Here is a 138,110-nt window from a genome sequence, read left to right on the forward strand (position 1 = left end):
GACTTGTATGGGTACATACAAAACTGCTATAAAACAGTAGCAAAAGGTAACTAAAAGATGCATGAAGAAACCATGGGGCAGCCAACCAGAACCTCCAGCCCTGACCTCAGCACCAGACGTGGATCAGAACTGGGCCTGTGCTCACCTGAGACACTGCATCCAGGCTCCAGGCCGGCTCTTCCACTGCTCTCGCCCTGCAGAAGGTCTCACAGGGAGGCTGAAGCCGTGAGGGAGCCCGGCAGCCCCGCAGCTCGCTGTTTCTGTAAGCTGTGTGCAGGAAGACGGGCGCAGAAGCAGCCCCCCCTGCTGCAAGTGAACGCTGAAACCCCAGGAGAATCCCTCAGCCACGTATCTGAGGGCTGAGGACACAGCGGAGGGAGAAACTCTCCCAAACCCACCACTGAACAGCCAAAGCCTTTCATATTACAACGCACGCTCCACTGCGCCAAATGGACACTGAAGCCGTAGGATGCTCTAAGTGAAAACAATGAATTCTCAAATTCAAGGAATTTTATCACTTCCTGACCTCCTGCAAAACGCAACTCGGATGTGCCAAAGCCAGTGCATGGGAATCACATTCAGCATCCCTGCTGAAGACTGATCACTGAAACAAGGAGCTGAACTTAAGCTGCTGTTAAGAAAACAAACCCAGACCTTGCCTCCATCGCCCTCAGCACGAGGATCACATCCTCTGAAAGAGGTAAGACAGAACAAGAAGGGCTCTACAACCACGGGGTATTACTAACACCATTCCACTTCCCATGGACGGTTTCTGCCTGCAGCACGAGTCGCTGGTGGCATCCTGACAGCTCAGCATCTCAAATAAAGCCTGACAGGGCACACACACAGCAACAGCAGCACAAGCTTTCAAACCCTGCAGTACTATTATAGAGCAGCAGTGACACATAAAGAGATTTCCAGAAGCAGGGCAGATGTTCAGCTTCCAAGCTCATCCAGCCTAATTCTACCACCACTAATGAATTCACTGATGCAAGTGTTACCAAGCAGTCAGCAATACCACCTCAGCAACATGAGCTGTGATGAGATGCTTCTGTAAAGGCTGCATGATGATGTTTTTAAACCAACACAGTGCTACACCCATATTACAGATAATCCATGATCACCAAGAGAGCCAGTATTAACCCCAACCTTCCCTACACGGAAAACAAGTTGCAACGAGCTGCAAACTGCTCCTGAAGTGAGCTTGTGGAGTACCAGCAATGCACAGAACCAAGCTCCAAGAAGTCACAGGAATGTGATCCCGAAAAGCTGACAATTAATACAATTGTTAGCAAATGTGTGCTTAATGAGGCAGCATATATACAAGATAATATTATCTTAAGTGACCTGAAAGTTGTAATGGAGAAGAGGTGGCAAGCGGATCCTCTCCCACCTCCCCAGCCCTCTCTATGTGCTTTCCCAACTGCCTCCTGAGATTATGATCCTGTCTTTTCCTAGGCAGGTGCTTAAGAAGCCAAAGCAATCCTCTTCTCAGTGCTATCTGTGAAGAAGCTGGGTATTTCAGACTAAAACAACACATTCAGGCTGCATATTCATAGTCATTTCCCCTAGGATGGCATCCCCAGAGGTGAATGTGTATCTCCAACCAGCTACACAGAGGGATCTTAGGAAGCTGCGAGGAGAAGAGCATGAAATCAGGCCAAGCACAACGAACAAGCTACGTTAGCACTTGGTTCTCCTGCATACCTATGCTGAAAGTGATAGAGTTTACACGCAGTTAAGTGCATGTGTGCACATACACAACAAATAAACTTGGCTTTTCTCCATAGGGGACAAGGAAAGGGAAGCAATTAAATTGCAAGTCTTTAGTGCTCATTAATTCTGTTTTAAACTCTAATCCTAGTCTGCAACATTGCTCACACTTGGTGGGCAATAAAATTGGCCAGCCTAAAACAACCATTAAAAGTGCTGCTATTTATACATAGCTATATATATATTTTCTAGAGCAGACTCACAAGGCATCATGCAAACCAGAGAACTCCCGGTGCCTGCTCTTGGTTAAGATCTGCAGCTTGCTTTCTGCATTCAAAACAAAAAAGGTCAATATTGCACATTGTCATCTGAAGAGCTGCTGGCACAGGAACCTCACCCTGCATCTGCTGATGGCTGAACGCGAAGCAGCATCATGCCTCTGACGCAACGGAACAGGAAGACAGTTCACCACGAGCTCACTCCCTGCTACCTCCACCTCCTCCCTCCCACCTCCCACGGGCAGGGGACTTTGGGGATGAACAATGCCCAAAAAGCAACCCCCTCACCCCCCCGTCTCGGGTGTTCTGTCAGGAACACACCAAGCGCTGTACAGCTTTCAATGCCAGAACACAGAAGATAACGTCACTGCAGTAAAGTCTTGGGTATTTAAAGTGAATTCAGAGCCTGCAAAAGTGGCAAAAGGAAAACTCTGGAAAGCTCGAGTTCACCACTTCTGCAGATGGGTGCCACTGACACAGCGTGTGCTGTCAGCTCCTCTTGTGTAGAGGCACAATCCTCCTCTGCTCATCACCACTGTGAAGAAAGCCAAAGGAAAGAGATGGCCTCCAGCCGGTTTCTAGCAGGTATTTTACAGAGAGGATCACCTTATGCCACCAGCTCAGTGTGCGCACACAGAGGTTGCTGCCTGACGTCAGATGCCCACAGCAGAAGGGCACCTCACCCCACACCAACAGAGCACAGCATCAGCCTGCAAGAGGAGAGCCTCTCTCCTTTGATTCCTCTTAAGTGCTCTCTTAAAAGGCCTCCTGAGGTGTAAAAATCTAACTACAGATTCCATTTCTCCCATGTTTCATGGCTCTGGACACCAACCTTGGGTTAACCCATGCACACACGGCCACCAAGAAGAGGAGCCCAAGCACAGATTTCCTCAGAGGTGGACAGGCCGTGGTACCCTCTCGGCTGCACAGACTGAGCTGAACTCGTTTGCGATCCAGTGCCTCCTCAAATGAAGAAAGCACCGGATCCGATGCAAAACCTGAAATAAGAGCGGGCAGAAGAGGAGCTTCTCCACTCCAGCTGAGGGGCAAGAGCAGGAACGTCAATGCTCAGACATTACTGCTCTCACCCACTGCTGGGGCTGCTGAAACTCGAGCATCAGGCAGCAACCTCTCAAATCCAGAGCCGCCCTCAAACCTGCGTGCGAAATCCACCAGCCTGGTGCTGCTCCAGCAGGGCTCTGTAACGGGTCTCTGGCACAAGAAATGTTTGGACTTCATTCAAACCTTCTGAGAACTGGAAGGATCTAATCCCACTGCTCATCTGGCTCCAGATCTTGCCTCCTCATGGATGGGAGGGCAGGAAGAAGCATCCAGGAGCTTTCCAGCTCACTTCCCTGAGGAGCTGGGCTGTGGGGACACGATGCCATTGGAAAACTGTCCGGATGTCAGTAACACAGTCACTGGGTATTCCTTGAAAAGCTCTCCCTGCAGAAAGACAAGCTGTTTTTACAGCAGAAAAGATGCGGGCTGCTCTGTTGCTGCACAAGTTATCAGGCCCCAAGGCAAAGCTGAGCGCACACACCCCTTTCCCAAGCATTTCCTGGAATGCCAGCTTCGATCATGATTAGATTTCTTCTTGCCAAGCACAGGAAGCAGAAGAACAGAGGGTTTCTCCAAGAGTCCCAGAGAAGAGACTTCTCTGACACTGTTTAACTGCAGTCAGTGCAGACTCAGTTACTGCAACACCAACCAAAGCTCCCTTTAAGCATAGGGAAGTCTTCCGATCCAAGGAGGGAAGAGAAGAGACTGGAGCTGCAGCTCCTATTAAGGCGTTTGCACAAACATTCCCAACCTGGGTCTTCAAAAAAAGGGAATTTTGCAAAAAAGGCATTTGATTTGGGAATGGCAAAAACTATGATAACTGCTGATCACCTCTGGGGAATTACAAATTGCTCATTTAAAAAACATGGTTTCAGGTTAAGTGTCCTGTCTTTCCCTTGCTTGCCAATCTGTCCTTCCCGTCAGTTCATGTGCTATGTCTTCTGGAGATCAGGGGAAAACGGGCCAGGGGTAGAGGGTCCATCCAGTCCAGACAGAGTAAATGGGCCATGACTGTTCAGCACTGATGGAAACTAAGAAACAAAACACAACCGTTAGGCAAGAGGCCATTTCCATTCACCATTCCTGTCCTATCTGGGCCTGTGGAGACTCCCCCAGGAAAGAAAAAGACACCTCAAAACACAAATGAAAACACCCTTGGCTTCCCCCAAGCAATTCACTGTGATGCCCCTGCATCAGAGTGCAGCAACCCAGTGAGGATAACCTCTGCGCTGAGCACTGATGCCATCCTCAGTAAGTGACTTTAACGCAGGTTTTTCACATGCTCTGAATTGCTCCCCAGTTCATTCTCAGCTGTACATAAAGTGTCCAACGCATTTCGCCTCTACTCACAGTACATACAAAGCTACCTCCTTCTCCTCCACAGAGATCACAGATACAAGCCTGTTATATTTTGCCCTTTGCCTAAGCAGACTCAGGCAGTGGATGTGGTTATTCCACCTCCAAAGCAAAAGGTGAAAGAGGAACATGAATAATTGTAAGGATGTATCCTTTTTAAATAGAGGGGACTTTTTTATGTATATACTGGGGATAGACACCAGACACATCACTGTCTGGGTCCTACAAGAGGTACTTGGGCTGGAGCCTGCAGGTCTCTGAGGAAGGTACTGCGAATCACGGTGAGATTGGCTGAACTTACCTGGAAGAGGGTGTTAGCACCTTGCAACCTGGCAGGACTCAGAGGAGCAACGGGGCTCAGGGTGCTCCAGAAGTGAATGCTGGAGAGCAAGGGACTGGGGGTCAGCAAGATGGGAGTCTGCAAAACACAGGGAGAGAACAGCTGTGGGAAGCGGCAGTGCCAGCAACGCGGAGCCCGCATCAATCCAGAGCCACCATCCCGGCTCCTGCAGCTGCACAGGGCTGGCTCCACAGCCCAGGAGCTCCCCTTCCCTCCTCCTTGCCCCCACAACCCCCACAACAGCCACCCCCATCCGGCTTGCCCTCCCCTTGCTGAGCAGTTGGCCCCCTTCTCCCAACAGCTGCCAAATCCTGCTGCAACCTACAGCAAATCAGCTCCTCCTGCAAGTCAGCACCTGCAAGCGGCCATGGAAAACTCAGCCTGAGAATTAAGAGCAGGTCGTGGGCACCCGCGTGGTCTGGGTGGCACTGACAGTGTCCATCCAGCTTCTGAATACTCCGGATGCTCCAGATTCAGGCCAAATACTTTGAAGGATGCCAAAAGATCGACTCCCCTCCACGTTTTCCCTGCCCTCAGCCATTTCAGTTTGCACTCAGCAGTTTCCCTCCAATTCGAATGACAGGAAAGAGATTCAACCCATCCAGACCCATTTAACAGCCCACTTGGATTTGGTTCTCCTCCAGATTTTCCATGAGGCATAAAAACTTTCCTTTCCCACACAAAGATAACAACTAAATTAAGCAGCTGCTGCAAAGTCACAATACTCTGGTCTGCAGTAACTGCCTCCTGAACCCAGGAAAAGCAAGCTGCTAAGCACACACCTCCGTGCTTCTCTATTTTTAAAGCAGTTTCAGAATCAGCCTGAAGGAAAATGGGAGGGTTGAGGGCTTTGGGAATAATTCAGGAGCACCCTGGCAAGATGCACAAAGGATCCTGCTGGTGCTGCTTTGGGTTTTGCCTCCACACGCCAACACTGCACAGACGTGCAGAGCTGACACACCACTTGGGCACACTCTGGGGGAGAAGCTAATCCCAAGTATGAACAAAATGGGAGTGCCAGACTAAGTTTCCAGACTCCAAACACAACCTATGGACTACGTGTTTTTCCACTTGCTTCCCTCTCCATTTTTGACGAGAACACAACCACTATTGTTCCTTTAAACACCAAAGCCAGGAAGGGACTTGGGTTACCTGAGAGAAAAGTGCTGGAGTAAGAGAAGCAGTTGGGAGAGAAGGACTCAGAATCCCCAGCGGACTTGGATCGCTGCCTGTAATGACGAGAGTAGGAGCCAACTCCAGCCCTTTGGGTTTTTTGGATCTGGAGAGGTGATTGGCAAATTCCTTTTCCAGCACAGATGAATCCTGCTCTTTGGGCTCTGGGGATTGATGCTGAAGGCTCTGAGCCTGCTCCAGCTGCTGAGAAGCCACGGATTCGATGTCCGTGTCAATGTCCAGGTCAGGATTAGAGCTCAGGGGTGGCGATGGGGGTGTGGAAGGAACCTGCAGGCTGGGGGACACTGAGGATATGGGGGGCGTTGGGGTGAAGCTGGTGGTTAGGTTTGGCAAAGGGGCTGGAGCTTCAGGGACAGGTAACTTGGGTAGAACAAGGGTCTCCAAGGTCTGGAGAGTGTCTTCTGTTCCCATGGGAAGGGAGGATACAGTGGAAGTGGCGGAAGCAGTGGAAGTGGCAGAGACCGTGGAAGTGGTGGAGACCAAGGGGACCGATGAAGGCTTTTTGGAGGGCATGGTCACAAACTTGATGACGGAGGGTGTTGGGTCCTGAGCTGGTTTCTTCTCGGCCAGCTTCTCAGCTGGGTTCTCAATCTTGATGGACCTGAACAGTTTGGTGCTGGAAGAGTTGAGGGAGTTCAGAGTAAACGAGGAGTACAAGCCGGAGTGGATGTAGTCATTGCGGCTGGAGGACTTAGCACAGGACTGGGCCTTCTCCTTCCCACAGTTTTCCACATCCTTTGGAGCACTGCTGACTTCTGCAAAACCACTCATTTCGGGGTCTCCTTCTATCCGGCCCACGACAAGCGGATCCATGTTTAAAATCTCCGGATAAGAAACAAACTTGTACACAAACTTCTTCCCATTCACTTTCTTAATGATATTCTGTGGGTAAGAAGATATAAATATGCATTGAGACCTTCTCCAGATTAATTTTCTTCCTACAAACACTGCCTGAAATAGACAGAGGAACCCAGGAGTCTGTAATCTTCCATCAAAAACTGTTCCTTCCTTCTTTATTTAAAACCGCCCTGCTTTCTTGCAGGGCGATTCTGCTCCTCAGGTGGCATCTCCAGAGCTTGCAGAATAAAGGCTCTAATAGGTGAGCTTAAGCTGACATTAAATAAACTAACAGCAGCCTTAAACCTTTTCATATGTTAAAGAAGCAAATACCCATTCCCCACGGCAAAGATCACTGCCCTGGGTCCAGTGAGTGCAATGTGACAGCAGAACCTGCAGAAGTAAAGCTCAGAGGTTTGCAGAATGGAGAGCTAATGCTTCCCATCAACCCACCTTTATTCTTAATAAGATGATAATAAAGGAAAGTAGGTAGCTGAACTAGTCAGCAGAATGCAGGCAAACCAGCTATTTCAATACCACAAAAGAGCAGATGCCAAACTTGTTTTGCTCCCAAGTGAAACGCCACACACAGTCTGGGCCTAAGAAGGCTCTTAATGTCTCGTACAATTACCATCACCGAGACCTCTCGGTACAAAGTCAGATTTGTGCTGCCCAGCAGTGAGCTCCACACAACAGCACCAAAGGGGCAGCTTGCTCAGAAGCGATTTCGTACCTCCTATACCCCCCCAGTAACAGCAGTGGGATAAATGGCTCACTGCAAGCAAGGTGCAGCTCCCATGCTGTGGTTCTGGTTCAGCTTCCTGACACCACCTGAGCACTAAATGAAAGGCTCTCCAAGTTATTAGAAGACATCAGCTCAGTAAGAGAAGCATCTCACTCTGCTGGACCAAAGCTGCTGACCACATCAGAGGTGCAGTTCTGAATACATGAAGCATACTTGGGCTGCTTCACTGCAGACCCTTGATTTGACAACCCCTTCTCAGAGACAGTTGCAGATGGATCTCAAGGTGGTTCCACATTCACCATCTCATAGAATCAGAGTGGTCTGGAATGGAAAGGACCTCAAAGCCCCTGCAGTTCCTGCCACAGGCAGCAACACCTTCAACTAAATCTCATTCTGCTGCTTAAAGTGGAGTCTTGAGGATTTTAACCCTTGCAAGGGCATGTATTCTTGGAAAGGGGATTAGTATTCAAGGACGTATTTGTCTTAGCAATGACATAAATCAAAGAAGGCAACATTCTGCACACAGCTACCTGGAACCTTAGAACAACCAGCGGGGAGGAAATGCAGCAAAGTGAAAACCAAAGGGGAAAAACCCCTCTAAAACTAAGCTAACACACCTTAGTTAAGCCTGGGAGACAGAAGTAACACCTATCCCCTTGAAGGGACTGAAAAAGGAAACAAAGCCCATTAGGCAGAAGCTGGTAAGATGGATAAGGATTGGAGGTGGCTGTAAGGACTTTGTTACCTTCACATAATAGTATCTGAGAGCACGGCTGAGTTTATCATAGTTCATACTGGGCTTGTTCTTGCGGATTCCCCAGAGTCTGGCCACCTCCTCTGCCTGCAGCAGTTTGAACTCCCCGTCGTTGGAGGTCCAACAGATGATGTTCTTGTTCTGAGGCTCTTGGAGGAGCTGGAGGAGGAACTGCCACAGGGTGATAGCACTGTCCATAGCAGTAAGCTGGAAGGCAGATAAGAGGCAGCAGTTTAGGAGCAGTGCATTTTCTCAGTCTCCCTAGAAGGGGGTAACGGAGCAGAGATGTTATTTCCAAAGCCAGCAAGAGTAAAAATTATTAGTCACCAGTCGTGAAAGATGTTCCCTGCAGAACAGGGGCTGAGAGCCAACTGCTGTCGTCTCCTCCCACATGTCAGTACTTTTCACATGGGTTATATTTAGCCTCATTTAACTAAATCAGGTCACTTTGGGTAAGTTGCAATGAGTCACAAGCCAAAAAAATAACTTTCAAAGTTGTTCCATGCTCACCCACTCTGACTTGTCCTGAGACCAGCTCAGGTGCACCCAGGTAACACCCAACCACCCCTCGACACCTCCTTCCCCTGCCTGCACCCACCTCGGTACCGCTACGAGAGCAGAGCGGATCAAGGCACCACTTCATGGACATGAAGTGCAGAACAGCTCAGCTCTCCTTCAGTTCCCATTCCTCCTGCCTCTTGGTGCGCAGCCCTTTCAGTCAAGCCCCCGTCTCCCTTTCCAATCTCCTTTCTTCTTTTCCACACATCATCCCTGTCTTTTCTAAGAGAGCAAACATGAAAGTAAAGACAATGATAACAAATGCTGCCAGTGCTTATCTCCTGACTCCTGCCACGTCTTCCCTCCATCAATCATTTAGGTTGGGACACTCTAGGACCCCGCACTTGACTCATGCACTTCCAGCACGGTTTTCCTGCACTGAAGCTGTCGATGCATCATCTCACCAAGGACGGACAAGGCAGCAGAGATGACATCTCTCCTTGACCATATCTGACCACATGAATCTGAATTTCCACAGCTCTTTCCAAGCAGAACACTAATAATCCTGTCTGCACAAGGCAAGTACAAGACACACTATGAATTAAACCAGATCAAATTATCTTAATGAAGTATCCCATATGGATTCTCCTATTCCACAACAGAACAACTTCTATTAATGCAGCTTAAATGTCTTCCAATGAACTGCAAACAAAGCAAATCACTCTGCAATACCAACCATCATGATGAATTACACTAAAAGTGGTTCGATATGTGTAACTATGAGGGGCTTTTTGCCCACACAGAGAGGCAAATTCAGCACAGGCAAACCTATAGAGCACTGGGGCGATCTGCAGCCCAAGCCACCAAACGCTATCCATGGGCAGAAGCTCCAAATCAGAGGCATCAAGCCCAGCTTCAGCAAGCAGGACCCACACTCGTATTGCTTGAGGTCCATGTATACGCATGGGCAAGCAAGATCTGGTCGGGACTGCCAGTTCATCTTCATTACCAAAGCCTTTTATTCCAATCTCATTACTGCCCAGCACTTACCCAGCCCTATATAAGGAAGAGAACAGTCTACAATTCAGAGCTTCAGAATTCACTCAGCCCTGTAACAGGATTACTGCTGACAGTTTACACAGGACTACACATTCTTATTTAAATAAGGTGCCCCAAGGCAGGTACTTTTTTTTGGGCCCAGCCCATTGCATTTAACCTATTTTTATGACTCCCTGCCTAATGGCAGCTTACCTGGCTACACAGGGCTGCTCCATTGATCAAGACAGTTAAATTGCTGCAATTACAAGGAGCAATCTCCAAGCAGGACACCCACACCACCCCGCTATGCTGGCCCAAGGTGCTTTCCTTGGTAATTACTATCTGCACACAAATCCATGCTTGCCCAAAGTAATTGCTCCATACTCTAAGAAAATCTCAGCTGCTCAATGCAGTGCTTTGAGACTCTTCCCCCCGTGGCAGCTGAACCATACGGGAACTCCAGGCAACCACATGCAAACTCTTCCAGGACTTCTCCTCCAGCCTGGATGTGGATTTGCCAATAACATCTTGTCTCTGCCTGCTGGCAGCGCAGAGGCCGCGCATGCTGCGGAGCATCATTATCCTGTCAGGATGATGCACACGCACGGGGTGCTGTGTAGACGTAGGGCCTCGCTGCTGCCATCCTGCCGAGCTGTCAATAGCACTGATAGGTGTTAACAGAGAAAGAGCAGGAAAATGAAGTTGAGTGATTATTCCCACGCTCCGTTTAGCTACAGCACTCGCAAAGCCCAGCAGCAGCCCTGCACCAAGCAGCGCTGCCTGATGCAACGGGAGGCAACCACGGTGCAATTGGATCAGCAGCAGCATTTGAGTGGCAAAAGCTTTTTTCTGCCTCCTCCTCCCTAAAATCCATGCAGATTTCATCCCAGGATTTCACCCCGTTATTTTATCAGCCTGCTTCCCATTAGGAGGAAGCACCTTGCCACTAACTCGGTGCTCACCAGCCTCTACCGCAGGCAAGGATTATTGCCTGGTCCCAATGCAGAGTACACATGGAGTGACCAAAGTGGTGGAAAAACCCCACCTTTCCCAGTGAAGAGCTCTGTTGTTCAGAGGAGCCATTACCAAGAGGTTGCGCTGCCTAAATCCCAACTACTGCAGCTTTCCAGCTGGAAGGATCCTTCTCCCAGGAGCAGTCAGAGACCGTACTGGAGTGTTGGATCAAGCAAGTTACCACTGATGTTTGACCTTTACAGGCTTGAGGGATGTCATGACCCTGCACATCATTTGGAGGATACAGAGCACATCCTCAGCACCTTCTCCTTTTAAAAGTCTTATGTTATGACATGTTGACAGGGTGGGAAAGGCAGAAAGCACTTTGGACTTGCTAATGGATAGGTTACACTATGAAAGAACAAACGTCCCTCTATTAAATACTTGAGAACAATGGAGAGATACCTCAGTGCAGCTAGGAACATAGTTTTTCTGAAGCTTATATACAAAGGGAAGGCCAGAAAATAACCCCTCAAATTGGTCAAAGCAAGGTGGAACTTGCCACTTCAGAGCCCAGGAGTGTACTCTAACTGGGGAAGTAGAATATGTACATGGGAGACAACGTGCTATGAATCAAGACACTTCATTTAACTTTAATAAAAAGCTGCTTTGATTTAGCCAGAGAACACATGAAAGAACTGTTGCTTCTTCAGGAAGAAGCAGAATAAAAGCAAACATCACACAAGATGTAAAATTAAAACCAGCAGAGGCGAGATGAGCACTGAGCACTTCTCTTTGTTTGAGAACATGGTAAAAAGGTTCCTCCTTCTTCAGCACCTGGGGCAGGAGGCGGCTGATGCTTTCATGAGCCTTTACTGTGCAACCAGAGGACTGAGCAGCAGCGGAAGCTCCCTGTGCTACCCATGTTCTGCAGGACATCCTCAGCTGCCCTGACAGGGTGGGACCTGCGTTGTTACAGCCATTTCCAGGGCCATGGACTCAAAAGCATCAGAAGATTCTCTTGTCCTCTCCATTCACAAACACACCTCTGCAGTGAGGGGTTTGGTGTTACAGACCCATCAGCTGGAGGCACTACAGAGATCAGGGTGAGGACAGGACCCTGCTGTCCCACTCGAAAGCAGAGATGCTGCTTCTCTCACCATCAGTAAACAGCATTTCAACTCCTTTCAGAACAACATCTACGTTTACAAGAAGGCATCAATCGCCCAGCACAGCCCCCATCAGCATGAAAAGCCCAGCAGTTTAATTGCTTTGCCTTCAAGCCGAACACGCCAATGATTACAAGCACACTGCTTCCAACTGCCTTTTTCTGCTGAAGTTTATTTTCCTTCTAAGAGTCCATGGAGAAAGGTCTCAGTTGAAAAGACAACGAGGGAATCAGGCAGAGAGGCAACAACGGCCCTTCCAATCCTGCACCAGCTGAGTACAAGGAAAAAATAGTTGCTCGAGGCAGAGGGCAGTTACACTTTGTAATGAGGATGCTAAAATAGAGCACTATTATTGTCTTGAGAGCTTCTCTGACGCCTACGGATGACCCTTCAAGTATACTGAGTAGCTGACAGAATTTGGCTGCAGCACTCTCAATCCAAGCGCTGCAAACTTGGTTGCTGCAGCTTCAACCGAGGTGGCAGGAGCTGGGTTTGAGGCCTGGACTTCACAAAGCCAGGAGCCTCCAGAAAGCAGCCGAGATACAGATCTTTTCCGGTGCCTTCTCATCATTACCTGTGCCACAACGGGCCCCACGCAACGCAGCTGATTACAGAGCCTCCAGGCTCTGCATCCCGTGCGGAAGGAGTGCGCAATCCCGGGTGGCACAGCAGGAACGCTTTAGGAAGCGGCGTACGGGAATCTCTGTGGCCAGCAGCTACATTACTGCTGCAAACAGAGCCTAGGGCTCACCCTTGGTGCTCAGAGAGGAGAGAGGCACCTCGCGACGCTGAGCAGGGCAGGGGACCTGCCCTAACCCCCCTCTTCAAGCTCTTCTGGCAGTTTCCTGTGCTTGGCCTCAGCGCCACGCACAGCTCGAGCCATCTCCCACCTCAGCTTGTTCCAGCAGCCTCTGACAAGCATCTGCAGCCTGATGACTTCTGCAGCTGGACTGAAGGAAGCAGTCAGGTCCACAGCCCTGTCAGAGCCCCCACAGGAACAAAGGATGGGGCAAAGGGAAAAAGGGATGTCACAACGAGGGCAAAGTCAGCGCTACCACCTATTTAAATGGCATGGTTTCAGCTGCCCGGGTACCTAACACAGAAGTGACATCTCAAAAGGATGACTTTGGAAGCAGTAAACAGCAGAGACAGATACAGAGGGCGACAGAGAAACCTCCGCTCAAAAACACTCTGTTAACGAGCAAAAAGGCAAGAAAAGAGGCAGCCACAGCACCACTGAGATGGTTTTGGGGACCTCACACTGAGTGCAGTGCAGGAGGTGAGCAACAGCACGCAGGAGCACCCCCCTCGCGTGCAGCAAAGCTGAACTGAGCACACTTTGCTGCACTGCTCCGTCCCCTTCCCTGGTTTCGGATGGCCACGGTGTGTGAGCAGGAGGAATTCGTCGACAACAGCTCCCGCTGCATTGTGCAATGGTTCTGCAGACACAAGGCCTTGAGAGCTGCTCCAGGGAACAAACAATGAGGTAGCGTTGGCTGAAGGAGATTTGTGGAGGTCACGGGCCCGGCTCCTTGTTCAAAGCAGGGTTAACGTCAAGGTTGGATCAAGTCTTTGCCCAGCACTGCCTGAACCAAGGGCCCAGAGGCGAAACGTGGCTGGTAAAGGCTCCACAAGGCACAGCTTCCATCCAAACCCAGCCTCTGCAGGCTGTGAGTAGCTACGGACAGACTCTGACCTGGTAGGAAGCGTGTGAGGGTGCTCAGTCCTCTTCCAGCACACACAGAGCACGGCAGAGGTAATCTTACTATCACCATGTCCTGTTTTCTTAGCTCACCTCCTCAAGACAGGTAAACCACAGGTAAATCTGTGCATAGTAAAGGTCTATTTATAAGGAACCAAAAGTCAAGATGCAGGCGTCTACCGCTGCAGCACCACCATCAAAACACTCCAGACCCTGGCAGCTTCCCAAGGAGCAAACAACTTCAACCTGCTCTAACGCACACTAAAACCAGGCAAGAACAAGGGAAAACCACCCTAAATTCCACTGAATTCCTGTCTTCCCCTTGGCTCGGGCCCTCACCGCGCCGCTGCTTCCAAAACAGCCAGGAAAATCAGCTTGGTCTGAAGGAGAAGCCGTGGTTATGGAGGCAGGAAGCTCGGTGGAAGGAAATGCTGGAGGATGTCCTGGTGATAAGAGCAGCTCCAGAGTTTTCAATGCCCAATCCCGCTCCAAGCCTGACGGCTCTATTTGCTTACAACAAACACTGCTGTAAATGTGGGGTTCCTGGCTCACAAACTGAGTTACTCCACCTGAAACCAGGGCTGAGCAAATACTTGGCTTCCGGGAGCAAATTGTTTCAGCTTTTTACCTCTGGAGAAATAAGCGTTTCCTTTCCTTCACAAGCATTTGCTGGTGCTCACCTCTGTGTCAGCACACAGGACCAAGCCACAAAGGAGCACAGTGCCCCAGGATTCCCACCATGCTCATGGCTGAAGCCCCACGTTAGGGGAAGCAGATGAGCCAAACCGCTCTACTGCTCTGTGGACCTTGATACAGAGACAACGGTGCCAGCTTTGGCGTCCAACAGGGCTTTGCCCAGCACATCCTGACCCTTAAAACCCTTCAACCTGTTTGATCAGGACCTCGCAGCACAGTCCATGTACATCCTGCACTGCTACAACCGTTCTGCTCCCTCATCCCTGCCTAAGGACAGCTCAGTGCAGCCTCTTTTACGGACAGCAGACATCACTGCCTGCTTTTATGGACTTAGATGAAGCATCTCCCCTTTTCCACCTCTCCTTTTATAGGATACCAGACCAAAGAGCACACGGGAAGCTTTAGGACAGAGAGTAGGAACGTTAAACTTCGGAACACCTCTGATCAGTTCTGTGCCCGACACTGATGGGATCGTTTCCGTGTAAGCCATAAACCCACCGGTCCCTGCAGCAGCTCCTCACTAATGACGTTTGCTTCCTCCTCCTCTGCCACCACCATGGGCTGAGGGGCGAGTTTACCCACAGCAGCTGCAATCAGCTCCAAAAGGCACAAGGCTCTGCTGAAAAGCATCCTCGGGTAAGAGTGAGGGGCCGGGTGTCCACATCCCGCTCCGGAGCAAAGCCCAAACAAAAGGGTCAGCGTTTGCCGTCGCTCCTAACTTTATTATGGAAAGGAAGCCTCGCTGACGATGGAAAAGGTTTCCTTTAATAATGTTTATCACAAACTCAGCCCCGTTGCTATGGCGATGGAACAACCATTCCCTCCAAACAGGCGCTAAGCCCCTAAAAATAAACAGGCCGGCGAAAAGGCAGGAACATGCAGCGGCTCCTGCCGCAGGGATCGCGCCTCTTCCCGACAGGATGAGCACCAACAGGGATGCTGCACCCCCTCAACAGCGCGCTCGGCTCCAAACCCAGCCCCGCGTTTCTGCTCCAAAGCAGCCCCCATTGAGGCCGAACCGCGGGGTCCCCGGGCAGCGCAACAGGGGGAATCCCGGGAAGTTTGGGCTCCCGAGCGGTGGGAGGTGCGGGTGTGCGCGGAACGCGAGGGCAACGGCAGCGACCCGCATGCTTCCCCCGGGGAGCCGCGCACCCATGTGGGCAGCGCCCGCCCCTCGCACACGTTGGGGCACCCAAGCGGTAAAGAACAACGGGAGCGGAGCCGGGGAGGAGAACAACAACCGGGCCTCCCCCGCCCCGGGCCCGGCCGCTGCCGCTCGGTACCGAGCCCCGAGGCGCTGCCGCTCTGCAGAGCGGGTCCCGGGTCCCGGCCCCCGGACACGGCGCTGAACCCCCCCCCCCCCCCCACGAGGCGGAGACCCCGGCCCCGGGACGGGCCCCCCCCAGCCCTGCCCCGCAGCCCCCGCGCACGGTCCCGTCCGCTCCCTCCGCCTCGCCCCCGGCCCGGAAGCCGCCGGGCCCGGCCGCCCCCGCTCACCGAGGAGGAGCCCCGCCGGTCCCCGGGAGTGGCGGTGCCGTCGCGGCGGGCAGGTGCTGGAGCGGCTCCCGCGGCCGCCCGTCATGTCCGGGCACCCCCGCGGCGGGCCGGGCCCCGGGCCCCCATTCCGGCCGGGAGGAGCCGGGCGAGCAGCGAAGGGCAGCGGCGGCGGCGGCGCGTTACATGGCGGGACGCGCAGCGCCCGTCCCTCCGCCGCGTCCCTCCGCGGCCGCCGTACCCCACACTTCCGCCCACGGCCCCCCAGCGGCGCGCACCGCGACCAATCTCCGCCCGGGCTGAGGGCGCCGGTGACCAATGGGGTGGCGCTGCTCCGCCCGCGGCTCGCGGGGCATGCTGGGGGCTGTAGTCCCCCGGGGCCTAGCGTCCGCCCGCGGCCATGTGCCCTCGGCCCGGAGGGAGCCGTTCGCGTCCGGTGTCACCGGTAACGCGGGCCCAAGGGCGCAGCGGGGCGGCGCAGCCGGCACGGGCCGTGGCAGCAGCGAGGAAGGGGCTGGGGCCGCAGAACAGCGCCGGGGTGGAGCAGTTCATTAAAATGGAATTGAAGATTCGGAAACTGAAAACTAGAAAAGAAAAACAAATTGGAAAATAAATTTCAATTAGTGACAAAATAAAAATTAAAATAATTAAGAGCGAAAGTGCCAAATAAAAGCAGAATTAAAACCTAAATGACCAGCAACATCCCGCAGAGCCTGCGCACGAAGCCGTGGGACCGCAAGGGGACTCAGTGCCCCTTCCCCGGAGCAGCTTGCTCCAACCCCCGTGTCCAGCCCGGCCTTGAGCACTGCCAGGGATGGGGCAGCCGCAGCCACTGGCTTTGGACCACAGAGGAGTCTCACAGGGTCCCCCCCAGGAGCGCTTAATGGAGGGGGAAGAAGGTTTTGACCGTTCTTGACGCATTTACAGATGTTATCTACCACATTTCAGGGTAAAATTCACTGTTTCTGTTCATCCCCAGCTCCAGTTTTAAGGGAAAAAAAGGTGAGAAAGAATGGACAGAGAGGGAAGAAAAGGGGACAAGAACAAGAACATCCTCCACAAAAGCCCAGGGTCAGTTCCTCAGCTCCCAGATTCATTAAAGCCCCTCTGCAGTGCTCCATGTGCTGCTTTCCTTTCCTTTTTCCTGCACAAAGCATCCCATTTCCACACTTATCTCCATGTTATCAGGGCAGCTTCCCCTTGGGAATGCCCGGGGCAGGAAGCAGTGACCCAGGCACAGAGGAGGCCCCTTTTCCTATGGCTCTGAGCAGCGGCCTCCTCACCTCTACCTGATCTTGTGCTGTGCTGAGGATGCCCGAGTCCAGCCAAGGGGTGAGCCACGCTCGCCAACACAGCCACAGCCGTCGGTCCAGCATCTCCCCCTTATCCCCTGCTGTGCCTCATCCTCCCTCCTGCTCCCTTTGACGCCTGGGCTCCTCCGCCAGATACGAACAGGAGGACAATGAAGCCTCTTCCTGCAGTCCCGGTGGGAGGGCTGCCAGCACCTGCACGTGGGTGCCTCCGACAGAGCCAAACCCGGCTCCTGGGGAAAGGACCAGCGCTGGGATGCTCGCAGCTCCCGTGGGAAGCTCGGTTTCCGCGCTGTGGGGATGGAGAGCGCCGAGGACCGGCACACGCTGTGCTGCTGCCTTCCCCTTGGGCACTGAGCATCCCTCGCTCAGAGCTCCGAAAAGGAGCCTTTCCCAAGACCCAGGGCCACGCAAAGGCGATGCTTCAGCTCCTGAGGGGGCCTGGACAGGCTTTGCAAGGCAAACAGCAGAGCTCCATCGCATCCCCATGACTCCAGCTTCTTCCCTGCCTTTGTTTCCCTTTGCAGCGCTAAAACTTCCCAGCACCCCCCAAACTTCCTATTTCCTGAGCACTCAGTTAGGAAACAACCATGAATGAACCCAGAAGGACAGCCCAGGATGCCACGGGAGAGGGCCAGCAGTCACCTCCAAAGGTGCCACCTCCTGACACCCAAAGGGCTCCAGCTACAGCCATCAGAGACAATGCATCAGGGCATCTTTAGAGGGAGAACACATTTCCTGCTGTGCTCTGCTTCCCGGGCCGTGGGTTTGCAGCCCAACGTGGGCTTGTTCCTATCTTCGGCAACATCACAAGGGGAGAAAAATATAGGACAGACAAAGGGATGGAATCCAATGGAGCAGGCAGCGAGGCCGGGCTTGGAAAGAGCTCAGGCGCAAAAGCCCTGCTAAAAACGCAGCTCATGCAGAGGCATTTAAAGAGAAAGAGGCAGCACAAAAAGGAAACCAAAACCGTTCCAGTGGGGATTTCGGGTGAATCAGACACCGGCGCCTGGAAAGAGACTTTGGGAGCAGGAGAAAGGGAGACAAAGCTGCCCGCTGTGGGATAACGCGGGACAGGCAGGTCAGGGAAGCACAGAGAGCTCCAAACACACTGAAAGAGGGATCTTACTGCAAGGTTGGCTTGAGAGCACGAGCTGAGGAGCAAAAGCACTGGGAAGGATGCAGCAGCTGACGAGGCCTTGCTCCAGAACATGGAGATGCTGCTTTAACCCAGAGGTCCCAAGGATGCTGCAGGATGCCCACAAGGCACAATGGGGACCTGCACTGGATGTCCCAGCACCCTGTCCAGCCAAATCTTAACACTGTCCAACCCTGGGTAACCCACCTCTTCCCTGGGGAGGCGATTCCAGAGGCTGATGTTCTCAGTTGGAATCTCCCCAGGAGTAACTGGCACCCATCACGCCTCATCTTTTCCATGGGACTCCTTGTAAAAAGGGAGTCTTCATTGGCTTTGTAGCCCCTCTTTAGACAAGGGAACAGGGTAGGGTCTCCTGTGAGCCTTGTTTTCTCCAGGCTGGAACAGTCCCAGCAATCTCAGCTTCCCAGCCCTTGGATCATCTTTGTGGCCCTTCTTCGGCCTGCCCATATCTATTGTTGTGGAGAAGGAACCCAACTGAACCCAGCATTCCAGATAAGGCTGGGTGCCTTCCAAAGGGTTCATCTCCACTGACTCACATGGACTTGGGGGTGGTTCCAGGTGCTTATGAAAGTTAAGCCCTAAAGCTGTGCACCAGGCCTCTGGTTATTGCACAACGTTGCCAAACTAGTTCCTACCGTGGCATCTATGCGGTCCTGCCACTAAAAGCACCGTTCCTAATGTCCAATTCCCACATCCCAAATGGAATTCCTAAGCACAGCTCCTCAAATGCACTCTGGTCCAGCCCAAAGCGCACGGTAACAACAGGGGAAGGCAGGAGCCACCATCACCATTGAGATGGGTCCCAGTGCTGAGGCTGCTTGCACCAGCGTGTGCAGCAGCAGAGGCGAGGAGCAGACTGCAGCACGCGCTGCTCTCCCTGCAGGCGGGACGGAACTGGTGTCATCCACAGCAAAAAGCCAACGCTTCCAAAGGCGAGCCCGGATCCGTGGATGTGGAATCGCATCCCTGATCCCCGCGCCCGCTCTTGGCTTCCCAAGCCAAAAGAAGGCTTCCTCTGGGTGTGCTCTCCCAGGCAAGGAGCAGCCCTTCCCAACAGATGGTGCAGTCAGAGCAGATACCCCCTCCTCTTCCACAGGCTCCAGGCATGGATTCACCACCCCAGCAGCAGGGAACCTGCCAGCAGCAAGGCATCAGAAAGCAAAGTGTTACCTGTAATGGAGAGCAGCTCGCAGGACAGGGGCATCCCTGCAAGCAGCCTGTCCCGAGCCCGTGCTGAAAACAAGCATCCAGCCTGGGAAAGATGCTCCAGAGGGCAAGGGATGAGCAGCAGCCACTCGCCCATCGCCTTATTCCTACATGGAGGTGCTCTTCCCTTCTCCAGCCTCTTTGTGAGTGGGCTCCTGCCTGCTCGGAGGCTGGTTCTGGGCAGCTCACTCCAGCACCTGGTTTAATTGAGCTCCTTGACTCATTAAGCTTCACGGTGCCCTTAACCCCTCTGTCCCCAGGTTGCTCCCCACGTGTGAGCTCTGGCAGCCCAAGGCCATGATCTACCCCGCTTCTTTGCAAGGAAAACATTGGATTTGTGCTCCGGAAGAGCTCGAACCCATCCTGGGACACCAGTGAGGGGCTCTCATCCCTTTCGCTCCCAGCTTCGGGAAGCACGGCTGAGCCTGCGGAGGGTTAACACCTCCCCATAGGGCTGCAAAGCGTCCCCACCGGCATCCCTTCCCCACCTCTCCCTCCTCAGGGCCGCCTGTGGCTGGGGACCACCCAAGTGACCCCGTGATTCTATGACCTTAGAGATGTGTTTGCAAAGGGGCCCTAAACCAGGCCCTGGTTTGCACTGGCCTTACCTGCTCCCCATGGGCTGCAGCTTGGGAATGTCACTGCTGTCACCGGGGTTGGGGGGCTCTGCACCACACACGGCTCCATCCCCAGCCCCGGCTGCGCATGGAGAAGCTCTGCCTGGGTTTCTCTTGTGCTCTCCCACAACTCCTCTCTGCTTGCCCTGCATTGCTTAAGCAGCACTGCTTAGCAACCTGACAGCACAAGGCAACCGGTTCCTCCCATTCATTCCCACTCCTCCAAGTGGGAACCACGGGAGGCACGCGGTGCCACTCACTTACTGGCACCCTCTGAGATGGAGCCAGGGTTACGGTGCAGCAGCTCGGTGGTGTGATGCGTTTTTGTCTGCGGGAAGGCACAAGTCCCCATCCCAACACCACGGATCTCATCTGTACTTCCCCAACCAACGCTTCTGCTCCAGAACAGCATCCTCACTGGAGCAAAGGAGAGGCAATTATTGCCTTTTAAGCCGCACTCCCCAAGTCCCCAGAGGGAAGCAGGTGAGGCTCTGATGTGCATTGCACAAGAGATACACATCTGGGTGTTTGATTCCAGAACCATCCCTCCCCTCCCTTTGTGGTTTCTTTAACAGGAATGGCAAAACAAACGTGGGGAGCTGCAGGGCACCAGCATTCCCAGCACTGATCCACCCCGGCACGGCCTCGGCAGATGGAGAACAGCGAAGCACTGAGGATGAGGCAGAGCTCTTCTTGCTCCACAGCTTGGAAACACGGCACCTCCCCGCTTGCCTCCGGCTGAGAGCGGAGGGGGGCAGGATGGGGCAGGCCCAGGGCGAGCAGGGAGGCTGTGGAGGAGCTGGGAGCAGGGAAGGGGAGCACTCGGGTACCACAGCACTGGAGCCGGCTCCAGGCGAGCGCGTGAGGTCCTGCTCTGGGGTAGCACTGGGACAGCAGCAGGGCGGCACGAGCGCTCCTGAGCTGCAAAGAGCCTGCGGGTGCCAAACCCCAGCTTGAGGTGCGGGGAGGGCTCTCAGTGCCCGGCCCGGCTGCGGGCGCTCCCCCCTTGGCTGTGCCAGCCCCTGGCACCCTCCCGGGCGGCTGCCGAAGCTCGGGAATTGCTTTCTTCCAAGTCAGAAAGGACTCTGCTGGAGCTGCTGCTGCGCCTCCTGCCCCTTGCACCGTGCACCATTGAGGGAGCTGAATGCGTGCGCAGGGTGCCCCATCCCTGGCGCTCGGAGCAAGCTGCTCTAGTGGAAGGTGTCCCTGCCCGTGGCAGGGGTGGGAGCTCTAAGGTCCCTTCAACCCCAACCACTGCAGGGTTCAGTGAGCATCCCCGAATATTCCAGATGAAGAACCAGGCAGTTGGGAGCCTGTTGCTCAAACACGGTGCGGGGACCGCTCTCCCCTGCAGGACGCCAATGGGCTGCAAGGAGCTGGATCCCCCCCAGCAGCAAACATCTCTGGGGACTTTATGAAGGACAAAATACACAATTAAACTCTTCAGCCCTCTTCCACCTACGCCACAGGGCAGCTATTGCTGCTATGGCACATGTGGCTTACAACTAGGAGTAAACTGAGACCCAAGGGAGGGTGCTGGCTTTGTCACAGTGCAACCCTGGTACAGAGCATTCATGGCTGCGTTGAAGCTGCTTTGGGAACAGGGAACAGGACAGCTCAGAGACAGCCTGCCCGGGGCTGTGCTGAGGGCTCTCCAGTGACCACGCTGTGGTTACAATGGCTACCGGTGCCTCAACAAGTGGGTTTAAAGCCAGCCCAGGCAGTCACACCTCCAGAGAGCATCGCACACAGAGCGTGTGGGGTCAGCTCACGGGGCCCTCGAGGACACAGACACCAGGTTCCCAAGCCCAGCATCCCCTGTGTGGTCTCCTGAAGGTGCCTGGTCCCACACATGGAACCCCCCAGGCACTGCTGCAGCTCACAGGGATGTGAGCGCGGTGCCCGAGCACCCACAAACCATCCCTGCCCTTCCAGAAGCAGCGTGGAGGCCGCATCCTGCTCCTGCAGCACCTGAACCACCCCAGGGGGAAGCATCTTTTAACGTTTAATGCAGAAAGGGAGTTTCCAAGTGAAGGAGAACCCCGAAGTTCCTTGTGAACCTCTTCCAGAGTGACTGAGTCCATGAGGTTCCTGCAAACCAGTCAAGGCAGTCCCTGTCAGCAGTGCTCCGCAGGGTCCTGAGCGCTGGGAAAGGGAATTCTGGAGTTCAGGACTAAAGCAACTTGAATCCTCAAAGGTAGCAGAGGTGATGGCTGCCGCTGGCATCCCTTTGGATACAGGCTTCCATTTGCCGGCATTCCTTTGGATACAGGCTTCCATTTGCTGGCATCCCTTTGGATACAGGCTTCCATTTGCTGGCATCCCTTTGGATACAGGCTTCCATCGTGGGAGGAATGCTTCTGGCAGGGCCACAGTGTGCAGTGCTGCTGCAATAGGAGCTGTGTGAGGTCTCCTGTCCTCACTGGGGCTCTGCAGGCAACCTGTAGCTCCCCAAGGGATTCCTTGGAGGCTGTGCTCGAGGAAGGCCTCGGGCCCCATGGAGCTGCAGAGGAGCAGACCCGCAGGCTGCCTGGGAGCAGTCCCCAGCAGCTTTCCTCTCTGGTGTTCCTTATGGCATCAGGGGAGCCTCGCACCCCGCGACGGGAAACCAAGCGTGATTGGCAGAGGTGACGGTGTTCTGCCCAACACATCGATCCCCGGGAGGAGTCGTGCTCAAGCCACCTCTAGGGTTTGGTGGTGGCAGCGATTTGAGGCCAGGTTCTGTCAAGAGCCCCATTTTGCAGCCCCGTGGGAAAAGGGATTTTCTGTGCTTCACCCCGGGCAGCAGGCGCAGAATTCCTCTGCTCTGCAAGAGCCTGAACGCAGCCTCCCAGAGCAGAGCCAGGCCTCACGGCTGACAAACAGCCCCGGCCGCAGCAATGCGGGTGGATGCTGCTGGGGAAGCGCAGCCCGCAGCTCTCCGCGCTCGCCGCCACTCACCCCGGGTCCCAGCTTCAGCCCGTGAGCGCCGGCAGGGACGGGAGAGCCTCGGCTCGGGGGGCTCCTGGGGTCCCCCCTCCCTCGGGCGGGATGCTCGGGGCAGAGCCCCACGCGGGGACACCGGGAGGCTCCGCTCCCGCATCGGAACCGGAGCCGGGACCGCAGCCGCGGCTGCCGGAGGGGCGGGGCCAGCGCCGAGGCCACGCCCCCCCCCGTGAACCCTAGAGCACGCCCCTCTCCGCCGCGGTGGTGGCGCCACCCAGCGGCGCACACACGCACACACACACACAATCACAGACCCATAGGGGAGCCAATTCCCATTTAAAGACCTTTTAATGCCTTTTCCCATACAAATCCCGGCCATCCCGGCTCCTCCCGCACTGGAGACAAAATATTTCCTCTACCGAATAAATAAAACGCGACAGACAGGCGGTGATCATGCACAAAACCCCCACATCCATGCACACGTCCCTCCCCAAGGCAGGCACTCACAACAGCCTTGCGTTCAAACGGCACCCTCCATCCTTCCTCCTGCTCCCCAGCAAACAATCACAACCCACGTCTCGCACAAGGAGAGGCACTGCATGATTCACTGGGAGAAGAAAGCAGAATCACAGACTCACAGAACAGTCTGGGTTGGAAGGGGCCTTCAAAGCTCAGCCAGTTCCAACCCCCTGCAATGAGCAGGAGCATCTTTGACTGCATCAGTTGCCCAGAACTACATCCAGCCTGGCCTCCAGTATCTCAAGTGCATTCAACCACCTCTCTGGGCAACCTGGTGCACCTACTACCTGAAATGAGAAGCTCATGAGGAGCTTGTACCTATACCCACAAGTGGTGGAGCAGGATCAAACCCCAGAGAGGTTCCATCAGTAACAGCACACAAGGGATGTGCTCACCTGCACTAGGACATGCCCAAGTCCCCAGCTGGTCCCTGTGTGATACACGTGTCCTCAGCAGAAACCAGGAAGGACAAACCTAAGTCTCTCAATAGACACTTTGGAGCTGCTGCTTTATCACTTAGGGATCTGTAATGAAACACCCAAGGCCTTTATCATCAAACCCATGCACCTGTAGCTTGGGGTGGAAGTTTTTAGGCACTTAAACAAATGGCTCAAAAAGCTCTTTAGCATCGTAGCAGCCTCCATGTGCTCTGTTCCCCAGTTTTACACAATGTGCAGCACTCAGGTAGGGACCTGCTGGGAAACTCCTCCCTCTGAGGTCTCTGATCACCAGGAGCATTTGTCCAGCCCACCTTTGGCATTAGCATTTTGCCTTAAAGACTTATTCCTGCAGTGGCCGGTGACCAGGGGAGGAAGGACAGACAAAACACTCTTTCTGTAGGTGGTTAAGCAGCTGCCAAAGCCACCCCCAAGAGCTGCAGTTCAGCACACAGACCTTGTTGTGGGGAAGGGAGGCATATAATTAGAGAAGAAATAAACCCAAACCAGTGACCCTTTACGGGAAAGAAGTGCTTAAAAAGCCTGGGAGAAGCCCTGGCAGGACCATCTGCAGACAGCAGGGGAGTAGCTCTGCTTCCACGCCAGGGAGGAAGGCAAATATAGCAACACTTTGCCCTTCAGCAGGACCTCACAAGTGCCCCTCGCTGCCCACACAACAGCAGTCACAGACACGGGGTTTGGAGCAGCCAAAGGTCTACAGCAGTTAAGGGCTGTCGAGCTTCCCCTGCACGCTCACAGCCTCCAACAGACCAGGGGATGCTTTTCCTCTGCTGCAGAGGGACTTGTGACAAGGGCATGAAGGGAGCCTTGGGAATGGCTTTAACATGCCCAGGGGAGACTGAGCTGAGCTCTTAGGCAGAAGCTCTTCCCTGTGAGGGTGCTGAGGCGCTGGCACAGGGTGCCCAGAGAAGCTGTGGCTGCCCCATCCCTGGCAGTGTTCAAGGCCAGGTTGGACACAGGGGCTTGGAGCAAGCTGCTCCAGTGGAAGGGGTCCCTGCCCGTGGCAGGGGCTGGAGCTGGAGGAGCTTTAAGGTCCCTTCAGCACAAACCACTTGGTGATTGTGAGCTGAGTTGGGATCATTTCAAAGTCCAAGTGCTGCCTATGGGCCGGGCCCTTGACTCCTGTTGGGGTATGGGTGGTCTCTGAGTGGCTGAGCCACTGTGCTGGGGACCTGCTGCAGCAGTGACTGCTGCCAAACGCAACTGTCTGGCAGCAGAAAACCCCTGCAGCTCCCTCAGCAGAGCTCTTCCTGCCCCCTCTCACTGTCCCAGGGCTGGAAACCCTCCAGGGCAGCATCCTTGAGGGGCCAGGTCCAGATCTGTTAAGGGAGAGCAGGCAGGAGCTGTGAGCACTGAGGGCAGAGTGACTGAGGAAAGCTAAACAGAACCATTAAAGCAAAGAAACGAAGAGGCCCTTTCCCTCTGCTGCCAGCTGGTACATAGGTAAAAGATAAATCACCTTTTGGAACCGCTCCTAATGAAACTTTACCTTGTTTTTCTGAAACAAGACAGTCACTTTTCTCCTGATGGTTTCTCGCAGGCAGAGCAGAGCAGAGGTGGGATGGAAGCGTGTGCGTACACATGGCCATACCTTAGCCACCCATCCTACGTTTTTGCCCAAGGAAATCTCCTCCCAGTGTCCTATTTGCAGAAGTATTGCTCAAGAGGTTGAGTAGAACTGCAAGAAGCTGGGCAGGAGGGTACAGCTCCAACCGGAGAACAGGAGAGCGGAAGATTCCTTCCCTCCCCTCTCCATTAGAAAATGACCCGTTATTAAAGGAAAAATCCATTTCCTTTCTCCCCCCCCCACAACCCCTTTGGTGCTGGCTGTGCAGTGCTGTCTTTCGATGAAGGCACCTTTGGAGAGCGCTGATGGCCCAAAGCACAAGGCCCCAGTGCCTCCTATTTACACCTGAGATTAGCGCTGCTGCATCTCCCCTGCCCTCAGCCCCTGAACTACCCCTGGGCTACAGCAGCAGCGTGGGGAGAGCAGGAGCCACGCGGGGCTTGGCACCACTGGCCTCGTGAGCACGCGCGCGCCTTCCATCACACCGCGTACCTGGCCACGTCGCTCTTGTCAAAGACAACTTTGGTCGCAAAGTAAATGGCTACGAGGCCGAAAGCAGCCGCTGAGGCCATGTAGGCCGTCACCGACTGTGTAAACTGGACGATGGAGCCCATGAGGAGGGAGGGGACGACCTGAGAGAGGAGGAAGGCACTGTCCAGGATAGCCAGGTCCAGGCAGATCCCTCGGCCGGGGGCCACCGAGTCCGCTTCTCCCACCATCATCCTGAGGGAGACGTCGCAGGAGGAGCTGACGCACAGGGCCGAGCCGGCAGCCGGGCAGGAGGAGGAGGAGGAGGAGGAGGAGGAGGAGGAGAAGAGGCTCCCGGCGTGCCCGTTCTGGTAAGGCAGCTTCTGGCTGGGAAGCAGGCCTTTGGAGAAGGATTTCTTGTCCAAGCGACCTGCAGCTTCCTCCTCTTTGCTCCTGTACCTGTGCAGAAACACCTAGGGAAGGGAGGAGGCGCGTGAGGAGGGGCGGGCGGGCGGACGGAGCCCAGCAGGCGAGGGGGGACCCCGCTCTTGGCCGTGCCTCGTGTGTGCTGCATCGGGCTCCCAGGGTGCAAGAGCCCGCAGCGGGTCTGAGGCAGGATCCCCAGGTGAGAAGGGCTCCAGGAGCCACCCTCATGGTCCCCAGGAGCCAGCCCGGCTCTCCCCGCCTGCCGCAGGGCACGAAGCAGCCCTGGCTCACAGGGGGATGCGGCCAAGTGGTGCCTTGGTTGTGCTGGAGCCCAAAGGCAGCCCCGGTCCTGCCTGGGGACACCGCACTGAGCTTCCTCTTGTCACCTCCTCAGCGGGTGCCAACGGGAGCCGGGCACTGGGCACAGCTCATCCCATCCTGAACCAGCTCATCCCATCCTCAACCAGCTCATCCCATCCTCAACCAGCTCATCCCATCCTCAACCAGCTCATCCCATCCTGAACCAGCTCATCCCATCCTGAACCAGCTCACCCCATCCTGAACCAGCTCATCCCATCCTCAACCAGCTCATCCCATCCTCAACCAGCTCATCCCATCCTGAACCAGCTCATCCCATCCTGAACCAGCTCATCCCATCCTGAACCAGCTCACCCCATCCTGAACCAGCTCATCCCATCCTGAACCAGCTCATCCCATCCTAACCAGCTCATCCCATCCTGAACCAGCTCATCCCATCCTGAACCAGCTCATCCCATCCTGAACCAGCTCATCCCATCCTGAACCAGCTCATCCCATCCTGAACCAGCTCACCCCATCCTGAACCAGCTCACCCCATCCTGAACCAGCTCATCCCATCTGAACCAGCTCATCCCATCCTGAACCAGCTCACCCCATCCTGAACCAGCTCATCCCATCCTGAACCAGCTCATCCCATCCTGAACCAGCTCATCCCATCCTAACCAGCTCACCCCATCCTCAACCAGCTCAGCTCATCCCATCCTAAACGAGCTCATCCCATCCTAACCATCTCACCCCATCCTGAACCAGCTCATCCCATCCTGAACCAGCTCATCCCATCCTGAACCAGCTCATCCCATCCTAACCAGCTCACCCCATCCTGAACCAGCTCACCCCATCCTGAACCAGCTCATCCCATCCTGAACCAGCTCATTCCATCCTGAACCAGCTCACCCCATCCTGAACCAGCTCATCCCATCCTGAACCAGCTCATCCCATCCTGAACCAGCTCATCCCATCCTGAACCAGCTCACCCCATCCTGAACCAGCTCATCCCATCCTGAACCAGCTCATCCCATCCTGAACCAGCTCATCCCATCTGAACCAGCTCATCCCATCCTCAACCAGCTCATCCCATCCTGAACCAGCTCATCCCATCCTGAACCAGCTCATCCCATCCTGAACCAGCTCATCCCATCCTGAACCAGCTCATCCCATCCTGAACCAGCTCACCCCATCCTGAACCAGCTCATCCCATCCTGAACCATCCTGAACCAGCCACCCCCTGAACCAGCTCATCCCATCCTGAACCAGCTCATTCCATCCTGAACCAGCTCACCCCATCCTGAACCAGCTCATCCCATCCTGAACCAGCTCATTCCATCCTGAACCAGCTCACCCCATCCTGAACCACCTCACCCATCCTGAACCAGCTCACCCCATCCTGAACCACCTCACCCATCCTGAACCAGCTCATCCCATCTGAACCAGCTCATCCCATCCTCAACCAGCTCATCCCATCCTGAACCAGCTCATCCCATCCTGAACCAGCTCACCCCATCCTGAACCAGCTCACCCCATCCTGAACCAGCTCACCCCATCCTGAACCAGCTCATCCCATCCTGAACCAGCTCACCCCATCTGAACCAGCTCACCCCATCTGAACCAGCTCACCCCATCCTGAACCAGCTCACCCCATCTGAACCAGCTCATCCTGCAGGACAGGAGCCAAGGGCCAGTGCCCTCCCTGGGTGCACCCCAGAGCCGGAGAGGCCACTGCAGTGCCAGCAGAAGTGTTCAGACCTTCGCACCAACAAAAGGGCACTCACGTGTGGCCAGGGCAGCCAGTGCAGGAAACCTGGGCCATTCTGCGCGAGCACCGGTCTGCACGGGGCAGAGCAGATAAGCAAGGCCACGGAAGCCGCTCTCCACGCGGGGAGGATGAGCTAACAAAGCCAAAGGGGGACATGAGCAGAGCGCGGCCTCCCTGCTGCGAGGGGGAACGGCAGCTGGGGCACCCCAGCCCTGCTGCAGCCCACCCCAATGCTGTCAGCAGCCTGGGCACCTCCCAGCCCTGCCCCGGGGCGTCAGGCTCTGCTCGTGCTGCCCCAGGCCGCGGCTGCGGACCCGCGGCACAAACAGCTTCAGATTCGATCACGGAACAGAAACCAGATGAGAACCTCACCACAGAGCAATCACCCTCCCCAGGCATCACCCGGGCTCTGCTCGGCTGCTCGCTGCACCCTTCAGCTCTCGAATTCACGACTTTATCCTCCAGTGCGTCCATCCAGGACCGGCACTGATCTTCCGTGGAGCTGAAAAACCCTCCCACATGCCTGCTGTTGCCATCACGCTTCAAAGCGGCTCCAAACCCAGCACAGAAAGGGCATTGTGTGAGCCAAAGGACGATGTCCCCCGCGGCTCCAGCCCTTCCTATGCGACACTGATGTTCTCAAAAGCCTGCTCAGCTGCCCTCAAGGCTCAGGCCATGTTTTCTGGGTTCCTATAACGATCCAGGCTGGGACTTCAGAGATACATGTTCTGGCAGGGGGGTGAATAGCCAGTGCGGAGAATTAACCTAAATCCAGAGCAATCCATACTCACAGGAATGAGCTTAGTGGGAACTTCTGCTTTAAAATCACCCCTTGCAGCAGGATACGAGCACAGGAGGAACAGGAGCCTCAATCAACAGCTTCATCTCAGGGAATCATGGAATGGGTTGGGTTGGAAAGGACCCGAAGATCATGCAGTTCCACTCCCCTGCCATGGGCAGGGGCACCCCACATGAGACCATGTCCAACCTGGCCTTGAACACTGCCAGGGATGGACATTTACCATGTCTCTGGGGGACCCATTCCAGTGCCTCAGCACCCTCAAGGAAGAACTTTATCTCCAACCTGAACTTGCCCTGTTTCAGTCTGAACCCATCACCCCTTGTCCTGTCACTGCATCCCTAATGAAGAGTCCCTCTCCAGCATCCCTGTAGCCCCCTTCAGACACTGGGAGCTGCTCTGAGGTCTCCACGCAGCTTCTCTTCCCCAGGCTGGACACCCCAATGTTCTCAGCCTGGCTCCGTACGGGAGCTGCTCCAGCCCCTGCTCATCCTCATGGCCTCCTCTGGCCTTGCTCCATGTCCGTTTTATGTGGGGGACACCAGAACTGCCGCAGTGCTGCAAGTGGGGACTCAGGGGTCTCCCCCGGAGCTGCTGGGCAGTGCTGGGAGCGAGGAGCGCAGCGGTGCCCAACCTCCTGCACAAGGGGGGAACGCCAGCAGGCGCCTCCAGCAAGGCTTCAGTGCGTCCTCCTGCCCTGGATGAGGCTCAGTGGCCACGCTAAGGAGAGGCCATGCAGGAGAAGAGTGACTTACGCAGGCTGTGCAGGGCACGGAGCTCCAGCGGAGGTGGCCCTGAGGCTGCCGCACGGGGGGGGCAGCAGCAGCCACTGCGGGTGCCCCCTTCTGCTGCTTCACTTCAGGAGCAGGGGTGAAAGATGGGAGAAAACAAAGTAAAAAAGGGGAGGGAAGAGAGGGAGCAGGGAGGAGGGAATGAGGGGAGGCAAGCAGGAGGGAGGAGAGGTTTGAACAGGGAGAGAAAAGAGGAGGACAGAAATGGGGCAGATGGGGAATCCAAGGGCACTTTAGGATCTACCTCTCTGGGGTCTCCCTGCAGCCTGCTGCAAAGTGCTCGGGGAAGGAAGGAGGAACTTCCAAGGCAGGGCAAAAGAAACCAAACCCAGCTATACCCCACGTCTCACTGCACTTGGTGTCCGAAGTTTCACCCCCTTTATTTCTCTTGGAGTGAGGGGAATAGGAAGAACCTCAGTTTTCATGGCACTGATCTTCATGATAGGGACAACAGCTGCAAAGCAGGGCCTCAAAGGGAGAAACCCGTGGATTTTAGCACATCTCGGAGCTGCAGATGTGACTTGGCTGCAGAATGCACACAGCTGGAACTAACCTGCACCACTTTCCCTAACAACACGCAGGACACAGGAACACAAGACATCCCTTTTGATACACCAACCCCAGCTCGCTTCTTCTGTCTTGCCCACTCCCCGCTTTTTAAACCTGCACAGTGCCTGCTGTGAGCAGGGGATGCCTGAGGAAGGAGATGCCAAACTCTCATCAGCTCCATTCCAGATGAATCTCCAGAGAAGACAGCCTGGAGACAAGAGGCCCATGTGGAAAACCTTTGCACACAGGCATGTGTTTCTCTCCCATGCACTGAACTGACTGGACCGGCTCCAAGAGGCTGGCCAGGCTGTCCTGGCGGCACCCTGCCCTCTGCAGCTGATCCCTACCTGTTTCTCATGGTGGTACAGCGATGCCAGCGTGTAGGGCAGGATCTGGAGGGCAGAGAAGGTGAAGCCTGTCAGAGCAGCCGAGATGGTGACCACGGTGATGCTCTGTGAGAGGCACATGACGGCGGCAGCGCCGGGGAAGAGCACCACGCTGCTCAGGTACACGGCGCGCGCCCCGAAGCGCGTCACCATCCGGTCCATGATTGTCGAGAAGAAGATGGATGTGATGCACTGCAGGAAGAGGCCCAAGCTGCCCATGCGGACCCCTGCAGGGAAGCGGAGGTGGTGAGAGTGCCCCCAGGCTTCACCAGCGCATCCCTGCCTTGCAGCAGCCACGCTGCAGCTCCCACCCTCCGCCAGCAGCAAGGATTTCCCACACATGCTCCCGGGCACCCCAGTCGAACCAGAGGGGCAACGGGACATAGGAATCCAAACGGCGTCCTTGTCTTTGGAAGCTGTTTGCACCTTCCTACTCTTAAGCCAGCATCTGTCACCTGCCCATGAACCAGGATCTGTTGTTATCTGATGCCAAAACCAGCAACAGAATGAAAGGAACAAGGAGTTGTGCTTAAGCCAAGGTAAAGTATACAACATGCACTGAATGAGTGCAGCATCCGGTAGCAATCCGGACCTTACCCTTTGCAAAGCTCTATCAGATTTCAGGGAATTAAAACCATTAACTCTTTGGAGCAAGGATCATTACTCAACATATGTTCCTGTGACAGCCAGCACAATGGAGCCCTGACCTGCTGGGAGCTGTACAGTGCAAGTGTTAAATAATAATTAAGCTGCCTCTAAGTTAAACACTCAGCACAAAGAGGCAGTGTACTGCAGAGCTCACAGAGGCAGCGAGTGGAAAAACCAGAGGGCAAGATGTACAGCTGGAGGAGGAAGAGGGCCAGGAAGGTGCCTCCAAGAATAAAAGACTTAGATCAGGGAGAGGAGAAGGGCCAGGAGCCAGTCAAGGCTCTGGCAGCACACAGCAGCCAACACGGGACAGCAGGCAACAGGAGCAGGCAGGTAACGTGCTGCAGTGAGTATCCCATGATGTGGACGTGGCAGCTACAGGCTCCAGTGGTGAGCACTATCAGAAAGCACTGGAGAAGGGGGTGAGAAGTGGGGAAGCTGCCTGAGGGCTCCCCAGAGAGCGACGTGAGATGGGAATCTCACAGCAGAACTTCTGCAAGGTTGTTGTGCATTACGAGCAGAGCTGAGCCCACCCCAGCTCCCACTGACCCCTCCTGTCCCAGGGAACCGATGCTGCAGCCTCAGAGCAGCTGCTTCACTTCTCACCTTCATCGTAGTGGCGCCTGGCATCCGTGCCTGGCTTGGCCCTGGGGACACCGTGGTACAGCCCTTCCCCAACAAAGTCTGTGTAGAACAGCATGAAAGTCATGAGTGCCATCCAGCTGCAGAGCTCGGCCACGAACAGGCGCCGGATGACCTTGGGGATGCGGCAGTAGAGGCTGTGAAGCCGCGGCACCAGCGTGCAGAGGTTCCTCAGCGCCTGCATCGTGTGCCTGGCCTGCAGGAGACACGAGCTCCTGGAGACGTGGCAAGAGCAGCAGGCAGGGGGTGAGGGCTTAGGGGGAGCATCCTTCAGTGCCGGGCCATCCAGAGCATCTGCCTGGGTGGCTGCCTCCTCTGTCACAAAGAGCGTGGCCAGCACACAGCCGAGGAAGATGATGGCAAGGAGGGTGAAGAGGCAGGTCTCCTGCCCTCCCAGGTACGGGGCCAGAAAGCTGCCCCCCCAGTCTATGGCTGGAAGCAGGTAGCCAATGCAGCCCCCCAGGCTAATCATGAAGGCATACATGGAGAAGGCCTGGCGGCAGTTGTCTGGCTCCTGGAAGAGGTCTGAGAGCAGAGCCTCCAGGGGGGTGAAGCAGACCTGGCCACAGAAGTCCAGTAAGCCGATGCCCAGGATGAGGAAGGCAATCTCCAGAGGACGAGGGTTGAGGGCAAACAGGCTGGCCAGGCTGCTGGCGTGTGGGATAACGAAGAGGCTGAGCAGGACTCCCAGGCAGAGCATCCAGATGAAAGGTCTCCTCCGGCCGTAGCTGCTGTGCCAGTGGTCACTGGCGGATCCTATCAGCGGGACAAAAACCAAGCCAAGGACAGGTCCTATCCCTGGAAAAGAAGAGGTGATGTTAACGTCTGGAGCACACTGCTCTGTTTGCACCGCAGAGAAATAGCCCAGGCGTTTCGGGAACTCAGCATGCTTCCCTGGGACACAGCCCCCTCCTCCAGAAACAGGCTGCCCTCTGCTGTGCCCTCAGAGACAAGCCCTCATGCCTTTATTTGCCCTCCAGACCCAAAGGGAAAACAAGCACGTCAAAGGTGAGAGAAAAGCTGCCTACCCAAAACCATGGTCATGAACTTCTCCTCCACTCCCACTTCCAGCAGCAGCGGAGGCACGTAGGTTATCCCTGCAGCCAGGCAGACCTCCAGGCCGAACGTCAGGGAGTTCACCAGCAGAAGCTGGGTCTTGCTGTTGTGGAAGAGCATGCTGGCCCCGGCTGCCTGCCCCGAGCTGGCCCCGGCTGCCTGCCCCGAGCCGGCCCACAGCCCTAGTGCCAGCGAGCTGCTGTGCTCCGGCTGCGGCACAGCCAGGGATGCCCCACAGGCCAGGTCTGGAGCTTCCCTGCCTGCTCTGCTGCACAGATGCTGCCCCCCATCTTTAGCAAGGGGGACTGAAGTGTCTTTTCCTCTTCCTCTTTGTGCAAGATGCGGCCCCAGCGATGCTGAGTCCAGGCGTGGGCAGGCACGGATCCCACTCCAGGCTTCCCCTTCTGCTCACGTGCTGTGGTCTGTAAGGAGAGAGAGCTTAGACACAGCGGGGTCCAGGGCAGGGGAAAGCGCTAAACCCAAGCACCGCAGAGACACGTCATGGCTGAAAGGGGCAGTCACACAGGAGGGTGATGAGAGGACATCTGCGAGAGCAGCAGGATTGAGACACAACCACATCGGTGCTGGGCTCCTCTCCAAGGGCTTGTGTCAAGTGTCAGCCATGGTTTGGGGAAATGCAACTCTGCCTTTGGGCTAAGGGAGGGCTGATGTCCAGCCTCATCTCAGAGAGGGGCAGTTGGAGCAGACAAACAAAGGACTTAGGGTCCCCTCTCCCAGTGAAATCAATTAGAAGCCCCTTCAAGGCTCAGGGCTGCAGTCACACAGGGTCATCCCCGGGGACCCACCCCACTGCCTAATGACAGGGCATCACCCGCACTGCTCCGCGGGCTCCCAGGGGAGCAGTTTCACCCAAATCCCATCTCCAGCCCGAGACAGGGCACAGGGAACAGATGGTGCCTCCATGGAGTTTCACAAACAAACCTGACCCACTTTAGCCTCATCTAACAGTGAACAGCAATTACCTTACTCATTAGGCTGAGTCATTTACTTGCCCTGTAACATGCTCCTTCTTTCCAGCCTTCTGCAGAGGGGAGAGGCCACCAGAGCAGGGCAGGGGCCAAGCAGCCTTAGCAAGAGTAAGCAGATGCCTCTTTGTAACCTGCTAGGACCCTGCCATGATGTCAGCCCCAGCAGCTAGTCCACCCAAGGGCTGTCTTGCTAAAAGCACCTACTGGTGTGTGGCTATGCTAGGGAAGGGAGGGTGCCTTAGCAAGACATGAAGCTCCTTCACAGCCACTGATTCAACAGTAAACCAAACTGCTGCCTAGTTCTCAGGATTCACGATCCCACTTTGCACAGAAGCCTCAGCCTCCTGTGCCTCCCCGGTGCTTTGCGTCGAGGAGGCTGAACGCAGATGGAAAAGAGGTGAGAATCCAGTTGTGCAGCCTGGTGCCCCTCCAAGTTCTTTGCTTTCATTACAGGGGAGAGGAATGGGAACAGGGAACATCCCCAGCACTCCCCTTCCTCCTCAGCAGTGGCTGAACCAGCGGCGCTGGACCACAGCCGTGCCACAGCTACACTGGGCAGAGAGAAAACCCCATGTGAACACCAAACGCGGTGCCAGTGAGCACTCCCTAACCTCACAGATGCATTTGATGCCATCACGGCACAAGTGAGCAGACAGGTACAGCTGGGACAGCTTCTGCAGTCTTTTCCTTCCCCTCTTCAAATAAGCCCCATGGAGATGAGTGGGTGAGGATGTGTGGTGATGAGGTTCCCACTGAGGTGCAAGCATCACTCCCTGCCTCTTGCTGCTGCAGAGGGGAGGCACCTCCTGAGCTCAGGAGCTGATGGGCTGCCAATGACACGCAAAAAGGACTGATGATTTTCCTTCCTATCTCTCAGGTCGCCCCCTCCCAACAGCTTAGACCCCAACTGGCACAACAGATACCTCCTTTTAACAAGTGTGAACATTCAAGTGACTTGCCCAAGGTCAAACAGCAAGGGAAGGCAGGTGGGAACAGAACAGCTTTCCTTTCATCACCAGACATGGCTTCAAAGGCGCGCTTGGAGGCCCCAGACATGCTCAGCCTTACTTCAGATGCGCTCTATCTGCAAGGGCTGGGGACAGCAAGCACCGTCCTCAGATGTGGGCCACACACAGGATGCTCAGCCCTGCTCACGGGTGATGGGTCCCCAGCCGGCTGACAGCCCTGGGATGGAAATTCAAGCTCCAGCAGCACAAGCCTTGGTGCTGCTGGCTAAAGGGAGCAGACTCCCAAGCCAGAATGAACCGAGTCACCATCGCTCTAAGATAGACCTGCGAGGGAGGTGTAATGTCCACTGACTGCTGCAGTCCAGGCTTGAGGGGGCTTATCCCTCCTTATCCCAAGGTAAACTCCAAACACTCGATAGATGTCTTACACACACAGAGAAGATTTCTTATCAGTAGGGAAGACAAGACCTGTCTCTTCCCCCTCCACACCCTCACAGGGCTTTAAGGACCAAAGAAATCCCTATGATCCAGAAGCAATACTCACGCACAGTCAGAGAGGAGAAGCTGCCACCAGCAACCAAACTGCAGCTCCAGGTGAGCCCTTTCCTGTTTAAACTGCATTTGGTGCCAATCCCCATCAACGCCTCGCTTTTCACTTTGTTCCCAGCACGCAGGAGATGCATTGGCTCGGCTGGGCAGAAACACCAGGGCAGGCCAGGGAGGACGGGGGCAGAGGGATGGGAGGGGAAGGCTCGGGAGGCGCTGCAGAGAGGAAGGCAGAAGCCGGGACTCACCTCCTGCAGGCAGCGCGGTCAGAGGTGGTCCCCGGCTCCCCGAGCTGCTCCCCCGGGTCCCGCAGCCCTCGGGAGAAGCAGCTGAAGCGGTCGGGCGCAGAGCTGGAAGCCGCGGCAGGTACACGCAGGGTTTGGTTCCAGGGCCCTCCCTGGTGGGGTGTGAGCAGCACCGCGGCCCCGCCTGCGCTGGGCAAACACAGGCACCAGCGCGGCGATGTCGCTGTGCCGGAGCGCGGCCCCGGCAGCAGCTCGCTGAGGGGCTGGGGCTGCGCGGGCCGGGGTAGGGCACGGGCCGGTGCTTGCTGGTTAAAGATGGGACGTTCCCTGCAGCTTTGCCTCTAAGAGCCCCGGCAGCCAGCCCAAAGACTTCGTTTAAACCGCCCCTCTCTTCCAAGGCTCCCCTGGCAGGCTCTGGGCTGGTTTGGTTCTGGAGCAATATGAGCTTTGGATGCGGAAGGAGTCAGTCACCGCGTCCTAGGGGGCTCCTGGTCTAACAGCAGCATTTACACCTCACACACAAGGGAGCTGCCAACAGCCCGGTGGGATTTGGCATCTTGTGATGGGGAGGCCCTTTCACAGTCAGACAGGTCCAAAAGCTGCGGGACAAGAACTTCCCCCGGCCTCAGTTTCCCCCAGCTTCTACACTAGGGACAACACAGAGCACAGTGCCAAGCCCCTTGCCTCGGATCCTCCCCCAAAGGGACACAGAGCCCTCCTGTGAAGGGCTCCTGCACGCAGAGCAGAAGGGAGCCACATGGGGGGCTCCTTCACAGCTGCTCCCCGAGCTGTCGTGCCACAGGGACATCGCCTGCTGCTGAGCTGATGATGCCTTCCCCTGCTCTTCCTCTCTCCGTCCCGAGGGAAGGTAAAGCATCTTTAAACACCTCGGTTTGAAACGTGAAAACCAACCTTTTCCTGCCCTTCCTCTGCAGAGAAACAACAGATCAACGCCGAGAGGTTGGTTCAGCTGGCAGCAGGTAGGAGGCGGGTCCTGGGGCAGGAGCAAAGCAGCAGGATGCGGACAAAGGCAGAGAGAGGAGACCAGAGGAGAGGGCTCTGCCCCCCACCTGCACACAGGAGCCTCTCCAGCAAGGGCAGCCACAGCAGAAAGCCCCGCACCTCCTGCAGCCCCGGCACGTCCCGCTCCTCCGCTCTCGCCCACTGCGGCAGCCGGGAGGGCAGGAGGAAGCAGGCAGCGTGCCCCTGCAGAGCACAGCTCACCCCGCAGCGCTGCCAGGGAGCAAGAAGGGGTAGGGGTGAAACCAGGGACTGGCGCTTCCAGAGCCCGTTCCTCAAAAGGCAGAGCAGCCCCAGGCCGGAGTCACGCGTTTCCCCTGCTCGCACGCTGCAGAGGCAGCTGTGACAAACGTCTCCCTGCAGGGCCGGGGCGCAGCGGGCTCCACATGAGGAACCCCAGGATGTGCACATGAGAAGAGCAGCAGCGAGGGCACAGCCACGCACTGGAGCCAGCGCGGAGCGTCCTGGAGGTGTCAGCGGGACGGCCTCGCTCACACACAGCAGCACCGGCACAAGCTCACCTCCCGTCTCCCTCCCGCCGGTGCAGACGTGGCTCTGAGCACCCCCGTGAGCAGACCCTGGGGCTCATCTTTCACTTCCAGAAGAAACCAACGCTAAATCCCTGCAGAAAGAGGACTATGTGCACTGATGGATGTGCACAAGCATGGCTGGAAGCAGTCTCGCCTCCTCCCTCCCATCTTTCCAATGGATCTTACAAGTAACCACCTCCAGACAGTGCTTAGACTGAAGACTGAGGGACGTGGCAGAGAAAACCTCATTTGTTCCTCAGAGGAATCCATATCCTGATACTCCATAATCCTTCCAGTCTCTCACGTGGATGCAGAAGGGACAGGAGGTGTTATAAACATGGTAGCAGCCCTTCTGATGTATGACAGTTGTGCACCTACCCCATGGTTCAAACAGCCACAGTAATGATCACACAGCAGAGGACTGGATTCATCAGCTATCTGTGACCTGTCAGGGCTCTGCAATAACCTGAGCCCTGTCTTACGAGGAAGAAATGACCCCACAAAAGCCTTTTCCTTAGCAAATAAAGGAAAAGCCTTGGCTTTTTGAAGGAGCTGGTCCTGGGCAGTGCAGGAGATGGTGGGGATGTGGAGGGCTCCAGCCCAGCGCTTCCCAGGTGATACAGACCCACGTCACCACAGGCTGGGTGCAGAAGCCTATTCCCCCTCGGGCAGCAGAGGGAAGGGAGGGCCAAGGGTATTGCCAGCCTTTGGCTTTCCATTCATAACCACAACGGTCCATTTCCAACCTTGCAAGGGGCTCTTTCTGAGTGTTATTAATCCCCTGCTCCCTGGAAGCCCTTTGGAAGAAAGGGTGGGAGAGAGCACAAGAGCAAGCGCTTAGGGAAGGGCTGTTCATCCAGTGCCAGATCCTTTCACAGCTATCAGTGCCCATTCACTGCAGCTGAATGGGAAATACACCATGGAGAATAGCTCTGGCAGGCCCGGCGGGATGAAATGGAGCCCTCACCTGACCTCTCCTGACCCTCTCCCCTTCCCCCTCCCTTCCCAAATCTCCTTGACCCCATTCCCAGTGTGGGGAGAGGGGAGTGCTCATTAAGCAGGGGTGGGAGAAGGGCGCTTGAGTCCCTCTGAATTAACTCCGCACTTCCTTTGAGCTCCATTCTACGAGCTCGGCTTAGGGGAAGAACAGCAGCAGCGGGTGGAAATGCCCTGGATGGGAACAAGGAAGACCCAGTCTGGTTCAAAGGGATGCAGTTGACTTGGGCAGGACCAGGGGTGGGTTCTTTCCTGCCACGCTGCAATGTTTCGCTGCAGCACCTTCAATGCCACCATCAGCCTTGGAGGCTGAGCAGTCATCACCATGAGCAGGGCTCGTTCCCAAGCCCAAGAGAGCTGGTTCCCATCTGCACAAGCTTTGGGAAGCGTTAGTTCCAGGTTCCTTCAGGTAAAGGTGTAGCTGTGAGGGCAAGAGGCTGTTGAGAGTTTTCTGTGGTTTTTGGCTGCCTTAGCTCTGGTGTCAGCCTGATTGACCAGCAGCAAAGAGGGGGCAGCTCTAGCCCCCTGCTCCTCACCTTGGGGGCACAAACAGGAATCTGTCTCTGTCTTTGCTGCCAAGGGGAATGGCTTTAACCTGCCAGAGGGGAGACTGAGATGAGCTCTTAGGCAGAAGCTCTTCCCTGTGAGGGTGCTGAGGCGCTGGCACAGGGTGCCCAGAGAAGCTGTGGCTGCCCCATCCCTGGCAGTGCTCAAGGCCAGGTTGGACACAGGGCTTGGAGCAAGCTGCTCCAGTGGAAGGGGTCCCTGCCCGTGGCAGGGGTTGGGGCTGGAGGAGCTTTAAGGTCGCTTCAACCCAACCCATTCCCCGAGTCTCTGAACGGGGCTGCTCGTGCCTGCCACGCGAAGGGGCGGTCTCGCAGTGTTTCACCTCCTCAGGACTGGCACAAGATCCCCAAAGCAAACAGAAGCCTCACACACTCCCAACCACACACAACGCAACCAAGGCAGCAGCACTTGCAGCTTCTGCTCTCAAGGGCCTCACTTCTGGTCACCCTTTCCTGTGCCAGCATCAGGTCTGCTACGAACAGCTCCGGACAGGCTTGGCTGCCTCTCCAGCAGAGCTCTGCTTGGCTCCTGCACGCCCCAGGCTTCTGCCTTCATTCATGAGAGGAGCCCCTGCTTTGGAGCAGGAGGGGAGGTGAGACACGATCTGGTCCTGCTTTTCACTTGAGCTCATTTGGGCTTGAGCCCGTCACCGTGGCATTCGGGCTGGTCAAGCCTTGAGCCCACCGCCCGGTGCTTGGGCTGAGCCACCCTCTTCCCCCGCCTCCTCCTGCTCTTAGCTTTAGCAGAAGAATACAAATGTAAATTGAAGTGGAAAGGGGGAAACCCCCGCAGTGCCCCCCTCTGCAGCGAGCTCCTGGGCACAGATTCCATCCCCATGGCCAGGGTCTGTATTTACGTGGCAGTGTGTAACCCCCCCCGCTGAGCTGCCTTTTCTCTGCCCGAGCCCGGGGGCTCCTGCACCGCGTCCACTCCAACGGGCCCACAAAGGGGATTAGGGAGAGCCCGCAGAGTAAATCCATCCCATTAGCCCTTGCTGGCGCTGCTGTCCTCTTGGCGAGGGGGGGAAGAGCCCTCCAAAGGCTTTTAGAGGCGCTGAAATTACACTTGAGCCTGAAACACTCCACCCAGCCCTGCAGCCCCCAACAATGGGCTGGTTGTAAAGGGAATAGCGGGAGCAGAGGAAAAAGAGCTGGATGCTGCTAAAAAGGGCAGCGGCCTCCCCACGGCTGAAACACCGAGAGGTGGCTCGGACCCCCCCATTACATCCATCCATGCGTGCTCCCTGCGGAGCCAGGCCCTGGGATGTGTTCCATAGACTCAGGGAATGGGTTGGGTTGAAGGGACCTCAAAGCTCCTCCAGCTCCAACCCCTGCCCCGGGCAGGGACCCCTTCCACTGGAGCAGCTTGCTCCAAGCCCCTGTGTCCAACCTGGCCTTGAGCACTGCCAGGGATGGGGCAGCCACAGCTTCTCTGGGCACCCTGTGCCAGCGCCTCAGCACCCTCACAGGGAGGAGCTGAGCACTCACAACAGTGACAGAAGCTGTTAAATCCCTAGAGCTGAGCAGAAGAACGATTTCCCCATTTGGTAGAAGAGGTGGGAGCTGCTTCAGTGCTCACAGGACTGGGAAAACGGGAAGTGAAACTGGACCTTCTTGTTTCCCACACACCACTGCTGTGTAACGGCACATCTGAGTCCTCAGCAAGCTAAGGCCATACTTGGGCTTCTCCTCCTCCAGCACACTGCAGCTCCAAGGCGGCTCTAGGAGCTCTATCCCACGATGGAGCTTCCTCATTCCTGGTTTATTTGGGAAGCTGTGGCAGTCATGGGGCCAGCTGAGACTCCAGATCAGCATCAGTTCAGATGGTTATAAAGTAGGAGTGAGGGCTCTGACAGCGCAGTGGGAGCTGCTGGCTCCCATCACTGAATCTCACCTCTCTCTGGCAGCAGTCGTGTTTGCCAAGGTCTCTGCAGAGGAAAGAGGGAGAAGCCAAAACCCCACACGTGGCAGTCGTGGAACCACGTTAGAAAAGCCCTTTCCCAGGGTTCATCCGGCCCAGACTCAGGCAGTCCCTTTGGCTTCAAGGTTTAGGAGCGTGACCTCATGCTCTTCCCCAAAGGCTGTACTTTGGGTCCCGGACACACACCGAAGCAATGGGCTCTTTTGTAATGCCGTGGCAGTCAGGCCGTTTCTTCATGGTCATTTTGTGCTCTGCAAGCCCGCTTGTGTCGCTGCCGGCGCGGTCTGACGCTGACATCTCTCTGAGCGAGGCCTCTGACCTCCAGTGGCAGGTTGGGGGTTTCTCCCGCTCTGTTTTCTGCCTCCCAGATGAGGTCATGGCTTTGACGAGACAAACAAAGAGCCTTTGCATCGCGAGGACCAGCCCCAGGACCGGCGTGAGGACAGAGCCCCACCGCTCGCATCAGAGCCCGCGGGCAGGAGCCCACAGCCCTCCTGGGCACGGCTGGGATGCTCTGCGAAGAGATGCTGCGGCTGCTGCCTCCAGAGCGGGGATGGATGTGGGACAGGGGAAGGGAATAAAGCAAAACTCACAGTGCCTTGGACTCCTGCTCCACCTCCCGCAGCCAGCGCGGGGCTCTGCGCCAGTGTGAGCCACTGCCAGGGAGGCATCTGCTGCCACACCAGCGCCCGCTGCCAAGGGACGGGCGAGGAGCACGAGCGCATTGGCAGAGCCGGGCTCCTGAGGGTGCTCTGAGGTCAAAGACCACTGTCAGAGTCCTGAGCACTCGGCACAACAACAGCTTTATGTGCCCACGGTAGCAAAACCTGCGCAAGCTCCGACTCCTGCCTGCAGCAAGTGACTTCCCTGTGCTCATGAGGGCCCCCCCATCACTGCTGGAGCTGAGTCTTCTCATCACGCCAGCCCAGTCATGAGGCTGGCTCCGAAAACAGGAGATTCTACGATTTCCCTTCTGCCCGACCTTGTCTGGGTAATTGCAAAGCCAAGGAGCAATCAGATTCTAGTGTTTCAAACATGTTTCACTGGAAGGTCTTTATGGGAAACTTAAAGCCTTTTCCTCTCCCCATTCTACCAGCTTCACGTGTTACAGGCCCTGAGCATGCCAGGACTTTACATTAAGCTGCAGCCACTCTCACAAACCCCACAGCAGCATCCAGCATCTCGGGGGGAGAGATTGCCACTGGTCAACAGCCAAGGCTCAAAGCTGCCCTTTCCCCAGGAGGGGGATGCAGCCGCCGTCCCTCCTTGGGAACAGGAACCCGACTCCTGGTTTGAACCTGGAAAGGATCTGTCCCAAATCATGAGCTTTTCAGTACCTAAGCATGGGGTTCAAGTTCAAGGACCGCTCACTGAAAACCTCTGCTGGAAGAGCAGAGGGTAAAAGGCAGTTTGTGCATTTCAGACTGGAGCAGAGGCAGGATTTCCCTCCACACTGGGCTCTCTCTTGCCTCTGTTGACTGGAGTAAAGTTCAGTGAGCTCCAAATGAAGCAGAAAGACCTTGGCTATATCACAGCATGCTCCAGGCTGCCTCGGGCAAGCAGCCAGGGAGCCTCGGGCCAGCACAGCGCTGGCTCTGCCCAGACAGAGCTGGGGAAGGGCTGATCCCCAGCACGGCGCTGGGCCACTCTGCCTGTGCATCAGCCCCAGGCACGGCAGCAGAGCCGAAAGGCTCAGGCACTGCTATCAGCGCCGGCCGCAGGCAGTGATGAATGGGGCAGCCCAACTGCAGACTGTGCCCAGGGATCCCAGATGAAAGGGGCCCTGTCGGATCATCTTCCCCCGGCTGCTGGGGGCTGCCCCCAACAGCCCATCTCCAGTGCTTTGTCCAGGCCGGAGGGATGGATCTGGAGCACTGAGGTTGAAGGAACTTGCCCCGAAACAATATCCAGGGGCTGAGATTTCATGGCTGCGAAGTGCCCGTCCTCCTTCCCTCCCCCTGCAGCTCTTCCCTGTGTAATTCCACACTTCTCTCGGTCAGACCCCTCTCCAGACTGCACCCAGCCGCTCTCCTGGACCCGCCACCCCTCCCGGCCCGTTCACTGCTCGGGCAGCCTTGGCTGTAGCACAGCAGCCTTTTGTTGTAGCACTGCTCCAGCTGCTCCCACCGCCCCGCACACACAGGAGCTGTTTGTCAGAGCCCTTCCCAAATCCACCTCTGGAGTCCAACAGCAACAGTGCCCGCACAAAGCCCTCCCCTGTCACACCACCAGCGGTACCTGGTACCCAGACTGAAGCCACTGGCATCTCCTTGCTCCTTTGTGCTCCATCTCTTTGTGTTTAGGAGCTGCCTCTCACCACAGACCTAGGAGGAAGCTCCCTGTGGGAGCAGAACAATCCTCCATTCTCTTGGCACAGCAATAAGCAACGGGAACGTTTTCCAGAAGCCAGCCCATGGTAACACAGTGATAACCACAGCACTAACAGAGGATGCTCAGCACCAACAGAGGCAGCTCAGGGCTTGCAGAGCACCAAAATGCTTTGGGCACCCTGCCTCCAAACAGGAGATCCCAACAGAAGTGGCACTACAAGGCCTGGGAGCAGCAGAACATCCTGGATCAGCAGCAGATGCTGCTCATCGCTCCCAGACAGAGCACTGCTGATGGGATAGGCACAAAAGCACCAGGAGAGAACTCCTGTGCAGGTTCCAGAGCAAGGTAAAGGCTTTTGGTCTGTGTGCAGAGAGGTCAGAGAACACAATGAGCACACACACCCCTGCAAAGCTAACCAAAGAACCAGCTCTGCTCCATTGCTTCCAGAAGCAGGCAATGGGGGGGGGATGGCAGAGTAGTGTTAGATGTGGGGGCTGATCTTTGCAGGTCATATCCCAGCAGGAATTGCTCCTCATGTTCAGTACAGAAAGCCTGATCCACAGATTTCACTGCATGCACCATTTCACGGGAAGCCCTAACCCATAAATCTGAAGCAAGAGTCAGATGTTATCCACAACTCCGTACGCACAATCCCTGGAGCTGGCTCCAGCCTGCTCTGCAAGAGCATTGACATCTTGTGGGTGCTGACAGCTCGCACGGATTTCACTGCACTCATTCTCTTTGCCTTTGCCCTGACGTCCCGGCTCCCGGAGACAAACCACCCCAGAGAACTCCAGCTTCCAACAACGTCAAGGTGGGAAAATCTCTGCTCCCTTGGTTGAAGAACCCAGCCCTCACAACCCCAAGCAGTGCCCATCAGTGGTTCTTTTTGTCAAACAAACCTGATTTTGCCATGGTCCATCCTTGCACCTTCTGCGTATTCCCAACCTGGCACCTAGGAGACTTCACCTGTGAGTTCACACCGCTCAAACAAGGCTTCCCTGGCTGCAAGGCAGGGCCAGGTCCTCCAGATCTGGACTAGCAGCACGTACAGTAAAAGAAAAGCCACAGAGCCCGCAGTGAAGCACCTGCTTGTTGCTGTGTGTGTTCCAGCCACCCTCCGGCACCGAGACAAAGAAGCCATTGGGGCCACATTCCTCCACCCCAGTTACTTTGCCAGACAATATTCCCGGGGCTCTGTTTCTCCTCTTCTGCAGGCTGGCAAAACCTTAAACTAATATTTGGGAACTGCACGAGGAACTGACATTTTAGGGTGTGAAAACAAGGAGGAAGGGCCCCAGCGTGAGGACCTCCAAGGAGCAGCGTGTGTACCCATCATCATAACGAGATGGGGACTGTGGCTCCACTGGGCTGATCTCTGAGCAAGCAACCCAGGAGCAGAGCTGGTGGCCACATCAGCACCTTCTACAGCTCTGCCATGCCAGATCACGCTCAGGTTCCTACCACAGCACAAGAACAGGTTTTGAGGGACGCATGGATTCCGTCAGCCTCAGATACAACACAAGCACCAGGACACAGAAATGCAAAGCTAACCCTGCGCTGTGCTCGCTTCCTAGCCTTTGGTTTATGCTGAGCGCCAGCTTGCCTTCATGCTGTGCAGCTTCATGCTTACAGGTGGTCTATGAGCACACACACTGCTTGACTGCCTTGCAGAGGCTGCTTTGTTTCCCCGTTTTCTAGGGGCAAGGATCCCTCCATGAGCCACTCTGTTCCTGCCTTCGCTGAGCCCTGGGGCTCCTGCTTTCACATGGGAATGTGATGTCGGATATGAAGCATTCAGAAACCAAGTCAACACTGAAAATAGCTGAGAGCAGCTCACAAGCTTCTCACGGGTTCAAACAGGGAAGTTCAGGTTGGAGATAAGGCAGAAGCCCTTCCCTGTGACGGTGCTGAGGCACTGGCACAGGGTGCCAAGAGAAGCTGTGGCTGCCCCATCCCTGGCAGCATTCAAGGCTCCTTGGTTTCTGCATGTCCCCCTGTGTACCCTCTGCTGCCTACTTCTATTGAGGTACAAGGCTCCACAGCTACTGTTTGCTGGTCCCCACACCATGGCCCTGCTCTCTGCCACCCTTTGCTTCTGCTCCCTTTATAGCCTTGAATCCATGACAAACTCCACAGCTTTCACCCTATGGGTCAAGTGTTTTTCCTTGACGCTGCCTTAGCCAAGATAAAGCCATAACAACAATCACATTAAAGAAAACCCCAATCAACTGCCAAAACAAGACACTCCTCAGATGAAGGGCTCCAGCATAGGGAAAGGTGAAGGATAAACAGAGGTTACTCACACGGCTTATAGCTCATCTGAAAGCTCTGCAGCCCCACTGTGACACAAGTGGTATAAACCTTTAGAGGCTGCAGGTTTTGCCCTGTCACTTCATCACGCAATGCATCTGATGCTTTTCAGACCAGCCCTGTGATTTCAGCATCTCACGCTATGGATGCAGCATTAAAAAGCTGACTTCACAAAGATGCTGCCTGTGGAGCTTGTCCCGAGGACACTGTGCTGCATTATATTACAGTGATGATCATCTTGGAGCCTGCAAGATGCTCACAGGTAACGTTACTGTTACCTCCAGGCAGCTTCTACCCAAAGCAACTTGGCTTGGGCCTTCTGGCAGCAGCTCAGTGTTGGGAAACACCCTGAGGTTCAGGTGCTTCAACTGGAACCTCTTCAAGAGGACAAGACACTCACAGAGGACACCGCACAGGCAAGCAGCTGTAGGGGCAGATACCCACCAGCGGACAGCACAGGCAAAATCCACCTACACTGCACCTAAAATCCAGCTAAATTTCCGACTGAATCCCAAGATTGGCTTATGGCCCTGAAATACAGGGATTTACATCCCTTGTAAACCTCTCAGTTACTGGCTGTTAACTCTGGAGTTTCTAGCTATCCATATCCGATTTCTAAGCCTCTTTTCAAATCCCACACCCAGAAGCTTCCACGGGGTTTTGGGGGAATAAGTTCCAGAGTTTAAGGCACTGCCAGGAATCCCAGCACGGGGCTGGCAATTCATGGCTCCATCACCACTCCCCACGGAGTGCAAGGGTGGTAGCAGATACGGATGAGGGGAAAAAGCCCAGGTAGCATCACACATGAAAAAGGGAAAGAAAATTGCTGGTGGGTGAACAATAGAAAGTGTTTCAAGGCTGGTGCATGTTTCTCAGGAGCGGCTGCATGATTCCAAGCCCGGGTCATTTGGGTGCTTTTGAAGTCCTTCCTCACGCTCTGTTTCTATGCATTTCCAGTCACTCTCATGTTACACGTGCAGACGCTGTGCTCTTGAACTCACATCCAGAACCAGACCAGTGCCAGGAGGGGACATGGTTTGAGCCTGGCCACTTGCTCTGCGCTGCCCACGGGCCTGACAGATCAAGATGAGGACCAGGAAAACTTCCTGACACATTTCCCTTCCAACTTCTAGCTTCCTTTAAAACACCAGCATGAAAACCAAGCGCCTTGCCAAGCCTGGCCATCACCACTATTCGTTTATTCTAGCGCTTTTCCCTGCCTCCTACAGCCGTCAGCTGCGGGATGACAAATTAACCTTTCAGTTTATGTTTATCATAAACGGGCATTTGCCCACCACAGTCTCCAGCGATGACACAGGCGGTAACCTACGGACCGTCCACGTTATAACACCCAGGTACCACTTTTAAGGCAACAGCCTCCTGCAGCAGCCGAAGGGGAGAGACGCATTAACCTGGCGGCAAACCTAAGCGGAGCCCGCAGGTAGGTGCGGTGAACACTTCCCGGTGCCAAGCACGGGCTTCCTTCCACCGCACGGACCCACTGACCTGTCCCTGCGAGCCCACGCTCACATCGCGCTGCCGGAGCCCTGCTCCTGCTCCGCCGTCTTGAACACGAACTTGGACCCGGCGGACGCGTCTGTAACAATGCAAAGCAGAGGAAGCCCTCACGCCGCGCCCACCGCGCGTTAACTCGGGCTGGGGAGCCCGGCGGGGCTCAGCCCTACCTGCGGGCGCGTCCCGGTGCGCGGCGGCTCCGCGGGAGCATCCGCGGGACCAGGGCAGCCGCCTCGCCCCGGCCGAGCCGCGCTCCCTTCCCGGCTGCAAGCGCTGCGCTGGGAGGCATCCGCATCCGCATCCGCATCCCCATCCCCATCATCCCCATCCCCATCCCCATCCCCATCATCCCCATCATCCCCATCCCCATCCCCATCCCCATCCCCATCCCCATCCCCATCCCCATCCCCCGACCCTACCTCGGCGGCGGCTGCCGGGGCTCTCCCGGCCCCGCTGCGGCGCCCGCGCCTCCGGTTAAATGGGCAGGTTCGGGCCCGGCAGGGAGCATGCGCTGGCCCTGCCGCCCCCCCGCCGTGGGGCAGCCCCCCTGCACCCCCCCCCCGCTGCCCCGAGCGGTTGGAGCGGGGCTGGAGCTGGGGGGACCCCGCGTCCCTCCGCCGCCCTTCAGCGCCAGTAACGGGTTCTTCAGCCCAGCCTTCCCCTTTCCGCCCTCCCTCCTTCCCGCTGGAGCACCCGCAAGGATGAGTCCTTTTCTTGCTCTCTTCGGGCTTGACTAATGTGTTAATTACCGGTAATTGCTCGTTGTATGCAAATGGGCTGCCGAGCTCTGGGAAGCTTCTGACCTGCCCCTGGACATCCTTCGTGGGAGACGAAACCACATGCGTGCGTGAGAGGCACGGTGTGCGTGCTCATGCAGGCAGCTCCAGCCGTCAGCCCGGTATCGAACTTGTCCACAATTGTGACTGCAGGAGTGAATGCTCCCATTCATCCAGAGCCCTCGAGATGAGAGCCCTGAGGAAGAGCAGCTTTCCTTAAACATCTGCATCAACAAGGAGCTGGTTTTGTGTGTGAGCAGAGAGAAGAAATGAGACAAGACTGTGGCTGACAAAAGCAGCTGCTTGACTGATTTAGCCCTATGTTTTGCAACACACTCACCCAGCCCTCCCATAGCTGCAGCAGCATCCTAAAGTCCTTATTCCTTTCCATCTTCACAGGGTCCCTCCTTTGAGCCACTTCGTAGCTCTCAAGGTCAAAAATCCCATTTCCATGTGGTATTTCAGCTGGGATCAGCAGGATAAGTCTTGTTTTCACTGTGAGGCAGCTGCTCCCTCCCGAAGTTTGCTGGGAGGACTCGCCCTGCATAGGGAAAGCAGAGGAGCACCTACATGTGTTGTCACTTGGAGTGATGGGAACCCGCTCCCCGACAAGGAGAGATGACACCGCTGTTTCCTGGAAAAAGAATGCTCATAAAAGCTGGTTTTGGCACCGCAGATGCAGCCATGAACTCGCTGAAAGACAAAACAAAGCCCAGACCAAACGCGGCAACAGACACTGAAGAGCGGGGCCAGGACTGGGCAAGTGCCAGAGTGCAAATTTGGGTGGGGAGAAGTGCCCCTGTTTTCGGGTCAGGGAAGCTCACAAGTGATTAAACAGCCATTAGTGCCTTGACTCTCGGTAGGTGCATGCCCCCGCGCTGTGGCTGGACCAGCCCCATGAACTGGAGTTTCCTATCCTCTATTCCTGGCTCTGACTCACCGGGTGCTCTTGCTGCGGGCACAAGCAGCCAGGTTTAAACCAGCAATTGCAGGCTGTGGTGATGGATGCTCCTGGAGGGTCGCTAAGAGGAGGCTCCGCTCCTCTCACTGAACACACGGGGCTTCAATAGGCTGGAGCTCCGAAAATCGTGGAAAGGTTTTGGATGGGAGCTTAGAGCTCCTCCAGCTCCAACCTTGTACTAGAGCAGCTTGCTCCAAGCCCCTGTGTCCAACCTGGCCTTGAACACTGCCAGGGATGGGGCAGCCACAGCTTCTCTGGGCACCCTGTGCCAGCGCCTCAGCACCCTCACAGGGAAGAGCTTCTGCCTAAGAGCTCATCTCAGGCTCCCCTCGGGCAGGTTAAAGCCATTCCCCTTGGCCTGTCCCTACATCCCTTGTCCCAAGCCCCTCTCCAGGTTTCCTGCAGCCCCTTTAGGCACTGGAGCTGCTCTCAGGTCTCCCTATGAAAAGGGGACTACAAAAGTTAGGTGCTACTCAAATATTTCAGTATCTGAGTATCTTAATACTCAAATTTTCCCTTTCCTAAAGCTGTGATACCAATATTTACACACTGCCAAGCACTTGGCAACTTGTTGATAAAGGCTCCAGTTGGTGCAATGAGGCTTTAGTGCAATGATCTCTTCAAACCCCAGGCACTCTGTCCGTCCATGCAGAGAAAGCAGAGCGGGGCTCTCGCTGCAGGGGAACACAGCCCCAGCTCCTCGCTCTTCATCTCACCAAGAACCTCCACTCCGCCCTGCTCGGGTCCTCTGCCCTTGCACACCTTTACACCTCTCACACCTACCAGTGACAGCTGAGCAAGACCAAAGGACAAGGCCTTTCCCGAGCCTTCCTGTGTGCTCCTGATCCAGTGACCAGCCAAGGACTCCAGAGCACGTTATACACGTTGCTGTTGTTGAGCCATCGTGGGTATCTAACCAGATTAATCTATCAAAAGAGAGAAATAGAGTCAACTGCCATCTCAGCTGCTCGTGCCTGATTAGATCAGAAGCTAGATTTGCCCTTGTCTTATCTAGATCTCATGTACCCAGCCAAGAGGAGCTCATGGGATGGGCTAAAGTATTGACAGGGGGCTGGCACCGGGACACGTGGCAAATGGGACAAGGAGCCAGGAGCAAGAGACCATCTCTACCCTGGGCACAGGGTGCGCTGGGACAGCTCAGCCTCTTGTGCTGGCAGAAGGCACAATCCTCATCTCCTCTAAAGATCCTGAACTCGCTGCACGGGGATTTCATGGGTGCTCCGATTCACTCTGGCAGCCACAACAGCCCCAGACTGGCCAAAGGTAGCTTGAAGCCCATTTCGTGCCTGGCGACAGAAACCTCAAGTCCGGAACTCGATTGCTGAGTCACAACACAAACCTTCCAGTCCCTGGAAGCAGAGAAAGTAAAGCCATGGCCAGCACCCCACCCAGGGAGCCTCGGAGTCACTGTTTACACAGCACTCCCATACCAAGGTGGGAAAGCCCAGAGAAATGCGGAGCAGAAACGCACGTCAGTGGTGCCTCGCGCTGCCGCCTCAAGAACAAACTCATGCCGGATACCTGGGGCTTTTAGAAGGCTCTTTCTTGACAAGCCGCCAGCTCCGGACTGCTGTGCCATGAGCCCAGAAGATGCCTTTGTGTAACTTGTGCCTAATGCACCTCGAACGAGAGAAAGGCACCAGAAGAAACAAAAGCAGCGCCCGGCTGCGCAGGGTGTTTATACTGGAGGCAGCCGGAGCAGGCGGCTGCACTTTGGGGCTTATCTTCTCTGTCTAAACAGGAAATGTATTTTTGTCTCCAGCGTTTCAGGAGAAGCCACCAGACTAAAACGTTGGGGTGCCAAAACCGAGCCTTTCAACGCCGTCCCGAGCCGTGGCGGCTGGGAGGCAGGGCAGCAGGGATGGCTGGATCCCGAGGAGAGCAGTATCGCAGGCACCAGGGTCCTCCAACACATCAAGGGGGCAACTCAAGGGGTGGAAGTGGGGCTGTGTGTGCAAAACTGCCCCAGTCAGCAGAACCCAGGAGGCACAATGTGGGGCAGGGGAGCTACAGAAACTACAGAAGCTGCTTTTGCAGTTGCAAAGGGGGTTCCTTGTAGAGGTGTCACCTCCCTGGAGCAGTGCCGGGCTGCTCCTGAAGACTGAGGAACACGAACACATGTTCCTGCTTCCTCTCCAGCAGCAAACATCCTACAGGTTTACTGCCTCCTACTAATGGTGCAAAAGCTGCTTTCCTCCATGTAAGATTGCAGGGAGGACACTGTAGCAGCACTGCACTGGCTTGGCACAGCTTTTAGCTCCCCCAGTTCCGTCCTAAGTTTCGTGATAGTCTCAAAGTCACGGATTCAGTGAGATGAGGTGCTCTGTTGTTTTCTGTTTCTTCTTGAACAGATCCATTTCCACGTCTTTCGGGTGCGGAGCAAAGCCTGGAAACGTGATTGGCCCCAGCCAGCCAAAACCAAAGGCAATTCATCTGGTTTTCTTTCATTTGGAGTCTCAAGACTTAACCAGTCTCCTGGGTTTTGAGACTCTGCAAAGCCCGTCTCAAGCGAGTGGATTTGGTCAGGGAGCTTGTCTTGCTGGGCCGGGAGATGGGGTCACTGTGTACCACTTACCGGACCCCGAGGCCTTTGCAGCCGAGCAAACAAAGCTGCTCCCTGGTCAGAATCCTTATTGACACTGGAATGGCTCCCACTGTTTGCTGTTGAGCGTCACCATTCCTGCCCCTGCATGCGACGCGGGAGGAAAGGAGCTGGCCCTGCAAGCGCGCGTGCGAGCGCGGAAAGCCGGGTTTGGCATGGGGCACAGCCGCTCTGTTTGCAGAGTGCAGGACAAGCATTTCACCGCCCCCCCGCTGCATTCTTCACCCCTGCCTCTTCCAGCTCCTTTCCCCACACACAGCACCAGGGGCTCAGCTGCCTTCTCTGCCCTACAGGAGCCCCGAGCTGTGCCACCGGCCAAGGGAGCTGTGGCTGCCGCTCACCCTGCGGGGACACCCTTGTGTGGGCGGACAGGGAGCAGCAGCAGCACAGAACCCACACTTTCACTCAGGGGAGGTTCAGGAGGAACTGAGCGGCTCCACTCGAGCCTCTTCCCCTGCTGCTGCTTTTGCCGCTGCGAGCTCTGGTGTGCAGGTAGGGCTGAACCTGCCCCTGCAGGGAGGAAGCGCTGCCCTGCTCTGGTCCCCTGCCCCAGAGCAGCCACGCTCCAGCTCCCTGAGCCTCGGGCTACCCTGAACTTTAATCCTCAGCGCTGCACACCCCAGTGAGCTCTTTAACCCTCTGCACCCCAAGGACAGCCAGGCACCACTTCGGGAGGCCCCTGTAAAGGCAAGGATCGCTCTGCATCACCTTATTGTGCAACCTACAACACATCTCTGCTACCACCTGCCTCTGCTCCCCTAACACATCGCTCCTGAGCCCTCTCAGTCCCTTCCTGAGGCAGGGACAGCAACAGCCTGATAGATGCCAGGTTGGGAAAGGTCCCACTGTCCTCAGCTGTAGCTTCAGCATTAGGTAACTGCTCACATCCTGCCCACTTCTAAGCCTTAACCCAAGGGGGTTCTATTTCACTGCAGCCAGAATCATCACCATGGGCAAAGCAGACAGCTCCGGTGTCAGTTTGCCATTTCCAGCTCCCGGGATAAGATCTGGGGGTTTTCCTTCTGAAACAGCCTATTCTGATTCAAATCTGGGTAGAGAAAGCTGCCTCTGACTGAGCTTGTTCCCACCCTGCATGTTTGGTACCTGCACCTTCAAGCTACTCTCTGCCCTGCCGTTCTTTAGTTCTGGCTAAGCTAGAGACAAAGCAACGGCATTTCTTTCTGATTCGGGTGCCAAGGAAACTGTCAGCTCCCATTCAGCCTCCAAGCCATTCCCTGCCACACATTTGCTCAGTCGCTTGCAAATGATGCACCCCATGAGCCATCCACTCCATTTCCCAGGACAGCTTCAGCCACCAGCGCGGGCTGCAGCACGAGGTGGGTAACGGATGGAACCAGGGGCCCTGCATACCAGGGCCTTCACTGAACAATAACTCACTAATTCCAGTCCCTCCCGAGCGAGGAGAACCAGATGAAAAAGCAGGTCTTGCTGCTTGTTGCATCTGATTTCTTGAATGAAATTCCACTTGTTTGCAAAGGGACATAAGAAGCTCCCCATCCTTGACTAAAGCAGGGCATAAACAATGAGAGAAGCTGCCTTTGGTGACAAATCCAAACCCTTTCTGCAGGCAGTGCCTAATGCCACAGCACTCAGCTCACACTGGACGTGTCCCAAGGCTTGTTCTGACAGCGCCCTTGGCTTTTCTGCTGCGCTCACCTTCTTTACTTCCCATCCCACACAGGCACAACTCCTCCAGTCCACATCCTTCTGCACCAGCGAGCCCTGCTGCTGCCATGGCAGTGCTCAGCTTTGCCAGAGGGCTTTGTGCAGAACTTGAAGTCAGCTCTTCCAGAGTAATTCTTTGGCTCCATCACAGTCTAAACTGCTCCTGCAGGTGTCCTGAGAGGAGTCAAATAGGTGGGCACAGGCCTAGATCTTGACATCTGAGCGTAGGAGGAGATAGGACAGATGGGACTAAAACAGACACGAAGAGGGCAAGTTCCTCTTGCACCCCAAGAACAGGCTGGGATGTGGTCCCAGTACCCGGTTGTACTGGGCCCACTGTAGGCAACGATAGGTGTCTGAACACACACTTGAGTCTAACCTGAGACAAACTCCATCCATGAAGTGAAGAACTGGGCATCGTCGTGGATACCACCAGAGATTTCCAGGCAGATTTGCTCCAGCAGCCCAGCTGTTAAGAGCAGTATTAAAGGCAGCAGAGAACCGCCACATTCATCACTGGTGAAGGAAGCAGGAAACCTGGACCAGAAAATAACCAGAAAATCCTCACAGAAGTGCCCTGTCCGTGTTTGCCCAGGAGGAACTTTCTTGTCCAACCAGTTGATCCAGAGCAATTTGTCTGTGACACTTCCAAAGAGCAAAGCTGCCCCTTTTCCTGAAGATACAACTGATGGGCAGATGTTTGCTGCAGGCAAACACGGCGCACCCTGTTTACAGCACAGTGCAAATACTCCCCAGCATGTTTATTCTGCAGTACTTGCAGTGCACAGGCAGGAAGTGACCGCAGGAGACAGGCACCCAAACTGCTCCTTTCCAAGGCACTGGTTGGGAGCAGCTGTTAGAGAAACGGAATCTTTATGGGGTGAACATAGACTCATGGAATGGTTTGGGTTGGAAGGGACCTTAAAGCTCCTCCAGCTCCAACCCCTGCCACGGGCAGGGACCCCTTCCACTGGAGCAGCTTGCTCCAAGCCCCTGTGTCCAACCTGGCTTTGAATGATGAATCCTGCTTATAGAGGAGGTGATGGGAAAGAATGAGGCCATACACCTGCCTGCAAAGAGATGTAGGACTGCGAGAAGCTCAATTATAGTTCATTAAAAAAAACAAAGCAACAAAAAGGGATCACCAAAAGCGTAAGAAGAGAGTTTTCCATTCAAATCTCACAGTGGCATAACAGGGCAAACACTGTTTCCTTTGCCTACCATCATCCCAGGTTTCTGTGTCTTCACAGGTCCTGCCCTTCTCTCCCTTTAACCCCTCTAGAAGCTATTTTCCTGTGTCCCACTTCTCTAGACTGTTCATTGCTAGTCCCAGCCGGGAGGCAGGAAGGAGGCATCAGCTCCTTTGCTTCTGCTATTCCCAAACAAATAGAGCATGGTAGTGATGAACGTGCATTGGTAACTGTGATTAATTCACTCTCATCAGCCTCTTCTCAAATCCCAGGGATGGCTTTGACCTGAACGTTAAACTTGTGCCATGATGACCCCTGCAGATGCTGTTGTTGACAATCCCATGTCATTCCCAGCCACAGCAGCTCAGGAGACTTCCTCAGGGGTCACTGCCATTCAACAGCTCATTAACAGAGGAGGAATTGCCTGGGGTCGACACGCACCAGCATCACTGGAGACTTCCCCCAGCAGTGATCCCAGACAGTCACCCCCTTGCTCCATATGGCAGAGTGAGCGCTCAAATCTGATGTGATGAGCGCTGTCAGAATGGGATCAACCGCACAGGACAACCGTTACCTTACTGAAGAGGGGCTTAGGCCCCTCTGAAAGTAGAGCTCACAGTGTCTGTTCTCCGCTAGGCACAGCACAGCCATCCGGCTGACACCTGGTTAGTGGGAGGCAGAGTCCATGGATTTAAACCAGACTGAAGGCAAAAGGAGATGGGAAAAGCTGCTTTCCAAGTCCCTTAACTGGTATTAGAGATTGAAAGGGGCAACACCAGTTTAATGCGAGTGAGACTGAAAGAACCAGAGTCACTTCCAAGTGTGAGACCTTGGAGAAACGTGGCACCTATTAGTTTAAAGGTGACGTCAGGAACTGCTTTCTGGGGCAGAAGGAGCTGCTTCAAACACAGCCTCACAGCTAGCAGCGAAGTAAAATTAAAAGGGGGAAAAAAGCCAGTTTAGAGGAAAAAAAAAACAGTTTAGGGGAAAAGAAATGATGGCTCTGTATAATAAATAGGATTTTACTCCAACTGCGCCTTCCCTTCGTTCATCTCTCAGGAAGTGAAGCAAACACAGCACGTGCTTTACCAGAGACTACAAGAACATCCTCTGTAGCAAACCTCCAGAAGACCGTGTACCTAAACCCAGACAAACCTAAGCAGAGAGACGTTTTCTGTCTAAGTCAGCGCTGCCTTCATCTCGGAGAGCAGCAGCACACGAGCTCAGACAGAAACCACTGCAATCAATCCCGAGTGCTTGAAAACGTTTGTCATGAACTGAGCTAACAGACCCCACGGGTGAGGAAAGCCACTACTGCTAATGGTAACCAAACCCTCGTACCCAGGCCAACTGCTTAAGGAAAAAAGATAGTGTGACAACAGGAAACGTATTGCTGCTGGAACTGTTATCTGCTCAAAACACAAATGTTATTCAACCTGAGAGACAAGAGATTAGCGAAATGAAGTACCAGCATCTCTTCAAGCCACAGAACTTGCGAGCAAATACAAAGCAACCCTGGACTATAAACCAAACCTTATCATTTTGAAGGGTAAACGAAATATTATTGAGGAGACAGAGTAGGAAACGGCTTTGCTTTAGCTTTGTGCAAGATTGTTTTCACTGACTGCCCATCAAAACCCACGCACACGCAGGGCAGTAAACCGCAAGCATGGGTCAAGGCCAAGGGCTCAATTTGAGCCAGAGACTTGAATTCAGCGTCGAGGAAGGAGCTGCCTTTCTCTGGTCTTTTCACCCAGGGGGGTCGAGTGCATTCCGAAGCTTGCCCACAGCGGGATAACAGCACTTGAACTTGACCTGTATCTGTGGGAAGAGGCAAAACCAGCCCAGCGCACACAACCCCATTTCCTGGGGCACGCTGGAGACGTGTGTTAGCCAGGATGTGGCTCTGAACGAACAAGCAGCGCTCCCAGGTCGAATTCAAGTCTCTCTCCCACATCACACGTTAGAGACGTTCAGTGCTTTCCAATCAGTGCACGACCAACAGACGCCTTTCAGAGCTCCACCTCCCCTGACCCTGCACGCTCAGGACAGCTCTGCACCGACCCTGCGGGACTGTGGGTTATTACTGGTACCCTTCTATACTTGCTTTATCGTACGGTATGGTCTGTAGACCCCAAATAGTGAGAGAAGTAAGAAAACCCTGTCCACTCTGTGGTCTGCTGCATCAAAACTGTACCTCAAAATACGCTTTTAAAGTACAGGGAATTAGCTGGGAAATGCCTTCATTTCCAGCATTTTTCCAGGTTTCCTTCAACGTGCAAAGTGGGAAAGAACAGCAGCTCCTTGAATCAACTTTGTCCCATTTTCTTAGTATTTCAAGGCCACCTATAGAGCCAAAACAAGCTGTCCAGCACAAAGCACATCTAATCTTGAATTCCACCTTTGGACTTGATTTTCACCCTATAACCAAATACCACCAACAGGATATTCCTGAGGCAAAATCGCGCTAGATTAGAACTTGACAGCTAGCATCCTTTGCCAAGGGAATCTTATCCCCCTGCTTTGGCAGCGCTTGCTGTAGCTACAAATCCCTGTGTGTGTCCACTTCTCGGACACAGAGCCACTAAGCTGAACACAGATTGTTTCTGGTATTAATTCCCTGTGAGCACTGCTACAAAGACAGTGGGAACTTTAACTTCTGCTTTAACTGCTACAGCATCTGCCTACAGGGCTGAGCAGTCAGTACCTACGCTGCCTCCAACCGAGCAATACTGAGGGGAAAAGCAGCCCAAGGCTGCATACACTAACAGGATGGTCAAAGACAGTGGGGAAGAAGGAGCCAAGCATTGCACCAGTTCTTCAAGTGAGGAGTGCTTATTTGTGGGGACAAGAGCAGCACCAACTGCGCTGAGTACTCAGTAATCCCAAACCTGAAGCAGTGCAGCTGTACTTAACTCTGTAGCTGCTCCCAATAAAGAATCCATGTCAACAGTGCAACATATAACCGCAGGTACCAAGCAGGGAGGTAGGAATACCTGTTCAGGTTAATTGCCTGGTATGTTTAGAAAGAGGAATTCCATAACCACTGCATTCCAGAAGCCTGGAACGTCATCGTTTCAGCACCTTCCAACACGATGGAATAAACCAAATGGAAGAGGTAGAGAGGCAGAACCTGCAGCCAGGCACCAGCTGCCAAAGCCACTTGTTTGGGAAGGTCACGGGGGCCGTTTTACAGTGAACCATTGGTACCTCAGCATCCAGGAGCAGCCTCATCCTAACCCTGGTGCACACAAACACTGCCAGGGGCTGATCCTGTTGGAGCGAAGCCAGGAGAGGCCATGGAGATGCTGCGAGGGCTGCAGCAGCTCTGCCCTGGAGCCAGGCTGAGAGAGCTGGGCTGGGGCAGCCTGGAGAAGAGAAGGCTCCTGAAGGGGAGACCTGAGAGCAGCTCCAGTGCCTGAAGGGGCTGCAGGAAAGCTGGAGAGGGGCTTGGGACAAGGGATGTAGGGACAGGCCAAGGGGAATGGCTTTAACCTGCCCGAGGGGAGACTGAGATGAGCTCTTAGGCAGAAGCTCTTCCCTGTGAGGGTGCTGAGGCGCTGGCACAGGGTGCCCAGAGAAGCTGTGGCTGCCCCATCCCTGGCAGTGCTCAAGGCCGGGCTGCACGCAGGGCTCGGATCAAGCTGCTCCCTGAAGGGGTCGGGGTTGGAGCCGGGTGAGCTCCAAGCTCCCTCCCGCAGCGCCCGCCCCCGCTCCCGCAGGAACCTCCCGGCCCCGCAGCGCCGCCACCGCGGGAGCCCGGCGCGGGGCGCCCCCTGCCGGCAGAGCGCGGGCAGAGCCGGGGCCGCCGCCCGCGGGCATCCTCCTCCCTCCGCCACCGCAAGGGAGAGGCCGCCGTGGGGCCGCGGGAGAGGTGACACGGGCTGGGCCGTGGGTGACACGGGGAAGGCTCCCGGGGCAAGCGGGACACGGGCAAAGCTTCACCTCCCCTCATCACGGCCGTCTGCAACGGGTCTCGGACTGCACACAGCTCACAGCCCTCTCCACGCCCGAGGCTGGGTTCCTTACGGCAAACACAACTTCATTCCTCACATCTTCCCATGTCTGCCCCTCAACCCACAGCACCGGGAAGAGGTCAGCACCAAACTGCTCTGACCAAAACCTGACTGATGCTCCCCAGGACAGCACACGAGCTCCGTGAAGGAATGAACCCCATGTGCTCTGATACGTGTTTTCATAGCTGACAGGCACAAAAACCACCGCAGAAGACCCTTAAATAGCAGAAAAATTACACAAGTCATGTTTATGGGTTATAAAAGCCCTTTTATAAAGCCATTTTTAAACAAAACCAAAAAGTTTACAAAAGAAAATAAAAGATACAGAAGAATGAGTTGCTTAATATATTCCAAAAAGGAGAAAAAATAAAAGAGGGGACACAATTCCAACATGCTGAACAATAAAGGGTTCTTTTTCTTTGTGGTTTCTTTCAATACAAAATACAAGCGAAGGATACACATACTTAAACCAGAGCTCAGGAGCAGGTATGCAGTCCTGGGAACCCTTTCAATAAAAGCAAAGCAGGGGGTTGTTTTTGTGGGTTTTTTTTTCTCTTTTTTTTTCATTCGTTGCAGGTACATACAGAGACTGGAATATGTAAAATTAAGTAGCACAAAAGACCATCACACAATTCTACCAATGAAGGTTGTAGCTAGAAAGTCATGAACATGGTCAACAGGCATGTCCACTTGAACCCCTTTCTTTAGAATAATTAAAAATAAAAGTTGCTTTTATTTTAAATAAAGCATTAATGTTACATTCAGACTTCACTGCGAGTACCACGCCGCAGGCCTCAGCGTTGTCAAGGTATTGCAAGAAGCACCAGCCCGATGGAAACACCGCACCCGCCAATGGCACCAGAATGCTGTTTGCAGCAGCCCCTCTCTTGGCTACAAGGCATGAGCAGGGGGCCCGCGGAGCCCGGTTTTGAGCCAAGCTCACCAGGGGATTGCGAATACTCGAGACAAATAGTCACTGCATCCCATCTAATGCTGCCCTACCTGGAGTCTCCTCCTCTACCTTCCAAGTGATTATTCAGGGTTTGCTGTGACACGATGTTCATGGTTCAAACAAAAACTTACGTAGCTCTTATTTACAGTTTTATTCTGGAACAATTGCTTCTGCGGGGAAAGAAAAGTAAAACTCACAAATCTGCAGAACACAAAGGGAAGGAGATGGCAGACGCTCCCATGCGCGCACTCACACCCGCGCACTCGCACACAAAATACTTTGGGGGGTTTTACACACATTAGTCTGGCTTAAGCGGATTTGAGTATTTTCTCCATCCCACCCACGACCCCTCCCAAAATATATATATAAAAAACCCTCGCCCCAATATACAAAGCATATGCACAATGGTGTTTGCAGTCACACTGAGCATGCTCCGGCGATGGACCCGCTCGCGGTGAGGGGGGCAGGCAGTCTAGAGAGTCAATCCCGATAGTGGTCGAGACACAAGAGTCAGCACGTGGCGAGAACTTGACTACACTTAAGAAACAGTTGTGGTTTGGTTTTAATAGAAAGAGTTCAATGAAAAGACATTCAAATGCCAGTCATCTACGGAGGTGGGAAGGCTAAAACAAGGGTACGCTTGATCTGGGGAGGTCTCGGAAGGACACTGTCGTCTTTCAGAGCTCTGATGCTCCTCAAGAGTACTTAAACCAAAAGTCACCTTGGACAGTAAAACAGAACAGTTAGTGTTGCTTACTATTGTCACGAGCAGAACTTGTATTTAAACCTCCCAAAACTGTAGGAAAATAGTCAAAGTTCAGGGAAAATTGTCTATTTGATCATATACATATAGAATATATAATTTCCACATATAGATGTGACCCACCCCCCCCAATCTAACATCTCCTATATGCCAGCAACTATTTTGTGACAGTGTCCCTTTAAACATCCATCTGCTTACATTTTCAGATCCTGCCTCCCCCAACAGATGAACATCCACTTCTCAACTATTAAACTCATGGATCAGTTTGTAGTCTTTAAGAACCATGTGTTCAACAATATGATCTGTTATAAAAATAAACACTTCACAAACAAATTACATAAAGCAAAGCACCAGTTTCTACAGCTCAAAAGCTTCCAGCATGTTACAGTTTACTTCCCTCCCTCCTTCACCTGGGTGCCTCAGTGTTTATTGTACCTTTGGGACCATCACCAGTGGAGGGGTAAAAAAAAAAAAAAAAAAAAAAGGGAAAGAAAAGGGAAAAAAAGAAAGGAATTCCAGCACATCTCCTGCCACTGCCCGGGAAGGCCATCGCCTGCTGCTGATGCTGCCCCGTGCTGCCACAGGAGCTGAGCACACTGAGCACCGAGCCCTGGCGGTGGTGAGCTTCCCGAGCAGAAGCCATCTAAGGTGTGCTGCTTCTCTCCCCACATGGCTCTTCTGCTTTGATGAAGCTAAAAGAGAACGAAAAGCTTCTTGGCTGCCCCATTTCCAAGTCTTGCTCTCCCCTACAATCCATTCCGAAACCCCATTTTGCTAGGCATATTTGGCATTCTCGTGCTGATCAAATAGGATGTGAAGCAAGTAATCCTTAGTATGAAATTCCAACCGGAATTGCCAGTGTTCAAGCCCTGTGGCCTTCTAAAAGCAGGACTACTGACATAGAGCTGCAAAACTGAACACAGTGGTGTAGATTCAGTAACAGAATGGACAAAAGGCTATACAATGGAAGTTAGTTCTGAACTACCATTTAAAGGCTAAGAGCAGGGCACTACTTAACTGAACTTTGGAATAAATCCATTCACCTCTCTGCAAAGGCTCCAAAACTACAGCTGTGGAACAGATGACAATCTTTCTCAAAGGCTTCTTCTGCGACTGAAACTTTCTGCTCCAGGAAGAACTCCTATTCCAGCACCTAAAGCAAGGCGTTTTTCACAGCTTTCCTTCAAGGAAACAGAATGCTTCACACAAGTGAAGTAAAAAGGACATTTAGAAATGGTAAGTGCCACTATTGAAAAATGCTGTGTGCTAAAAACAATAACTAAAAAGCATCAACCTTCACTGTTTTCTTCTACCGGTAAAAATGGAAACCACTGTTTCTAACAGAGGAGCCAAGAAACCATTTGGGCTTAACATAGTGTTTGCACGAAATGGTCAGATACAGGAAAAGGTACAAAACCCCAGCAGCAGGACAGGGTTGACATCGTGTTTGGGTTGTGACAAACTCCAAGAGAAGCATCAAGCAGCCTGTACCAGCCGTGAGGCGAACGGATGAGAAAGCAGAACAGGTTTGTTAGAGCAAGGGCTGAAACTGCCAGGCAGGAAAGAATCCAGTCCAAAACCTGAACTGAGAACAACAGGAACTCGTTTTTCACAGCCTTCACTTTAGTTACCTGTGTTAGCAAAAGAAGATCATACAGTGGAACTTACAAAAGACACTCTTCAGGAAATAATCCCTGGTCCGGCAGGTACAGAACCAACCGCTTGACCAGTCAGCTAGAGGTATTCTACAGTTAATAGCGAAAAAACTCCCTAAGAAGCCAATAGACAATACTTGAAATAGTCTGGACTGAAAGGGACCAACCCTGTGGCCCAGCCAGTCACTAAAGTGTATTCTATCCCCAGCTTTAATCCAACTGCTTTTGAAAACTTGGCCCTTTGTTTTCCCCGTATTACCCAAGAAGTGGAGGTAAGAGACTCTGCTCTCCCAGAAACCTGGCAGGGGGGAAGAGGGGTGGGAGAGGAGAGGGGATTACATTCGCTTCTTTATCAAGAGTTGATACTTCAGCTCCAGCCTTAAGCTGTTCTGCAAAATTAAACCACTTAAAAAAGATTTACAATGGAAACACCGATCATCTTTATTGTAACGGCAACAGTAGTTTCATTAAAGAATATTAGAGAACTTAATTTTTTATAAGCCAAGGTAAAGTAATTTACCAGCCTCAATAAAATCCATGGCTATGAATCACACAAGACAATCACTCGGCTGTTAGATTAATAGTCATTCCACATTTTAGGCTCCACACTGTGCTCATCAGCATCTCCAGGCTTCCTACGCCATTCAGCCCAACGTCCTTCCTGGTCATATTAGTGTCTCCCTCTACAATCCAGATAGGATTAAACACCTGGTAGCACGTGCACCAGCAATCCAACTGATTAGCTGCCTTATGTTAACCTTCAAGAGGCTGGTTACAAACTGTGTAGCTCTGTGACAAAAAGGAAGGATGCAAAGCTTCTCAGCTATAGATAACTGTGAGCGACACAGAGAAAGCACAAAGGGTTTCAAAAAGAGAAAAACAGCAGGTCCAGTTTTGAGTATTTCCACCAACAAACATGGCAGCAACCTCTGCATCGGGGTTTGAAACCCAGGGCTTGGGTACTTTAGAAAACAAGGATATGGCTGCTTGGATAAAAACACATTTAAATGCCACCACACACATCTCAAGTGTCTTGCATTTTGAGGGGGACATCCTGCTTTTTTATTAGGGAACAACAGAGCCCTACTACACTGCTTCCAAACTCCACTTCCTCCCAACTTCATCCTTTACCACTGTTCCCTAGTCAGCACTGCTCAGGCTTAGGGAGCAGAATGATGACCGACAGTCAGAAGCAGCCATGTCAATGTGAGAGCAAAGCCTCCCACACTGCAGGATGAAGACATGGAAGTGGGATCGTGGTGACGTGCACTACCACGGAAGTCTGCTGTCCAACACTGGAGCTGGAGAGGCTGAGCTCTGACTGCACAGCCTCCTGAGGCCAGATGGAAGGAGAGAAGAGAAACACTTCAGCGTGACTCATGGGATCCGAGACTGACCAGAGCATTACAGGAATCCTTTGCTTCACATTTAGGAAAGGACATCCCTCGCCCCAAAAGCTAAAGAATTTAGTTTTACACTACCCGTTGATTCTTTGTTTTGTTTCCTTGGGAAAACTTTAGAGACATTTGCCACAATCCCAAACTGGAAACCAGAGGTTTTCAAATGGTTTGCAATTTTTCTTCCCTTATCCTGCCCACCTATAGCCAACTGTGGAAGAATTAAGGGATGGGAGAAGCTTGTAGGTTGTCTATCTGGATTTGTAGAGAATAAACTGCAATTCTCCTATTGCAGAACAGTATTCTCTCCAGCAAACACAAAAGATCTCGCATTCTGATCAGAGGGTCTTTACTAAATAGAAGACAGTGGCCCATCTACAAGCCTCAGGATTGCTTTCCATGAAAAGCGTGCCTGAATCCAAGAAACACAGGTTTTCTTCCCTGTGTTTCCTCTTCCTCAACTGGAATTCCTACCAACTACATTGGTTTCTGAGAGTGCTTTTGTCTCACCAGAAGTCTGTTAAAGCATAGCTTCATTTTCCCCACAGATTCAAACCCAGAAGAATAGTCTGAAAGAACTCTTACCAGCACTGGGCAATCTATTCTAACAAGGATTTGTAAGTATGGTTTCCACGTATCAGTCTCAACCCTTATTGCTTCACAACTGCAGTTATCCCTTGAAAGAAAAATATATATATATATATATTCAAAGGTCTGTTAATTTTGTCTCCAATGGCTTTCCTGGGGGAGGGAGAACAGAATGGCCAACAGAGAACATTGACTTCAAAACAGGACTGTGTAAGGGTTTCCTCTTATTAAAAAAAGGATACACTGTATTAAAGAGCTGAAAGTAAAGACAGCATTCAAAGCCCATGAGTCAAGCCACAGCCAAAACCGTGTTCTACCCCTAAGTGTGTTTTCTTTTCCTTTTTCTTTTTTTTGTTGGGTTTTTTCTTTTTTTTCCTTTTTTTTTTTAAACAAAGATTTCCTCAACTGCCATTTAATCTTCCCCAGAGGGTGCTTCATCTTCAGAGCCCTCATCCCCTGACTTCTCTGGTGCAGGGCTGGCTGATTTTTTCTTTTCTGGGGGACTTTCAGGCTCTTCATCCTCTTCTTTAGGGGATGGGGTCTTTTCTTTTGTTGCCTTGGAAGCTGTGGGGCGGCCTGCCTTCCCTTTGCCTTTCACTGGGCTGGGGGTCACTGAAAGAAGAAAGAGCTTATAAAAGTTATGATCAGCAACAGAGGCAAAACTGTCACGTGGCTTCATACAACCAGGATTGAGCAACACATGGTGGTTTTACACTAAGCGTTAGAAAAGACCTTGAAGCTCATCCAGTCCAACCGTTCCCAGCACTGCCAAGGCCACCACTGACCCATGGCACCGAGGGCCTGGTCTCCACAGTGAACACTCACAGGGACGGACTGCAGCCCTGCCCTGGGCAGCCTGTTCCAATGCCTGAGCACCTTCTGGGGAAGGAATTGTTCCTCAGCTCCATCTAAACCTGCCCTGGTGCAGCTTGAGGCTGTTTCCACTGGTCCTGTCCCTTGCTCCTTGGGAGCAGAACCCAGCCACCTCCTGGATCCATCCTCCTGTCACATAGTTAGTAAAGCTGAACTGAAAAGTTAGCTAATGATATCAGAACTATTTGATTCCATGTCCTGATCAATCACCAGATATGACACCACAAGCACAAATTTTTTGGCTACAACAGGCTGAAATTCAGACTGCTGCTTCTCAATAAGGAAAATTTTGCTATCTATGCAGTTTTTCAACAAGACATAGATAACAATTCAAACTCTTAATTAAGAATGAAAGCCGCCACATTATTACATGGTGCCGCTTTAAATCATGGCCTGTTACATGAATTACATTGCCTACAAAAAACCTGGAGAGGGCTTTGGACAAGGGCCTGTAGGGACAGGCCAAGGGGAATGGCTTTAACCTGCCCGAGGGGAGACTGAGATGAGCTCTTAGGCAGAGGCTGTTCCCTGTGAGGGTGCTGAGGCGCTGGCACAGGGTGCCCAGAGAAGCTGTGGCTGTCCCATCCCCAGCAGTGTTTAATATGAATGCTCCTGATCTCAAGATTTCTACCAAGTCTTCTGGAGCAGAAAGAGGAACTACTAACCTCTAAAGCAAAGGGAAGAGTTTTCTTTGCATACACTCACCTGTAGCCTTTAGCCTGGGCTTCGGCATTTTCTTTTCTTTCCTCTCTGGTTTGGATTTCTTGGAGACCTTTTTGTTTTTCTTTTTTGAACTGCCATAGTCACTGTCATCATCATCTTCCATGAGGAAGTCTTCGTCGCTTCCTGAATCTGCTGGAAGCATAAAGAGATTTAAGGTTTTGTTGAGAAAAGAAAAGGGAGCAGAAGATACAGTTGAGGGATCTGCCAGTTCAACTGCAGAGACAGGAAACCAGGACTCTGTGACCTTAAGAGCTTCCACCTATGTGCTAAATGACACTGCAGACGACTTTACACTGCCAGGGATAAAGCACTAGTATAATGACACAGCGAGTGTTTTGAGGGCCTCTACAGATGCTCCATCTCCTTAATAAGGGTGAGAGAAGTGATCTTCTCAATGGCACTCTTAACTCCATTGCGAAGTCATTCGCACTCAGTATTTCAGATTTCATTACCAGCAGAATCCATCTCTTCTGAAACAAACTGTCCTTCCCTGATTAGATCAAGGATAAAATGTACTTTTTTGTCATCTGAAAGGAGCATGAATGCTTCAAAAGCAACTGGATAGCAGCAAAAAGCATGAAGAATTTCACAAGTGTTAAAGCTTGGTCTGTTGGACAGACATGCAGTGATAAGTTACTGAGAAGAACAACTTACATCTTCACTGTCACAGACAAAAAGCAAACCAGGTTCCTTCTGCTATCTGGCCAAACCCATAAACTTCTGTTTAACCATACCCATGTTACACTGATTTCAAACTTTTTACAATCCCATATTACTCACTCTCCTGGAACTGTGCTTCATCATCCTCTTGTTCTTCCTCCTCACTCCCCACATCATCCATAAGCATCTCTCGTTGTTTAGAGGCTGCTTTGGACGCTGCCTGTCGTTGCTGACGCACATTTTTGTGGTCTTCTTTTTCATCCTCACTGTCCTCTGCAGCAAAAGTCACCACGTTATAAGGAGACAGGGAACAGTGATCACCTTGAGGTAGCACAAGTGCAAGACACAGGCCAAGGCAGAATTAAGATGCTCACTGTTTTTTACCTGCAGGCCTTTTCCTGGATTTGGAGGCCGCCCTCTTGTTCTTTTCTGGTTTAGCCTTTTTTCCTTTTTTGCTTTTTTGAGAGCTCTCATAGTCACTGTCAGCTTTGCCATCATCTGCTCCTAAGTCATCATCTTCGCTGCCAAAATCTTCATCTGGAAGGAAAAGGTACAGCTATGAAGTTTCTTGTATCATTCTGAAACAGGGACAAGAACTAGAGGGAAGAGATTCACAGACGCCTATCTGCTGCATATTATAACACAAAACCAAGTTATCCCAAACCAGGATGGGAAATAACAGCAGCAAGAAGCAGCATCCAGCTTAAGTGTATTAGGAAAGTGCATGCTTCTCTAGGCAGAACAGTTTCTTTCCTATGCTAAACCCTACTCCTGTAACTCATACAAACTGCTCTTCACTTTGTAGATACACTATCTGCACAATGTAGTTAGTTACCTGCCGAATGTGAATCATCTTTCTTAGTCTTCACATCTTTTTCTTCTGAATCCTCACTGAAAATGAGAGAAAGACAGGGTTTGGCTGCTGTTTTAACTTTGGTTTCAGGCACTGACATATGGAAAACACCAATATGCAGAGAGCAAACTGATCTCCAGGCTGGGAACAGCCACTTGTCCTGGACATCATATGTTATACTTCAGAATTACTCAGCTGTGAATGGAGTGATCATGGTTGGAAAGGTAACGTTCAACCTTTGAATCACAGACAAACTTAAAGTGATCCAACCAGGAAATAATAAGGTTGAGATGAACCATGCACTTCACTCTTAACCCTACCAATAATACAGGTCTTGCATTTTACAGTTAGAAATTAAGTTTTATACAATGCATGGCTGAGCCTATGAATGGAATAAAGTTTTATACTGAATATTATAGTCATCACATTATGTCACTGCTTCCTTCGGACCCCTTCGTCCTCTATTGCTGTACAGCACTTGACTAGCACATATTTGGTTTACAATCTCTCAAATGATCTCATTTCTGAGGGAGTTTCACCACCCCTCACCAGAGGGCATCCCTATCAAGCAGGTACTCATGCTCTTATCCAAACCCCCATCATTAGTCATTCCCACTGGCCAGAGAGGGCTTTCCTTTTAGCATGTAAGAACATGCACTCCAATCAGGGAGCAAGCAAGTGTTCTAAGCAGGAGTGGCGAGGACTCTGGTAAGGGCCAATGATGTACAACATGTACAATAGATCAAACCTCTGCTGCTTTCTGATCTGGCAGTTGGAGCGGCCACACAACACTTCGAGATCTCATAGTTTAGGTAAGTTGTCCCACCACAGCCCCTCAGGCCTGGATGTTTTCTGTGTGGGTTTCAGTCCCTTAAAGATATAAGCTGGTTTTCCATGCAAGCCCTCTGTGAGTTTTGCAATACACACAGAACTGTTCTTACAGATTTAAAAAGCCCCAAAGCTAAAAGGACATCAAGGTCAGCTACTAAATTGCTTTGGGAGCTGCCCAGCCCAATCTCTTTACAGGTCATATCCATTAAATCCTTGATTTCAGATATTCCAGGCACTTGCCAGGGTGAAAAGTCTCTCCCACTCAGTTCACAACAGCAGGTGGACCATGGAAATATTCGCATGCCTACATTCATGGAACAGGAAGATGACGGGGAAGCCTCCTACGTGTAGAGCGCAACAGGATCAAGAGACACCTTGAGCTTACAGAGTATGAATAAACTCCATCCCTGAAGCTGGTGTCTCTCATGAGGGCAGTCAGTTGACTTGAGATGTTATGGCAATCATTTGCTGACCATAGTTACTGTAAACAGGAAGATACTTTCACTCTACAGGAAAGACTTCCACTTTTCAGTGGGACATCACTTAGAACAGAGTCCCTCCACACTGCTGGAGCAACTCAGTTATCCAAGCAGGTTACTCTGGTTATGAATTAGACAAAACTAGAAATGATAAAGAAATATAACAAATGGCCCCAGTTCCTAACTGCCACTGTACTGATGCATTTAATCTTTAACCAAAAGGGGGAATGGCTTTAAACTGAAAGAGGGGAGATTTAGATTAGATATTAGGCAGGAGTGGTGGTGATGGTAGTGAGGCACTGGCACAGGGTGCCCAGAGAAGCTGTGGTTGCCCCATCCCTGGCATTGTTCAAGGCCAGGTTGGACAGGGCTTAGACAAGCAGAAGGTGTCCCTGCCCATGGCAGGGGGTTGGAACTGGAGGATCTTTAAGGTCCCTTCAACCCAAACCATTCCATGATTCTTTGAATGCTCCAAGCACATGGAAAAAACATGTAAAACAGAATGCATCTCGCCACTGACTTACCTGGATAATTGGAACAGTTGCCAATTTCTGTAACTCTGATCATGTTCCTTCCCATTCCCACCATCTAGCTCTGGAAATTTCAATGACAAAGTACTAGTGACAAGTACTTTCCACATGATTTCTCTGTCTATTTGGATGAGAAAGAACCACCTCAATGTCCAAACTGATTATTCAAGCTATTCAAGCTTTGTGATTGAGAGCTCTGTGACTTACACTGCAGACCTTGAACCCCACTTATAATCACTCCTCTTAGGATTTACTGCTCCCCAGACACAGGATGAGGTTTGGAGCCATGTTTGTAGTGGAGGAAGCGCTGCTTTTACCTGTCCTCCTGAGAGTTCTTCCCAGATCTCCTCTTATTTTTAGCCTCCCGGGGAGACGAACGGATTTTCTTGGATGGGGGACCTGAATCTCTTCCATAATCTTCATCTGGATGGGACAGCACAAAATGGCTTTGAGTCAAACTCCTAGCTCCCAGCAAACTGACTTCTTCAGCTATCACTTAAACTGCCCATTTCATGCACATCAAAAAGAAGCCCTTAAAAACCCCAAACCAACACAATAACAAAACCACAAGGCTTCAAACAGAACTTTATAGAAGCAAAGTGCTGTCTTTAACCAGTGATTGACCTTTTCTTCCACTGGCAGCACAACCAATGCCCCACACAAACAAGTCCGACATAGGAAGATGAGCTACAGAAAGCCCCACAAGAGGACACAGTGTCTCATTTTACAGAAACAGAGTTGTTATCTAAACCTATTACAAGCTAACATCCCTACATATTTCTGCATGCTTTTAACAGCACTTTATTTACTGTGCTGTGATGGGAAAAAACACATGTCATTGTGGAGTAGTTTACACAGTAACTTTTTACAACTATTACACAATACCTTATACAATACGAGAACAGGACTGCAATGAAGAACTATGCACATTTGTCTTCATTATCAGCACAGCCTCACTGAGCAAACAGTAGCACTGTGAGTGTTTTCTAAGAGCACAAAACGTATTCCATATGGCTTCCAGCAACATTCCATTAATTCACAGGGACATAAAGACTGGGGCTTTGGAGATGCAACTCCCAAAAATGCCTCCTGACATTATGGGATTAACTGGCATCCCACTAAACTGGAAACATATTTTATGGGAGAAAAAGTGGCATCAGGGAGATGCTGCCCCAGAACATAACATAGACCAAGGAAGAAGATCATTGCTGCCAACAGCCTCAAGGCACTACAACAATACAAGCATTAAATAGTAAGATTTCTATCACCATTGTTTGCTTAATACAAAGCATATGAGGATCATTATATTTGCAAATACTTATTAACAGTTCAGGCTGTGAAGAGCAGAAAGTCCTTCAAATGTAAGTTAAAGATGTGACCAGAAGCAAAACAGTTGATACGCAAAGCAATAAATGAACTAGGCCCAAGATTACATTGGTAAGAAAAAAAGTCATTTACCAGCATCATCTGATTCCTGAAACTGGGAATAATCGACCACCTTCCTGTTCCTGTTCAAAAGTAAGGGGAAAAAAGAAGTTAGCAATTTGAGATGCAAAAGCTTTCTGCAAGTACCAAGAACGTGCCATATCCTTGCTTCCAGTGCAGGATTTGCAGCCTAAAAACACTCTAAGCAAACTCTCCTAAGCAAGCCACCTACACCTTTGAAGTCAGAGACAAACACTGAGTATATTCTAGCATTTTCCTAAGGAGCTGTTATAATAGACTGGATTATAGCCTCGGAGTTGAGAAGTGCTTTGTGACAAGTAGCACTCTCTTACGGCTCATGGCTGCAGTGAGGAAGAGCCATCTTAACCTGCACTACATGGCTCTTTCATCATTCACACTATGGAGCTGTCATTATGTATCACCACACTAGCGAAAGCCTATTCTAAAGCAGTGTTTCCACCCCAAGATTAAAGATGCACTTCAAGAAAGCATCAACCTGAACTTTAAGCCAGAGCTTCCCCTAAGACCCTGTGGCACAGCTGTGTTATTTAAGACCAGGATTCCAGGTGTAAAACAAGCACACAAATATCAGCATGAATTAGAGAAGCATTTCCATATTGCTTTCCAACCCCTTTGACTCAAAGCCAGTGGCAAAGCTGATTTTGCAGCAATCACCACCCATGCTCACCTCTACAGCCAGAAAAGTCAAGCAAGGGGCAGGACCTGGAGGACCACTGCACAGAGAAGGCAACACAAGCCCCCTCCAGCACATGGACCACAAAGCCCTTCCCCTCTCCTGCCCTGCCGAATTCCACACGCAAACTGGACTGCGCTTTGCAATTAACATCATGCATTGCTGCCGAGAGCATTGAGCCGAAAGATGTCTCAAAGGCCACTGTTGCCTTCTGGCTGTTGATCCATTTGAAATCAAGTGTGAGTTGGCCTCCTGTACAAGCACCTCTCCTCATGGCTTGCAGCAACAGGCATCAGAAGATGAAGCAGCACAACCTGCACAGAGCATCCCTAAAAACCTCCCCCAAAACTCCAAGCTCTCAACAAAGAAAGCCCCAACAAGCAAAGAGAAGGGAAGTAAAACCAGTCATTAGATTGCTACAGGCTGAACGGCATCCAAGCTGCAAAGTGCGCGCAAGTGGAACAAAGTACAAGAGCAACATGCTCCCGAGCATTGCTCGCTCACAGCCCCAGCACAGGAAGACACCAGTTCAAGAACACAGCCACTGGCAAAGCCTGTTACAGTGCACTGTCCAGGAACTCCAATTCCTATTCCAACAGGCAGCCTTCCTGAAGACTGCCTCCTGATGTGCCTCCCACGTGAAAGCACTGATTTTATTCTAGTAAGCATGTGAAGAGCAATGAAGTTACTAAATAAGATGTTCAATCACTTCTCTAACATGCAAGATGGAAGTTGTAATCTTGCCACCTTGTCGTAACTTGGTCACACACAGCTGTATCTTCCTTTTTTCAGTCAGAGACCCAGATTAAATCAGGCCCTGAAAACACAGCACAGACAACAGAACTTCAGTGAAAAACACTGTCCCTATGGAAAACATCCTTCCCCTTTCTAAACTCTGTACCCTGCGTTCAGCTGGACAGTAAATCCTGCCAGGCTCTCACTACCTGCTGAACAGGAGCAGCGATACTGGTATTAAAAACCCATCACTATGGCAGAAGGAAACTAGAGAAAAGGCAGGTTGTCTTGCTTGATCTGATTTTGCAGGGCAAGGAGAAGAGCAGAGGAAAAGGAATAACCTACAGTGAGATTCCTGCAGACAGAAACGTGCAGGTCTTCCCAACAGAGCTGGAGAAGCTCCCAAGGGCAGAACCAGCAAACAAGCTGCTCCTGCCTCTGCCATTCTCCTCTCTCTATACTCATCACTCACCCCATGGAGATCAACTTATGCTTGGCTGTAGACCTGTCAACAGCACTGATGTGCAATGCTTAGTAACTACAAGCTTGCAGAGAGAGACTGCATCCTTTATTATGCCAAGGTGATAAAAACAGAGTAGATAAGTACACTAGGGCTTAGAGCCAGAGAAAAAGTAGTGCTGGTTTAGTCAAAAACTAGAAGCTGTTAAGGCAAGCAACCAGATATAAACCATTTCTTACAACCAGGCAATAAACCATTTCTTACATTCAGTTAGACTGAGCATAAGACAATCTTGTAGGCATCTGGGATGGATACTGTTCAAGCTGGTTTCAAATACACACTGAAACTTTAACGTAACTCACTTGCCATTCAGCTTAACATTTACAGTGTGCATGTGAAAAGGAACTGGGGGAGAAAAGGTAGAGAGAGAAGTTGCCATAGTGTGAGTTTATTTAACAGCAGTCAGTCCAGTACTGCTGGAATAAAGAGGAACTCTTCTAGCAAGTCCTCAGCACTTACTGAGCAAAGTAATGCTCAAGTCATTTACTAAGAACTCAGAAATACCCAATGGTTCTTATAACCCATACTCAATGCCCACCAAGCCGAGTAAGGATTGTATAGGAATACCCCATCTTCAGCTAGTAAATCCCCTAACTCCTCAGCCTTTGGAAGTCAATATGTCAGATTACCACCATTCAGGGAGTTTCTGGCTTTGTAAAGGGAATGCTCAGCTCCCCAGGTATTTCCACAGGCATTAAAACCCACAGATCAAGCCCCAGTTTAAACAAAATAACACATCAGCTCCTGAAAAGCAATGCTGGGAGTCTTCAAAAAGCTGGTGACCCATCTCATCAAGCACTGAAGAGCAATGGTTAGGACAAATAAATGACAGAATAAATGGTTACTGATGGGGTTTTTGGTTTGAACTCCAGCATTTAACCACTATCACCATCAAACCAAGCACTGTGAGGAACATCAGGGCCCTTCCCTCAGTGCAGGTCAAAGTGTTCACTTCCAAGTTCCCTTTCCCACCTGGTAAAGATGTCCCACTGTGAGGGCAGCATCTTGTCAATAAGTATTGCCATTAAAAGCATCCCTCTGGTGCCTCTTTTACCCACAGATAAGGTAGCCAGGAGAAGTTTTTCCCACATACTTTTAAAGCTGTGCAAAACAAACACCCAGCGCTGGATTTAAGCCTTAAACGAACATTCACTTACAGGGACACAGCAGAAGCTGAAACATCGAAGCCCAGTGACAGTTCTGTACCTAAAGCACATCGCTATGGTGTTAGATGGTCAAAACCAGCACAACTGTACTCAGACAAGACTGGAGGAGAGGTTCCCAATTACAGAGGTCATTGTTTGGGGCTGGACTTGGGGTAATTCCAAATGCTCTAAGACTAAGCACTGTTCATGGCATCTGTAGGAATTTTTAGGGATACACATGACTTGGAACTCCGTAAAGCAATTAAACGATTTATGCAGCAACAGTTTTGGGGCCATCCTCCATTTGAGCCTAACTGCAATTACTAAATACAATACAATACAGAAATGGCCTGATGCAGCGCAGAGGGAGGAAAACCACAAGCCCCAAAACACCCCCTTCCAAATCAATTCTGCAACCTGTGCTGTTCCTGGTATTTCAATTCCTATTGCACCTTTGCCTTGCTCTGTTTCTCTTCAGGCTGAACGTTTTCAGAGCAAGGATCAGATCTTTTTGCTCATCTGGAAAGCATCCATAGATTATCTCTGGACACGATCACACATTATTCCTTAAATTAAATCCCCAAGGAAGAGCTGCTTTCCCTCCTACTCCACGCAAGAAATCACAATATTTATACTTTACATTGTCCAGGTACAATTCATATTTAGAGAAATACGGCTTTTCCTGCAAGCAAAATGTCAAAGGTTCCCCTTCCCCTGTGGTGCCAACAGAAGGCTGGGATTCAAGTGTTACTAATACAGAAAAATTAAGTGCCTTGAAGCACTGAGATGGATCAATTCATAACTGGCTTTAATCTTAAAATGAACAAACAAAAACCCCTGTGACTCCTCTACTCGCCCAATGCCTGCAGGGAAGGAATTACCAGCGAGTGAAAGCGGCCAGCAAGGAAAAGCAGAAGCGAAGGCCAGCCAATGGAGAGTCAAAATTCTTCCTTGAAACACATTAATTGATGTTCTTTATAAAAACAGTGCCTCAAAATTGGGTACTTCAGTTGTATGAAGGAACAGGAAGGGATGGCACGATGCAGCCACCCGCTCCAAACGCTCTCTGCAGTGCTTGAGTGGAGGCAGCCACATGAAGCAGAGGTTCAGTGACTGGAGCTTCCTTTCCTTTCCACTCCTTGCCATTTGCCAACAATAGGGCAGATACCATCACTACCCACCCAGGAGCAGGTTAATTGTGTAGAAAGCACTTGGGTCCAAGGGCCAGGCAAATGAAGCCTGTAAATACCAGGACTTCACTACCACTTTAAAGGAACCAGAGTATTAAGGCAATATTCTACCAACAAGTGGAGGAGAAACAAGGACACGGGCTAGATTTTACGAAATTCCTTGTTTTAAACACATGCAGATCCACCAGAAACTGGTAAACATAATAAATTAATTCTAAGCCCACTGAACACAGGAAAACTTCTCCAACACTCAGTATTATTCTGATGAGAAACCCTTCCCCAGACTTCCATGTTAGCAATAAGCCAACACATCCAGACAACACCTCAAAGCCAACAACTGGAGGAGTTTCTGATTTAAACCCATGAAGGGAGCAATCCAGTCACTCCCTAGCACGGCAGCAGCCTGCACCAGCCACTGAGGAGTGACATTTTTCCCCCGGGAGGGCTATTTAACACAGCTGCATAGTAGATTGCCAGACCTGCTCCTCACACGTGCCAAAGGGTTTGCTGCTGCTAGCAGCCTGGACTTTAGCACCTCATTTTCCTGCCTGTCAGCAGGGGTGACCCAAGTCAGCTCTTTCACAACGCTGCAGGGCCGGGCACATTTCTATTCATCGATTATTTTTGTCTCCAAATGGTGGCTCAGACAGTTACTGAACAGCAGAAAGCTTGGGAGCTACTTGGGGAGACACAACACCTCCCTTACCTGTAGCGAGCCTCCCGGGCTGGCAAGTTAATCACCAGCAGAACAGGCACTGAAGTTTCACCCTGAGCAGCAAAGTCACATTACCTCTATTTCAGAGCACAGGCACTATCATTCAAGATCAGACCACCAGTCCATCTTGGCCACCATCCTGCCTTGCAAAGGCCAAAGCCTGATGCTGCAGAGCAGGGAGTACCCACTCCTATTAACCCACCTTTTGGACCCAAGACAATTCCCTAAGGCTGGAACTTGAGCTTTACCTGCCCTTACCTTTGCATGCAGGAACACATACTACTGGGGCAAAAAAAAAAAGCTATGAAAAAACCAAGGGTTTCCCTAACCACTGTGCCCAACTCCCCCACTTAGCACAGTCCTAGCTTCCAGTTATTTAGCTCCTGTGTGCTAGAAACATTACTTAACTACAAAGGCCACCACCTATAAACATACATGTGTAACTTTTTACAGCCATACTTAATTTCATATCAATTATTCCACAGGACACCCAGGATCCACAGACCAGGCTGCTCACTGGGAATCAAAGCACAACCAGTTACTTAAAGTACCCTGAGAATGAAAGCATTTCAGAGCATTCAAACAATACCTGATGAAACCTCTTACTTTCGCTATAAAGACAATTCGAATCTCAAGTCCGCTCTGTGAGCACTTTCCAGTTCCCTCTGCCCGCCTCAGGTACATGCCCTGGGATTTCAAAGTTACCCCGATCCAACCCCGTGGCTCAGGTTACCCTGCAGCCCCGCAGCTCCGGGTGCAACCAAAGCCACAACCACCGGGACCTACCTCCCCTGCGGCTGACAGCACAGCCCGCTACGTAAACGCCCCACGGGTTCCTCCTTCCACGGGCTAAACCCAGCGCTCTCAGGGGTGAAGGGGGAAACACCCGTAGGAAACGGACCCGGGGACCGCTCTTAGCGACCAGGCGAGAGGAAAGGGGCGTGCGCTGAGCGCGGCTCCCACCAGAGGGGGCGGCTCCTCCCAACTCCTCCCCTAAACGTGGTTTAACTCCGTGCACAGCCCCTGGGCCCAGACCCTGCCCGGGCCCGGCGCCGTGCCTGCGGGTCCCCTCCCCCTGCGGCGTGCTCCGCTTCCCCCCGCGCGGGGAGCGGGCCGCGGGGGCTGCGGCACCGGGGATGCGCTCTTCCCGTTACAAAACGCTGCGCGCAGCCTCTCCCCGGGCCTGCAGCGCACCGGCCCCTCGGTGAGGCGGCGAACCAGGCCGGGCCGCTCGGAGAGAGCGATCAGTGCACCGGGTGGCGGGGAACGTGTGACCGCAGGGAGGAACAGAGGGGACACGGGCCCGGGACTGCACCCGCGCGGCCTCCCTGCCCCTCACCCCGCCCCTCCGCGGCTCGCCCGGGCCTCAGGCTGCCCCTTCCCCAGGCACGGCCTGCGGCGAGGCCTGCGGCAGGGCGGGCGGGAGGGCCTGCAGCGCCGGGGGCCGGGCCCGGGCAGGGAGGGAGGGAGCAGGGAAGGAGGGAGGGAGGGAGGGAGGCAGCGCTGGCGCCGCGGGTGGGAGGAGAGGCGGGAGCGGGGCCTCCGCGCCCCGCCAAGGACTCACCTGACAGGCCTGGACATTTTCCCCGGCGGTTCGGGCCCGGCGCGGGCAGCCGCTCCGGGCAGACCCGGCCTGGTTGTGCCCGCCCCGCTCCGCCTTGTCCCCGGGGCGCCGGCGGGGCCGCAGCCGCAGCTTCGCCGCGCGGGGCCTGGCGCGGTTTTGGAGGGAAGCCGCGGGGAAGCGGGCGCCGGGGCCCGGCTGCCTGAGGCCGGGCCTGCCCCGGGGGGCCGCCGTGCCTAGCGCGGGTTAGGCAGGGCGGTTAGTGCCGAGGGGCGGCCCTTTGTCATGCAGGAGGGCCGCCATTGAGGGACGCGCTCCCGGAGCGCCGCCGCGGGGCATACAGGAACGGGGGAAGCAGGGAGCTGAGAGGAACGGGGTCACCGAGCGGGGCCCGGTGAATCCATGGAACGGTTTGGGTGGAAGGGGCCCCAAAGCTCCTCCAGCTCCAACCCCAACCCGTTCCACTGGAGCAGCTTGCTCCAAGCCCTGCGTCCAGCCCGGCCTTGAGCACTGCCAGGGATGGGGCAGCCACAGCTTCTCTGGGCACCCTGTGCCAGCGCCTCAGCACCCTCACAGGGAAGAGCTTCTGCCTAAGAGCTCAGCTCAGTCTCCCCTCTGGCAGGTTAAAGCCATTCCCCTTGGCCTGTCCCTGCAGGCCCCTATCAAGTCAAGTCGTGTGGTGGAATCTCCAATAAATCTACAGATTTCTTTATTTTATAGCACATCACTTCCCTGTTTCACGGATCCGCTGGGCAATCCTTTTCTTCTGAGGAAACACAGACCATCGGCTTCACCAGGCGGTGACTTCATTCCCAGCACCAATTTCATCACTTTTCCCCACAGACACAAAGACCATGATGACTTCTCCCAGGTCCAGCAAAGGTTTTGTGTTCTTTAAATTCCCTGAACCCCCAAATTACTCCTTTTGTTTAGAACAGGAGCTGCACTGGCCGTGGAAAACTAGAACTTATTCCACAGTCCATGAAAATGGCAGCTTCTGCCATTGCAAGTTAGCTTTGCTTTGCCTTTAGAGAGGCTCACTCATCTGCTTCATTAAAAACTACCTAAACCCATGTTTTTAAGACACCAGATTACCTGACAGTACAACTATGGCCAGCTTTTTACCTCATTATAGGAGTAATTGGGGTTCATTTAATGCCCTGCTTGAGCTTAACTTGCCTCCATTGGAATTGCTGCCATTTTCCTGTTCACTTCAGATGCACTCTGTCCTTGGTGCAGTCAATGTTAGGGACAAAGCGACCAGGAAAGAAAGGGGAGCACTCAGAGCAACTGCCTGCAGAGCCAGCCCCAAACCACGCTGAGCCCTAAGCAAGGTGCATTACCAACAACCACATCAAGGACTCCTCTTCCTCCTCCTCGGCGCGGGCTCCATTTGATTAAAAGCCACGAGGCCCGAGTCAGGGATGAGCTCTGCAAGCTGACGTCCTGCCTGCAGGTCAGTAAGAACGGGGGACTGGAGAAAGGGATTTCAGTGGCAAGGATCTGCTTTGCTTTGCTGGCAACACGGAGCCATTCACGCGTTGTGTTTTGTACATACCCTGGTTCTAGGCTGAACTTGTGAACCCAGTTGTTTGGACTGCGGAGACAGGAAAGCACCACCACCACCACCGTAAGCAACATCAAGCTTTTATTTCAGCCCCCTGCAATGCTGCATCAGTGACTGAGATGGAGAAAACCTCTTTATAATCAACATGGTAATATGCAACGTTACAGTAATCAGAACCCTGTCTCTACAATACTTCTGTGCAACAGCAAGTGGTTTAACCAAACAAAACAAGGCAAAGTTTTACTATTATTGGCTTATTTCTGAACTGCAGTCTGCCCTCACGCTTTCCCATTCAATTACAGTAAAAATTCCCAGCTCTGTGGCCCCCCAGGGTGCTGTCATCAATGTATAAAATACACCCTTACACTTCATGTGGTTTGGAGTCCCACGACCACAAATGAAAGTTACAGGCATGAGAAACACCACGTGGAAGAGAAGGAAATAGGTGCAGTTGGCTCAGAGTCACCCAGCGAGTATGAAGTCAAAGCAGGCACAGCAGAAGGGGAGCCCGAGTGCACTTCCATTCCTGCTGCAGTGAGCACATTGATCAGAATCGAGCTGAGGCTTTTCTGCTTCATATTTGAAAGCATCAAGTTTTTCTCCATCTGCACGAGCGAGGCTCCCCTTGGGTTAAAATCCTGCTAGAAATGGCTTTGCTCCAAAGTGGTTTTTCCCTTTGAGGTGTTTGAAAAGCCAGAATTATCTCCACTAGGACAAGCTGGGCACAACCCATCTCAGTGTTCTCCCCACACGGCCTGCCCCAGCAAGGAGCGCTTCTAAACCCCTCTGTTTCACAGCACTGAGTCAAAGCGGGGTTGGGGTGGGTTGCCTTTTTAAGCACCTTATGAGCTCTGAGAACACACACGTGCACAGTCAGATCCTTTTCCTGTCTGGTTGGGTTATGCCCATCTCAAGCAACGGCTCTTTCCGTTGTGCACGCTTGTTCTCTGACACTTGGCTGCTGTGTCTGTTGAGATGTGAACAAGCAGCAACCAGTGTGGGAGGAAAACCAAGGCCAAGGCACACACTGGTACCCACCAGGCTGAGCAGAAATCATGTATCATAGAGGAAAACCTTCAAAGAGCTTTCTTTGGCTTTCTGCTTGCTTTTGAGAGGCACTTAGAAGAAATCCAGGTGAGAAGGTCCAGACCCCAAAGAGGCGCTGGCACATCCCACACCAACATGCCAAAGGTATAAAGGCACTTTCCTACAGGACACAGGGCTGAGCAGCTGGATCATGGAGACAGGAATTAGGAACCTTCAGTGCCAAGCTGACCTCAGGGACTGGGTCCTGGGCAGAGATTCCCACTGTGGGCCTCAGTTTCCCCACTCTAAGGGCAGCTCTAACACTTGGTCTTTTTGCTGAAACACTTTAGAGGTGTATAGAGAGAAAGCAATAAATAAAACATGAAGCTTAAATGGTTTCATGAGAAATCCTTTAAAAAAACAGACCCCTCTCCCCATGTTCCATAAAGAACTAGAAATATAGCATTAAAAAAAACAACTTTTTTCTTTTTAACACAATATTTAGGAAGTAAAATTCAAAGAGTTCCATTTGGTCACTAACCACTTCTACACGTTTCACATGTTTCTACAACAGCACAGGCAAGGGTATGTTCAAGTGCCTATAACCCCAAATTTGGCACCATTTGCATGACAGAACCCTAGCGCTGACATGAACACGGTGGAACACAGCAGCAGTTCTCCGTTTCTCAGCCCTTACTCTTTCCTAATCAATCCTTTTCAACTCCAGAGTGTGAAACCCCACATTTCAGTGTGCTCAGTGAAGGTAACCAACCTTCTTACCACCTTCTTACCACCTTCTCCCTCCACAGATGATAGAAAGCAAAGAGAGACAGGAGGAAGACTTTGCCAGAGAAACACAGCTCTCCCTTAGCAGGGATCAGGACAAGCCAATTTAACATGGTAACTATCTAGTGAGCTTTTACCCACTTATTCTTGTTGTTGGCAAGAACCACTCTCACCAGTGAGTACCTGGGGATGTGCTCTCCATTTCTTTCCTGTCCTGCAAAGTCTTCTCCTTTGCTCCCCCCTTGCACCACTAAACCCAGCGGGAGGGCTTTCAGGGAGCTCCCTGTCCCACATCAGCCCTGCCACCAAAGTCACTCCTGGCTACAGAACAGCTGTGGGGAAGCAATTCCTCAGCAGTTGCAAAGCTATTTGAGATGGCAGGCTACAGGGAAAGGGATGTTGTTGTCTCATACAAAGGAGTATCATTCCACTATCCATGCCCTAATAAAGTGGCAGCAGAGTGATTGTGCTAGACAGAGGCTGAGTGAGAAAGGACAGACAGAGGCAACTGGGTGATTCCTGATGAAAGCCTGAGGTCTCTGCTGTAAAGCACCAGAGTTGGGATGTACTACCCAGTTTCTCAAATCACACCAGTGATTCCACGGGTCTGGCTGCACAGCACACCAGCTCATCCACATCTGGCTTCCCATCCTAAGGGCACTTACTGGCAATGAAGAGCTGTGTTGGTCCCTCCAGGACATGTAAGCAGAGGTCTGCACTTCCAAAGCACAAAGTAAAGAGTTTGCTGCAATCCCACACTGGGAATCCAGAGGCATAGAGCGTGTGCATGGAATGAAGGTCACAACACTTGGGACTGGTGCCCTTGGGTATGGTGGGTGCAGGCAGTGGGGAATAAAAGGTGCAACGGCATTAAAAATATACCTTTGCCCTCCTTCGCCCTGCTCGAGGCCAGCACGTGGCAGGGGAAGAAGTGCTCCAAATCAGTTAAAATCAATCCAAGGCACATGCTTGAACACGCACCATGCTCCTTTACGAGCAGCAGAGCTCCCAGCTGCTACTACACAAGAGCAAGGGGAATCGTCTCCCTCCTCCCTTCTTCCCTTGCTCCAAGTCATTGCAGCGATGCTCTGCTGAGGAGGAGTTTGCATTGAACACAAGGCAGCTCGTGAGCATGGAACAGAAATACCCCCAAAACCACTGACATCCAGGTTAGGAAAATACGATGGTGACAACAAGAGGAGGAGGTTGCTGCTAGAACCAAGCAGATGGCCCCGTCAGTGCTCTAACAGCAAGCCCAGCCTGGCGGGGTTGGCTCTTTTATGTTAATATAATCCCCGCTGCCAGCAGCAGAGGAACTTCCATCACCAGCGGATGAGGACATCATCTTTTCAATGAGGACTCTAGAAGGCAAACACACGTGAGTTTGGTTTGGGTTGGTTTAACAGGAGGCACGGGGCCAGCACTACAGCAAAAATCAACAGCAATCCATTCCGACAGGACACAGAACTCCAGACCTTCACTAAACAAGCAGGTTAAGGAACCCGAGAGCACTGACAACAGCGCTACTGCCATTACCTGCCAGCATCAAAGACCATGTGATGAGCAGGTAACACAGCAACCACCTCACCTTGGGTCCAGGTTAGGACTGGGACACAGCAAGAGGCTCCCTATGTACTAACTGCCCACCCTCAAGGTGCAAAACCTCAGTCTAACACCTTTCAGACAAGGCCAGATCCTCCCCTGAAGGACTGGTGCATCACCAAAGAGTTTCTAACACCTTTGCACAACAACTCCCATCCTCCTGGTAGAGGCCAGCATATGAAGAAACATCCCTGGTATTGTTCAAATGATTTTCTGTCACCAAAAGCACATCAGAGCTTAACCAAGGAGAAAGCAAGCCTCTGACCCTTCAGAATTCAGGTTCCCTTGGGAGATTTACTTGTGTTTTATTGCTGCTGTTTGTTACCTGCTGACAGCATCTCCCTCACCTCAAAGGCAGCCGTGTCTGAGAGAGGGAATCAGCTCTTTGGTGGATCGCCAGCCACTGTGCCTACCTCATGGACTCATTGATGTTCTTGTTCTCCTTCACAGACGTCTCCACCCAGCCAGAAAAACCATTTTCCTTGCTGAACCGATCCACTTCTTCTCTTGTCACTGCCCATGGGGAGAGGTCGCACTGGAAAACAAGAACCATTTGAAGGTCAGCTTTTTGGCTCTTCAGCTGGGAGGGGAGCTGTGCCCCTCAGCAAACACTGCCCGTGTGCAGGCAGGCAGCAGGCTCAGCCCATCACAGCTCCCAGATCACAACCGATAGAGAGCTCTTAGGGCAAGGTTCTTGATGGGATGTTGCAAGCACCCATCTATTTATCTCCTCAGAGATGCTGACACGCCTCAGTCAAGCACGCACGGAATGGAGGTACGGGGAATCGCCGTCACTCATCCAAAATCTGCCTGGCCTCTGGCTAGCAAGGAAACGCGTTAGCTGTAAAGGTAACCTGTGTGACGTGTGTGCTGGGAAGGGGCAGGGCGAAAACCTGCTCCAGTGGAAGGTGTCCCTGCCCATGGCAGGGGGGTGGAACTGAAGGAGCTTTGAGGTCCCTTCCAACCCAGGCCAGTCTGGGATTCAATACAGATGATAACAGCTTGTATTAGGTGAGTGCAGCGTGTCAGCCACACAGGTTTCCTTAACGCAGCTAACTGGTAACCTCAGAACAGCCATCAGGGAACGGTGTCTTTGTGAAGGAGAGAAGAGAAGCCACTCTCCTGCCCACCCATCACGTTTGTGAGTCAGCTCCAGCTTTAGGCTCTCTCAAAGCAAGCAAATCTCAGGCTGCATCTGGGAAGCTGCTGAGCCAGCGCAGGCATGGGAAGAGCATAAAGGTAGGCTTGAAATGAAAGGAAAACAGACGATGGAAAGACAGCAGCTAATCCTCACGGGGAAACCTGATCCCCACGAAGCCAGGCATCCCTCGGGCTGCTCTGAGCAGCACCCACAGCACCACACACAACCCGCCCAGGCCACTGCAAGTGGAAGAGCACAACACAAAAGCTTCCTAATCCAGGAGCTGCAGAGCTCGAGCTCCAGCAGCACAAGCACTGCCTCCTGGGAGAGGGCAGCTGATAACATCTTGGTGCCTCTCACACCAAGTCCTACCAGTGCCCGAGGAGAACCCTCAGAGAGGCAGAACATGCAGGAAGGGATTAAAGAGACCGCAAGCTATGGGGCAGCTCTGGGCAGAGCTCATTGCTAAAGGGGTCTCCTTCCCTTCTGCACCCCTGTTGCACAGCCGAGCCCACAGAGCTCACGCAGAGCTGCTCACTTTGTTAGCCAGCAGCAGGCAGGGCACGGGGCTCCCATCGGGCAGCAGGAGCTTGCTGTCCAAGTCCTGCTTCCACTTCTGGCTGCTGCTGAACGTGCTGATGTTGGTGACGTCGAACATGATCACGCAGGCGGAGGCCTCCCTGTAGTAGAGCCGGGTCATGGACGTGAAGCGTTCCTGCCCTTGGGATGGAAAGGGAACAGAAGTGACTCCCCCGAGGCATCACTTCCAGGTTTGTTCATGCAAGGAACACGTTTATCCCAGAACGTCGTGTTCTCAGCTGGCACTAAACCTACACTTAAATACCGGGGAGATATTATGGGGGCACTGAGAGCGCTCGTGTCACACCTCATGGGTCAGGAGCATGCTGAGAAACAGCATTTCTGACAGCAGCATCCCACACTGGGTTGGGCTGGACCTTAAAGCTCCTCCAGCTCCAACCCCTGCCCCGGGCAGGGACCCCTTCCACTGGAGCAGCTTGCTCCAAGCCCCTGTGTCCAACCTGGCCTTGAGCACTGCCAGGGATGGGGCAGCCACAGCTTCTCTGGGCACCCTGTGCCAGCGCCTCAGCACCCTCACAGGGAAGAGCTTCTGCCTAAGAGCTCAGCTCAGTCTCCCCTCTGGCAGGTTAAAGCCATTCCCCTTGGCCTGTCCCTACATCCCTTGTCCCAAGCCCCTCTCCAGGTTCCCTGCAGCCCCTTCAGGCACTGGAGCTGCTCTCAGGTCTCCCCTTCAGGAGCCTTCTCTTCTCCAGGCTGCCCCAGCCCAGCTCTCTCAGCCTGGCTCCAGGGCAGAGCTGCCCCAGCCCTCGCAGCAGAGCCGGACAATCCCCTCCCTTGACCTCTTCTCCCTCAGCCTCGTGCTCTCCCTGGGGCTCCCATCCAGCCCTGTCTCTGCTCTGCACTTTGAGTCCCCTCGAGCCACCCGAGTGCCTCGGCACAGCTCAGGGGAGAGGAGCAGTGTGCGGGGACCATCGCTGTGGCCATCCCCTGCTGCTCAGGGCTCCCCAAGAGCTCTGTGCCCCCCAGCTGCCCTTGTTTCCAAATGCCTTTTTGGGGCTGAAGCTGAACCCAGCTCCTTGCTGCAAACTTCTCCTTCCTCCTTGCTTTTTTAGGGACTCCAGAAGCACGCGGCCGGGCAGAGGAAACCGCAGCCCTGTGTTCCTCCCCCTCCACATCCAGAGCTGCTGCTTCAGAGTGGGTGCTCCTTGCTCTGCTTCACCGCATCCAGTGCTGCCTCCTGGAGCACCCCCTGCTCCCGACCCAGCCCCACGCCTCCCCTTGCCCTGGGTGCTCCCAAGGGATCCGCTGGCTCTGCTTGCACAGATCCGGATCCCAGCAGCTGGAGCAGTGCCTGGAGCTGCTCCACACAGGAATCAAGGCCAGGTTGGACACAGGGCTTGGAGCAAGCTGCTCCGGTGGAAGGGGTCCCTGCCCGTGGCAGGGGTTGGAGCTGGAAGAGCTTTGAGGTCCCTTCCAACCCAACCCATTCCATGATTCCCTGCCAGAAACAGGGATTTTAACACACCCTCGTGGCTGAGGTGTTAAAAACCCAGCTTCAAATGAGCCCGTTTCCCATGCACTTTGTTCTGGCTTTGACACAGGGAAGGAAAGGTGATGGATTGATCACCTGCGCTGCGGATGGGCTTTGACTGAGCACTGAAATTACCCCTGCAAACCAGAGCCCCTCGGAGCAGGGCAGCCCTGCCCCTGCAGGAGAATCCTGTTGGAGGGAGGGAAAGGAAAAGGGAACAGAAGAAGCCACTGAGAGCTTCGGGTACCTGCGATGTCCCAGAGCTGCAGCCGCACGGTCTCGGACTCCGACCACTGCACCACCTTCAGCGCGAAGTCCACTGCAGCAGCCGGGAAGAAAGGAAACCGCGTCAGGGGCTGCTCCTCTGCAGCCTCCCCCGTCCCCAGCACCGCAGGGACCTGGAGCTGTTGGAGCGAGTCAAGAGGAGGGCACGGGGATGCTGCGAGGACTGGAGCAGCTCTGCTCTGGAGCCAGGCTGAGAGAGCTGGGCTGGGGCAGCCTGGAGAAGAGAAGGCTCCTGAAGGGGAGACCTGAGAGCAGCTCCAGTGCCTGAAGGGGCTGCAGGGAACCTGGAGAGGGGCTTGGGACAAGGGATGTAGGGACAGGCCAAGGGGAATGGCTTTAACCTGCCAGAGGGGAGACTGAGATGAGCTCTGGGGCAGGAGCTCTTCCCCGTGAACCGGACGAGCTTCGAGGTCAGGGTGAGGCGGGAGCCGCGCTGCGCTGGGTGCTGGGGGCACAGCCCGGGCCCCGAGCAAGGAACAACCGGTACCGGTACCGGCACCGGCACCGCCCCCCCGGCCGCTCCTCCCGGTCCCGGCCCGGGCCCCACCTCCCACCGTGCTCTTGTAGTGCCGGCTGAAGCTGTCGCTCGCGAGCCGCCGCACGAGCGAGGTCTTGCCCACGGCCGCGTCCCCGACCACGAGCACCTTGAAGAGCCGGTCCCGAGGGCCCATCCCGCACCCGCACCGGCACCGGGGCCGCCGCGTCACGTGAAACGGTCACGTGACGGACAAGTGGACGCCAGCCTTAAAGCGGCGCTGCCGGGACCGGGCGCAGGAGCCGCGCCCCGCGCACCCCAACCCCAACCCAGCCCCACGGACTCCTGCACCCCAACCCCAACCCCATGGACTCCTGCACCCCCATCCCCAGCCCCATGGACTCCTGCACCCCAACCCCAGCCCCATGGACTCCTGCACCCCCAACCCCAGCCCCATGGACCTCCTGCACCCCCAACCCAGCCCCACGGACTCCTGCACCCCAACCCCAACCCAGCCCCACGGACTCCTGCACCCCCAACCCCAACCCCATGGACTCCTGCACCCCCAACCCCAACCCCATGGACTCCTGCACCCCCAACCCCAACCCCATGGACTCCTGCACCCCCAACCCCAACCCCATGGACTCCTGCACCCCCAACCCCAGCCCCATGGGTTCACAGACTGAGCCCTGTTGGAAAAGGCCTTCAAGAGCATCAAGCTCCGTGCCTCCTGCATCCCCAAGCCTGTTCCTGTGTCCCCCTGGCTCCAGGCAGCTCTGAGCCCCACTGTTCCATGTGTGGGGCTGACCCACAGCAGCGAGGAACGGGAGCTGCCGAGGGCCCTGCATGGGGCAGGATTTATGCTGGGGGGGGGAAACAGCCCCAAACCTGCACTAGGGAGGACGGGGACCCTTCAACAGCCACCAACGAGGGGCTCAGGGTGCCCCTAAAGGGCTGCAGCAGCAGTTGATCCCTCACACCCATGGGCAGCACAGGACCCACGCAGGGAACCCCTGCGGCTCCCAGGGTCCCAGCAGGGGTAACCCCATCAGTTACCCACATCCCAGCGCTCCTCCTGCATACCAGGGCATTGGCTCATTCCAGTGCACGTCCAAAGAGCTCCGGTGTAAGCAAAGGATGCAAAACACGGAATGGGTTGGGTTGGGAAGGACCTTCAGTGATCCAGTTCCAGCCCCTGCCATGGACAGGGGCCCCTCACACCCCATAGAGACCTTTAACCAAGCGAAGGAGGCACCAGGGTCCGCATAAATAACCGTCCTCTTTATTTAACCAGAATCATTCACCAGGGAAGGCGACAGCTCGCACGGGAACTATAAATAACCAAAGTCTTTGTGCCTTGAGCGGGAAGAGGAACCCGGCGTGGGCAGCGCAGGGCTGGCGAGCAGGCAGCAGGAGTGCAGCGGGGGAAAGGGCTCTCCCCATCCACGGGCAGCTTCCAATCGCGTCCCCCCCAGCGATGCTCTGAGCCCCCTCCGGCCGCAGGAGACCACGAGCGGTGGGTTCTTGGCCTGGGGAGCTCGCAGCACTGCGACACCCAAGGGACCCGCAGAGGTGGTCGCGGAGGGAACCCTCTGCTCCTCAGCACTGGGCAGAGAATGGGGGGGAGCAGCGGCTGCTGCAGGGGAACGGGGGGGTTGGTTTCTGGTCCGAGCAGAGCTGGGGCCAAAGGAGAGCTGAGAGCAGTCGGCACCGGAGCATGGTGTGATCACGGGGAGGGGAGAGGAGAGCAAACGCTACGGGGCACGGGGAAGGGGAAAGCATCCCCAGAGCATCAGAGGCTACGAGGATCCCATCTCTGCCCCCAGAGCACAGCAGCAGCAGCACCCGCTTACACCCAGCGGCAACAGGAAAGGATCCTTTACAGCCTGAGAGGGGAGCAGGCACGAGCCCGGTTCTGTTTGAGCTCACCCAGTGCAACCCTAACCCCAGCACTGCCCAGGCCACCTCTGCCCCATGGCACTGAGGCCTCGTCTCCACAGTGTGTGAGCACTGCAGGGCCGGTGCCTGCAGCCCTGCCCTGGGCAGCCTGTTCCAATGCCTGAGCACCCTCTGGGGCAGGAAGGGTCCGGGGCAACAAGGAGGGCTCCAGCCCGGCCTGGCCCCATTCCAGGTCAGCATCAGCGTTCCCAGCACCGCACAGCCCCACTCTCCAAGCAGAGATGCCCAGCGCTGGGGGGACACAAAGCCAGGAAGAGACAAGCACTGGTTCATGAGAGACAGAAGTCAACCTAAGGGGAGATGAGGCCGAGCACGGGTGGGTTCTGCTGCGAGGAACACACTTAAAGCAAGGGGTGAAGCAGAGACCACATCCGCAGCTTGCAAGTTCCACCCTGGAGCTGCACAGGAGGGTGGGCAGTGTCCAGGCCAGGAGCAGAGCTGCAGCACAGCCACCTATGCCCAGAGCTTGGCTGCCATTCCAGGACTGGGATGCAAGGTGCTGCAGCCATCCCCTAGCACTTGGGAAGATGCTGGCAGCTCCCAGGCTTCAGGCAGTGCAGCACGAACATCCCATCCCATGGGATAGCCTGCATTCTGCCCACCCCAGCAGCCGTGAGGAGCTTTCCCTACATGTGCACTTGGGCATTCAAGTGGTACTCATGCCCTGGAGCCTCTTTACTCGCCCTGCTTGAGCACATCACTTCAACCTGGGCGCAATGGGTGAAGTTTCCAGCTGGTAAAACCTCCCTCCTATTTTCCATCCACGCCTCCAGGAAAGCTGCCATGAGCAGGGCTGTGCCCATGGGAGCACGAAGGAAAGCCGGGACGGGATCCAGAAGTGCTGCAGCAGAGCCCTGGCAGGCAGAGGGGACAAGGATGGATGGGGAGAGCTCGGCCTCTGCAGCCCCAGCGTGGCAGGGGCTGGAGCCAGCTCCCAGTGAGGGTGAGCAGAGAGCAGCTGCAGTCCTCAGGCCCAGAGCCCTCACTCCCCTGTGGGCACACAGCGAGGGGGGCTCCGGCCCAGGGGACCCTTCCTCAGCATCCTCACGAACCCCTCGCCAGGGACTCGCGTGCTTTGGGTGCCAGGCACAGGAGGGGCATTTGGGAGGGAGGAGGGCAACAGGAGATGCGCAGCACCCTCAGCCATGCGCTCGCGCTGTGCTAGGAGGTGCCTGTGGAGTAAAACCAACCCCTTCCCTCCGGTATTTAACAGGCTTATGAAGGGAAAGCAGCAGCTTTTCACCTCCTGGGACTGGGGGGCTCCCTGCGTGACCCAACTGTCCAGGAGCCTCCCTGGAGCCTTGGGTCAGACCCAGCTAAGATGAAATGGCACTTGGTGATTGTCTCGGTACGCCTGGGGGTTCGGCCTTCCTAAAACTAGATTTATTTTCTGTACAAACTTGGCTTGAAATAGAAACCACATAAAATTCCCATTGAAAATAATGAGAATCCAGTATCAAAGAGAAGTCTCGAGAGAGACGAGGGCTGGGGGGAGGAAGCAAAGAGCAAGGGGGAAGGAAAAAGAATGACAACAACAGAAGGAGAGGAGGAGGAGAGCTGGGAGAGGGGGGAATCAGTCTCCCACATCAGAGTCCCGGTCACCAATGAGCCAGAGGACGTGAAAGCTGAGAGCAAGGAGCCCTGTTCCAATGAGGTCCCCCAGTGCAGTCAAGTATGGGATGGAGAAGTTGTCCGGATCGAGGTCCCTGCCCCACATCCAGTGCACCATCCAGTCAGCAATGTAGAGGAGAATAAGAACCTGGGGGCAGGAAGAAAAGAGCCACATCAGCCACAGATCCCGACCTCTGCAACTCCGGGATTCATGGGGGCAGCTCAGAGACACAACCTCATCCCGAGGGATCAGAGCTGCTCAGAACCACCTTGCTCCCCAGAGCTCATCTCAGTCTCCCCTCGGGCAGGTTCAAGCCATTCCCCTTGGCCTGTCCCTACATCCCTTGTCCCAAGCCCCTCTCCAGGTTCCCTGCAGCCCCTTCAGGCACTGGAGCTGCTTTGAGGTCTCCCCTTCAGGAGCCTTCTCTTCTCCAGGCTGCCCCAGCCCCGCTCTCTCAGCCTGGCTCCAGGGCAGAGCTGCTCTTTCCCAGCCTCTGCCCTATCCCTCTTTAGCTTCACACCACCATCAAATTTAGGCTTAAAAGGGAGAACACTGGAACTCAAACACGAGATAAGCCTAAGTTTTGTCCCTCTGTTTTCAGCTCTAACCAGAATAAGCTTAAAGAGATTTGGGCAACGAGGGGACTCAAGCACAGGAAATATTTAATCCAGAAATAAAAGAGCAGCTTCCCAGCAGCCGGAACCGCCGGGAGGGATGCTCCTCCCCATCAGTGCCATGAGGCTGTACTGGTACCTAAAGACAGAAGAAACCTGCAGTGGATCCTCTCAAGTCTTAGCTCTGCCTCTGACGGATGCTCTGAGTCACCTCCTCACGCTGCCTTGGGCTGTTGTGAGGGGGCACTGGAACCAGGCACAGCTCCCATGAGTGGAGCTGGCTTTGGGAGAAGCCCCAGCCAGGGCACCCTTCCTGCCCTCCAGCACAGGCCCCCAGGCTCCTGCAGGAGCTGCACTGCGGATGGGGCTGGATGAGCCCCACAAGACACAGGGGTCCCTGCTCATTCCACAGCCTGATTTCCTCAGCAGCAGGTTTAAACTTGCTAAAGCACCACAGAGGATAGATCACCTCGTGCGTGTTAAACACTTGTGCTAGCAGAAGGGCTTTAAAGAGACAAAAGAGAGATTCCAAACTTGCCAAGAATGACAGGAAGGAAGAACTGTGTGTACAGCTATCAACAAAGCAGCATTTATTCAGGTCGATACCAGCTTATTTGATAAACAGAACCTCCCTAGCATGTGGATCACTTACCTGGGGACAGGGTTTGTGGCTGTGCCTTCGGGAGCGCAGCTACCACTGAGGGACGTGGCAGTGTGCCCTTGTGCCAGCTTACCTGGAGAAGTGCTGCTGTCATGTAGAAGACGATGAAGATGAGGGTGAGCGTCGTGTGCCCTCCTTGCATGGAGCTGATGGTGTAAAGGAAAACCAAGTGTCCAGGCACCACCAGGAGAAAGAGCACACGAGCAGAGCGAGAGTTCACATCTGCAAGGGAACAAAGATGGATTCAGGCTTGAGCACAACTCTGCAGCCCCCCCGGGCTCCGGGGGACGAGGCAGCACAGCTACAGCCAGACCCCGAGCGGGGACCTGCACACTGGGCCCTCAGCCCTGCACTGCAGATAGCGGCTGGAGTGGTGACAGCCCCGCAGTGCTCAGGGCAGAGGTGCCAGGACTTGGCTGTCCCTGGGCTGGAACGTGGGGCTGGGCCGGGCCTCAAATCAGAGCTGCTCGAAGCCTTTGGCAGCGAGAAGCTCCGTGGCGCTGCAGCTCCACAGCCCAGCAGCCTCGAGGCAGGTTTCCGTGCCCTGGCCCCATCTGGAGGGGATTTTGGGGGTGCAGGACTGGCAGGGCTGTGGCAGCAGGGCAGGGCAGGGGGCACCCAGCACAGCTCTGCCCTCTCACACCGAAGCTTTGCTGAGGCCCGGCCGTCTCCAGAGGGCAGCTCAAGCCCCATCCCTGAGCTGAGAACTGCCTGGGTGCAGGCTCCAGGCACCGCTGCCCATGGCGCTGCTCCAGCAGCCGCAGGGAGCTCAGCCAGGAGCGAAGCCATCCCAGGTACCTGAGCTGAAGAAGGTGGTGCAGGGGCTGGGGCACCTGCGAGGGGCCGTGTCCGGGCTCTCTCCAGGCATCCCACTCATGTGCAGGTAGGTGGAGATGCGGCTCGCCTGCACCGCCACCAGGTTGCCACCCACGCCTGCAGAGAGGAGAGAGCAGTCAGGAGATGGCCCACAGCGACCAGCCTGGACCTGCCAGGTGCTGGAATCACGCAGCCCAGTCTGGTTTTGACCTGGATGTGAAGAGCTGGGACAAAGGAGGCTGTTCTACAGCGTCCCCTTCGGCCCCTGCGTAACACAGATGCAATTCTGGCACTGCAGCTTTCATTGCAAGCAAGGAGGTGAAGCAAAACGGTGGGTGAGGCACCCAGACAGACACAGGAAGTTTAAAGTTACTGTTCTTTGTAGGAAGCTGTGCCCCAAGATGCACCGGCTCAGAATGAACCCCTTTTCTTGCTGCAGGTAACGAAATAAAGGGGTTTTCCTGGTTCTCTATGCAGAAGGGAGGTCAAAAGTGATCGGATGTCCTGGCTCTGAGTTGCAAACACAAATCTTGGTGTCAGCAGGTGCCACAAGGCCCAAACAAGGGGCCGGGGGATGAGGAGTTTGCGCTGGACCCCTGGGAAACGCCCTGCAGGGCCCAGGCTGCCGGGGAAGGGCTGGCACCGGGGGACCCGGCGGCTGCAGAGCCCCAGGCAAACCCCACCGCTGGCAAAGGGGTCCTGGATGCACCTGAAACGGGGAGCAGGGAGAACGCAGGGGCTGCGGGCGCGGAGGGCTCACCGTTGATGACGGGCGTGAAGACAGCCATGCCAGCGAAGTTCGGATCCGAGACCGTCCTGTCCAGGATCAAACCCCCAACGCTGCAGAGGGAAGGATGAAGAGCTCAGCGCTGACCGCCGGGGGAATCACCCGTGCGAGGCGCGGAGGGCTCAGCGCGTGCACCCAGGGCTGAGGCAGCACCCATGAAGGTGCACGTGGGTGGAAGGTCAGGCTCGGCAAGGGAAGGCAGTTGTCGCAGGATCTGCTCTCCTTGCTGCCAAACCCCATCCAAGCCTAACCCCAGCGTGCAGCTCAGCGCAGGGCAGCACCAACAGCAATCCTGCCCAGCAGAGGGCAGAGGGAGCTCTTGCGCTGAACAAGATCCCCGCTTCCTCCCTGGCCGTGCCCTGTGCAGCGGCGCTAAGGCCCTGGATTCCCAGGAATCCCCACCTGCTGATGGCCATGGCAATGATGACAGGCTCCCAGCCAGAGTACAGCACCTCCCGCGTGGCCGCGTTCTTCTTGGCAATGATGATCCAGATGGGCAGCAGGGCGATGAAGAAGGCGCATACCAAAGGATTCACGTAGGCTTTGCTCTCTGAGGGGGAAACAAGCAGAGGCGACACCTCAAGGGCGCATCCTGCTGCAGCCAGGTGCGGCGCTGAGCTCTCCAGACCTGCCCACACCCTGCTGCCAGGCAGGGACTCCAGTGAGGGCTGGCAAACCGGACCTCAGCTCTGCAGGACGTGGCCTTTCCTTCTCCTGGTGCCCTCCCAAGGGGTCTCTTCAGTTTCAACCGCTCATTCCCACTCCCGGGCAAGCCCTCCCAGGGCTGCTTCACCTCTGGCTGAACCTGGCTGAGTCACATCCCTAGGCCAGCGCCAGGGAAGGAAGGTGGAGGGGAGGGAGGAGGAAGTCTGGAGCCTGCAGCTGCAGCTCGGCACCCAGCTGGGGCTCACAGTACAGAAGACAGGATCCAAAGCTGCCTTCTCCCATGCTTGAGCCACAGTCAAGCCCCTGGCGCTTGGAAGGGGACAACCTCTCCCTTCGCACTTCACCTGGTGCATGCAGAGCGCTGCCAGGGCTGCCTCCAGCTAAAAGGCAGTAAGAAGGGCTCTTCCCTCCCCTTCTCAGCCCTGACTGGGTCTCACTGACTGAGGCAGCTTCCAGAGCCCCCGAGAACAGAAAGGATAAAGGAAAAGGGTGAAATGAGGGGGAGATGCAGAAGCACATGGAAGCACCATGGAGAGACAAAGGCCGCCTCTTGCTCCTCACCCAGCTCCTTGTACAAGCCCCAGCTGATCCCTGAAAGCAGAGCCAGGGTGATGAGGTCCCCCAGGCTGGCAGCAATTGGCGTGGCGACGTTATCAGGATTGATCCCCATCTTCCTGGACCCGATGATGACCCCAATCATAATCATGCCTGCAGCCAAAAAGAGGGAGAGAACGGGATGAGGCCGGGGGGAACCCAGCATTTCAGGAGGAGGTGCAGGGGGGTGCGCAGGGTCTGCCTCTCACCCAGAACAAGGGAAGCAATGAAAGCAGTGGCCACGCTGCTGGCACACAGCAGGACAGCATGGTCAATGCTGAAGTGCCCATCTGGGATCCATCCGAACACCACGGCTGCGATGGAGGCCAGGAAGCCAACCACGGTGGCCTGAACCTGCAAATGAAACCCAGGCACTCTCTGAGAGGACTGGAGAGCAGCATGGTGCTGGGCGGAGGGGAACACCACCCAGGGCACCTTACATGGACACCCTTACAGGACACCGTTAGCAGGGATCTAACCTAGCCTAACCCCCAGGGCAAACTGTCCTGGTAGGTGGCTGTGGGACAGAAAGGTGCCGTTTCCCTCCCCATCAGAGGTGTGATAGTGACAGTCAATAGCAAGCCCCAGGCGTTGAAACTGGGCTTGCACCAACTGCCCGTATTTCCACTTTGCTCTTACCTGAATCAGAGCCATGTTCCCCGTTATCATCTTCCAGAGCTCTTTGGGTGTATCCATTTGGCCAATATTAGCCTGCGAGAGGACATCAAGCATCAGAAGACTGACAGCATTGAGCACTTGTGACCAGTCAGATTCCTACCCTTCAGTGACGCAAGCTTGTGCCAGGAGCAGCAAAGAGCAAGGACCTCGCATCCTTAGCTCTCAGGGGAGGGCAGCCCACTAGAAAAGGGCTGTGTCCGTGCGTGTCCTGCACTAAGAGCCCAGCCTGTGAGTGTCACTGGGGCTGTGCACCTGGGTAAGGACAGAGCCTCTCCCAGGTTACCGTGGTCTCATCAGACATCAAACCTGTTTCAGCATCAGCATCCTCTTCCCAGCTGCAGGAAGGGGCTGACACTCCACAGGAGTGGAGCCAGAGCCGCTACAGAAGGGGTTTTGAAGGGGAATGGACCTCAGTGGAATGTCTGATGAACAACCTTGCACAGGCAACAAGCTCCACTTTGTCCCCGGGCACAGGCACGCACTGCTGCTTATTCACTCACTGCCTTCACGCCAGTGGTGATGAAGCCAAGCCTGGCCCGGGCCCAGCTGGGTCACGCTGCCCCTGGGGTCACGCAGCCGGGAGGGACCGAGGGGCGCAGGGACCCCCTGCTCCAGGCCGGAGCAGCAGCACAGGGGCAGGGGGAGCTGGCCCAGCGCCTCCCTCGCAGTTAAAGGCTGGGGAAACAAGGGCAGTGCCACGAGAAGCAGCTGGGGCACAGGGGCCACCTGGCACCGCTGCGGCCACCGGAGAGCCTCGAGCAGCCGCGGGTTGCTTTGACCCCCTGCTGGGTGATGCACGATGCTGTGATGGCAGAGCACGAGGGTTCTGCTCTTCCCTAGCGCCTTCTAGGTCCTTATGGTGGGAAGGGATAAGCTTACATCTAATCGGGGATTATTAGAAGCTGAACACGAGGAAACAAGGGAGAGGCTCAGTCGTGAACAACTCGTCTTCCTGCCCTCCTCACTGCATGCTCGAGAGGTGCCAGCACCGGGATGTGCCCATCTCTGCAGGGAATTATCCTGCTCAGTTTAGTGGGAAGGAGAAAGGAACTGGGGGCAAACTAACAAAATAGGGACTGAAGTAGCCCTGAGCACATCCAGCACTGGAATTTGAGCTCCATGTGAAGCATGACCTTAAAATTCCAGCCCCATGGCAATTAGGTTGGGATTAACATACCCCAGCTGTAGTCACTGGCAACAGGACCGTAATCCTTTAACTAATGGGAGTTTTGATCCTTAATTGTGAAGGAATTTCTGAGGTACCTTAATGCAGCACTAATGAGGAAGCCACAGGCTGAGAGAGCACCTGGGGCTGCTTCCCTGCGGCCGGAGCACGAGGCTCGCACCGTGAAGCCCCAGAAGGGTTCCCCACGCTGAGGGAAGAACAGGGCAAAGGATAAACAGGAAAGCCCAAGAGATCATCCTATCCCAGCATAGGATCCCAGCCTGCTTTGGGTTGGAGGGACCTTAAAGCTCCTCCAGCTCCAACCCCTGCCACAGGCAGGGACCCCTTCCACTGGAGCAGCTTGCTCCAAGCCCTGTGTCCAACCTGGCCTTGAGCACTGCCAGGGATGGGGCAGGATCCCCTCCCTGAGCTGCTGCTCCCACTCTGGGGGTGCCCCCAGCACACGGGGGGGTTCTGGCCTCAAGCACACACTGAAGCTGGGTCATGGGGAGCTCTCATCACCCCAAACCCCCATGCATTGATGCAAGAGGTAGAGCACAAGGGAAGGGATGTGTGTAGAGGCAGCACAGCCAGGGCAGAGCCAAGCAGAGGACACAGCCTGGGTGCTGGCCCATGGGGCTAGTGCCACCCCTCAGCCATCAGCCCAGGGGCAGGAGGAGGCAGCAGCCACCCAGCACGGCCGGACGGGAGCTCTCTGTGCCCGCTGCCTCATGACCCTGCTGCAGCCACCAGAGCACGAAGTTTCACATCCCTGGGGCTTTGTGTCCAGTCTCGGTTCCCTGCCAATCCTGCTCCTTCCCAGCCCCATAGGGAAGAGCATGAAGTGCTCTGCTGCCTTCATCCCAGGAGGGCCAAGCAGCCCCACAGCTCAGCCCCTGCTCAGCAAGGGCGAGCTGGCCATGAGGGAGAGCAGCCTGCGTGTGGGACAGCAGGACCCTGAACAACAGAGAGGGACTCAAACAAAGGGGTTTGTTTCCCAGCACAAAGCTCAGGCTCTGTCCCTGCAAGCCCTGGCACAGGAGCACAGCAGGGCTGGGGCAGCACGAAGCCTCCCAGCAGCTCTGTCCTGCCCAGCAGCACCTGGGGAGAGGAGACCAGCACCAGGGGGACGCAGCCACGGCCCAGCTCCTGCCTGTGATGCTGGCACAGGCATCCCCAGTACCCTGCTCCCGCACAGAATGAGGGCTGAATCAAGGAGCTGGTCCCCTCACTGGGCAAGCCAAGGGAAATGCTGTTTGCATTCCTGCTCCCCAGGGCTGCAGGGACAGCCTCAGGCTCTACAGAATATGATGCTCATGTGCCACTGGTTCAGTGCAGAAGAGCAGCATCCCATAGGGTACACACAGAGCAGTGTCAGAACCTGGATGAGCAGCTCAAAACGTTGGCTCTGCTGCTATCAAGGAATGCACCTCGAGGCCAACAAGAAACTCCTGAGGAGGAAAGAGTCACAGCTGGGATCTCACCATTGCTCAAAACAAAAGAACAAGAGAGGACCCAGGAGAGCAGACACAGAGACCTTTGACAACACTCCTGTGCTTTCCCCTGCAGCAGCCAGAAAGGGGAATGCTGAGAGGCAGGGAGCTAAGCTAAGCTCTCTGCTAGCTATCCTTGCTGCTGCCACCCAGGCACACAGGTCTCCATCCCTACACCTCAGTGCACTTCCCGAGTAGTGCTCTCGGGCCAAGGCACATCACCTCCTTTGCACTGTCAAGGCGAGGACCGGGCTGCTTGCTGCAAGGGCAACGCACAGCAGAGAGACAGCTTGGCAGCAGGCAGCCAACACCTCGGAGATGTGAGGCTCAAAGCTCTGCATGCTCCCATCATGGGATACACGGAGACGTCAGGCAGTCACTGGCTGTCATGCTCCAGCAGAAGATGGCTTGCAGGAGGAAGGAGAGCCATTGTCCCTGAGAGGAGAGGAGAGGATGGCAGGCTCGGCTCCGCTCCACAGGCAGGCTGCTGTTACGGAGGCATTTATACACAAAGGAATTCATTTTCAGCTGGACTAATCCCGTACTCTGAGGGGTAACAGCGCCTGCCCCTTCTCTCGCAGGGAGCTCCCTGCTTCCCAGGAATCAGACTGGGTTCTAGCAAGAGCAGTGCCCAGCCGTGCCCCTCCATCAGCTTCAAGAGGCTGCCAGTCCCCCTGCTCGCTCTCACCGCAAGGTCCCCCCTTGGCTGTACAGCCCTCTGCAGCCTCTCAGCCCTCCTGAGCCTGGCTGCCTGCAGCCTGCTCTGGTGACGTCCCTGCACCCAGCTTCCTCCGGAGGAAAGCTGGATCCAAGCCGGTTTGGAACAGTTCTACCTGCCAAAGGCAGCTCACACACTGAGCTTCCAGGCCCACGAGCAGCCAGGACACGGAAGGGAGCTGCCAGCAAAGCTTAAGGACTATTAAACCTTCAAATCGGATCAGTCCAGAGGCACCTTCCCAGCCTGCTGAACTGCGGTCACTGACAGAGACGTGTCCGCCCAGCCACCACACACACAGAGGCATTCCCAGCCCTTCCCAAGCGGGTATCCCGCTCCCTCCTTCCCTGGATACTCACAGCTGTGGACAGGCGAGATGCCAGCGTCATCTCCAGGTTCCCCTTCAGGCCCAGCAATGCAGGCACTAAGATAAAGACCTCAGTCACGTACTTGAAGACATCCCAGTGCTGCAAGAGTGAAACAAAGGCCAGTAAATAACCACAGCCTGGGATGGGTGGAAAGGACCTCAAAGCTCCTCCAGTTCCAACCCCTGCCACGGGCAGGGACCCCTTCCACTGGAGCAGCTTGCTCCAAGCCCTGTGTCCAACCTGGCCTTGAACACTGCCAGGGATGGGGCAGGATTCCTGGCTGTTGGAATCCTTTGCTTGGCACCCTGTGTCACTGACCCAGAGCCCGTGCACGGCTCTGAGCACACAACCCGGTTCCTCCTCTGCCCCAGTTTGGGTTCTGCTGTGGTCTCCTGTGTCTGTGCAGCAGTGACCACACGTTCCTGAGCCCAAACCTGGATCTCAGGGGCTCAGCCTTCAACTTCCAGGTCAACCCCCTGAGATGAACCACTGCAAAACGTGACACAGAGAGAAGCCAAGACAGGGAAGGATGGAGAGATCTGGCCCCATACCTGCAGTCGGTGGCAGAAGCGAGGGCTGAAGCTTGTAGGGAACCATTCCCTACAAACACCCTTTGGAGCAGTTACCCCACTACGGCCTCTGCTCAGCCTCCCTCAGCTGCACCTACATTACTCACAGGATCATTTGGGTTGGAATGGACCTGAAGATCACCCCTGCCATGGGCAGGACAGCTCACCCTGCAGCAGGATCCACTGAGCCCTGTGGCTCTGCAGCCACGTCAGCTCCCTTGGGCACGAGGCACAAGAGGCAGCCACGGGTAGTTAGGAAAGAGGGAGGGGTAATTGCAGGCTGAGCACACGAACCCACACCGCTGCATTTAACCCCCCCAACCACAGAAACCTCCCTGCCCCATTCCCTGTTGGCAGGAAGGCCCCACGTCCAAAATAACTCCTTCCCCGAAGGACAGCGAGCTCCCAGCAGCACGGAGCACGGTCACAGCCTCCTGTTCCCGGTGCACGGCTCCATCTCCCTCCTTGGCCGTGCCACACCGCAGGGTGCCGAGCCAACAGGACATGCATTCCCTTCTGGACCAGGAACTCGATTGGCCAACACCTTCCAGCAAACACAAGTCACTGCTGCGGGAAGGACCGGCCTTATCTCTGTTTGGTTTTCCAGCCTCTGTGCCCCCAGCCAACCAACTCCTGCCAGGTCCTGTGCAACGCCAAAGCCATCTGGGAGCAAACTGTGACCACAGGAGACAGGTAAATGTGTCATGGGGATGAACTGGGACCACTTCTCAATGGGAAAAAGTGTTTTTCAGTCATTGTAAATCTTCAGCTCTGACAGCTTGGGAAGACAAGCTGACCGTGTCCAGCCCCCAGGGCAAGGATGGAAGCTGCTCGGGTGTGTCACAGAATCCCAGCCTGGTTTGGGATGAAGGGACATTAAAGCTCCTCCAGCTCCAACCCCTGCCATAGGCAGGGACACCTTCCACTGGAGCAGCTTGCCCCAGCCCGTTCAGGCACAGCCACAACCCTCCCTGTGCTCGAGGACACGGCTCCTGAGGATGTATGCACCCGGTCCCCTCTCTGCTATGCTGTGATGGGCGTATCGGGAAACCACGGTGGGTGCTGGACCCAACCCCTGGGCTTTGGGGGCCCCTCCATTCTGTCCCCAAGCAGGGGACATCAGAGTTCAGTGCTCACTGGGAGAGGCAGGAGGGAGAATCCGCCTGGAATACTCCTCCAACAGAGCGGCACTCCAGGCTGTGCTTCCTTTCAGGTCACACCTAGGCAGGCGAGCTGGGCTCTCCCCAGCCTGTTTTTAAGCATTCTGATTCTTTGGCTGCTCTTGCATCCGTGAATCCTTTGCCACGACTTCCCTTTGCAGTACCCAGAACTCAAGGAGGAAGCAACACGCTCCCGCTTCCCAGCGGGACGAGCTGGGGGTCAGCAGCATCACTAGGAAAGGAACACTGGCATTAGTCAGCCCAGGGGCTGGCTGTAAATGACCCTTTAAAGGAGGCTGTGCTGGAAGCCGGTGCTGCTGGACCTCCCTGCGCGAGGCATGGGTGTTCCTGGAGAAAGGAACAAAAACCATCTTTGGGGAAGGAAAACAAGGAGATTTGTGCAGGCATCAGCAGCTCGCTCACTGCAAAGAGCAGGCCCCATGGGCTCCTGCCAGCTCTCTTAATCTGTTACACAACAAGGGTCTGCAGGCATTCAGTAGGGCTTGAAGGTCTCCCTGCACCCTGCAGAGAGCAAAGGCCCTGCAGAGCCGTGTGCCCACACTGCGGCTCCAAGGGGACAACCAGAGCCTGCCTGTGTGGGGAACCCAAAACAGGGAAAGAGGAAATGTGGATTTCAGTTCAGGCCATTGAGCTGTCAAAATCCCTTTCTCCCCCCCGTATCCCTTCGATATCTCCATCTCAGCGCCTCTGAGAAGCACAGAAAGAAGCTGTTCTGGAGGGTGAGGAGGGAAGAGAACAGCACAGGGGAGCCTTCAGAGAGCCTTTTGGCAGAGCATGGAAGAGAACCACATGGAAAGGGACTCCATGCCCAGCACCTCCTCCTGCCCTCTGGGACAGGGAGCAGAGTGACCATCACCACTGCAGGCTCCGGAAGCAGCACCAGCCCCAGGTGGTGCTTTCAGCTGCCTCCATCTCGCTGCCTTCAGAGGCTCTGCACCTGCACCCTGCTGTTTCCTGGTGGCAGATGCCTCTCCCTGCTGTCATTTGGGTTTCCAGGAGTCAGGAGCGTGGTTTCGCTCAGCTGATAAGGGGGTGGTGACTCACAGCAGCCCCGAGGGGAGGGGATGCTGCAGGTTGGAGCTGTGGCTGCTTCCCTCTCCACAATGCCAAGGAACAAGCGGCCTTAGTGCAGGAGGTGCAGCTCCAGAGGGATGCTGACTGCAGGAGCAGCGTCCACCTGGAATACTGTCCATCCCATGCAAAGCACCGGCAGGGAGCAGGCAAGGCTGGAGCAAAACCAGGGCTCTGCTGGGACAGGAAACTGCCAACAGTCCTGCACTGCACACACAGGAGCAGTCACCTGGCCCACAGGGAGCAGAGGCAAATCCCTAGGGACACATCAGTGGGACAGCATGGCTAAAGGGGCTGCTGTGCTCCCAGAGGGGAACCAATTACCACTGCCTGATTAGTCTGTGTAGCCAAAACAGTGGAACCCGAGCGGATGGAGGCCTCCATCCATCACTAACCACGGCTGCATCCAACACAACGGGGCTCCAGCCACCCCGGTGCTCCAGCAACCCACTCCACGTGCACCCTCCGTTCATCCAAGGCTTTGGATCTCCAGGAAGCCAGCTCCAAATCAGCTCCCCAGCCAAGCAGGCAGGGACCACACACTTCCCCTTCCCACCCTATGGCATTTCAATGCCTCGTTTAGTGCCAGGGCTAACGGGAGTTGGCAGGACACGCTGCAGAGCCACACGCTGAGCTGCTGTGGGACAGAGGAATGATGCAAACACAGCAACATCCCCCCCTGCCCACCTCCTCCTCAGCACAAAGGCTGCTCCTTTGCCAGGAAAGGCTTTAGGCTGGGTTCAGATCCCTGGCTCTGGGACTCTGCCAGAGGCACGATGAGTTTACAGGCAGCCTGCAAAGGCAAACATGCTCGGAACGGCTCTTTTGCAGCAGATTGTTCTGGTAAACCTCGCCTGGCTTCACTCAGCCCAGCCGGCCTTTCCTGTTCTGAGTCACTGCACAGGTTCATGAACAGCAGCCACAGGGATGACCACTGGACAAAGGCATGCAGGGAAACAGCCACCAGGGAAAAGCAAGCAAGAGCAGCGCCTGCCTGGCCTCGCAGCGCTGCAAACCTGACCGACCCTGTGGGCACAGGGGGGCAGGAGCTGAACTCTGCCAACACTGAGGTTTTACCCCCCTTCAGCAAGCAGAGGAGCTTCCAGCAGAGCAGTTTGGGTTGGCCAGAACTCCAAAATGGCTGCCTCCTCCATCCAAACCATCTCACCCTCCTCTGCTGCGGGCATCAAACCAGCTCCGTGCTCCAGAGCACAGCAGAGGGGGTGAAGCGGCTGAGGTGCTGCCAGAGACCCACATGGGTGGAAAACACATAGCCTCTCCTCCCCTCGCCCCAGGCATCACCAGGGTCCCCCTGACCCAACCAGCATCCAAGGTAACTGATCCCTCCCAGTTGCTATCTGCTGAACTAGCCGTGCCATTCCAGTGTCTCCTGGCTTGGGATTAAACCATGGTCTATAGAGACAGGATGCAGAGCCCAGCGGCGTGCCAGGTAAAGAGCAATCCTACCTGCACAATGTCCAGCACCATTCCAGCAGCAACTGTCCCAAAGCCTGCCAGGAGGAAGGGAAAGAGGACTTGCAGCCCGATGGAAAAGGAGGTCTCCTTGAGGGGAGAGGCTGGCTCAGGGCCTCGGTCCGTGCTGGTGTCATCACTTTCATTGCTCTGGCTGCCGTTTTCCAGCAGGGCATCTTCCTCCCGCACCCCTTTAGCATTGGCACGGGACTCCAGCACCACCACTTCCACCCCAGTGCCATCAGGTCCCAGGAAATCCGAGGGCTCCACCAGCTGCCCTCGCTCTGGACTGGCACGGCAGTCCACGGGCACGATGGGCAGCACAGCCCCGTTGGCCTGGTGGGTCTCCTTCTGCTCTGGCTTGGAAGACATGCTGCAGAGAGGCTATCCTGACCCTTGGCTTGGTGGGCCTACAGCCAGCAGCTATTCCAGAGGGGATCTTCAGCCAGGAGCTTACACAAATGGCCTTCCCGGCATCTAGAGGCGACCTCCCCTATCCCTGCTTGCCTGCCTTGGAGTGCAGAGACTGCTCCTGCAGCAGAGATCCCCATCAAGCAACGTCCAGGAACGGAGGACACCAAGCACACGGAGGGAACACTGCAGGAACTGGGAATTACAGCAGATTCACTCCGATTCTCCTCCTCCCCAGCGCTGTGTGGTGCAGCGGCCACTGAGCCACGATCCAAGCTCTTCTGCCTTGGTGTATGACACTTCAGTGCATCTTTCTCCAGATCCCTCTTCCAGAGGCACGACTGCTGTGATGGGGTGCGCAAGGCAGAGAGAAAAACAGATGAAGGCCACTGAATAAGCTCAGAGGGATGAGGAAGCAGAGAGCAGACCCGAGGGGCTGGGTTTCTGAGATGAAACAATTGAGAAGAGCTCTTCTTGCTGCCAGGGCTTTGGTACCTGCTCCAGTGGCGCTGCAGAACTGGAGTCTGAAGCCTCCGGGGGGTTTTGCTTCAGCCTGTCCTGTGCTGTCTGCCAAACACCCAGCAACACCAGCACGCTCCGACCGTCACGGCTGGCCTCTTCCAGGAGGATTTCTCACCTCACAGCACGAGTGAGAGCTCTTATTTAAAGTCACAGCAGGCTCCCAGTTCAGGTTACTCACGGGGCCGAGCAGGCTGCAGGGTGGGAGCTGGCATCGGAACCGCCTCCGGCTTCAGGGCGCTCTCCAAGAGCTCCTCTTTCACCTGAAACGCATGGGAGGAGCACAGGTATTCCGCCGGCGCTCAGCATTCACAGCTCATTCATCCCAACGCACCCTGCCCCAGCACACGCTGAGGGCGCACCCACCGGCCGCGCACCCCCCGACCTCCCCCTGCGGCCCCTCCAGTGCCGTGCAAGGGGCGCGTGAGCACCCGCTCCCTGCTCCCCGAGCCCCCGAAGCGAACACCGGGAAGGTGCCCGCACACCGCGCCCCGCCCGGAGGCCGAGCCCCGCCGGACCCCCGTGCAGCGCCGCTGCCCCAAGGAGCCCAGCGCGGAGCAGGGCCTGCGGGAGAAGCGCGGCCCCGAGGCTGCCCCGGTGGCCGCAGAACCGCGCTCCCCGCGCACCGCCGCTGCTGCGGCCCCGGGAGCCGCTGCCCCGAGCGGAGCGGACGGAGCCCCCCGCCGAGCCCCCCCGTGCGCCCGGAGCCGCCGCAGCCCCCGCTGCGGTCCCGGCTCCCCCCCGGTGCCGCCGTGCCCCGGGGCTCACCCCCGCTGCCCGCCGCGCTGTGCCCGGCCCGCCCTGACATCACCGCCCGCCAATCGTGGCCCTGCCCAGCGCGCCGCGCGCCGCACCCATTGGCCGGCTGAGCGTGGCGTCACGCCTGGCCCCGCCCCACCGTGGGCGGGGAGGCCCGGCCCCTTCGCGGCGCGGGAGGCGTGGCCCCAGGGTCACGTGGCGCTGGGCTCAGATGGAGGGGCTGTGGGTGCCCCACGTCTCGGGGTGATGCTGGGAGCGGGGATCCCGGCTCGGGGGTGCCCCCGGTTCTGGGGTGATGCTGGGAGCGGGGATCCCGGCTCGGGGGTGCCCCCATCTCCACCGGGGCAGCCGCGCTGGGCAGAGCCTGCTGCGCCCCCAGCACCAGCGGTGTCTGGTGTCCCCCACCCGGGGTCCGGTACCTCCACACACGAGGCTATTCCTGCCTCAGCCATGCAGCAGCCACTCAGCATTGGGACCTCTTCTGTCAGCCCGGGACCATGGAAGCCGTCTCAAGAGAGGGGTTCCAACCCGTGGGCTCCAACCTATGGAGCTGTCTCAGGGAAGCCGGCTCAAAGGGTTCTCTAAGACAGTTCAGCCACGAAAACTGGGAACGCCATCGCATCTCCTTACATGAAACCGGCCCACAACAAACACGTACGTAAACAGCAGCATCTTCTGCAGAGATCAGTGACTCATAGCGCTCTCAATTCCTGAATGAAACCAGCTCTTCTGATTCATGTTTTCCTCTTAGTTCCCCCCTTGGTTTTTTGCCTTGTTGCCCAAGTGGAACTTCTGACCAGCTGTTGTTTTTCCTTCCTGCCTTTCCTTTCCTCCCAGGAAACACTCACCAGCCAAGTGATTACCCAGAGCCATGACGCGTCCCCAGCCTTGGAGGCAGGTCACTGAATGAGGAACGAGCCCTGTGACCCAGCACATGTGTGAGGGGAAGAGGGGGAGCAGCCCAGGGTCTGGAATCCTCCTCCCTCACCACCTCAGACACTGAGTCAAGTGTGACCAGAGCTGGTGACTTCATTTCTTAAACCAAGGAAACAAAGGCAGTCAATGGCAGAAAGAGATCCACTGGGATCGAGATGCCTCTGAAGCTCTGGGCTCTGCTGCTTCATTTCTTTCTGCTTGGATTTGAGCAACCTCATCCAGAAACCTTCCTAAGCTCAATTTTTCATAAAGCCATGGAATGGTTTGGGTTGAAGGGATCTTACAGCTCCTCCAGCTCCAACCCCTGCCCCGGGCAGGGACACCTTCCACTGGAGCAGCTTGCTCCAAGCCCCTGTGTCCAACCTGCCCTTGAACATTGCCAGGGATGGGGCAGCCACAGCTTCTCTGGGCACCCTGTGCCAGCGCCTCAGCACCCTCACAGGGAAGAGCTTCTGCCTAAGAGCTCATCTCAGTCTCCCCTCAGGCAGGTTAAAGCCATTCCCCTTGGCCTGTCCCTACAGGCCCTTGTCCAAAGCCTCTCTCCAGGTTTCTTGTAGCCCCTTTAGGCACTGGAACTGCCCTAAGGTCTCCCTGGAGCCTTCACCATAAACTGTGGCACTCACCACAAACGTGGTCGGTCAGGCTCTCCTTCTGCCTCCATCTTTCTTTGCTGCCTTGGAAAAGCCATATCTCCCCCAGGGTGACTGCTCTTCCCCCACCTCCCTAAAAACATGGTGCACCAGAACGTGACCTTGTTGATGACAGAGGGCCCAGCTGCGCGCTCAGGAAGTGGCTGCGCAGACACAAAAGCTGCCTGAGACAAGAAAACAGAAATAGATAAAATCCCCCCCAGAGATCAGAAAGGCAGAGGATGAAAGGGCAGGAAATGGGTTTCCAGTTGCAGGGCCGCAGGTACCAAGGGCAACAAAAGGCTTGGAAAGGAAAGAGTTTACCACTGCACCCCATGCCCATGTGTTCCACACCTGACTCTGGCACTCCCAAGCTGTCCAAGCACTCACCACCGACTGAGGGGACCACAATAGCAAGAGGAGGACACAAGAGTCCAACAAAATCCATTGGTTTGGCCACAGTCACTCAAACAACCCACCTCTGACAGTGGTCACAGAGGTCCCTTTGCTCTGCTGAGCCCCACTGCTGTGTGGCACCGATCTAATGCTGGTTAGGATGGAGCCCACGCTCTCTCGGACCAAGGATGCTGAAGGAAGCTGGTTCTCAGTTACTTGTATCCAGGAATCTCAAGAGGCAAACTCAAAGACTGAACAGGTTGTGGATAATGACTTATTCCCACAGAGGTCAGTCCAGGGCAAACGCAGCTCATGAGGGCAGGAACAACGTCAGAAGCTGAGCCTAATCTGGTCCTGCCATGGGGAGCACGGAAGTTGTGTTTTACCAGCCTGGAAGCAAACAATCCCATCACCATCCTTTTTCCAAGGTCCGGATGACCACCGCTCCCAATCCATGTGTGCCCCACGTGCTGTGCCTGCTGTGACAAACATAGGTCAAGCTCAGGCAGGTCCATCCCGAGGGCTTTCTGCCATGGGAGAGCACGTGGCAGGGAGGAGGTGGAAGGTCTTTGCTTCCTGCATTCCACAAGGCAGCAGCTGCTGCCCCAGTGATAGCACAGACCCCCAAATCCCAAAGAGGATTAACCTTTTCTGATCATCACAGAATCATGGAACGATCTGGCCTGGAAGGGACCTAACGCTCATCCAGTTCCAACCCCCTGCCACGAGCAGCGACACCCTCCACTAGAGCAGGTTGCCTCAAGCCCTGTCCAAGCTGGCCTTGATGTCTATACAACCAGTAGGAGTTCATACCCCTTACTCTGGCCACTGGACCAATTCCTGGTGGTAATTCACTGCTGCCTTTCTCTAATCACCTTCGCCATACAAAACATGAGAATACCCTGTTGTAGCTGTGGTAACTGGGCAGAGAGTGCATGGAGAGCCTCAGCACTGACCCAGCACAGTCCCCGAGCAGAGTGCTCCTGCTGTGAACAAGGAGCTGGTTACTTGGTGAAACAGCAGAGCTACAGCCAGGCCCTGCCGTTTGGTTGCCTTCCTAGTGCAAGAGCAGGCAGTGTCCAAGTGATGTGAGGGTTTACGGAGCTACAATAAAACATACAACGGTGTTGGATTAGAAAGAGAAATTCAGAGCTGAATGAGAAGCACCCTGGGATGTGCTGCATGACTTGCATGTTGTCTCACACCCCACTGCCCAGGCTGTGACCCACTCCTAGGTACATCCATCAGTGACAGAGCATTTACCCTTTGTCCCTACCCCCTGCATAACCACCCTTCCATGCGGTCATTTTCCTTCCTGCTGAGAGCTGACTGCAGCTTCCTCTGGGGCCCAGCTCCACAGCTCTGGAATCAGCACAGGGATCCCTCCTGAGCGGAGCAGGTCACTCCCTTCCCCACCATGCTGAGCTCTTGATCTCGGCTGCCCTGGGAAGCTGTGGAACAGGAAAGCAGAGGCGAGCCCCTGCACAGCAAAGTGCACACACACACACACACACACACACAGAGCCCTCTGCACGCCTCAGCCTTGCTATGGGCACTGGGAGATGCTGGCAGGCAACTGCCAGTGCTGCACTGGAGACCTCACAGGTCAGAGCAGTGGGGTTCCATTAAAGAGTTATTGCAAGTGCCTGAATTTGGGGACTAAAAGGACAAGTTCCAGAGCTCCTGGAGCTCTGTGAGGAGCTGCAGAGGACTCAACCCCTGAGGGTTCAACCTGGCAGCAGCAGGCAGCAGTGAAGAGTGCTGAAGGTCAGGCCAAGCAATAGGTGAGGGCTGCTGCTATGTGATGACTGAGCCACCTCAGGGTTCCTCAGTGGGTGTCTTTCTCTCCAGCACTCACAGCTCTAGGGTTCAGTGGTGGGCTGAGCACAGTGCAGAAGCTTTCCCAGCACTTGCTTGAGAAAATGGATATCACCAGCTCCCTGAAACACCAGGAATATGGCAAAGGAGCCAAGAATGCAAATGTCAAATGCAAGGCTGGAGGAAACAACCCTGTAAACACCTTGTTCCTGTATTCTCCTCCAGCTCTGTGCCTGAGCTCTCCATGGTCACTCAGAGCTGAAAATAACCCAAGCCCTTTGAAACAGAAGCCAGCAACAGCTTTCTTTAGAAAATGCAGGTGTGGAACGTGACCTTTTCTCCAGGGTGTAGCAGCCCTCATGACCCTAAATCAGCTGCCCTGCTCCCCAGCAGCCTGCTCTGGCTGGACAGCTACAGATGGGACACTTTGAGTAACTGTTGTCAGGAGAATGGCAGCTTTGGAGACTTGGCTCCAGGCAGGGAAGGAAAGGAAGTTGCTGTGGATGGAACACAGGAACATGCTACACGAATACCAACAGCATTCAACTCCCCCTTAGGGTTTTAATAGCTTTCAGGTAGTAAAGCTCTGTTGAGCATCTATGCGGTGCAGGCTGATGAGCAGCGCTCGGTGAGGCTCTGCAACAAGCTGCATTAGCAAAACCTCATGGCACACACTTGCACAGGACCTGCCAAACCAAGCCTGCTTTCCCAGGGCTGTTTGCCTTTCACTCTCCCTTCAGCAGCAAAATGGATCTTCAGATGAACATCCTTTAAAGAAACAGTCCTCACAGAGCAGAGACAGCAGTGATTTGGGGTTGGGGACAGCAGACTGCAAATAGAAAGGATGTTTTATGTCTTTAGGACCCTGGGCACCCTGTGCCTCAGCACCCTCACAGGGAAGAACTGCCTAAGAGCTCATCTCAGTCTCCCCTCCGGCAGGTTAAAGCCTGCAAACATTTCAGAGGACACACTGTCCTATCACCCAGGTCATGGATGAAAATGTTGAACAGTGTTAACTCCATACTGTTAGAGGCAAAGTGATGGCTTTAGACTCAGTCATCTTTATACACACTTTCCAGAGGAAAAAAAAACAAACCAAACAACAAAACCTTCCTCCCCCTCTCACTGCCAGGGATGTATTTGATGCTGTGCTGTACCCTCACACATGGCTTTTGCTGTGTCTGCAGCAGGAGTCTGCAAGAGGACTGACACCTTCACAAAAGAGCCGCAGACACGTGGCTAAACAAATCCATGACATCAGGGCAAACAGTCAAAGGGAAATAAACCCTAAAAGATGCAAGCTATTTACTACCCAGTAATGCATAAACAGAGTGAGCTCATTTGGTAGAGAAAGGGGAGCACCAGGAAGGGCGCAAAGATTAAAGCAGGCTGGAAAATGTGTGGATTTGTTTTGATGGAAACTTTAGGACTTGCTCTCGTGTCGAATCAGGTGTGGAAATGACTGTATTGCAATTATATAGTTCCATTAAAAGATTGAATATTCATCAGGAAAGAGTCTGCATTCCTTGTTTTGTTAGATGAAAATGCCAGTCTGGTTTCGGTGATTTAGCAGATGGATACAGCTCGAGCTCATTGGCTGATAAGATCAGACTGCAAATAAATAAGAGAATGGGGGATGGAAAGAACAGGAATTACAGTTCCATCACTACTTTTCAGGATACACTTCGGGGTGTTTCCTGTACATTCCAGTACCTTTTACACTATGAATTTAGAGCAGAACCACCACCCATTCCAGTGTATAATTTAAGTTCTGAAAGAGAGACACATCTCTGCAGCAGTGCAAGAGGAGGAGCTGCACTAGTACCTGCAGGTCAGCTTTCACCCACTCTCGTCTTTGGCTCACATCTAGTTGTTAATTCTCGTTTAATGAATAACAGTAACCTCAACTAAAGAGACTCTGAAGGCCAAAAGAATGCTTAAGCTTTTAGTGCTAACAAAGACTAGTGCTAGTGCAAGATGAAACAGGCAACATCAAATGTCTACATCAGGAGTCCCAAAGAGCTGAGTCAACAGAAGTGCGGCACTAAGTGAAACTGCTGGCCTAGGCAGTGAAGGAACAAAGGTTCCTGCTGCACTGAAGAAACTGAAGGGCTTCACCAGTCTTCCCAAGCAAGTTCTCACAGGAGCAAGAGAAACACACACTGCAGAAGGTGATTCAGGAGCAGACAACAGTGATGCAGTTTGCTATTCCTCGCTCCACCACCCACCACACAACACACCCATGGCCGTGCCAAGGAGTGAGAGACAGACACAAAGTCACTGAAGAGACAGAAAAGCTTTCAGGACCTCTGAGATCAGTTAAAGCAACTCACTGGGACTTCCAGAGCTCAGTTTCATTTTAAACTAGAGGCAGAAATCAGTGCATGCATGGGAGAACGCAGGGGGAGCAAGTTACCACTGGCTGAAAGCATCACCTGGGGAAGAAGCCCCCACCAAGCAGCAGGGCTGCAAACCCTTGGAGTAACTCTGCCAGACACATGAAACCCGCAGCGTGGCACAACCCCTCCATGTGAGCTGACACACACAGCATCTGTGAGGAATCCATTAACTGCATCAAATGAGTTAACAAAAGCACCCGCAGAAGATTCACCTCTTTTACTGGCAGGTAAGTGACTGCTGATTATAGCTCAGATTTAAGTGACTGCCAATTTCAGAGGCTTAAAGAAAGTGCTGAAAAAAATTAATACCATTATTAGTGGCTGGAAGTCACAGGAGGAGCAGGAATCAGGGTCAGTTGTTGTGTTGTGTCCAGCAAACCACAACCTAAAGCAGGAACCAGCAGTTTTTCCATCTGTATGGAAATCACAATATACAATCCCCAAAGTCCAGATGCAGCTTAGTATGAAACACAAGCACAGACCCCTCCATCCCCTCATCCACCTCAGTAGTTGCTCTTCTCAGGGGTGCTCCTCACAGCTCGTGGGAGCTGGCGTGAGGCTCCGGCAGCTTCTCAGTGTCACAGTTCTGAATGAGCTGGAAGAGGAACTCGACCTGCTTCTCGTAACCCTCAACTGAGATCCTCTCATTCAACCCATGGATCCTGGAAGTAAAAAGAAGAATGTTTTTCAGTCCAGGGTGTGTTTGTGACCCACCTGCATGCACCCAGCACCCTACTTGGTTGTTCACTTCATAACGCAATGCACAACATCAAAATACAGCAGAATACACCAAATACTGCAATATCTGTTCCTCAGGGCAACCAAATTGACTGATTTTAAGGCTAAGAACACAACCAAGTTCATGGTGTATGCAGACAGGAATAAACAGTATTCCATCTCCCTGCCTATTCATGTCACTGTCCTGGCTACAAGAGCTCTCCTCCTGTATCATCTGCACCTCACTGAACCAACAAATCCAGTACGTCCTAAATAAGCAAACAGTCCCTTGCATGATGTTCTTTGTTATCACTTTCCTCCAGGAAACCTAACTTCCAGCTTTAAGAAGCAAGTAAATTCAGAGTGGCATGTGTCCAAACAGATGGATACAACTCTTAAACAAGGCCAGCTATCAGAACACCACCTTCCACTCTGCTGCACTGCATAAAGGATCCAGTGAGCTTCTCAGCATTGCTGCTGTGCCCACTGGGACACCTACATGAGGTCATGTCTGCATGTGAGGTGAAGAAGAAGTGCTAAAGCTCTCCCAGCATTAACTTCCGTCCATCCCTCTTTGCGCAGCACCCAGGACTGCAGGAAATGGATGGCCTAATGGAATGTAAGGCAGTGCTGCCACCACGCCAAGGTACACAAGGTTGGGTTTCCTTCTGCCAAACACTGATCATCTTCTCTTTCCAAGGTCCCCACCCCAAACTGCTGCCCACGTGCACACAGACAGTACCTGGGGAGATCATCTGAGCTCAGGAGCAGTGGGTTGAAGCGGTAAATAGCGTTTGTGATGTTAGTGAAGTGTCTGCTGTCCGTATTCCCGATGCACGTGCCTGGAACACAAACCTCAGCTTTACTTTGCATGAGAGCAGCAATTTCATGAGCCCCACTTTTCCCAGGAGAAAGGAAAGGCATCTGATTAACAGGTCTTTATAATCCCCCAAAAAGCACTGGGAACAGCTTATTGGTACATCCTGGAAGCACATTCACTAAGAGCTGAACGTATGATTCAATCATTGTAAGAACACCCAAGACACTAAAGCTTAAGCATCAAACTGCAGTCAAACAGTACAGAACTAGGAAGGAGCTGTGAGGAAGGGAAGGGGCTGGGATCACAATACAGAAAAGCAGGAATGGCTTTGCCAGCTATGAAAACAATAAAAGAAGACCTAAAGCAAGAAGACCTCCTACTCTCCCTCACAATTCCTTTCTTCCCCGAAGAGATTCCTTTGTATGTGCAGAGTTAAATGGAAGGCTCATTGTTTCTGTCAGTTTCCTGTTTGCTTTTTGTACTTCCACTACTAAAAAACAACATGAAAACTTTGAAAACATAAAGAGGGAAGGGAATCAAGAGGAAAAAACAGCTGTTTCCAGCAGTTAACAGCTGGGGTGGAGGAGTACACACAACATGGAAACAAGTCAACAGTGGGGGATGAGGGAGAGCAAAGCAGGGTGGAAGCTGGAAAGGAAACAATCATCATCCTGTGCTTGCTGTTACCTGGGACTACACTGTCAACATCTGGGAAAGTATCCAGAATGGTCCTTTGGAAAATATGGACTCCAAATGACTGGTCATCCCAAGGACTGGTGGGGAGTGGGTCAAACGCCTCCACAACATCAATCTTCACTCTGTCGTCAGCAATGATGTTTCTAACTGTCTCTAGCACCTGTGGGTAAAAAGACAGGCATTAAATAAGCCAAAGAAATGAGAGAGATGGCCACAAATGGTCCACTTTCCAGAGAGCATTTGTCAGCCAAATACAGCTGCAGAGTTAGGACAAACTGGGGGCAGCCTCTCTTCCTCTCACTCAGTCAATGGCTGATACTTAAGGTAATTGGTTTTGACCCCAGTGTAACCAGATGCACATCATTGTCTCAAGGTATTCTTGGACTGCATCAGTCCTGACAACTTGGTAGTTGGGTCATTGAAGAAACTAATCCAGGAAAAGCTTCCAGAGAGGTAAACTTCCAGAAAAGCTCGGGAAGGGAAGATGTTATTTACTGTCAAATGTTTCATACCCACTGAGATGTACAAGATTCCCATATTCTCACAGGTCACAAACCTTCATGCTTCCATTTCATAACCGCATATGATCCATGTGCTCTTTTGGCACAAAAAGGCTTCTGAAACCTGCTCGATATAACTGCAAGCCATGCCTCTTGCTCTGCTCCACATTCAGAAGCCACAGTAAACAATGCACTTTGTAATCCGTCTCAAAGGAGGAGAAAAGGCATTTGATAGGCTGTGTTTCTGACAGTCTTCATAAAGGAGCAATTCCCAAATCATCCCCTTCTACTGCTTGTATGAATACAGGGGGCGATGAAATGGCCAAGTGTCGCTGTAAGGCTGGAAGTACCTCGGTGGCCTTCTCTGCAGAGTGGATGCGGAAGTTCACAGTTGCTTTTGCAGAAGATGGGATGACATTTAGCTAGAAAGAAAAAAAGGAAGAACCAACACTTCAAAGGAAGTTCAAACCAGATTAAAATGCCAAGTGCAAACTCAGAAAGTGCTCAGACAACTCCAGCCTAATGCTTCACTGTTTCCACTAACATGAAATGTGGGATATCTTTCTGTACTCTCTGTTAAAACACTGTACATCTCATCTGGAATGTAGATAAATCCATAAAGAATATTCATCAATTCAACAAGAAATTAAGTTTGCTGATAGATACAAGTTTTCCTCTTGAGAAAAGAAACCTTATACTGAGAAATCCTGGAAGTCTTTTTAAGCACTATTTGTACCTCATCTTCATATTACTTTTCCCCAGTATGAGACATGTAACTCATTTAAACGGTGCTACTGAAGACTCTTTTTCTACAGAGTCAATATTTATACTTTTGTTAAACAAAAAAGGTATGAACAGTAAGGAAAAAAAAAAACCAACGAAAAGACGAAAACAGGGTGTCACTTCTGTCCTGGCCACTCAGTGTCACTGTTCAGCCACTGCATCTTGTTTTCTTGTCTAGTGGTGCTTTTCAGTAACAGATTTTTCAGGGACACACCAAACAGCCTGCTTATCTTCCAGGGCTACAGTATTTTTGGATAGCTACACCTCCTTATCAGGGCAAGATCTGGCTGTATCAGCCAGAACCTGTTATCACTCGGTCCAAGGTGCACACTCCATACTTGAACGGAGGTAAACGGCAGACCTGTGCTCACAAACACAACCCCATCTGGGCTAGGAAAGTGTTTAGGACAGTGAGTTTCAAATACTGACATTGATACTTTGTATGATTACACAGAAAATACTCTTTTCCACCCTAAAATCTTAACACTACTTCACAGAGATCTTTTTGTGACAGACAGCAGATAACTTCTGAAAGGAGGTAATATTCAACTGTGGCTAAAACCAAGCCACACCTGGAGTAAAAATGAGACTGGTGGTGACACCGCAAAGGGTCCAAGACCAGGGCCCATGCTGATCTTATAACTAGGTATAAATAGGTGCAAACTATATGCCCCAATTCTCTCATGGTACTACACGGAGAAAGGTCAAAATGAAGCTACCTTGATTCCTGCGTTAAACATTGTCACTGCTGTCGTCGTTCGAATCAAGGCGTTGGTGGAAGGTTTCCAGGCAAGAACTCTTACAAGAAAGAAACAAGAAAGAAGTTTAATATCGGTAAACCAGAAGCACCATAATTCCATAGGCAATAAGTTGAATAATGGCCTATTCAGTTAACAAAGTGGTTATTAACAGGAAAGCACTGACACTGTCTAAGCTATGAAGTGGTAGGACTATTTGCTGGGAAGACTAGAAATGGCTTTTGAGCTTCATCTTTGAAGGGTGAGAGGTCTGGGAATGCTTACCAAGAATGTATTTTCTTACCTGCTGACAACAGGGGAAAACAGCCACAGATTGCTCATGATGAGATTGAGGGGAAACGTGAACTAAGTGGAAGAAATAAAACCACAAATCAGAAGGTTTCTAGTTTTCAAGACAATGCATAGTCACTCAGCTCTTGTTGAAACAATTACCTGGGGGAAAGGCCAGGTTAAGCCTCCCTTTTTCCAGAGACTATGTAACTACACTCGAAATTCATATGCTCTTCACTTTCTAATATGAAATCATAGTTCTTTCCTCACCTCTGATGCGAGGTGCTCCATAGTCATGAGTTCTGGCCCATGGCCAAACAGGTTCCGCAAGGGATTCTGCTCCAGTCTATGGCAAAGCACACCAACATGTGGCATTTAGATCCCCTCTGACTATTGTCACTCCAGAAGGTCGATAGGAATTTGATTTCTGAAATGCATCCATGGATTTGAGATGCAATCACACTGTCCTCTCCTGGTAAGTACATCTGCAAGCACAGCTCCCTGACTGATGCCTGAGCATTCCAGTCCCATACAAAGTCTTTCTTTGAAGAACAGCTGAAAAAATCCCAAAGCCTGACACTTATAAGGAATACATGTAAATCTAGAAAAATACCACACTGAATTCCATCACATCTTGACATATTAAGTTTTTCTAAAAGACATGTTTATGAGCCAATCTGCTATCCACACAGACATGTACAGAGATGATTTCCCCAGTCACATTCTGACTATTTTACTTGGCAATTGTCCCTTTGCTCAGGATTGCATTGCAAAGGGAGTTACAAGTTTCAATGTATTTTGGGAATTTGCAAACTATAACTATTTAACAAGCCACTTATCAGTGACTTAGGAGCCTGCTGAACTCTCTTGGATGTCAGATGACAGGGAAGCTCTCACCTGGTCATTGCTGCTGCAAGAATGCCAATACTTGTCTCCTTTGGAGGAAAGGATGAATGTCCTGGCTCTTTTTCCACAGTGAAGTTCAGTGTTATTGAGCCCTTTTCTGTGATAGCAATTCTGTCCAATGATAAAGAAGTAAATGATTAATGCAACTAAAAACACATGCATAGACCACAGGCAAAAAGATCTACACTGAGTATTTTTAGGATCATAAAAAACACTAAAGAAGCAGCAACATCAAATCCTCAACACGAGGGCTGATGTCTTGGCTGCTTCTCCAGTGAGTAGACACTACAGCAAAAGCATGCATGTCCTGGCTAAATGGAGCTTTCTGCTGCTGTCAGCACAGCTGTGATGGACAGCAAGCAAACACCAAAGGTCCTTTGCTTGCACTTTGTGCATTGCTGTAGCTTTTAGCAGCATCAACACTGCCACATGCCTTGGCAACGTATTTTATTGCCATTAGCAAGGTCATTTCTTACAGATTAATTCTTGAAAATGGGTCATTTACACCACAGTCAATGTGTTTTCTCTCTTACACAGCTACTGGCTTCTTCACCCCTGTGACGATGCCATCTAGTATGGCACTGCCCTCATCCAGCAAGAAGCAGAGCTTCACTCCTCGTGCTTCCAACAGAGCTGCCATCTCCATCGCTCCCTTCCGACCAAACACCTGTGGGAATCAGCCAGAGGAACGCATCAGGTGAAACCATCCCCTTGGGAAGGACACTGGAAAACATCTTGCTGTTGACAGTGCCCAGTGCTACAATGCAAAGAATGCCAGAAATCCCCTAGTGAGCAGCTCCAGAGCAACCTGTCAGGAGATCCTTCCATCCTTCCCAGCAGAATCACTGGAGACCATTAATGGCCCAGTAGCAGATGAATCTGTATCCACATTGGGGAATGCTCCCATCCACACACCACTGAACACTGCTGTGAACCCTTGGCTCTTGGATATGGTGATACATCAGAGCCATGAGCTTCACAGGTCAGTCTTTTTAAAGAGGTATTAATAATTCTTCCTATTTCGAACATGAATAAAGAAACCCACCTCATCTGTCTCTCTGCACCAGTGGGCATTGCCACAACAAACAGGGAACATTTCTGGTTGCTCTTCCTGACCATTTGGAACAAGCATGTAAATCTTAAGCCAGCCTTTCCTGTACTACATGGACTCCAAAACGTGACTCCTGCTGCACCTTCCGTGCAGAAAAGAATTTGCACTAGCACCCTCCTGTGTCCTTTTCCCTTTGCTCATCTCACCAACCCCTTTGTCAATGTCACGTAAAGCCAAATGATCAATATTAACTATGCCCACGTACCTGACACAGGATCTGCCCACATAACCCAGAAAACCAGGAAAGACTTTCTAGGTAAACAATGTTTTAAAATTAAGCCTTGTTACATACATGAACAACTCAAACAACTTGTTATTTCAGTGAAAGAAAATACCTCTTCATCATGGCCAATACCAACATAGAAAGATCTCTGGGGTCTGTAATTTCTTCGCAGCAAAAACTCCAGAGCTTGCAGAATCCCCTGCAGAAAAAAAAACCCAGAATGTATTATACTATTCTTGTGTGTTAGAAAGGAGAATAAGCATGAAAGAATGCAATGTGATGTCAAAGAAACACGATGCATTCACAGCCCTTAAGGAGACTTTGTCCTGTTCACAGTTGAGCTTTTATTTGTACAGCTCCTACTGGGGATGTTCACATTCTTTGGGAAACACACTGCAATAGTTTTGATCACTAATGTTTAAGACTTGGTGTGCTACACAGTGACAGTGTGCATACACAAAATACAGTGTCAGCTTGTTCTTGCTGCTGGTGAAGTCAGGGACAAACTGCACAGGAAGCCCATCACAGTTGGGATAATCCAAGGAACTCTCTGTTCTTTAAGCTGCCTGTCCAACACGCAGCTTGGCTCCGACTTGAGCTTCCAAATCCATTTATATGAATGAGAACTCAATTTTGTACAAGAAGTGCTAAGATGGCAGAAACAGAAAGAGAAATGAAATCTCCCATTTGCTGTATTGGTATCATCTTGCCTGGTTTTTAAATTTAAGCTAATCTCTTCTCTTAGAAGAAATGACACTGCCTCCACCTTGCCAGCTCCCACCTTGCCATGTTCACTGCAACTGTTCATTGTTATTGTCCACTTGTGGAGTTACTCATGCACTTCACAGTAGAAGGAAGCATCAAACCAAGGCCGTAAATTGCAAGGCTTTGATATTGATGATTAAACAACCTCAAGAAACTTTCAAGGAACATGGTCTATGCAGCCACAGGCGCCTGTGGGACACTGCTTTGCTAAACATCTATTTAAACTGAAATAGAGGGCTGCCATGGAAATGATCTTTGCAAGTCACAAAGGACTATTTTCCTTATTAATTTTTCCATCAGGCTTTTCCCAAATGAGAAACCCTTCACCGAGCAATCTTTTCCAGACTTTATTCCTCCCAAATGTACTTCGTACAACAGCTCTTTGTTCTGCCACAGGCTAGCTAGACGGTATTTGACTCTAATATTAAATCAACAGTGTTTATTTTGAAACTCAAGCCTTTGCAAAGGGCCAAGTTTGGCTCTGAATGCCCATATGACACCTGGGAAAGTGCACAAGGTCTATCCCTGACTTCAAACACAGCATTTGATACACAATTTACATAGGGCAAAGAGGGGCAGGAGAAACAATACAGTGAGTTTCAAGAGAACAGATCCCTCCAATCTACCTTTTGTCAGGCTCTGTATCTCTCTGAAAGGATATTACCAAGGCGACGTACTATGGCAGAGTTTTTGTTATCCAGAGTTCCTCGTCCATAGATGAATCCTTCATGCTCTGCAGCTGAGAAAGGAGGGAATTCCCAACCCTCCGGGGGAGCAGGCACAACATCCATGTGTGCAAGCAGCATGTAGGGCATCATTTGAGGGTTAGAACCCTGGACAGTAAAGAGATGGCTGTAGTCACCAACAGTTTCATGTTGGATGAACTCTGAAGAAAACACAGCTGGGAAGACTGTGAAGAAAGGAATTAAAAAGGTCATTTAAATAAGTCAAGAACCAAACCCCACCACTGCAAAAAGCCATTTGAACCTTCTCTGTTCTAGCTCTGGCCATGCCACATCACTGCATGGTACAGAGGTTTTGCCAGTCCTTTCTGGAGGAAAACAAAGCTTTTTAAGCTTCTTCCATTCTAGGCAAGAACCCCATATGTACTCTCCATTTACTAAAAGAAAACTGAACAGCAGAGGTGGTTAAGAATGAGTTTAGTACCTTTCCGAATGTAATTCCCAAACTCTGCCATGGCAGTTGTATTCAAGTCCTCTGGAGATACGGAAACAGTTGGGATTTTAATGGCACCTTCAATGGAATATGAAATAGAAATCATTCGACAAGGAAATCAGCCAAAAAGACTTAAATTGCATGTCAAAAGGGAAAGGAATATTTCTGTTCCCGAATGTTTTCCAGGCTTTAAGGATTATCGCACAGGACAGGAAAAGCTGCCACTACCAAAAGAGACTGCTGTGCTTGAGCTGAGCTGTGTGCAAGCAGCACACGAGTACTTCCTTCCAGTGCCAGCCAAGGTATTTCCCTAGATACTTCATTCTTCATCCTAATGTGCTGAATGATGCTGTCACAAACGCCACTGCCCAGAAGCAGCTGCGTTTTGCTGGGTGACCCAGTTCCTCATAGTCACAGCCTATTCTGGCAGCTGCCAGACGGCAGTTCAAGCTTCTTTTTCAACAGTGGGGCCGTGCTAACAGATTGTTTCATAAAGACAGGTCTCGTTTGTCTTTGTAGTTAGCACAGGGGCAGACAAGGCCGCTCTCCAACACCAAATCACTGCCACGCAACACGCGGGTCCCAGTCACAGCCTCCCTAAAACCACCCGGCAGCTGAGGGTACGGACACAGTGCGCTCCCCCCGTGGCCCTGCCTCCCCCTGCGGAGGGAACCGCACAGCCCCGGGGCACCCCATGAAAACGGGGGCCGGGGCTTGCGGCACCCACGGGCAGGCGCAGCGCAGGGGCGGGCGGGCCCGGCCGGGCCCCCTCACCTCGCAGCGCCTCCTTGAGCTCCAGCCTCTCGCCGGCACCGAAGGCGGCGGGGGCTCCGCGGCGGGCCCAGAGCCGCGGCACGGCCGGGGCCCGCAGCACGTAGGCGCGGAGCAGCACGGCGGCCAGCACCGCCAGCAGCGCGGCCAGCGCGGCCAGGCCCGCCGCCAACAGCGCCCGCCGCCGCCGCCCGCTCCCGCCCGCCATCCCCGGCGGACTTCACCCTGCCGCCGGGCCCCGGCTGAGGCGGGGGCGAGCACCAATCGTCACGCACCACTCCCGGGAGCGTGGCCAATGGGCGCGCTGGGCCCGCCCCCTCCGCTCGCGCGTGGGAGCCGCTGCCGGGCCCGGTGGCAATGGCGGCGATCGGGTGTCGGGGACGGGATGGAGGTGTTGGGTTCTCTGCATGGAGCCGTGTCTTTCCTGTGTCAAAGGGACGGTTTGGGGCCATGATGGAGGTGTTGGGTTCTCTGCATGGAGCCGTGTCTTTCCTGTGTCAAAGGGACGGTTTGGGGCCATGATGGAGGTGTTGGGTTCTCTGCATGGAGCCGTGTCTTTCCTGTGTCAAAGGGACGGTTTGGGGCCATGATGGAGGTGTTGGGTTCTCTGCATGGAGCCGTGTCTTTCCTGTGTCAAAGGGACGGTTTGGGGCCATGATGGAGGTGTTGGGTTCTCTGCATGGAGCCGTGTCTTTCCTGTGTCAAAGGGACGGTTTGGGGCCATGATGGAGGTGTTGGGTTCTCTGCATGGAGCCGTGTCTTTCCTGTGTCAAAGGGACGGTTTGGGGCCATGATGGAGGTGTTGGGTTCTCTGCATGGAGCCGTGTCTTTCCTGTGTCAAAGGGACGGTTTGGGGCCATGATGGAGGTGTTGGGTTCTCTGCATGGAGCCGTGTCTTTCCTGTGTCAAAGGGACGGTTTGGGGCCATGATGGAGGTGTTGGGTTCTCTGCATGGAGCCGTGTCTTTCTTGTGTCAAAGGGACGGTTTGGGGCCATGATGGAGGTGTTGGGTTCTCTGCATGGAGCCGTGTCTTTCTTGTGTCAAAGGGGCGGTTTGGGGACGGGATGAACCGCATCCCGTCCTCACTGCGGCGAGCAAGAACGGGAGCATCCCCTCAGCGTGGCTCAGAGCGTGTCCGGAGCCCGCTGACAGCGCAGGGGCTCAGGATGCTGCTCCCGCAGTGTGCCTGATGGTAAAAGAGGTGGCCGTGCGGAGGGGCTGTAGGGGCACAGGTTAGGCAGGAGGACAGCGTCAGTGGGGTGGGATAGTGACAGTGCTGTCCCGCTCCAATCCATGCTCCTTGCCTGGTTTCATGGCATAACGTGTCCCGAAGTGCCGCATCCTGGATGGGAGCTGCGGGGAGCCCGCTCTCAGCTCAGCAGCAGCAGATGGGTGTTCACACATTCTTTATTATCAAAAAAGAAAGGATGAAACCAACATTAAATTAAATAAATTACGAACATTTCTGAGCTGGTTGTACATCCGCGTTCATCGAGTGAGGCTTCGGAGCCGGTACACATCAGCATCGCTGGCTTTGAGAGCAATAAAGGACACTGGAAACGCAGATATTCCGACCCCGGCGTTGATTTCAGCTTCCCTGATTCACTTCCCCATGCACCTGGAAATGGAGACTGTGCCTGCAGCAAGGCCGTTTGCCCACTGAGGTTGTGCGATTGCACCTCAGAGATACAGAAACATGGATCTGCTGCTGCAGGAGAGTTTCTTGTTCATTGCACCGATGGCTTGGTTGCTTTCTTCCAGTGAGCAAGTGAAAGCAGTGCTCGGGCAGTAGCAAGAGACCATGAGTAATCACCATGACCATTACCATTACCATACTCATTGCCATGCGTAATATAAGAGAATTCATCTCTATTTTACCTCTAGAACAAGCTATATACATGGTTCTGGGAAAAGCACTGCTGTCTAAGATTAAAATAAGCAATAACCATTACTTGGTGGGGTTTTCCTGCTGGAAACCAACCCTCTTTGGTTGTATTTCTCTCCTGCACCACATAATCAGAAACTGAGGTAGAGAAATGGTGACTTAGGTACCTAAAACCAAAGCAGCAAGGTCCTGCTCTTGCTTCCTTGGATGGGTGTGTGTGATGGTGCATGAAGTTCTGGTTTCCTTACAGGAGACATCTGGGAGCTGGAGGAAAGCCCCAGTTTCGCCCCAAAGCCTTCTAGCAATGTGCTGGGGAATCAGCTCAATAATGGATAGGTAGCTCAAACCTGTGCATTAAAGCTTGCTGATATTTTTAATAGAGAAATAAAATAGCTTCTTAAATTATAATTTGCTTTCATTATTAAGGCCATTATTTTTTGCATTCATGTGAAGATCACAAACTGTCCACTTTTGCTTCCATTACTGTTCACTTGTTGACTCTTGCATTTTACCCCAGTGCTGGCAATACTCTGTAGGAAGATTCGCAATTCAAATAAGGGAAATGGTTTTCATTCCAATGTGTCTTTATCTTAAATCTTTTCTAATCTTATTGCCATAAAAGCCATACTGGCGGTTGAAATGCACTGAAGAAAGGGGTGCTTTAAGCCTTGGCTTATGCTTTGATTTTCCAGGCTTTATATTGTCATCTTGTCATTATTGTCACCACATCAGCACTGGGTAAGAAGGGAAGGCATCAGGAAAGGAAACTAGAATAGCAGTTGTTATTAGCATCACTCCAATGGAAGAGAACGTCAGACTTGGGGATGATGAAGCTCCCAGCTGCCTGGCTCTGCGTTAGGGAGGCAGGCTCCTTTGCCTGGGATGGTCCTGGCCTCACTCGGGCTGCCCCCCAGTTGCAGGCATAAAATGCACTCAGATCTCAGTTTGACTGCTGGGTCTCTTGGCAATAGCGAGTAATTGTCCTCTGTGTTAAGGCACCTGCCTTGGAACGAGCTCACTGCACTTCTGTAGTTCATGGGGTGGCGTTTCCTGAGTTCCTGGTTCCAGTGTTTCTGTACGCTGCCCTCAAGACCAGAAGTAGAGCAGGATGGAGGGAGGAATGTACCAGTTCAAGAGGGGTGATGGCCTCTTGCTTTGCAAACTTGTTGTATCCCCCAGGCAGAAGTGCAGCTCTTCACGAGGGGATGGGAGAGAGGAGGCTCTTTGGGAGGGTTTGCCTTGTGCTGAGGCTCCCTGTGTGCTCACAGAGCTGTCTGGGTCTCTGAGTGGAACATGCTGCCAAACATCTCCTGAAGGGCACACAAGACATGCTGGGTTAGGGCTGATGCGTGGCACACACCCAGCAGCACAGCTCAGAAGTCATTTGGTCACACAGGGGAATGAGGGCAGGAACTCCAGCCCTTCCCAGCCCTGCTCCGCAAGGGAAAGCCGGAGGCAGGGAGGTCACTGTGCTTCCAGCCGTGCATGGATAGCATGGGGAAGGTCAGCGCTGGAATGTGTCTCCTCCCACGGACCGGGGTTCAGTGGGTGCAGATAACTTCAGCGTTAACAAAGCCTGCTGGAAAACTTGTCCAGGGACTGTTGGGCTTGAGCTAAACCTGGTTCTCCAAGTTCACCCCTGTGCGTGGAGACCACAGGTCTGACTGTGTGACCCAGACTGGATTGAAGGATTGCCCTGTGGGGAACCAGGGCTGCTCCTCATCCAGGTGCCTGCCAGAGCTCATGACAGGGGTTTTAAATCAGTGTTCAGCTATTCAAAGCATTTCTGTGTCTAGCAGTTTGCCTGGCACAGGGGACTGCCCACCCCATCACTCCCGACCACAGCTTCTGATTGCCACCTTATGTCCACAGCTGAACGCGTGACCCTGGCCCTGGAGCTCACCTCCTCCAGGTTCTTGAACTCTGTGCTGCCTTCATCCGCAGACTCATCATAGATGGAGAGCTCTGTCTGGTCTGGCCTCTGTGCCGGAGAGAATCAAATCCATGAATTAGCGGGGGGGTGTGTGAAAGGAATGAAAAAGGCTTAAAACATCCCACGTGCTCCCAGGGAAGTGCCCAGGAAGAAGAGGCACAGAAGGAATCCCGTTGCAGGGGTTTATCTCCTCTGACTGAGCTGGCACGTAGATATCTCTCTGCTGAGATAGGAGATACCTTCCCTTGTTCTCAGGGGATAACTGACTGACACTGCCCTGCTTCCAGCTCCAGTTACCATGCAATAAACCAGCCTGCATTTGGGGAAGTAGCTTGTGTTGTGAGTATGTGCCACATCCCTGCCTCAGCCTTTCCTCCTCCCACCAAGGGGAGCACGCAGGGATGCTGGGGCTATTCCAGCACTGGTGAATGTGCTTTGCCTTCATGTCTGGGGGTCAAATTCTGCTTTTGTATGCAGCTGCATATCCCAGACACCACCAAATGGGAGCATAGTGTTGGAACAGCTCTTCTGGCTTCTCCGGGCTAGGACAACATTCATCTGGATAGGGATTGAATCAATGCAATCCATAGGTGCCAGCCCATACGTCAGAATTAGGAGATAAAATGTTTTGTAGGATTTAGACCTTTACCACTTGAGATAGGGAAGAAGGGTGCAGTATTGGGTTATTCTGCCTCTGTGCAGTGAGTAAACCTCACAGTAGAGTCCTGTGAGCTGCAGAAATCCTGGGGAGCAAATTTACCTCTTCTAAGCTGGGCGGGTGGACAACTTCCTTGATATCTGCCAGTGCAAAGAGGACAGCATCATGGATTGTTAGGAAGAGGTGACTTCGGTCCAGGCCCCCTTCCTCAAAGACGCCTCCTGTGCTAATGTCATTGTAAACCTGGGCTGAAGGAAGGAAAGACCCATGAGCAAGAAGGAAACCAAAGAAGGAAGCCTCCAAAGGCTGACAGTGGTCCTCTGAGCTAAAGCAGGGCTGGGGTGCATGGAGAAGAAACAGGTCTGCTGCAGGAATTAGTGCAGGGATCTGTTTTCCTACGTGCTAAACATGGAGAAGTTCCAGTTGTATCCCTTCCCAAGTGAAAGGAGCTACTTCAGACACAGAACAGGGGTTCTCTTCCCTTTCTTCTGTTCTCTTCTTTCATCTGGGCTAGTTGGGTCCATCAAAAGGCTGACAGCTCACAGTTTGCATAAGGAGCACGAAAAGATCTGCCTGCCAGGGGCACACGAATGGGGGGAGATCACATGGAAATAGGTTCTGTGCGGATTCTTACCCTGCACGTTTGCCAAGAACACTTTAATCCCAATCTTCTGGTAGCTGGAACACAGCTAGAAGGGATGAGAAGGGAGAGAGCGAATTAATGATACTTCTGCTTCAGAAGTCTTTTATCCAGGCCTTTCCGCGTGTCCTGGGAATGCTGATGGAGAGGAGGGTAAACACTTATCCCAGCTGCCCCAGAAGGTGCCCGTTGCCTGCCTGTGTTTGGAGAACAGAACTGACCTTGCCCAGCGCCTTTGTGCCCATGAGGTCGACAAAGCACACTCCGCTCATGTCCAGGATGATGGTGTGGAAGCTGAGGTAGGGCGGTGCTGTCATCACAGGGTCGAGCTCTGCTGCAGGCAGGAAGGTGCTTCCTTGTACAGCATTAGTGCTGCCCAGCTCACTGGAGCCGGCAGCGCTGGTGCCGGGGGGCTGGAACGTCACGTAGGAGATGCTGGCCCCATTAGGGGTCGTCTGGTTGTTGTTGGTGTCTGTTGGAGAGCTGCTTTCGAAGTCCTTCTGGAGCTCTTGCAAAGACAGAGTCTGCAGCAAAGCAGAAACGCGCAGTGAGGGCAGGGCGAGCCCAGATCCTGACGTGTGAACGCACCTCAAGTAGTCGGTGGCAGGAAGTGGTTTAATCTGGACTAGCTCCAGCCTGGTGCTGGGCTGAGTGTCCCTTGGGGCTGGAGTACATTGAGTTAATTTCAAGTTATTCCTGTTCACATGCTTCAAGGCTGCTCCAGTGAAGCTGGGAAATGTGCTTCAGAAGGGCACTTCTAACCTGAAACGCTGACAAAGGGCATCTTTAAAGAAAGAGAGCAAGCCCCGTTCCTAGCAGATCATTCACCCCGTTTCCATCTCTAGAGCTTTCTTAATCCCAGCCACTTCCAGTTCTGCTGCATCTTAAGGTTTAGGCTGTTGGGAGGAATGGAGATGTAGGCAGGAAGGAAAGGAAGCAAAGTGTGGTCAGGAAGACAGCGCAGAAAATCCTGTGTCAAGAGGAGCTGTTTGATGGGGACTTGGGGTCTTATTCCTCAACACAGGAACCCAGACCGAGCTACCTTGTTCTGCCTCAGCAGGAGTTTGGGTAGGTTTGGTGGTGGTTGTGCCGTGCCCTTCTCCTGCCGCTTCACGTACTTCTTCCTGGCCAAGTACACTTTGCCAGGATCCACCCCTGTCTGTGGGAAAGAGGCTTTGCTTTGGCAGAGTCTGTTCAGCCCCATAGCCAGGGGCAACAGCAAGGGCTGTTTGGGGCTGGCTGCAAGCAGAAGGGCATTAGGGCAGCGCTCACCTTGGCTATGATCTTCTCCCGGAAGATCTCCGAGTTGGCAAAATACAGTGGGGAGCAGTAGGTCACGATTTTAATGCCATTAAGTTCATGCACCTGCAACAGAGACAAGAGCTCAGCCCAGGCCTGTTGGGGTACTGCAGGGTGATGGGGGCTTGGGGCAGCAGGTAACTGAGCAGCAGCTCTCCTGCTGCCCCTGAAACCAGTCGGCAGCCAACCTCATGGGCTCGAGTGTCCTCACCACATTGTGGCAAAGAATGGATGCTCAAGTGCCCGTGGCAGGGGTTGGAACTGGGTCATGTTAAGGTCCCTTCCAACCCAAACCATTCTGCGGTTCTGCTTACCTTGTTGTAGGCTTTCGGGTTCTTGTAGATGTCAGTGGAAGTGATCTGGCCCAGGGCAGAGCCGTTTCGGCTGGGAGAGAAGGGGCAATCAGCGTTAGAGTAAGTGGTGGAGGGGAAGCAAACTGCTTCACTCCATGTTCCATAGCAGGGGATGAAAACTGGCTTAATGAAAACACTTCCATTTCATCCCTGCAGAGCCTATAGGGTAAAAACCCCAAAGAGTCAGCAGTTTGAGATCCCAGGCTGGGAAATGTCAATAAAGGGCTTTAAGGGATTAAACCCGGTGTGAAACCTTCACACACATCCACGGGGCGCGTTCCTCTTCAGAGCAGGACTTTCTGCTGGGAACTATGCAGGCAGCTGGAGTGAATTCCTTCAGCCTTCCCCTGCCTTGGGATGTGCACAGGGCCGGCAGTAAATTAGCGCCTGCCATTCCTGTTTGCACATTCCAGGAGGACACCTGCACTCCCCCGGGCTCCTGCTGCACGTCCCTGCCCCGCACGGGCCAGAGGTCGCTCGTAAAAGGAATCTGTCGTGAGGTTTTCCTTCTCTTTTGCTCTTTGGGGCTGCTCCCGGGACTTACAACTGGGTATGGAAAACCACGACCAGCACCGAGAATCCCACGCCCACAGCGACTCCGTAGGGAAGGCTCAGGAAGAAGGCGGACAGGAAGCTCACCAGCCAGACCAGCTGCAGGGAGAGAAGAGCATGGCACAACCTCTTCCTCTACCATGGGCATGGTGAGGGATGGAGAACGGCTCTGTGCTGATAGCCTGCACCCCAGGAACTACACAGCTCGGGGTGAAAACACCAGGACCTGAATTCATAGAACCATGGAATGCTTTGGGTTGGAAAGGACCTCAGGATCACCCAGTTCATATAACCATATCCATATAACCATGGCCTCTGAAAATCACCATCAGGTTATTATAATCCCATCCTCAACCCTGATAAACCTAACTTTGACCTGGGAAAAATCAGGGTAATTTTGATTTCAGCATCTTCATTCATATGTGTTGTACATATAAATGACAAGAAGGGCTTCCCTCCATCCAGACTTCACTCTGGGCTATGAGGGATCCCTGCACTTAGTGCTGAGACAGGGGAAGTTCAGGTTGGATATAAGGAAGAAGCTCTTCCCTGTGAGGGTGCTGAGGCGCTGGCACAGGGTGCCCAGAGAAGTGGTGAATGCCCCATCCCTGGCAGTGTTCAAGACCAGGTTGGACAGAGCCTTGGGTGACATGGTCTGGAGTGAGGCATCCCTGCCTGTGACCGAGGTTGGAACTGGATGATCTTGATGTCCTTTCCAACTCTAACTATTCTATGATTCTATGATCTTAATGTCCGTTCCAACCCAAACCATTCCATGATTCCATGTGTGGATGGAGGGTGCCTTTCCCTCCTGATCCCCCCCGTGAGCCCTCTGCCTGCTCTGCTCACCCATCTCCAGCCCTGTCCGAACACTGCTTTGGGGCAGCTCTCCACTCAGCCCAGCCCCTTTGGACTCCTCGTTTCCCCCACAGGCCGTGTGCCAGGCGCTGACGGGATGCTGGCTCCGTGGGAGCCCTTCAGACACTGCTGGCTTATGTCAGACGCTTCCAAACCGCGCTCTCGCTCCCCTCACCCCCTGCCTGGGTTTATCCATCAACCCCTGCCTCGGGTCCTTATCACTGCGAAGGGCTCTCCTCACCCTGCAGGGCTATTGTGTGACTCCTGCGGTCCTGACTCGGCACCGAGCAGGGCCGGTTTGGCTAGTTCTGGGCAAACAGGCTCCCGAGCTTGATTGGCATTTACCCAGAGCAGGGAATAGTTCAGGCCTCTGGGAGCCGTGCGCTGAGCGTGAGAGTGCTCAGCTGGGCTCTGCTGCTGCTCCCGACCTTGGTGCTAAAGGGCTGGAAGCCAAGATCCCACCAAGAGATCAAGGGGGCTGAGAGCATCCTCCTGCCCCCCGAAGCCTCTGCCCTGCGTGGCCGTGGCTGCGCTGCCTGCCGTGCCCAGCACTCACGCAGTCCAGCCTGCTCTTCTTCCACAGGTAGAAGGGATCCGCCAGCTGCTTGAGGGAGTTCTTCAGGTTCACTGCGATGAGGGCTCCCAGGACAGACTGAGGAGGAGATGGGGTTGGATCAGCCCGGAGGTGGACGCTGCTCCAGGCTGCATCCAACCTGGCCTTGAGCACTGCCAGGGATGGGGCAGCCACAGCTTCTCTGGGCACCCTGTGCCAGCGCCTCAGCACCCTCACAGGGAAGAGCTTCTGCCTCAGAGCTCATCTCAGTCTCCCCTCGGGCAGGTTCAAGCCATTCCCCTTGGCCTGTCCCTACATCCCTTGTCCCAAGCCCCTCTCCAGGTTTCCTGCAGCCCCTTCAGGCACTGGAGCTGCTCTCAGGTCTCCCCTTCAGGAGCCTTCTCTTCTCCAGGCTGCCCCAGCCCAGCTCTCTCAGCCTGGCTCCAGGGCAGAGCTGCTCCAGCCCTCTCTCTGGATGGGCAAGGGTGACACAAAGATCCCGCTGGGCTCTGGGTGGGATCATTCAGACTGCTCTCTCCTGCAGAGCCTCAGTGCAATCAGGCAGGAGCCCCCGGTGCCGGCAGCAGTTTGCATCGGGGGTTTGGAGCAAGCCTCTGCCCTCCCTTGGGTGCGTGGAGCGCGTGACGCAGCGGCCACGCTGTTTGTACAGATGTTTGTTACCTTTGGAAGGGGCTCGAGGTAGATGCCCAGCGCCAGCATGGTCACCATCACCACCATGGCCACAAAGAAGCTTGCCACCTGCAGCAAAGGAGGAAAGAAATCGCATACAGAGACGCCAGGGCCTTCCTAACCCCCCCCGGGCTTCTGTCTCCTGCTGCTCCAGCCCGTGGCATAACTGCCCTCTGCAGTAAGACAGAGGTGAGGATTCTGCAGATCCCCCAGATAACCCCAGCCCTCCCTCGGGCTGCTCCGCCAGGGAATCCAGGCTGGGATTTACAGCCCTGCATCAGTGACCGATCCAGAGAATCATCCCGGGAATGAAATGGGGCTGGGAGGGAGGGAGCTCTGCTTTAACCCCAGCAGCCTGGAGCACTCCGGCAGCACGCAGCTGCTCTGTGGGCCAGGTGAGGAAGAGAGGAAGAGGAGAAGGTGCTCACTTGTGATTTCCCTCCTGCCCCATCGACGGCGAGAGTGACCGAGAGAGCGCAGCAGATGACGTGGATTTTGAAGAAGGATCCGAAGAAGTTGCTGCAGCCCAGGGCCAGCATTTCCTATGGAGACAGGGACACGGCCATCAGAGAGGAGCGATGGCACAGAGGGCGTGAGCTGCCGGGCAGGAGAGCTGCTGCCTGAGTGTCCCAGACCCCTTCCCTGCAATGAGAGCTGAGGTGGGCTCTGCTATAGCAGGGAGACCTGGCAGCCCGATTCCGCATCAACACGTTGTCATCTGTTGACGCACTCAGGGCAGGGCTCCATGCGGTATGTGTGGCTGCTATTGAAAGCTGCCGCTGTGCCAGGGATGACAAAAGAGGATTATTTAATGTCCTGCCTCCCGCGGTATCTGGGTGACACACCAGGAATCCAGGTCTGTGCTCGGTGAGAAACACACGTGCTCGTTGTGCTCCAACAACAGCAAACACACAGCTCTGCCAGCACTGCGGGCTGGAGCCTCAGCAAGGCGCAGAGCTCAGCCTGAGGCTCCCTTCCCTTTGCAGGCTCTCCCGTGCACACGAGGTGGATCTGCCCTGTCCTTTCCCCCCTCCATGGCAAGCTGCCACGGGAGCCCGCATGCACGGGAGCAGCACGGCTGCAGGAGCAGGGCGCGTTTGAAAGCCTCCCATTCATGCGGTGAGGTTTTCCCTTCACGCCTGAGAGCTCCTTGGCTGCGTCCTTCCAGGCCGAGCGTTACCTGGTTGGGGTCCACGTCGTAGCCGTGCTTGGCTGCCAGCGTCCTCCCCATGGCCAGGTTGATCACGTAGCTCACGATGGCGAGGGAGAAGGCCGTGCCGATCATGTCCTTCCACTTGTGCACCAGGGGCAGCGTTGGTGCTGGGAACCTGCGCTCGGAGCGGAGGAGGGAAGCAGTTGTGACAGGAGCGGGGTGGGTGGCTGGGAATGCCACAGCCCACGGGTGGCTGGGAGAGATGGAGGCGGCTGCGTAAGGAGGTGCAGCGGTGCTGCTGGGCAGTCCTGGACGGGGGCTGTCGTACGGCAGGGAAGGCTGCAGGAGGAGGAGGAGGAAGGAAAATGAGCTGGAAGTTGAGTCGGACCCGCACATGCGCTTACCCCATGCTGATCTTCCCAACGACTGGCATGCCGTACTTCTCAGGCATGTTAAAGCTGCCGGAGATGGCAGTGGCAACTATTACCTGGAAGGACAGAGAATAACAGAGCAGTGAGCAGAAGGAGCATGAGCTCTCTCAGGAGCACTAAGCTTGCTTTACTCCTGAGGCTGACAGTGCAAAATTAGCCCCAGATTTGGGCTAGGAAAGGAGAGAACTTCTCCATGAGGAGTTATGTTCCTCATCCTCAGCATCACCAGGATGCAGGTACAGCCTAACAGGGATGAGGTGGGCACCAGAGGTATCCTCCACGAGGATGGCCCAAGACATGTGGGGCCCACATCATAGTCACTCTATTGATTCTCTGCTGTCAGGTAAGGGGAGGGACTGGCTCCTGCAGGACCTAAGGAACAGCTCACGTGTCACTTACAATGATGATCTCCATGGGGATGGGCATCCGGATCTTCTTCATGTACTTCAGGTTGAGCTCCTTGACAATGATCAGGAGCACAGCACTGACCAAGGCATAGGCCAGGGAGGCCACGTTGGTTTGGGGCAGACCTTTACAAATGTCAATGAAAGTCTAAAGGGGAGAGAAGAGGAGAAGGTGTCAAAGGGAACCAGAGACTCTGGACAGTGTGGACAGCAGAATGGAGATCATTTGTTACCACAATCAACTGCAAACACCCCGAGATGTGACGAGGGTGAGGGAAGTGCTAGAAACCCTGCTGCTGGGATCAGCAACCAGCCCTGGGGCTGTGCTCCCCACTTAAATGCAGTTTTGGCTGCATCAGTGGAGGATGCATCCATGGGAGATGCAGGAAAGCCCAAGAATGGGGAATCCTGCTCATAGGAAAGGTTTCTGTTGATCACAATTGTGCAAGTCTCCTGCTGTAAAACACAGTTCATGTTCTCCCCAAATCCCAGGCCCCTTTCAGTAGTTCTAATTGGAAACTAATGCACAGATAACACTGTAAGGAAATACAGTGGCAGCAGCATGGGACATCCGTATTCCCCCTCCCTCCACCCTTTCCTTCTCCCCAAGCCCCCCTTGCCCAGGTGCCTGCGGTGGGGTGGTCACTGGGGAAGGAGGTGCAGGGAAGGCACCCACTTACATAGACGATAGCTAAGGGCCCGGTGTAAGACGGGACTGTCAAGCCGAAGACGTACTTGAGCACGGAGATGAGGATCTGCAGCCCTGCTGCTGTCATGAAGCCCCTGATGAAAGACTCGGAGAGGTAGATGGCAACAAAGCCGAACTGCACGAATCCCAGGCACAGCTAGGGCAGGACAGACGGGGGGGTGTCAGGAGCGTGGAGCCTCGGGAGCTGTGGTGGGAACCTGCTCCGCTCCGGGAGGGCTTCACACCAAAACTGGGATCCCCCAAACCCCCGGCTCCGAGGCATCGCCCACCTCCTGCCACCAGCAATACGTGGCTGGCTCCGTGTGGGAGCCATACAAGCGCTTACTTGGATGACGGCGGTGAGGCAGGCCAGGGTGGCCGAGATCTCCAGCCTGGCCGCCTCCAGGGCTGTGGTGTTCACGCTGGTCTCATTAGTGGTGTGGTTGAAGTACTGGAAGTCCGACTCCGGAGCCAGCTCATTGCAGACGTTGCCAACAATAATGCTGATGACTGCAAACGTACCTGCAGCACAACACAGTGATGTCAGTGGCTTTCTCTAGAGAGCATCCTGTCCTGGAAGGTGCTCGGACCGAGTCACCCAGCCCATCACCGAACCAGCCCCATGGCAGGATGCGGCTGTTGGTCACTGGGGTGAGATCCTGCTGTGCAGCCAGAATATGGGATCCCATAAACCCCTGGCAGACCAAACACCTCTATTCTGGACCACACTGAGTATGCCCAGCCAGTATTTAACTGCCTTGTGCAGGCGGCTGCCGCGCAGACTCTTACCTGGGACCATCTGATGGATACCCCCAAGGAAGAGGTATGTTACCAATGGGAAGAAGGAGGAGTAGAGCCCATTGACAGGAGGCAGATTGGCCAGTAGTGCAAAGGCCATCCCTGGAAAGCACAAGGGAAATGGGTCTGTGAGGGTGGTGTCAGCCCCTTGCCGTGCTCACACTCATGCCAGCTCCAAGAAGGTGCTGTGCCTGCTGCCTTCTGGGCGGAAGAGGGCAGGGAAGAGCACCACAGAGGAAGACAGGGACAATCAGGTCAGAGGCAGAGCTTCTGGCAGCTAATCCCCCCCAAAGTGGACTTGTGCAGGCTTCTCCTTGAGCTGGCAAAGTGCCGTCCCCCCTCAGTGACCCCGGCTCATCGCATCTCACCTTGCGGCACCTGGATCGTCCCCGCGCTGACGCCCCCGAGAACATCAGGCAAAATGTACTCCTTGATTTTGTACTTGGGAAGCCACACGAGGATCGGGAAGAGGCTGAAGAGGATGAGCTTGAGTCTGGACGCTGAACATCTGGAGGAGACGGGAAAAACAAGCACGTAAGGGAGGAAGCAAGGGAGCGAGGAAGGGTTGTCCTAGGAATGTCTCAGTCTTTCTCCCACACCAAATCCTAAGCCCAGACTGCTTCTGGGTTGGCACATGCACTGTCTCTGCCAGCTGACGTGTATGGTCTTGCTTCCCTGTGCTACTGCCTCCCTTCTTCCAAGCAATGGGGCTAGATTTCCAAGACGGTGCTCAGCCAGCTTATTCATCTTTATTTGCACAATTATTAATCTTCCTTTAAGGAAGGGCAGTGCTGGTTTTAATGAGGCAGCTGATACAAGGATATCCCAGCTGGAAAGCTGAAAGAAGTAACCCACCCCCTCATCCTGACATCCCTATTGAACAGCTCTTGGAAAAGACCCCCGCATCCCAACTGCACTCCGTGCAAACCCTTCCTGCCAGCAGTGAGTAACCAGCTCCACTTGCTTCAATACGATTTGCATTTCTCCTGTGCCTTTCATCCACCCAAGCCCTGAACATCACGGAGGTTTCCCAGGCTAGAAATGGAGACTGCATCCCCAGGTGTGAATTGCAGCCCAGCTCCTGGTCTCTGCTCAGCCCCTGCTGTTACCTGAAGAGGTTCCTCAGTTTGTCCCCAACAGGGTAAGTTCTGCTTTTCTTCTCAAACTCCTCGTCGAAGAGGCTGAGGGAATAGGCAGGACGCTCGATGACGTAGCGAGGCCTGGCCTGGTTCATCTCTGGATCATTGGATTCTGCTCCCGGCACGAAACAAGAGGGAAAAGCAAAGGCAGGAATGTGAGCGGAGCCGGCCCCACCTGCGCTATAACAGACCGGACACCTCCAGCGCCTGCGAGCCCTCCCCACACATCTCCACCCTAAATAGTTTCCCTGTGGCGCAGGGGCAGGTCCTGGGAGTGGCTTCTCCCGGCACCAGGGGCTGCTGCTCCCGGCACTGGGATTCTCCCCCGGCCCCGTGGAGGTGATGCTAATGAGCGGGAAGGGGACCGCAGCGCCCCGGATTGTGTGGCACGGGAGCAGGGGTGCCAATCTCAGCTCTGCAATCTCAGTCACTGCCTTTTTGCCTCGGGCAGATCACTTGACCTTTCCCGTGCCTCAGTTTCCCCACCTGCCAGCAGGGTTGGCCGGGCTTTGCAAGGCAAAGTAGACACTGACTAAAGGCAGTTTCCACCCGAGGGCTCATTTCCACTGCCAAAGGGGCTCGTTTGCATCCAGCAGCCGTCCCGTTCCTCACTTGCCATGAGACAAGGCTAGGAAGTGATGTGCGCGAGGATAACCGTTGCTATTCCATTTCAGTGATGAAGATGCCCAGCTATCTGGATGCGCTAGTCCTGCCTGGTGGCTGGCTCTTACCAAAGAGGATAAATTCCACAGAACCCTCATTTTACTATGACCAGCGATTCCCTGGAAGTGGGGAGAATCAGTCTGGAGAGGCTGGGAGTGGAGGAAGGAAGTGGTCAGGTATAAACCAGGGATCTTGGTAATTATTTGTGGTAATGCTTGTATCTAAGTGGGTCATTGCCCAACACAGGAGTGGAAGAGGGGGTGGAAAAAGCTGGTGATTCAGGCAGGAGAATGCACCAAGAAACAACATCCCCGTTGCGGAGAGCTCGCAGAGTGATTTGAATGCGGGAGATCCTCTTCTCCCCTCTGTTGGCACTGCTGAAGGCGGTGAAGGCACTGAGTGCCCTGGCAAAATGCCCATCCACAGGACCAGTGTCAGCCCTCGCTGATAAGCAGTTACCTCGGACTAGGGGCTGGAAGACATGAGTAACAGGGAGCAGTGGCCCAGCAGTCCAGGGCAGGAAGGGAAGGATGATGCAGGCAGCTGAAACTTGGGAGAATTTAGGTCAATGGGATCATTATGCAAATAGGAGCTAATGGGTTCCGAAAGGGAGGTCATGGACCCCACTCCTGCAGTGATCCTGGGGGCAATCCGGTGCCTTTGCTGTAGAGCAGCTCCAGCAATGCTGTGTTTCTGATTCCAGGCTCTGGGAGAGACCCCAGCCTATGTCCTTGGAGGGCAGCTAAGGCAAAGAGGAGACGTGTCCAACCCAGTCCATGCTATGATCCCGTGTCCCTCTTCCTGCGTTACCAGGTGCTGAATCCAGTGCCCTCTGCAGGCACTGGCGTCCCTGCGGCTCCCTTTCAGCTGGAGATACCCTTCCAAGAGCAATTCCAAGCGTTACCTCTCAGAGGGTTGATTGGTGCAGGCCAACACTGAGCAGTGTCCCAGGCTCTTTCCCAGTCCCGACGCTCATACCGGGAGCCCATCTGATAACCACTCATTCCCTGCTTTTCCCACGTCAGGCTGCAGGAGCCTTGTCTCTGCCTCCCACTCCCGTTGCTGGGCAGGTTCCCAGCCTTTCCCAGCTCCCAGCCCCACAGCTCTGCTCTCCGTTGCCAGTTTCCACTGTGTAGCCCAGGTCCAGGTTCAGCAGCAGGCATCTGAAGGGTGAGAACCCCCCCAGGTTCCGGGGCAAGAAGCCCCTCTTGGTTTCTTTCTGGGCTCCATCGCTTGCCTGCCACCAGCCAGCCTGGAGCAGCCAATTCTATCCCAGCTCCTTAATGAATTTCCCCTGCTGAGCGAAAGTGCTGGCAATCAGGGAAAATAATAAACAAGGCAAGTATCAAGGGGAAAATATCCCCGTGATTAAATTCCATCTTAAACAAACAGGCTAATGATGTCAGCGTCTCGGACACAGTCGGGTTCTTGCCTTGGCTTATCGCTGGCCTTGCCCTACATCAAACAGCAGGTTAAACCTCTGAGGTTTCAGAATTAAAGGGAACGAGCTGGGGGACTGCTCCTTGCACAAAAGGCAAACCCAGCTGTGCTGGTGGTGGTGGGATAAGAGCAGGGCTGCCGGGCCGGGGCAGGATGCTGGAGCGATGCGATGGGCATGGAGGGAGAAGCAGAGAGCCAGGGCCCAGGGTGTTCACAGCTCAGTTCCAGAATGGTGTGGCAATGAAAGGACAAGTTCTGGGGGAAGAGCTCCAAGTGAGAGCTCCTCTTCCAAGCTTTCCAGGCAGCCCGTTCCCCAGTGGGGGATGCTGAGGAGTGTGAAGTTTGCCCCCACTGATAAATGCACTGAGAAACCGGGGCAGGCAGTGAACGAAGGCAGAACTGCTGAGCTCCGAGGGCATGACGTGGGTGAAAGATATTGTCCCAGTAGGGCATCAGCTAAGAGACCCATCGGCTCCTACCCGGCTGACCCCTGCCCCAGCAGCCTCAAAGCAGGCTGTGCATGCCAAGCATGGACCTTTTTCCAGTGTTCATCTTGCGCATGCGCTCACTGGGCTCTTATCTTCCATCCCTGCGCTGGTGATAGCTGTGTTTGGGAAGAGGAAAGTCACATTGAGGTTTCTGGCTAGCGCTGATAGGAGCCACTGGCATAAAGCCGCTTGCCTTCGATGGCATAGGCATGGAAAAGGGACCCCAGACCGAGGAGCGTGAGTGGGAAAGCAATCTGTTCACTGCCTTACTTGTGATACAAGAGCCCGGATTGACCCCAGTGCAAGAGGTGGACATTCAGGGCATGCCTCTGCTACGGTTTAGGGAGCAAAAACCAGTGCTCTGGAAATAACATTTCCTCCTTTGTCTGCCCCTTCTCCATCCCCCTTCTCCTTGCACAAGGCGCTGCACACAGAGCTCTTGCTGACGGCTGCTCAGCTGGCGGAGGTCTGCTCCCTTCCACATCCTGGCGGAATCCTCACCGAAAACACCTCTTTCCCAGCACAGTTGCCCAAGAACCGGTTGTAAAAGGCAGCTCCCCCCTACCCCAGGAGGCAAGGTCTGCCTGCACAAGGCAAGCGCAGGTGCAAGGGTTCGGTTGCGACACCAGGACAAGGTCTTGACTCCTGCTCCCCGCAATCAGTGCCCTCAGCACTGAATCCACGGCGATTCCCAGCCTCCCGCGCCCGGCTCTGGCTGCAGGTGCCATGGAAGCCCTGGGGCAAGGCGGTGAAAGGGCCCAAGTGCTGCAAGGTCAGCGAGGAACCTGTCACCTCCTGCCCTGGAACCTGCGCTGTGCTTCCCACTGGGGCACGGGACAGGGCGGCTGCACTGCTGGGCTCTGCCCCTTTCACACCTCTGCTATGGAGCTGGGCGCGCGGAGCACACAGGCAGGAGGAAGAGGAGGTTTTGCTGTCAGTCAGTTCAGGGGTTGCAGGAGGGTGTTGTGTAATTCACCTCTATTGGATGCTCCCAGGTTGTTCCCTCTTTCCGACCTCCTGGCATTAGGGACCAGGCAGTGTGGGTGATGGTCCACACTGGGAGCTTGTCACCAAGGGACCCCCAGCATGTTCCTAGGGGTTAGTGTCTTCAGCCACTGCCCACACCTCTTTCCTCACCGCTAAGATCACTCTAATCCAGTTGAGTTTCATTTTCCCTTTGGCTCTGAATAGGGTTCATCTGCAGCTGAACTGATTCAGGAAGACAGCACCTTGCAGGGGGAAAGCCAGATAGAATCATAGAATCATAGAATAGTTCGGGTTGGAAAGGACCTTAAGATCATCAAGTTCCAACCCCCCTGCCATGGGCAGGGACACCTCACACTAAACCATATCACCCAAGGCCTCGTCCAACCTGGTTTTGAGCAGTGCCAGGGATGGAGCATTCACAACCTCCCTGGGCAACCCATTCCAGTGCCTCACCACCCTAACAAGAAAGAATTTCCTTCTTATATCCAATCTAAACTTCCCCTGTTTGAGTTTTAACTCGTTACCCCTTGTCCTGTCACTAAAGTCCCTAATGAAGAGTCCCTCCCCAGCATCCCTATAGGCCCCCTTCAGACACTGGAAGCTGCTCTGAGGTCTCCACGCAGCCTTCTCTTCTCCAGGCTGAACAGCCCCAACTTCCTCAGCCTGTCTCCACATGGGAGGTGCTCCAGCCCCGATCATCCTCGTTTGATCTGGATCCCACGTTTCTGGCACAAGCATGTTGGTAAAATCACCTTTCCTGGTGACGTGGGGAAGGGGAGGAGGCAGCGGCAGGGCAGCGGTGGCTGTTCCAGGGAGCTGAGCAGCCGGCA

General features: G+C 53.8%; 7 protein-coding genes across 11 annotated transcripts in view; all 7 read right to left on the reverse strand.

The window, feature by feature from the left end:
- Positions 1–257: 257 nt before the first annotated feature.
- On the reverse strand, positions 258–16,004 carry ELK4 (ETS transcription factor ELK4). The gene is made up of 5 exons (XM_057400671.1): positions 15,834–16,004; positions 8,271–8,486; positions 5,902–6,825; positions 4,711–4,827; positions 258–4,084 (listed from the first exon to the last, which is right to left on the reverse strand). The coding sequence occupies exons 2-5, from the start codon at positions 8,475–8,477 to the stop codon at positions 3,986–3,988; spliced, it is 1,347 nt and encodes a 448-aa protein (XP_057256654.1). The 5' UTR covers positions 8,478–8,486; positions 15,834–16,004; the 3' UTR covers positions 258–3,985.
- Positions 16,005–26,070: 10,066 nt separating this feature from the next.
- Positions 26,071–47,901, reverse strand: SLC45A3 (solute carrier family 45 member 3). Of its 3 annotated transcripts, none has more exons than XM_057400656.1 (5): positions 47,787–47,901; positions 33,400–33,849; positions 32,336–33,169; positions 31,043–31,308; positions 26,071–26,532 (listed from the first exon to the last, which is right to left on the reverse strand). In XM_057400656.1, the coding sequence occupies exons 2-5, from the start codon at positions 33,545–33,547 to the stop codon at positions 26,071–26,073; spliced, it is 1,710 nt and encodes a 569-aa protein (XP_057256639.1). In that variant the 5' UTR covers positions 33,548–33,849; positions 47,787–47,901. The 3 variants fall into 3 exon arrangements, with proteins under 3 accessions (XP_057256639.1, XP_057256640.1, XP_057256638.1); XM_057400657.1 differs by lacking the exon at positions 47,787–47,901 and adding an exon at positions 36,179–36,222; XM_057400655.1 differs by lacking the exon at positions 47,787–47,901 and adding an exon at positions 35,028–35,731.
- A 12,217-nt stretch (positions 47,902–60,118) lies between these two features.
- NUCKS1 (nuclear casein kinase and cyclin dependent kinase substrate 1) lies at positions 60,119–76,986 on the reverse strand. Of its 2 annotated transcripts, none has more exons than XM_057400673.1 (8): positions 76,933–76,986; positions 70,382–70,431; positions 69,241–69,346; positions 67,066–67,121; positions 66,615–66,767; positions 66,351–66,503; positions 65,553–65,699; positions 60,119–64,586 (listed from the first exon to the last, which is right to left on the reverse strand). In XM_057400673.1, the coding sequence occupies exons 1-8, from the start codon at positions 76,947–76,949 to the stop codon at positions 64,387–64,389; spliced, it is 882 nt and encodes a 293-aa protein (XP_057256656.1). In that variant the 5' UTR covers positions 76,950–76,986; the 3' UTR covers positions 60,119–64,386. The 2 variants fall into 2 exon arrangements, with proteins under 2 accessions (XP_057256656.1, XP_057256655.1); XM_057400672.1 differs by having other exon boundaries at positions 65,553–65,702.
- A 3,887-nt stretch (positions 76,987–80,873) lies between these two features.
- On the reverse strand, positions 80,874–86,086 carry RAB29 (RAB29, member RAS oncogene family). Its single transcript, XM_057400675.1, has 5 exons — positions 85,955–86,086; positions 85,370–85,441; positions 83,590–83,771; positions 82,324–82,445; positions 80,874–81,669 (listed from the first exon to the last, which is right to left on the reverse strand). The coding sequence occupies exons 1-5, from the start codon at positions 86,076–86,078 to the stop codon at positions 81,552–81,554; spliced, it is 618 nt and encodes a 205-aa protein (XP_057256658.1). The 5' UTR covers positions 86,079–86,086; the 3' UTR covers positions 80,874–81,551.
- Positions 86,087–89,202: 3,116 nt separating this feature from the next.
- On the reverse strand, positions 89,203–102,981 carry SLC41A1 (solute carrier family 41 member 1). Its single transcript, XM_057400666.1, has 10 exons — positions 102,299–102,981; positions 98,002–98,109; positions 94,231–94,302; positions 93,801–93,945; positions 93,559–93,705; positions 92,734–92,881; positions 92,305–92,384; positions 91,527–91,661; positions 90,802–90,950; positions 89,203–89,600 (listed from the first exon to the last, which is right to left on the reverse strand). Exons 1-10 carry the CDS (start codon positions 102,674–102,676, stop codon positions 89,415–89,417), a joined length of 1,548 nt encoding a protein of 515 aa, XP_057256649.1. The 5' UTR covers positions 102,677–102,981; the 3' UTR covers positions 89,203–89,414.
- A 7,392-nt stretch (positions 102,982–110,373) lies between these two features.
- PM20D1 (peptidase M20 domain containing 1) lies at positions 110,374–119,875 on the reverse strand. 2 transcript variants are annotated; one of them, XM_057400665.1, is made up of 14 exons: positions 119,671–119,875; positions 118,888–118,974; positions 118,398–118,630; positions 117,068–117,154; positions 116,155–116,288; positions 115,613–115,732; positions 114,986–115,061; positions 114,729–114,790; positions 114,407–114,485; positions 113,255–113,326; positions 112,396–112,564; positions 111,631–111,730; positions 110,674–110,833; positions 110,374–110,584 (listed from the first exon to the last, which is right to left on the reverse strand). In XM_057400665.1, the coding sequence occupies exons 1-13, from the start codon at positions 119,873–119,875 to the stop codon at positions 110,704–110,706; spliced, it is 1,554 nt and encodes a 517-aa protein (XP_057256648.1). In that variant the 3' UTR covers positions 110,374–110,584; positions 110,674–110,703. The 2 variants fall into 2 exon arrangements, with proteins under 2 accessions (XP_057256648.1, XP_057256647.1); XM_057400664.1 differs by having other exon boundaries at positions 110,374–110,833.
- A 2,770-nt stretch (positions 119,876–122,645) lies between these two features.
- The window catches only part of SLC26A9 (solute carrier family 26 member 9), a 17,970-nt gene continuing 2,505 nt past the window's right edge, over positions 122,646–138,110 (reverse strand). Inside the window, exons 2-21 of the mRNA XM_057400678.1 lie at positions 133,673–133,814; positions 132,932–133,071; positions 132,555–132,665; positions 132,112–132,287; positions 131,758–131,922; positions 131,073–131,225; positions 130,647–130,729; positions 130,270–130,417; positions 129,518–129,631; positions 129,081–129,158; positions 128,403–128,498; positions 126,981–127,087; positions 126,398–126,467; positions 126,057–126,149; positions 125,827–125,943; positions 125,006–125,308; positions 124,779–124,833; positions 124,247–124,392; positions 123,457–123,534; positions 122,646–122,863 (exon numbers count right to left, since the gene is read on the reverse strand). Of these exons, the coding sequence (XP_057256661.1) occupies positions 122,816–122,863; positions 123,457–123,534; positions 124,247–124,392; positions 124,779–124,833; positions 125,006–125,308; positions 125,827–125,943; positions 126,057–126,149; positions 126,398–126,467; positions 126,981–127,087; positions 128,403–128,498; positions 129,081–129,158; positions 129,518–129,631; positions 130,270–130,417; positions 130,647–130,729; positions 131,073–131,225; positions 131,758–131,922; positions 132,112–132,287; positions 132,555–132,665; positions 132,932–133,071; positions 133,673–133,797 (2,406 nt within the window). The 5' untranslated portion in view covers positions 133,798–133,814 and the 3' untranslated portion in view covers positions 122,646–122,815. The remainder of the gene's footprint in view (positions 122,864–123,456; positions 123,535–124,246; positions 124,393–124,778; positions 124,834–125,005; positions 125,309–125,826; positions 125,944–126,056; positions 126,150–126,397; positions 126,468–126,980; positions 127,088–128,402; positions 128,499–129,080; positions 129,159–129,517; positions 129,632–130,269; positions 130,418–130,646; positions 130,730–131,072; positions 131,226–131,757; positions 131,923–132,111; positions 132,288–132,554; positions 132,666–132,931; positions 133,072–133,672; positions 133,815–138,110) is intronic.

Source organism: Pezoporus wallicus, unplaced genomic scaffold (assembly GCF_028554395.1).
Source record: "Pezoporus wallicus isolate ANWC-B61680 ecotype Strahan unplaced genomic scaffold, APGP_CSIRO_Pwel_v1 scaffold_7736, whole genome shotgun sequence".
Lineage (NCBI taxonomy): Eukaryota > Metazoa > Chordata > Aves > Psittaciformes > Psittacidae > Pezoporus > Pezoporus wallicus.

Coding starts and splice junctions, on each gene's coding strand:
- ELK4 (XM_057400671.1), bottom strand. CDS start 8,477: ATGGACAGTGCTATCACCCTGTGGCAGTTCCTCCTCCAGCTCCTCCAA. Junction 6,826..8,270: donor TCAGATACTATTATGTGAAG/GTAACAAAGTCC, acceptor TCTTACCCACAG/AATATCATTAAGAAAGTGAA. Junction 4,085..4,710: donor GTGCTAACACCCTCTTCCAG/GTAAGTTCAGCC, acceptor TTTGTTTCTTAG/TTTCCATCAGTGCTGAACAG.
- SLC45A3 (XM_057400656.1), bottom strand. CDS start 33,547: ATGCTCTTCCACAACAGCAAGACCCAGCTTCTGCTGGTGAACTCCCTG. Junction 33,170..33,399: donor GTTCATGACCATGGTTTTGG/GTAGGCAGCTTT, acceptor CTTCTTTTCCAG/GGATAGGACCTGTCCTTGGC. Junction 31,309..32,335: donor CAGGCGCCACTACGATGAAG/GTGAGAAGTGAA, acceptor GCTTCCCTGCAG/GGGTCCGCATGGGCAGCTTG.
- NUCKS1 (XM_057400672.1), bottom strand. Junction 66,768..67,065: donor AGATGATTCACATTCGGCAG/GTAACTAACTAC, acceptor TTTTCCTTCCAG/ATGAAGATTTTGGCAGCGAA. Junction 64,587..65,552: donor GCCCAGGCTAAAGGCTACAG/GTGAGTGTATGC, acceptor TTCTTCTTTCAG/TGACCCCCAGCCCAGTGAAA.
- RAB29 (XM_057400675.1), bottom strand. CDS start 86,078: ATGGGCCCTCGGGACCGGCTCTTCAAGGTGCTCGTGGTCGGGGACGCG. Junction 83,772..85,369: donor GCAGCTCTGGGACATCGCAG/GTACCCGAAGCT, acceptor TTCCATCCCAAG/GGCAGGAACGCTTCACGTCC. Junction 82,446..83,589: donor GCCTGCTGCTGGCTAACAAA/GTGAGCAGCTCT, acceptor CTTGTTTTCCAG/TGCGACCTCTCCCCATGGGC.
- SLC41A1 (XM_057400666.1), bottom strand. CDS start 102,676: ATGTCTTCCAAGCCAGAGCAGAAGGAGACCCACCAGGCCAACGGGGCT. Junction 93,946..94,230: donor GGAACATGGCTCTGATTCAG/GTAAGAGCAAAG, acceptor TTTCATTTGCAG/GTTCAGGCCACCGTGGTTGG. Junction 90,951..91,526: donor CACCACCTTCTTCAGCTCAG/GTACCTGGGATG, acceptor GTTCCCTTGCAG/ATGTGAACTCTCGCTCTGCT.
- PM20D1 (XM_057400665.1), bottom strand. CDS start 119,875: ATGGCGGGCGGGAGCGGGCGGCGGCGGCGGGCGCTGTTGGCGGCGGGC. Junction 115,733..116,154: donor GTGAAGAAGCCAGTAGCTGT/GTAAGAGAGAAA, acceptor ATCATTGGACAG/AATTGCTATCACAGAAAAGG. Junction 111,731..112,395: donor TGTTGACAGTGTAGTCCCAG/GTAACAGCAAGC, acceptor TTTGTGTTCCAG/GCACGTGCATCGGGAATACG.